This window comes from Trichechus manatus, unplaced genomic scaffold (genome assembly GCF_000243295.1).
Source record: "Trichechus manatus latirostris isolate Lorelei unplaced genomic scaffold, TriManLat1.0 scaffold00015, whole genome shotgun sequence".
NCBI lineage: Eukaryota > Metazoa > Chordata > Mammalia > Sirenia > Trichechidae > Trichechus > Trichechus manatus.
Window position 1 is genome coordinate 26,919,544 of NW_004443951.1, and position 142,598 is coordinate 27,062,141.

The 142,598-nt window shown below is 49.5% G+C and overlaps 2 protein-coding genes across 3 annotated transcripts; both read left to right on the top strand.

Annotated features, from left to right (window-relative positions):
* Nucleotides 1-47,883: 47,883 nt before the first annotated feature.
* On the top strand, nt 47,884-76,156 carry LAPTM5 (lysosomal protein transmembrane 5). Of its 2 annotated transcripts, none has more exons than XM_004372031.2 (8): nt 47,884-48,037; nt 66,111-66,204; nt 66,914-66,990; nt 68,639-68,767; nt 70,097-70,219; nt 71,448-71,543; nt 74,066-74,158; nt 75,425-76,156. In XM_004372031.2, the coding sequence occupies exons 1-8, from the start codon at nt 47,951-47,953 to the stop codon at nt 75,512-75,514; spliced, it is 789 nt and encodes a 262-aa protein (XP_004372088.1). In that variant the 5' UTR covers nt 47,884-47,950; the 3' UTR covers nt 75,515-76,156. The 2 variants fall into 2 exon arrangements, with proteins under 2 accessions (XP_004372088.1, XP_023583073.1); XM_023727305.1 differs by lacking the exon at nt 75,425-76,156 and adding an exon at nt 74,899-74,919.
* Nucleotides 76,157-93,913: 17,757 nt separating this feature from the next.
* Nucleotides 93,914-105,738, top strand: MATN1 (matrilin 1). The gene is made up of 8 exons (XM_004372032.1): nt 93,914-94,043; nt 96,076-96,422; nt 100,120-100,342; nt 101,377-101,502; nt 102,981-103,397; nt 103,991-104,143; nt 104,967-105,047; nt 105,689-105,738. Exons 1-8 carry the CDS (start codon nt 93,950-93,952, stop codon nt 105,736-105,738), a joined length of 1,491 nt encoding a protein of 496 aa, XP_004372089.1. The 5' UTR covers nt 93,914-93,949.
* Nucleotides 105,739-142,598: the final 36,860 nt, after the last annotated feature.

Sequence of the window (142,598 nt, forward strand, 5' to 3'; positions counted from 1 at the left end):
CTCCTGTGGGCAGCCTTCCCTGATTTCCCCAGGCAGGGATAGTTGCTTCCTCCCCCAGTTCCCCGATTACTTTTTTCAGCCTTGGTATTAGCAGTAATCCCACTGTATGACAATTATTTGATTAGCTGTCCCTTTCCGCCATCAGACTTGGAAAACTCCTCAATAATATCCAAACAGCTACCATCACTGAGCTACCATCACCCAGCTAGGTACTGTGCTAAGATTTCAACTTACAGTTCTTACAATTGTGGAGGCAGGTGTCACGTTTATCCCCATTTTACAGATGATAAATGGAAGCACAGACAGGTGTAGTGACTTGTACAAGGTCACACAGCACGTAAGTGGCACAGTTGGGTCTCTGCAGGATTAGCCTCATAATCATCCCTCTCTGCTGTTTCCTTCTTCCCCAGCACAGGGCACAGCATGGAGCAGCCGTGCCCAAAGGTTTGGTGAATGAATGAATGAATGAAGAAATGGGAGATATCCCATGGCTGGGTCTCTAGATCAGCCTTGGGAAGTTCAAGGGAAGGAACCAACACTGAGTGAGCCACTGAATGTGCCAGGAGTTTTACATTCAGTCTGGGACCCTCATGCTATTATTTCATGTTACAGATGAGGAAACTGAAGCGTAGAGCTATTGGAGGACTCTCTCAAACCCAGAGAGAGCCAATGGCAGAGTGAGGATCTGTGTGGTTCAGATCCCAGGTTAAGGCAAGGCTTTGGGGGCCCCTATGTTCACTAATACTCTCCCTTCTTAGATGGGAATCACAGCAGATCAAAACTGAAGCCAGGGCTTGGGGCAGTGGCCTTGACTCTGACTGTCCAGCGCCTGAGCAGGAGCGTGGTCATCACATTTTCAGGATGAGAGTCCAGCTGAGGCTTGGCCGGGAGAAGCAATTTGGAGCATCTGCTGGAGAATGGGTGAAAGTGAGTTTAAATCATGGTTAAGAGCTTGGGCTTTGGAAATAGACAGCCCTGAGTTTGCATCCTGCCTCTGCTACCTATTAGCTGTGTGATCTTGGGCAACTGTTTAACCTCTCAGAATTGCACTCTCCTCATCTGTAAAATGGGGATAATATGCCTCACATAGGAAACCCTGGTGGCATAGTGGTTAAGAGCTATGACTGCTAACCAAAAGGTCGGCAGTTCAAATCTTCCAGGTGCTCCTTGGAAACCCTATGGGGTAGTTCTTCTCTGTCCTACAGGGTCACTATGAGTCGGAATCTACTCAATGGCAGTGGGTTACGTTTTTGGTTTGGTTGCTGCCTCGTGTAGGGGTTTGGTGAGTATAACAGATGTTGCATCCAAAGCACTTGGCACATAGTAAGCACTTTGTAAACGTTAGCTTTTAATACCAGGGTCAGAATTAGGCTCTGGGCTAGAAATTGGGTTAGGATAGAATTAGTGAAAAACTAGGACCAGGGCTGCCAATTTGCTCGGGGTCTTTCTGTATTCATCTGCTTCTTGGGCTCACCCAGAGGACCCTTCTGGGGGAGAATAGGGGATGAGCAGGAAGTTGAGGTTCAGGTAATAACAGGATGAAGAGTGAAACAGACTTGAGTTCCAGTCCTGCCTCTTCCACTTATTTCCTGGGTGACCCTGGGTAAGTTACTTGCCCTTTTTAAGTCTCAGTTTCCTCTTCTGTAAAATAGGGTGATAGTACCTACCCCAAAGGAGTTTGGTGAGGATTAAATAATATCAAAGGATCCCTGGTGGCACAGTGGTTAAAGCACTCGGATGCTAATCAAAAGGTCAGTGTTTCAAATCCATCAGCCGCTCCACGGGAGAAAGATGTGGCAGTCTGCTCCTGTAAAGATTTACAGCCTTGGAAACCCTATGGGGCAGTTCTCCTCTGTCCTATAGGGTTGCTATGAGTTGGAATTGACTCGACAGCAGTGGGTTAAATATCACGGTGCCTGGTGCAAAGTGTCCACCCACATCAGTCCCTTAGACCTCAATAAGTGTTTTACTTTCAAAAATTATTTTCCTCCCCAAGGTGTTTTTCACTTCAAATTATTTGTTTTTAGAGAACGTGGTGGGTTACTTGTAACTGGTTTTCTTCCGTCTGTCCCACCCATCCCTCCATCCCCCAATGCACTGGTCCGTGCGCAGGTTCAGACCAGCAGTGCGTGCTGAGGATCCAGATAAAGCTGCTCTGCTCTGAAGGAGGTGGCTGCCCAGAGGGGCCCGGAAAGGCTTCTCCAGGTGATGAGATGCCTCACTCAGTTTTGTAGGGTCATTTGTAAACTAGCTAGGCAAGGGGGTCAGGACGGGCCGGCAGGGGGACTGCATGTGCAGAGAATTAGAGGCCTGATCGTGGAACCATGTGGAGCTCTACATCTAGGATGGGCAGGGAGATGCCAAGTCAGGACTTGGTCCTTCTAAAGCCCATCTCATCTATCTCCGGGAAGCCGCCGTCCGTAAACGACGTGTGCGCGCCCCCTGCTGGCCTTCCTGCTCACTGCGCCTTTTGAATACTCCCAACTACCGGGTATTTTGGACCCAAAATGTCCGTAAAACGCGGAATACCTAAAACCAGAGGACGCTCAGAGATCACCCACCCCTGACTTACAGATGGAGACATGACACCCTTTGTAGGCCAGAGAGTTTGCCCCGCGCAGGAACTAAGAGCCCTGAATCCAAAGCTGAGCTCCGTCAGTGCCTGGGATGGGGAGGTGAGCTCCTCCCCGGGGAGGGTCCTTGCAGCTGAGCTCCACTTTGCGGGGGTGGGGTGGGGGGTGGGGATGGTGGCAGAGAGAAGAGGGGGTTTCATATTCTTGGCCGCTCACACCCATCTGGCTGGCTCAGTCGGGGGATTTCCTGTTTTGTCTTGGAGCAGCGCCAAAGCAACCTGATAGCCATGAAATGGGAGCTCGAGGGGTGTGTGTGTGTGTGTGTGTGTGTGTGTGTGTGTGTGTGTGTGTGTGTGTGTGTGAATATGTGTGTGTTGGTTTGGGTGTGTGTGCGCTCACGCTCAAGGGTGATGTCGGCATCAGTCAGCAGGTGTCCTGTGCCTGTGAAATCACTTCACTAATGCTCTGGCCTTCTTTAAACCTATTTTCCTCAGATTCCATGAGCTCCCACCCTTCGTTCTCCAGCACATGGTGGTGGTGGTAGGGCAGGGACATGAAAGCAGGAAAGAGCCTTATTTTCGATGCCTGGGCCAAAGAGGTACATGGGTGTGGAAGCCAGGTGGGCTCTGAATGGACAGGCTTGGGAGCAGATCTGAAGTGGGGAGCATGGGAGAGATGTGAGCTCAGATGCTGCCCAGGCTTCCGGCCTGGGTGGTGAGTTGCACCCTTCAGTGAGATGACTGGCTGGGTTTTGGGGCGGTGGGGACTGTCCACAGCCATCTGGTGCCTGGGCGCTCGCTTCATATGGCGGAGCCTCTTCTCGGGAGATAGGGTTTTTCCTCCCCTTGTGACCAGTCTCTCGCCCTGCCCCTTCCCCAGCCCTTCTTCCTGGCTAGGCTGCTGTGTATGAGAGTGTGTGCATGTGCACGTGTGTGTGTGTGTGTCCGTGCCCATGACGGGGTCTGTAAGAGCCTTGTTGCCCCACAAAAAGGCCTGGTGAGGCCAGGGAATGAGCCTTTGGTCCCTGTTCTGATCACACTGAGTCCAGTGGGTCTGCAGTCTGTCCCCAGGCAGATGGTGTGGGAGAGAGCCTGGCCTAGACTGGTTTAGAACTGAGACGTGAGGTCCAGGCCTGCGCTCACCTCCTCCAGCAAAGGTGGCCTCGAGAGTCCCTTCCTGTCTGTGAGCTGCAGTGTGCTCACCTGACAAACGGGGAGAATGAGATGTGGCTCACAGATGACTGGGGATGATGAAATGAGATACTCCATGCAGAGTGCCCAGCACAGTGCCTAGCACCCAGGATACCCTGGATGAAGAGGGAACTATTATTTTTAAGCTGGGTGCTCTGTTACTCAGTAATCTGGCCCCAGCCTACCTCTCTAACTGCATCTCCTACACCTTCCTCCTCATTCTGCTCCAGCCATACTGGCCTTCTTTCTGTGCTGGAAAACACCAGCTTGTTTCACTTGGGAGCCCTTGTAATCAATGCCCTGTTTAGTGGTTGCATGGCTGGTTCTTTTTCAGCCTTCACGTCCTTGTTTAATGTCACCTCCTCAGGGCAGCCCTCCCTGACTTCTCTAGCTAAGGCTCCTATCGCGCCTGCCTCCAGTGACTCTCACACCCTGTCCTATTTTTCTCCCTAGCACCAACGACTGCCAGAACCAGAGTGATTTGTTTGTTATCTATCACCCCACCCTACCCCCCAGAATGCCAGCTCTTTTAGACCGAGGACCTTGTCTGTCGTGTTCCCTGCCATATCCCTGCAATGGAGCCTGGGACAGCGTACCAAAAAAAAAAGTTGCCACTGAATCAGTTCCGACTCATGGTGACCCCATATATGTCAGAATAGAACTGTGCTCCGATGTTTTCAATGGCTGATTTTTTGGTAGTAGATTGCCAGGCCTTTCTTCTGAGGCATCCCTGGGCAGACTTGAATGGCCAACCTTTCAGTCAGCAGCCGAGCGCGTTAACCTTTTGCACCACCCAGGGGCTCCGGCATGTCGTAGGCCGTCTGTAATTACATGTGGACTGTGCAGATGCCTCTGGTGCATGGGGAGAGCTCGTGTTTGGGAGCCAAACAGCCCTGGCTTGATGCTGCGTTTGAATCTCAAATCCTGGCTCCATTATTCACTGGCCATGTGAGTTTCACTTCTCTCCTCTGGGCCTCAGTTTCCTCATCGGTCAGATGAGGCAAAGTAGAGTGATTCTACTTAGTGACGTTGTGAAAAATCAATGTGATCATGAACATGCATGATGCATGCTGGGAGCTGCTGACAATGTAACCACGGCTGATATTTACCAAGCATTTACTGCTGCCGGGCACCACTCTGAGAGCCCTGCATCTATTAACTCATTTTGTCCTCGCAACCACCCTGTGAGGGAGGGACTAGTATTCCCATTTTATAGATGGAGAAACTGAGGCCCGGAGAAGGAAATCACATGCCCAGTGATGACCTCATATCCCCATAAGGGCTATAGATGCAGGAGTTTTGGGGCACAGACCAGTTTCTGTCCTTGACATCTCATTGGCACTCAGGAAGGACTGGGAATCTGGTGACCTGAGCCCTAGTCCCAGCTCTGCTGCTGACTTGCTGTGTGGCTCTGGGTGGATCTCTGTCCCCTTTAGAGGCCCATTTCCCTGTATGCACCGTGAAGGCGCAGGACCAGGTCAGGGGATGGGGTGGTGGTGGTGGTGGTGGGGGATGGTGGTGCAAACTCCAGTGCCCTCAGGGGCTGGGCAGGGACTGAGGGGGAGACAGTTGGATCTGGGAGGGCTGGCGTGAGCTGGGCAGCGGCTGCTCAGCTCTGGCTGGTGGTTACCAGGCAGAATGTAGGCCTAGTTTCACCAAATCTTTGAACTTTTCAAGAGAAGCATAAAATTTGGGTTTTTATGCAAAATCTGATTTTTAAATGTTGGCAACAATTAAGAAAGAAAGAAAGACACTGTGTGAGCCAAACAAGGCCCATTTGTGGCTGCATTTGGGCTCATGGCCTGTCACTTTGCAAACCACGGGATACCCAGTATCTAGAGGCTACTTCTTGTCTGGGGCCCTTGACAAAAATGACTCACACTGTCAAGTACTTACTATGTCCAGGGGTATGTATGATGCCATTTACCCTAGTCCCTCTCAAGTATTCCCATTGTTGTTGTTGGTTGCCATCAAGCCGATTCCCACTCATGGTGACCCCATGTGTATAGAGTAGAACAGCTCCATAGGGTTTTCAAGTACGCGACCTTCTGGAAGCAGATCTCTAGGTCTTGTTCCCAAGGTGCCTCTAGGGGGGTTCGAACTGTCAACCTTTTTGCTGGTGGTCGAGCAGTTAACCATTTGCTCTACCCAGGGACACCCGAGGATTCCTACCATATAGGTAATATTATCATCTCCATTTGATAGGTGAACAGATTGAAGCCAGAGAGATTAAGTAACTTGTCCAGTGTCACACAGCAGAGCTGGGGGTCACAGCAGGGCTTTCCTGCTCCAAAGTTCACTTGTGTAACCACCATACCATCCTGCCACGATAACCCCAGTGCTCTCTGTCCAGCCTCCTGCCCACCGGGTCTCCACTGTCACAAGCTCGCTGGCTGGTCTGGCACAATCTGACCTGGAAGGAGGGTGCGCCAGGCAGGAGGCCTCCTTCTTCTCCTGGGACCTTGGGTTCTCCCCTCCCCCCCTCTCCTGGGGCAGGAGGCTGTGCTGGAAATCTGCTGGCTTGATGAGAAACCTGCTGGACCAGCACCAAGGCATTTTGGCAAGTTCCCAGGAAGTTATACATAAGAACTACCTGGAGATGGTGTTAAAATATAGATTCAGATTCAGTATAGCTGGGGTGGAAATGCAAATTCTCAGCAGGGAACGCGTTAGAAATGCAAATCCTCAGCAGGGGTTTGAACTGGAACAAACTGGTTCGAAGTCCTTCTTTAGATAAATGATTTTATGTAAGTGCTATTGAACACTATAAAGTTGATGTGATTGCCCTCATTTTGTGGATGAGGAAACTGCGGCTCAGAGACAGGAGATGAGTTGCCCACGTTCTTGCAGCTAGTGAGTAGCAGAGCAGGATTTGAATCCAGGTCGGCTGTCTGCAAAGCCATTATTCTTTTCCTCCTGGGCTGGCTATTGGGATCAGTAGTGCCCCCCCCTCCCTGGGGCCAGGACCTTAATCTGGTGGGCTGTCCTTGGGACACTTCTTCTGTACCCTCAAAGGTCTCATTCCACCTAGGCGTCACCTGCATCCCAGGCATTTCCAGCACCTTGGAAACTAAGATGGTATGAGCCGGACAGGCCCAATCCCCTTAACTTATGAGTGAGTGTGGGGGACCTCAATGGTTGGGGGCCTGGCCTGGGTCACACTGAGCTACCCTGTCACAGTTACGAGTGCAGACACTGATGACTTTGGTGGTTGAACACTGCTGGACAGAGCAGGCCTGGTCACTCCCGGGGTTGTGTTGGGGTGGGGGGTCCACCCTTCCTCACGGTCTCTGTTCTCTGTGCTATCCTGGTTTTCAAAGTGGCAGAGCCCAGGGCCCAGAGAGGAAACTCCTGATCTGCCTTGCCCGTACCAGCCTGGCCAGGTTGTGTCTTCCTTCAACTCTAACTAACCAGCCAGCTTTGTGGGACTTTTTTCATGTCCTCCCATTTTAGAATCCCTGTACACCTGCCACCGTCCAAGCAAGAGGCAGTGTGGTGCCATAGTGTGAGAGTTAGCTTTGGAGCCATAGAGGACACTTGAGTTCAAATTCTGGCTCTGCCACTGATTTGCTGTGTGATCTTGGGCAAATCACCTTGCCTCTCTGAGCCTCAGTCTCTTTTTCTGTAAAATAGGGACAATAAGGGAACCTACCTTAAAGGAACATTGTGAGGATCAATAATAATAATGGTACTAATAATAGTTGCCAGACTTTATTGAGTGTTTGCTATGTGCCAGATTCTGTGTTGAGCCCTTTCTCATGTTATCCCATTCAACCTTCCCAGCAACACTATGAGAATGTTCCTGTTATTATCCCCATTTTACAGAGGAGGAAACTAAGGCTCAGAGGGGTTAAATGTTTTGCTCAAGGTCTCCCACTGTGGTAGTGCCTGGATTCCAGCCCTGGTCTGTCTGAGTCCAAAGCCGAGAATGCTTAACCCAGGAGGAATAATCAAGGCATTTAACAACTGGCCTGGCATGGGCCCTGAGCCATCAGAATAGACGCCTGCCATAAATAAACAAGCTGTGTGTTCTCCCAGCTCCATCTTATCCATTACACACTCAACTGTGTTAAATGCGATTAATCCAGGAAATGAGATTACGGATGTCAAGCGGCTTGGAGAACCATTTCTATTTCTTCTTACCCTGTGCGGAAGGAGAACTGGCCTGTGAATCAGGAGACCTGGGCTCGAGTCCTGGCCTGCTGTGAACTTGCTGGATGACCTTTGGAAAGTGTTGGAAGAAAGTTTCCAGAGCCATAAATTAACAAGATCAAAACCCACTTAGGAGATGGGGCTCAGATAACATCATTCAGGCCCTTCCATGTGCTAATTACAGAGTTCATCAAAGCAGACCCAGGAGGCCTTCAGCTTAGCTACAGTTTGTTAGTCATTCAATTAAGGGATTGCATGTAGTTTTTAAATAAGTATATTGTACATATTTGAAGTGTACAATCTGATCGTATTTAAAGTGTACAGTTTGGTGAGTTTTGACAGATGCACTAACTTGGTGTTGCCATGAGTCAGAATTGATTTGATAGCAACTGGTTACTGGTTATATGCCTGTGAAAGCACCACCACAATCAAGATACCTGACATTTCCATCACCTACAAAAGTCTTCTCATTCCCCTTAGCAATCCATCCCTTGCTCCATTCCCATCCTCAGGCAAACAATGACTTGTTTGGTTGATGTAAGTCAGTTTGCCTTCTCTAGAGCTTATACAGATGACGTCATACAGTATGTAGACTTTGGTGTCTAGCTTCTTTCATTCAACATAATCTTGTTGAGATTCATCCCTATTATTGGGTGTTCCTTTTTATTGCTGAGTATACCACAGTTTATGTTTCCATTCACCTTTTGATGGACATTTGGGCTGTTTCTGGTTTTTGAATATTATAAACAAAGCTTCTAGGAACATTCATGCACAAGTCTTTGTGGGGACATATATTGTCATTTCTCATGGTAGGTGTGTGTATAACTCTTTAAGAAGCCATCAAACTGTTTTCCAAAGTGGTTCTATCATTTTACATTCCCACCAGCAATTATGAGAGTTTGGTTGCTCCACATCTTCGTCAACACTTGGTACCGTTGGTATTTTTAATTTTAGTCATCTAATGGGTGTGCAGTGGTATTTGGTGTGGCTCATGCTGCTGTTTTGAAGAATACATGGTTTCTGCTGTCTACAATGTGCTGGTAAGAGCTGATCTGTACAGTGAAGAAGGTAACCAGAGAGAGTGGGTGCTGATGTGTCTTATGAGGCACCAAAGGGCAGAACCAGGGCCAGTCGGGGCGACTCAGCAGGAGACAGATTTTGGCTAAACTTTCAGAAAGAGCTAACTTTTTCTCTGCAGAGATGTTCAATTATGGGGTGAATTTCCCTGTGGAGTAGTGTGCTCCTGGTCGCTGGGAGCCGTCAAGCCTGTGAGTACCTGGTTGAGACATGGATCAGGGATTCCAGCATCAGGTGGGGTTTGGACTAGATGATGAATGAGGTGCTTCCCAGCCCTGACTTTTTTGGAGTCTGTGGTTCTAAGAATCATAACGTGATGAAATTCTCAGTAGTAGCATTTGTGTTAATATCCAAATCTTGTTGACTCTAAGTCCCCACCTTCTTCTGCAGGAATTCCAGGCCCTGGATGAGTTCTGCTCCCCTCTCAAAGGTGTGGGCGAGTCCTTTGTGCTCATGAACTGGACAGGCAGCCACCTGCTATCATCCTCTGTCCCTATCAAGCACCCACTGCTACTGCTGACTTCAACTTGTCCGTAAGGACCCCACCCCAGCCAGGTTCTGCCTCACCCTGGCCTCCAAGCTCTCAGTCCTCGTGTCACTTCAGGAGTCCAGCATTTGCTGGTAAACGAGGAGCAGAGTGCTTCTCGAGGGCAGGGTCCCACGGCAGGGCTGCTTGTGTCCCCAGGTGGAGCCATTTTGTAAGGCCACTCTCTGCTCACACTCAGCTTTCCATTGAGCGGGCCTGCCTTAGTTTGCGTAGTCCTCTCCTCGGTTGGACATTTCGGTTATTTTCAATTTCGCAGTATGATAAATAATTCTGCGATGAACATCTTCAGCACTCAAAGCTTTTTTCACATCTCCATTTATATCTTTAAAAGATCTTCTCAGAAGTGAGGTGACTTGGCCAAAGGGTACAAGTCTCTTTAAAGCTATTACAATATCCTGCTAAGTGACTTTCCGGAGAAATGGTGCTGACAGTCCCACCAGCAGTAGATGAAATCGCTCATCTTGCCTACCGTCACCAGCATGAGGCATCTCTGACTTCGGTTTGCATTCTCCTGCCGTTTGGCAGGCTGCGGTGGGCCTGCTCTGTGCAACACGCTGGGGGACATGCCCAGCCGTCACCTTGCTTGGGGAGCAGCCATGTCATGCCTGCACCTCCAGGATCTAAACAAGTCAGGAAAGATCGTTTTCTTTTATTTAAAATGAAGTGGATTCTAAACACCACTTAAAAATACATTAATAATGGTGTTGGTGTATTATTCATCCCCAAGTAGTGACAGATGTTTCCCTCAGCAGAATGTCGAAGTGGGGAAGTGAGTTAGGGAGTTGGGAGATTGATTAGTTTCTGTCAAGGGGCTCATTACCTCTTGCTTAGACAACCTCCTTGCTGGCTCCCTGCCTTCAGCTCCCGCACCCCCCACCCTGGCCCAATCAGTCCTCTACACTAATGTCTAGTTGATCTTCCTGAATCAGTCTGGGGATGCACAATGGGTGCCGGGCTCGGAGTCAGGTGGCCCAGGTTCTGCTCTTGGTTCTATCACTGAGTTTCTAGGTGCAGTGGCATCTTCGTCTGTTTCCCCTTTATTCTGGTATCAACACTCTGATTTTTCTTTGGGGTCCCACCCTACCCGTTTTTCACCCCTGGGGTGTCATGTGGGGCTGACACTCCCCACACCTCACCCCAACCCCAGGAGCAGGCTTGGCCAATGAAGGTCCTACAGACCTCTGGCCAAGTGATTAATTCAAGGGGTAGTATGTGTCTCAAGTTGAGCTGGTCATTGTTTGAGGCTGGGATCCAACTGTACCTGAAATTGGTCCTTAAACATCCCGGTTATGTGAGTGAAAACTCCCTTCCTTTTTTTATTTAAGTCAGTCTGAATTGGGTGCCGTTGCTTGTAAACATAAGAGTTCGTATTAACACACGGTGGGACCTTGAATAAGCCCTTTCTCTCTCATGGACCTCAGTGGTCCCATCTGGAAAATGAGACAGTTGGATTCTCTGAGGTCCTTCCAGCTTGGGAGGGTCATATCCGCCATCTGGGCTGTGAGGTGTCACACACTGGGTGGGTCACAGGTGGGCAGGCTGGAGCGTGTGGAGATGCAGTTGCCATGCAGCGTGGCTAGGAGAAACCTCAGTGGTCGTGCTCTGTCCAGGACCTGTGCAGGGCTGCCCTGGAGAGAAGGCAGCAGCACAGCAGGTACCCTGTGGGGAGACACGGGCGTACTGGGAGTCCATAATGCACAGCACTGTGACCAGCAATGCAATGAGCTGCCTCTGCTCTGTGTCTCTCAGTGGCTCCCAAGTACCTTCAGGATTAAATGCCATTCCCTTAGAGGGGCAGGAGGCCTGGCTCCTCGTTGTTGTTGTTAGCTGCTCTGAGTCAGCTCTGACTCATGGCAACCCCATGTACAACAAAACAAAATGTTGCCCAGTCCTGCGCCATCTTTATGACCATTGGTATATTTGAGTCCATTGTTGCAACCACTGTGTATTTTGAGTGACTTCCAACCTAGGAGGCTCATCTTCCAGCACTGTATCAGACAATATTCTGTTGTGATCCATAGAGTTTTCACTGGCTAATTTTTGGAAGTATATTGCCAGGCCTTTCTTCCTAGTCTGTCTTAGTCTGGAAGCTCTGCTGAAACCTGTCCACCATGGGTGACCCTGCTAGGATTTGAAATACTGGTGGCATGACTTCCAGCATGACAGCAACACGCAAGCCATCACAGTATGACAAACTGACAGATAGGCTCCTCTAAAAACCAAACCCATTGCTGTTGAGTTGATTCTGACTCATAGCAACCCCATAGGACAAGGTGGTGGAACTACCCCTAGGGTTTCTAAGGAGCGGCTGGTGGATTTGAACTGCTGACCTTTTAGTTAGCAGCCAAGCTCTTAACCACTGAGCCACCAGGGCTCCTGGGCTCCTCATAGGGCTTAATAAGTATTGAATGGCTGAGTGAACAAATGCTTTACTTGACCAGGTTCCTTGCCTAGCTCTCCAGCCCCGGACTCTCACCCTCCCTCTTCTCTGTGTATCCCTCTCTCCTGCACTGCCTCCTAGAACACACCCATGCTGTTTTATGCCTCAGCCTTGTACATGCTGTTCCTTCTCCCAGGAAGGTCTCTTCCCACCACCTCCTGGCAAACTCATCCTCATCCTTCATCACTCAGCTCATGATTGTTCCAGTCATTCACTCAGCAAATATTTCTGGAACCTCTGCTCTGTGCCAGGGACTCTGCCAGGTGCTGGTGTTGAACAAAGGAGGAGACCCTGTCTTCATGAAACTTCATCCTTGTAGGGGAGGCAGCAGAGAGAGGGTGTCAGCTGGTGATAAGTGCTGTGGGGAAAAAACTCAACAAGGAAGGGAAGACAGGGGCACAGTTTTTTTAATAGTAGATGGTCAGGGCAGGGTTCTTGGATCCAGTTACATTGAAGCCAGAGGAGGCGAGGGAGGGAGCTGTGCAGATCTGCAAGGTGTGTGTTCCAGGCAGAGGGAACAGCAAATGCAAAGACCCTGAGTGGGGAGATGTTCTGGGCACGTTCAGGGAACAACAAGGAGACTGTGTGGCTGAGCAGAAGGGCGAGAGGGCAAGGGCAGGGGATGAGGTCAGAGGGTCCCAGTGGAGGCGAGGGGGGACAGACTGTGGCGGCTACCATACTGGGTTGAAGAGTGTCCCCCCAAAGTCATGTCCACCTGGAATCTCAGATTGTGACTTTATTTGGAAACAAGGTCTTTGCAGTTGTAATTAGTTAAGATGAAGTTATATTGGAGTAGGTGGGCCCTATATCCAACATAATTGGTGTCCTTATAAGAAGAGGAGATAATGACAAAGAGGGGTCAGGGTCAGGGGTTAGAGTCAGAGGTCGGGGGTCAAGAAATGTGTCTGTGAGGCAAGCCTGAGTGAAACGAGGGGGCCAGCGAAGCAGACTCTTGGAGGAAAGTTCTACAGACAAAGTGGCCAAAGGAGGAAAGGGGTGGGAGTGTTTGAAGAACAGGGAGAAGGCAGAGCTGGGTGGAGGGAGGAGGTGAAGTAGGAGAGTGGGCAGGGCCGGATCACACACGGCTTCCTGGGTCTGAGGAGGAGGTTCGGGTTTAGTCTGAGGGTGATGGGAAGCTACTAGAGGACTCTGAGTGATTTTTTTTTAATGCCTTCTGGCTCCCGAGTGGGGGACTTTAGGAGTCTCTGATTCTGAGCACCCCTGCTGAGTTCCTTCCTGCTGCCCCCTTATCAAGGGCCCCACAGCCCCTTGGCCGCCCCCCCAGTAGGTCATGGCCTCTGTCCCCTGCTGCCTCTGATCTTGGCCAGGCGTGGGCCCCACTTGGCCACCCAGGCCGCAGAAGGTGGGGGACAGCAGCCACGTCCTGGGCGGAGCCAGGGCCTGTCGACCCATGTGAGGACCCTTTGTCTCAGGGCAGCACTGCAGTTTGATCAGGCCCTAGTGGGGCTGGAACTGGCCTCTGCCACAGACAGACAAAGGGCCTCTTTGAGCACCCAGGAAGTGATGAGCTGGGATTTATCTGCCCAGGAAGTCGGAGGACCGTGGGAGAGCCAAAGGGCGCGGAGCCCTGGGTCCCGCAGACCGTCATTACTGTTACGGTTGTCGGTGTTGTTGTTATTGGTAGGAAAATGCATCCCTCCTCCACCTTGTTGCTCAGCTCTCCCTCTGAGCCACCCCCAGCCCCACTTCCTGCCTTGCCCTGTCGGAGGGACCTATCTTGGGTTGCACCACCTCAGAGAAGGACTGAGTCCTGAGTCATGACAGTGCCAGCACTCACTGTGTGCCAGGCAGTCAGAGTGCTGCCTCTGTACTGACTCAGGAAATCCCCAGAACAGCCCTAGGAAGATGAGACTATTGTTCTCCCCATTTTACAGATAAGCAAATGAAAGCACAGCAATATAAAGTAACTGGCCAACATTCACACTGTGTATAAGGGTTGGGGCTGGGATTTGGCCCCAGGCAGTCTGCTTCAGAGTCTACTCTATTATACTCCCTACTGTGTGTCCAACTTCCTGACTTGGGGGGGAGGGGTCATGCAAGGTTATATCTTTTAACCCCCATATTTTACAGAAGTCCCTGAGAGGGGGAAGGTAGTTGCCATTACATAGTAATGAAGCCCAGGGCTGTTCATGGAGTAGAGAGGCCTGGGTTCGAATCCCAGCTCCCTGATTGATGTTCCTTGTTGCCTAACCTTGGGCAGGTCCCTTACCTCTTCGGATGCTTGTTTGCCTCATCCTGGAGCCAGTATTCTCCCTTCATAGGATCTCTGTGTTGACCAATGAGGTGAGGGAGATGTGTGCTCAACATAGCCTGGCTCAGGCATGTCCTTAAGGTGTGGGTCCTCTCTCCTCCCCTCACCTGCTCCCAGGCACCAGAGCTGACCACGGCTTAAGGAGTGACACGTTCCAAGATGCTTGCACATCAGTAGTAACCTCTGGAGCATACCCAAAGCCATGGCTTTTCATCAAGTTACTGGCCAATCACCTGGGGAGCTGTCTGAACACCCAGGAGATTCTGAATTAAGCTCCTTCAAGGCTTCCAGATCCAAAGGAGAGAATCCCTAATAGTGGAATGCTGGCCCTATGATGGGCGGTGGGGGAGAGATTTGGAAGGCTGGAGCGTGTATGTGGGTCCTGCCCACATCCCTAGTGTGTTTGCCAGCCCTGCCTGAGAAGCAGTCTCCCCTCCCCATCAGGTGGGCCAGCTCATCAAGTCTGCCCAGCTTTGCACTTAATTAAAGGGAAGGGGAGTCCAAGGTCTGGGGGCTTGGGGAGGTGCTGATGTGTGAAGAGTCACTATTCAATTTTCCCCCATCCAACCTCATTTCCGAATGTCCTTTCCTGCGGGGAAAGGTCTCGGGCGGGGTCTCTCTGGTTCCTCTCCTGCTCCCTCTTCTCCTTTCCTGATAACAGCTGGCCTTTATGTGTGTGTGCTCTGTTCTGGGCTCGGTGTCCTGTTTAACCTTCCCGATAATCCTATGCAGTAGGGACACTTATTATGCCCATTTTACAGATGAGACAATGAAGGCCCTAAAAATCCAAAGCTACTTGTTCAAGGTCACATAGCTACTACTCAGTAGGATAAGATTTTAACTAGAAGACTGTACTCTTAACCCCTACTCTATGCTGCTTCTGTGTCCGATAGGAATGAGAACGCAGGTAGGCTGTGATAAATAACAGGAAACTTGGTTAACATTGGTTGAAAGAACTAAGGGGTTTATCATTCTCACATAATGAGAAGTCCAGGGCAGGGGCAGCAATTTGGCAACATTGTCAGAGACGAGGCTCCCTCTGCTCCACTGTCCCTAATGTGTGGTTCTTGTCTTCATAGTTCCAAAGTGACTGCTGCAGCTCCATTGCTCACACTTGCATTCCAGGCAGAAAGGCAGTGGGAAGGTCAAGGGTCCCCTCCTTGGGAAGCTTTGTCTTTTTATTTGAGAAGTGAAGCCTTTCCTAGCAGACTCCCACTCTTGGCCAGAATGCAGCCCTGGCTACCCCTGATTGACAGGTGGTTAGGAAAGTGAGACCTTAGCTTTCCAATCTCTGGAGTCAAGGGAGGAAATGGAGGGGTGGCTGGGAAAGGTGTTGAGGGGCCAACCCAGGTTCCTGCCTGGCCTTCTGCTGTGGCCCCTCAGTGTGAGTCTCTTCTCCCACTCAATGCCCCCACCTGCACCCCCTGCAGAGGCTTCGCTCCAGCTGGAGGTGTAGTTCCTGCCTTCACGATCTGTGCTGTGAGCAGTGACGGGAAGCTCAGAAAGCTTGAACATCAGGACATTCTGCTGTCTGGGCCTCATTCTCCTCATCTGTAAAATGGAGTCTTAAACCTGGCAGGGTGGTCAGGAGGACTGCATGAGACTGCACATAGTGCCTGGGCTGTAGTGGCTGAGTCGTGGGAAGGTGGCATATGGCATTCTCCTTGGAGTTCTACTACCGAGCAGCTCACAGCCAGGCCTCTGCTTCCCCAGCTGTAAAGTGGAAATGAACTAATCGTATCTATGTTGCAGGGTTGTTCTGAGAATTAAATGGGATTATGCACCAAAGAGCTTCAATGACATCTCTACCAGTTTCAGATGATTATTCCTACAGATTTCTTGGCCTTGCACTCTTCTTGTTGCTTGACTTCCAGTTCTTGGGATGTAAGTCTGCAGAAGCCTCTAGCCTGCCACCTGACCTGCAGATTTTGGATTCTACAACTCCTGCAATCCCTTGAGCCAGCAGAGGCCTCCAGCCTGCTGCCTGACCTGCGGATTTTGGGTTTGTTAGCTCTTGCAACCATGTGAGCCAGCAGAGGTCTTCACACTGTTGCCTGACCCACGGATTTGGGACTTGCCAGCCCCCACAATTATGTGAGCCATTTCCTTGAAGTAAATTTCTCTCTCTGTGTATTTATATACGCTTCACTGGTTTTGCTCCTCTAGAGAACCCGGGCTAAGACGTTTTGGATTTCCTGGAAACAGATTCCTAGGAGGAGGGGGAGGAGGCCCTTTTGAAGTTTGTTCTACAGGGAGGAGGTGCTGTTTTCAGCAGTGACTTCAGGAGGGAGGTGGAGGCAGGAGCTGGGAGAGGAGGGAGACCCTGCAGAGACCTTTGGAGCCCTTGGACACCTCCTGCCCAGGTCCCAGGTGCCTGATGTCTCAGAGAAGGCCCCAGGGACCAATCAGATGGTCTGCTCCCCAAGGGCATGATAGGCTGACCCCAGCACCCTCCCTACCACAGTCCCCGATCAATGGCTCCCTGCTCTGCTTAGAGCCAGTGATCACAGCAGCCATTGTCTTCAAACATGCCTCCGGGAGGAGCAGGGGGCGCTCACTGAGCCCTGAGTTGCTTAGAATCAATCTCTGCCTCTTCCTTTCTGTGCCTCAGTTTCCCTGTGACTCAGCCTCCTGGGAGAACATCCTGCTCATGAAGGGGATGGTGAGAATGCTGTGGCCCCCTCCCCATACTTCCGTTTGGCTTTGGCCCCTGGCCTCTGTGTGGGCCAATCTTTCCAAGAGCTTGGACAGAAGGAGAAGGTGTAGGTGTACTGGGGATGTGGATCACCTGATTTTCAGTCCCTGCTCTGCCCTGACCTGCCCTGTAACCGTGGGCCAGTGCCTTCTCCTGTCTAGGCCTCACCTCTGTAACAAGGCAGAGGTGTGTGTGGGGGAGGCAGAGAGGGGTACTTGCGCCTGGGGTACACGTCCAAGGAGGTGCCAGACGAGATGTGGAATGACATTCCGACGTGCCTCAAATGTGAAAGGTGCCTGACTGAGGCAGCCGGATAAGGCGGGGCGGGAAGGCGTTCCTGCTGAAGTGTCTGCCCCTATCAGTATCTACTGGGGCGCGCGCAGCTTAGAGATTCCCCCTGGCACTCGTTACCGTCGCTACACCCCTGTTAAATAAGGTCCCTATTTTAAGTCTCTTCCAACTCAGTTATCTCTGCGGCTGTGATTCTCAGAGTGTTCCCCAGCTGGGGTGCAGCTTTCAACACGACCTTAAACCTCTTGCCCAGGAAGATGCCCCAGGACAGCCTCGCTCCCTCGGTCTAGAGGCAGACACGCTGGGTTCTTTGGTGCAGCGCGCCCCCTGGTGGCCACTTGGGAACACTGCTCTGTCCAGACGCTAGCAGCCAAGTTCTTTCTGCTGGGCTGGGGGCTGGCTGGGGCCTTCCTGCAGGGGAAGCAGCTTTCTTTCTTTTCTGGGGCTTGAGTGGAAGTGGGGTTGCTATAGTCCCTAGGAAGATTTTTGGCCCAAAAAGGTAGACCTGCCACCAACATCCCTATCCCAGAGAAACTGAGGCCTTGGCTGGGATTTATTCTTTTGATTCTCCTGTCTGAGAAGTTGGTGTAATTTGTCCCTGTGAGGTGAGTGGCATCATCCCCATTTTGTGGATGAGGAGACTGAGTCTCAGGGGGGTCTCAATGATCAGGTCGCTGCTGACCTCTCAGGCCTCAGCCCCTGCCCTTTCTCGGGACACCACTGGGACTCTGCCCTCCCTGCTGGGCTTACACACTGTTCCCTGGGCTCAGAGATACCCTTCCCCTTCTTTGAAGGAATGCCCCTCCTGCAAGTCTAGTCCAAGGGCTCTTTTAGTTTTTAAACTAACATTTATTGAACAATTTCTAAGTTCTAGGCCAGTGGTCCTCAAAATGTGGTCCCTGGACCGGAAGCATCAGCATCTAACAGCATTGTTAGAAATGCAAATTCTCAGTCCCTACACAGGACCTTCTGGATCAGAAACTCAGGGCTGTGGCCTAGCCATCTGGGTTTTCACAAATCCTCCAGGTGATTCCGGTGCACAATCAAGTTTGAGAACCACTCGTTAGGCATGGTAACAGGCACGTTGCAGTATTATTTTCTTTATTACATTAATTATGCAAGATAGGAACTGTTTTTATCCCCGTTTGGCAGGTGAGGAAACCAAGGCTCAGAGAGATGGAGTCACTCGCCAAAAGTCACAAAATCTGAACTCCAAGCACCTAACCTCCTCTGAGGTGCCTTCCCTGGGGTTTAACCAAGTGCCTCGGATGGGATTCCATGAGTGGCCAGCAGGGGCGCTATTGATCCATAACCCAGTGTCTAGGCTGAAGTTGGAGGGTGTGGAGAGGGCAGAGCTGGGGAGCCCCTGGAAGTTCGTCAAGACTGTCAGGGCTTACTGCCTGCTGTGGACTTCCTCCACCAGTGCCATGCCACCTACCCTACCCTTACCTCCCCCACCTGGGCTCCCAGTCTCTGACTGCAAGGAACCCTGGGCAGAGATCAGGGACAACTTGGTAGAAGTTTGAAAGATCCTGTTAACAAGCTCTGTGACTTCAGGCATGTTGCCAGACCACTTTGAGACTCAGTTCTTTCCATCTGTAAAATCGTGGTTACCATCCCTACCTTGATGATTCACTAAGAGCATGCTCTAGAAGGGCCTTCAAAGTCTGAGTCATTTTGACTTCCTCAAAGGTTGAATGATGCTCTATTTTAGGAAATGAGAAAGTGAACATTTACTGGGTTCTAAATATGTGCTGTAGTCCTTGGGTGATGCAAATGGTTAACATGCTCGGCTGTCAACTGAAAGGTTGGCGGTTTGAGTCTACCCACAGGGGCCTCGCAAGAAAGGCCTGGTGATCTACTTCTGAAAAATCAGCCATTGAAAACCCTATGGAGCACAGTTCTACTTTGACACACTTGGGTTCACCATGAGTCACAGTTGACTTGACAGCAATTAGAAAAAAAAATGTGTTGGGTGCTTTCAACATGAAATTTTTATTTTATGCCCACATAGAGAAGTTAAGAATATTACTCCCATTTTACGGATGATGAAACTGGGCTCAGAGAAGAAAAGTGAGCTGCTCGAGCTCATGCAGCCATAAAATGGCAGAGCTGGGCTTCTAACCTAGGTTCTCTCTCTTCTGCTAGGCAGCCATCCAAATAAAAGGCTGGTGTGCAGGCTAAGGAGGGACTGGGGGACGTGGAAGCAGAGTTGCCTGCCCTTCCTCTCTCCCTCCCTCCTTGACTCCAGGGCCAGACTGCCTGCTTTGGATCCTGGCTCCACCACTTACTACCTCTGCCACCCAGCATAGCTTCCTAAGCTTTTCAAAAACAAGACCTTGGGCAGGTCACTCCACCTCTCTGAGCCTCAGTTTTCTCATTCATACAACAGAGACAGTAAACCTTCATTTATTCAGGATTTTCTTAGAAGAAATATAACCAGAATGCTCCTTAGAAGTAAGGATGGTTGGACTAATGGCCCACAACTACCACAGCCTACACCAGACTGAGTCCAGCACAACTAGATGGTGCCCGGCTACCACCACCGACTGCTCTGACAGGGATCACAATAGAGGGTCCTGGACAGAGCTGAAGATAAATGTAGAACAAACTTCTAACTCACAAAAAAGGCCAGACTTATTAGTCTGACAGAGAGACTGGAGAAACCCAAAGAGTATGGCCCCTGGACACCATTTTAACTCAGCACTGGAGACACTCCTGAGGTTCACCCTTCAGCCAAAGATTAGACAGGCCCATAAAACAAAAGTAGACTAAATGGGCACACCAGCCTAGGAGCGAGGATAAGAAGGCAGGAGGGGACAGGAAAGCTGGTAATGGGGAACCCAAGGTCGAGAAGAAGAGAGTGTTGACACATCATGGGGTTGGCAACCAATGTCACTCAACAATATGTGTGTTAACTCTACAATGAGAAACTAATTTGTTCTGTAAACTTTCATCTAAAGCACAATAAAAAAATAAATAAAAGAAGTGAGATGGCGAGACATTTTTCTTGCTTACTTTGGACATCTCTCAGGAAAGACCAATCACTAGAGAAAGACGTCATGTTTGGTAAAGTAGAGGGTCAACGAAAACAAGGGAAACTCTCAATGAGGTGAATTGGCACAGCAGCCTCAACGATGGGCTCAAAGTATCAAAGATTGTGGAGACGGCGCAGGACCAGGCAATCCTTCTTCCTGTCATCGTGAGCTGGAGCTGACTCAATGGCAACTAACAACAGCATTTAGGATTTTAGCAATGAAACAGAATGTCCTGGCTCACAGTATGAGAAGCCTGGGGATACAGCTGGTCTTGGGGTGGGAATGATGGGGGTAGCCCTCTCTGTCAATCAGTCACTCTGTCAGTCTCTGTATTTCTCTTGGTTTTCAATCTGCTTTCCATCTCTCTTGGCCCTTCTTGTCTCTTGGTGGTGGCCACACTTTCTCCTGTTATAGAGAGGCTTCCTTGATGTGGCAGATGGGGACAGGAGCCATAGGGCACACTGAGCATACATTTTTCCAGTTTAGCCACTCCTGGGAAAGAAAGAGTGTCTCTACCAACATCCCAATATATAATCTCAGAGAAAGAGTCTGATTGGCTAGGCTTGTCTATTCCTGGGCCAATCATTGTGGCCAAAAAGATGAGACACTCTAATTGGCCAAGTTTAGGTCACATGTCCACCCTTGGGGGTGGGGAGTGGGGTCCTGTGATTAGCAGCCTCACCAGAACCACTTGGAGTGGGGTCAAGGCAATCAGTAATAGCTAAAGCATCACACTGACCATGTACCAGCACTGTCATGAGACCTTAAATGTACTAACTCATTTAATTCTCACAATAAGCCTATGAGGAAAGTCCCATTATGATCCCATTTTATAGGTGAGGGGAATGAGGCAGACAGGCACACAGCTGGTGAGTGGTGAGACTGGGATTTGAACCCAGGCAGTTTGGTTTAGAGCTCATGCTCTCACTGTGTCTAAAGGAAGGCTGTAGAGTTATCAGAAGCAGCAGAGAAATGCTGGTGGGCAGACAAAAGCAGTCCAGGTTCCTTCTACCACTCCTGGGTTTCTTTGAAGATGCAGTGAGAGCACACAGAAGGCACCCAGTCCCGGATGCAGCACACAGTAGGTCTCCTGGAATGGAAGTTCCTCTCCTCTTTCCTTGGAAAATCAGGGTAGACCAGCTGTACCCCCAAGGAGCCAGGTTGGTGTTGCTTAGCTGAAAGATTTCTGCGGATGTAGCCCCGCCCAGGAAGCTCTGGAAGACTGGAAGAGGCTAGTCCATCTGTCCCCCTGCATCCCCACCATCCCAGACAAAGGTTGCTCTCAGTGCTGAGGGATCCCAGGTGAGGAATACGGGGTGGGAGGAGGGTCGGGCGTCCAAGGGTGTCAGTCTCCTCTGGGTCTTGCCCCCCCGTCCTGTGCTCTGTCCCTGTGTTATCTTTGGAGCCGGGGTTGGGGGCCTGTGGGTCATGGGCTCACCCGGGGCTGGGGTGGACCTCTGCTGGGTACACAAACACCAGTCCTGCCGTGCAGTGGCATGTGAACAAGGCGAGCCCTCAGCAGAGCTTAATCCAGTTTCCAAAAAAAACAAAACGAGCCCTCAGAATGCTGCATTCCTCCCTCCTGCTGGCCGCTACTAATTTATGCTAATCAGATGCATGGAAACCCCAAGTCCCCAGTGGGTCCTGGGAGACAGGGAGGATCCAGCTGGCTGAGCAGCAGGATGAAGCGGACATGTGTTCCCGTGCTGTCTGGTCCCTGCCCTTAGCTGGGCCCCTGGAGTGGCCCCAGTTCTCCAGATCCCCTATGCTGCTCGGCCAGAGCAGCCTGGGGCCTTGTCCTTGGTGCCGGGGACCCAGGGGAAGGTTAAAGAGGTGGGGGCATAGGGGCCAGTCTGCTGCCAGCTGGGAAAGGGCAAGGCACCTACAATTGTGCCACGCATTGGGCAGAGTTGACGGGCATTATTTCACTGATTGCTCTCCTAACCCACAAGGCAGGAGTCACTGTGACCCTGAAGGAACTGAGGCTTGAAGTGGTTCAAGGACATATTCGGCATCACCTGGAAATGAAAGCATTTGGTGATGACTGTGGTGTCAGGCAGCCTGGGGCCGGGCTCCTAGCTTGGCCACATAATAGCTGTGTGACGTTGCTCAGGTTACTTAACCTCTGCGTCTCAGTCCCCTCATCTGTAAAATAGGGATAGCACTTGTACTTCCTTCAGCGGGCAGCTGGAGGATGAGCAGAGACGATGGAAAGCCCAAGCACAGGGCCTGCACATGGCTGCCAAGGGCCCAGCGAAGTTGGCCAGGATAGTTAGCAAACAGGAGCTGGGTGTCTGGCTCCATCTGTCGGAGTCTGAAGACTAAGTTCTTCCAAAGGCTCCAGGCTCTCTTTTCCCTGAGGAGTTTGGAGGACAAGAAAATTCCCCAGGCTCAGACCCTTCCCCCCGAGTCCCCATGGGCAGAAAGAGGAAGGGTGAGTGGGAGTCCCTGGGGCCTGTTCCTGGCTCCTCAAGGCCTTCTTAGTGGGCAGTCTCAGGTCATGGCAGGGGCACAGGATTCAGGATCAGGAGGTGGGTTCAAGCCCTGGCTCTGGCTTTCTCCCACTGTGTGATCTGAGGGTGGTCCTTTTGTTGTGAAATGAGATGCGTATGTTGAGCACGCTTTGGTCCACAAGGCAGGTGTCTTAGTCATCTGGTGCTGCCCTAACAGAAACACCATAAGTGGATGGCTCCAACAAAGAGAAGTTTATTCTCCCACAGTCCAGTAAGCCACAAGTCCAAACCCAGGGCGTCAGCTCCAAGGGAAGGCCTTCTCTGTCGGCTCTGGAGGAAGGTCTGTGTCATCAACGTTTCCTTGGTCTGGGAGCTTCTTTGCACAGGAACCTCAGGTCCAGAGGACACGCTCTGCTCCCAGCACTGCTTTCTTGGCAGTATGAGGTTCCCATGTGTCTCTGCTCGCTTCTCTCTTTTTTATCTCAAAAAAGGTTGGCTTAAGACACTATCTAATCTCGTAGACCCCATCAGTATAACTGCTGCTAATCCATCTTATTACATCATAGTGATAGAGTTTACAACACATAAGGAAATCACATCGGATTACAAAATGGTACACAACTATAAAGTACTGGGAATCATGACCCAGCCAAGTTGACTGATATTTTTGGGGGACACAATTCAATCCACGACGGCAGGGTATGAGGCACTCCCTTTCCCCGGGGCCCTCTTTGCCTTTGCCCGTGCTGTTTCCTCCACCAGAAGTGCCTCCTCACCTTCTCTTCTTTCCTCATCTCAACCTGCCTCTGCCAGCCGTGCTCCAGGCCCACCTTCTTTGCAAAGAGCCTCCCCTCGCTGCTCCCACCCAAACTGAGGTTTCATTTTCACTTTTTAACTTCCTGATGCTGCCCTCATTGCATGCACCCGCTCACTTATCCCTTCCTTCTTTCATTCATTCATTCACTCACTCCCACATAACCTCACTCACTCATTCATGCACACACTCACCTACCTACCCTCTTTAGCACTCATTCATTGACTCTGCTGGTTATCAGTCTGCAGTCTCACCTAGCTCTTCCTCATGCAGTCATTCGTTACTCAGGCAGTTGCTCAGGTGGTGGGATAGCCTGGTGGTTAGGCACACAGGCTGCACCTGTTTGCGTCCTAGCACACGGAGGTGACTATGGACCTCAGCTGCCTCAGGTGCACCATGGGGACAATGACAATAATAGTCCAGCCTCATAAAAGAGCTATTAGAGGAATTAAGTACTTAGTACAGTGCCCGACTCCTACAAGGACTGGGTATGCCTTAGCTCTGCTCCTACGGTTTTGGTTTTCCCTTCTCTGGCCCCAGTCTCCCCATCTCTACATGGCTGGAAAGGGTGGGCCCTTCTGGCATCGGCAGCCTGAGGATCTTAGGGGTTGGTGGCTGGATTATCCTTCTCTGGGCATATAGTGACCTTTGGCCATGTGAGGCAGCTAGGAGGCAGGGGATGGCTTCCTTGAGCTTCTGGAACTTCTTGCCTATCAGAGTCACAGAGGGATCTGCTCCTAGCCTCGGCCACATAAGTTATTTCAGGACATCCCGGCCAGTGCTCTCTGCTCTTGTCCAAATAAACTGGCGGGACAGGTAGGCCTGAAAATCCTCCACCCACCCTGGTTTATGGCCCTGCTGGGCTTGTGGCTGGTCAGTAGCCAGAGTCAGGTGCATGTCCTGGACTCCCTAACCTCTGGGCTGGGTGGAGTCGATGCAGGATCGTAAATGTCCTGACCTACTCATGGTGATGTGGTCTCTGGGCTTGGCAAGGGCGTCATGAGCCAAATAAAAATAAAAATAAAATAAAATAAACACTGTCCGTGAGGCCCTGCAGTGTGTGATGGGGCACGTGATACAGCCAGAGACCAGGAGGAAACCACTGTCCTGACAGCTGATCGTAAGCACACACGAAGCCCTTGAGATGGGGAAAGCAGCTCCAAGTTTTCCACTGAGAAGCACTCCAGCCTGCACAAAGTTGGCTCTGCTGAGGGTCAGGTGTCTATAGTCCCTCTCCCTTGTTCCCATGGCTTTGTACCCCCAACCAGGGGCCCATCCCCTGTTGCCAGCTCCCTGTGAGTTCCTGCCTCAGAGAGTGGTGTTCCTGGCTCACCTGCGTCGGGGAGGGGGGGCAGAGAAGTTCCTGTGTCCACCTAGGCAAGTCTCAGTGTTTCCAGATCTTCAAGTGAAACATCCTCAAGACAAGGTCTTCTTGGGCCATGCAGGGTCCTCAAATAGGACAGGTTTGATGAGTTGTGGGGCTCAAGATGCCCCCACCCCAGCAATGGGAAGAGGAAGGAACAAGGCCCTATCCCTCTACTACGGCAACAGCAGCCGCCACCGCCATTTATTGAGCATCTACTATGTGCCAGGCACAGTGCCAAGCCCTCTACACAATTTTGTTTAATGCCTGTGATACCCTAGGGGGTAGGTGCTATTCAGTGGTGTTCTGGTAAACATGTTCTCTGGACACAAAACGAAAACAAAAACCCAACAACTATGGTTTGTAAGTATTTGCCAATTTCCATGGTGTAAATACTTCCCCCATGGCCCATGAGGTCACTACACACAGAGTTAGGAAGACATGTGCAGAAGTGGCTCTCAGAAGTCAGCAGGAGCCAGCTCCAGCACCCGCTGATTCCATTCTTATTACCGTTTAATACACAGCAGGTAGCAATCTCACTTTGCAAACTCAGGTGTCCGAGGAAAGCAGCTTTCCTTCTATTTCCTGAACTGACCTTCATTCTATTCTATGCCTTTATCCCATTAGTGATGGAAACATCACCTCACCCCATTCCTGGTCCGTCTAGCCTCTGCCCCAGGGTGTGTCTAAAGTCTGAGGGTTCAGGTTGCTCTGAGGTGCTGGTGGGAGGGGCACCTTAGACCCTCAGTGTTGTCGTCTCTCATGCCAGCCTCCCCTGGGTTGTCCCCGTTCTTGTCTGGACCTCGTAGGGCATGGCTGAGTCATTTCTCCTTCCTGATCACAATGTCTCTTCAGAGCCACTGGCTCCCAGGGCCTTGTAGGTGCTATACTGTGCCACTGTGAGTGCAGAGGGCACATTTGATGGCATCTGCCCCTCTGAAGGGGACAGCTCTCTGGCTTCCTCTTGGGCACCCAGTCACCAGGCAGCTCCTGCATTCTAACATGGGGTCAGCCATGTCCCTGGCTCCTGTGTAGGTGAGAGCTCTCCTCTCACCCGATCCCAGTCACTGCCCGGGGAGGGGGGCACAGGTCTCCTCTGTCTGGGGTCTTCAGAGCCATCTGTGGAACCATCACCTCCAGGTGAGACTCAGGGACCCGCAGCCTCCCAGATCTCTCCTGTGCCCTTGGATCCCTCCTCCCACACCCCCAGAATCCATCTGTCTCACGGGTGGGGGAGATTTTCCTTTTCATCAGGCAGCATCTGAGTTTTCTCTGCCATGGCAGAGTCTGGACTTGGGAATTTACAGCCAACAAGTGTGACTCTTCCTACGGCAGCAGCACGTCTAGCTTCCCAGATGTGGGCGCTGGGGCAGGAAGAGCCTGGGGGGCCAGGCAGGGGAAGCAGGAATTCTGGGGAAAGAAGCATTGGTGAATATTTCACGATATTATCCTTCCACGTGCTGATAAAGACAGCCAATGCAGAGAAGTTCAGCGACCTGCCCAGGTCATCCAGCGGGTCAGAGGCAGAACCGACCTAATCCAAGTCACCTGACCCCCAGCTCAATGGAAAGCAACTAGTGAGAGAGAGACTGGGTTTAGAGGACCAGAGAGGGAAAGAAACTTACCTAAGTAGGCACAGCATGCCAGGGCAGAGGGATGACTAGAACCCAGGGCTCCCTCCTCTGCCCAGTGCTGGTCCATGGGACCAGCTGCTGCCAGAATCGACAACAGGCCTCAGAAAGCCTGGCAGAGGTGGAGGGAAGCTGGAAAGGAAGCAGGATCTTAGTGGCTGACCCTCCACTCCCTGTGTGCCTTGAAGGGCCTTGTCCTCTCTGCGTCCCCATTTCTCACCTCATTGCAAAAGGGACAGGGAGCACCAGGTGGGAGGCGCCCGCTCACTGCAAGGCAGCCTCTTTCTCCTCCTCGTCTCCTGTCTGAGCACCTTGGCTCTGGCCTTAGAGTCGTAAAGCCCGCCTACTCTCATTATTATTATTTTTTAATTTTATTGTGGTAGAATATATATAACAGAACACTTGTCATCTTAACTATTTTTAAGTGTGCAACTCAGCGACTTTAATTACATTCACCCTGGTGTGCAACCCTCCCCACTGTCCCATTTCCACATGTTTCTCATTGCCCTAGACAGAAACTCAGTGTCTCTTAAGCAATAATCCCCATTCTTCTCTTCCCCCAGGCCATGGTAACCACTAATGAACTTTTGCCTCTATGCAATTGTGTATTCTAGATATTCCGTGTAAGTGGGATCATATATTTGTCCTTTTGTGTCTGACTTATTTCAGTCAGCATATTGTTTCCAAGGTTCATCCATGTTGCAGTGTGTATCACAACATTTCCCTTTATGGTTGAATACTCTTCCATTGTATGTCTATACCACATGTTGTTTATCAGTTCATCTGTTGATGAACACTTGGGTTGTTTCCACCTTTGGGCTGTCTTCTCTTATTTTTTTGAATCATCTCAAACATATAGGAAAGTTGCAAGTATAGTACCAGAAAACCAATTTTTTTCTCTGAACTTTTGGAGAGTGAGTTGCTGACATGGTGCACCATTGCTCCTGAATACTTCAGTCTCTATTTCCTACAAGCAGGGACATTCTCCTGCACAAACAGTGCAACCATGGAAAGCAGGACATTGGCAACACCACATCACTACTCAATTCTCAAACTCCAGTAATGTCCTTCATAGCAAAGGCTCTTGGTCACATTGAGCTGTCAGGCCTCTTTTCTCTCCTTCAGTCTGGAGCAGTTCCTTGTCTCTTCTTGACTTTCATGACCTTGACCCTGCTGTAGATTACAGGCCAGTGTTCTTGTAGGCTGTTCCTTGTTTTGGGTTTGTTTCCTCTTGATTAGGTTCAGGTTTTACATTGTTGGCAGAACGATCACAGATGTTTTATTACACAGTCTTAGAAGAAATACAACCTTAGAAGCAAGGATGGTCAGGCTTCGGCTCGCTTACTTTGGACACATCACTGGGAAAGACCAATCACTAGAAAAGAACATCCTGTTTAGTGGAGGGTCAGCAAAAATAAGTAAAAACCCCAGTGACATGAATTGATGCAATAGCTGCAACAATGTACTCCAACATACCTGCATCATGAATATGGCACAGGACTGGGCAATGTTTTGTTCTATTATATATAAGGTTGCCATGAGTCCGAGCTGACTAGATGGCAGTTAAAAAGAACAACATCACAGAAGTAAGTGATGCTACGTTCTTCTCAAGACAGCCTATCAGGTGGCCTTCAGTTTTAGTTTGTCCCGTTACTGAAGAAGCTCACTTTGATCACTTGATGAGGGTCAGGCTTATAGCTGTGCCATTGTAAAGTTACTCTTTCCCCCTTCATAATTAAAAACTTTTTTGTAGGAGGCACTTTAAGACTGTGTAAATAGCCTCTTCCTCATTAAACTTTCAGTTCATTGGTTCGATTATTTATGTCAGTGTGGATTGATGGTTTCGTGTTTTATTTGATAGGTTATAATCTGGTACTATCGTTATTTATTTCGTTGCTCAAAAGCGGCTGGAGGGACCCCCTTTATGCTGACTCCTATGTCCTTTTGACACATCCTCATCATTCTTTGGACACTTCCTTACTTTTTGGCAAAAAAAAAAAAAAAAAAAAAGATATTCCAGGCTTATCTTGTTCATTCCTGGACCCAACCCTAGAATCAGCTGTTTTTCCAAGGAAGGGCCTAATTTTAAGCTTTTACTGTGACTCCTAAATGAGGCTGAATATACAGTTATTGTAAGCTATATATGGTGTGCTCTTGGGGATAGGCTAAAAGAGTCCATTTATGAAATGTAAAAGTTAAAAAAGGCCAGAAGTTTTATAACTGTGTTTGGGCAGTTCTTATTTTTTAACAAATAAACTGGAAACTTTAAAAGCAGGATGTGCGGGTGTCGTGAAATCCTGCCCTGGACCTCTTGTGGTTTCTGGGAGGCCAGAACTGTCTTGCCCCTCAGCCTATGAGGTGCACGCCCCTACCTGGCCTCTCCCACGTGAAGCCCAGAGGGATGCAGAAGAGGCTGGGGTCCCGCCAGAACAAACACAGACCCTGAGCACTGCCAAAGAAAACAGCCCTGGGTCAATATTAGCTCGTGCAGAACAAGCCTGAGGAACGTGTGGTTTGTCCCTGTGGCTCCTGGGAGGGAGAGGGAGAGGTGGATTAAGGAGCTCACAGGAGAACTCAGTGTCCTGGTCAAGCCTCCTTCTGAGTGGATGGACTCACCTTGGGTCACAGAGTGAGCAGTGGGGCCGGTCATCAGAAAAACATGCTTTTGTGTTCTCCATACTTCTCCTTCAAGTGTGTCTGTTCTTCCCCCCATAGATTATGGGACACAGCATAAGGCAGGTCAGGGAGCACTGGACTGGGAGTTGAGAGTCCTGGGTTCAAGTCCTGGTTCTGCCCAGTTCCACTGTGGGAACGTAGGGATGTGACTCCCTCACTCCGGGCCTCGTTTGCTTTATACCAAAGATCCTCCCTCCCTGCAAAGTACCAACTCTGACCTTTTGTGGATCTGCCCCACTAATTCAAGTCCTCCAACTGATAAGTCTTTAGGTATCAGGTAGAGAAGGTAACTGCATGATGTGAGCAGGGTGAGCCATAGGGAGTGGTGGAGATTGTGGAGAGTCGACAAGTGTGTGCCCTACGTGATGGCATGCAAGGTAAAACAACCACAGGAAGATCAAAATGCTGTGCTGGCCACAGGAAGCATTGGTAGTTTGCAGGCCTTGCTGGTTTTTTTCATGCATAGTTGGCGTGAGGCACAAAGACAGACCACTTGCTCTCTCTCCTTGTCATGTTCTCTCCCACACCTAACCTTGATAGAGAAGGAGGCCTGGCTAGGGGAAAATCTATGTGGTTGGTGGAAGGCTCAGCTGTGAGATGTGGCCCTGCGGAGAAGGGAGAGGGCTCAGCTGGGCCTGGGGGGATGTGCTCCTCATTCAAGCCTTCTTGCTGGGCTGGCCGAGATTTCATCTGGGTTTTACCCAACTGCCGGTATGCGCACACCCTGTCCTGCCCACCTCCTACCTTATCTGTGGGCCCATTTGCTTTGGCCTCTTATCTCCCAACTCCGGCTGCTTCCTCTACCCCTTCCTTCTACCATGAGGGTGTCACTGACTGCTGAACGCTGTCCACATCCTGACAGTCCTCTTCAGCTCTCAAAGGAGCTGAGAAATGGCTTCTGCTTATCCCAGCCCTGAGTTTTGAGTCTCAGCTCAGCCACTTACTGGTTGCAGGACCCTAGGCAAATTACTTGACCACTCAAAGCCTTGGTTTTCTCATCTGTAAAATGGGAGGAGTGAAGTAATGCAGTCTTGCTCGATCACTGGGTGGTTGTGAAGATTGAACCAGGTAAGGTAAGAGAGCATGGTACTGAACAGCTGCTTGATACACATACTTCCTTCCTTTCATCCATGGCTTCCAGGCTGGATCAGAGAGACTCAGGTCTCAGCACATCAGGGCCTGGCTGGAGGCCTACCTTCTCCTAGAAGCCTTCTCTGATTGTCATAGCCCTATCTGATCTCTGACTTCCAGATTCAAAAAATAAATAGCTCAGTAGGGGAACAGAGATGGAGGAATAGGAAGGGGCCTTAGCAAGTATCCAGTACAACCTTCTCATTCTGAAGCTTAGGAAGGGGAAGGGACTTGGCAAAGATCACACAGTGACAGAGGAACAGAGCTGGACGTAGAACTCCCAACCATTCCTCCTTCTGCAATCTCCCTGTTCTCCCCATTTAACATTCTCCCAAGTGATACAATCACAGAATATCTATGAGTGAAGGCTCTCTTATTTTACCAAGGGGTAAACTGAGGCACAGAGAGAGTAAGTTTGGACACAAAGCAAGTAAAAGCAGAACTGACTTCCGTACAGTGCTCTTCCCAGAACAACATCTGGCCTCCTGTGATGGGCCCCCCTTCCCTTCCAGTAACCCAGGGTGGCCTGTGTCATTTCAGTAGAGAAACATTTATGGACACCCATTCTGTGCTCAGCCTTGCACCTGACTGCTAGAGCCTGCACTCCAGACTAACACATAAACAGGATGAAGAGGCAGCATAACTGGAGCCTGAAAAATGGCACAAACCGGGACACACAAGTAACACAGAAGAGGGAACGATACAAAAACAACAGCATAAAAGCACTAGACAAAAAAATGGAGGAATGTTTTTATAATCAGGTACCATAACTGAAAATATCAATAAATCCAAGTACACTTAAAAAATGATAAAAAACTCATAAGTGAATCAAAAGATAAACTGGGTAAAAATACTTGCAACTTGTATTACAGACAAAAGGTTAACTTCCTTAATGTATAAACAGTGTCTTCAAATCGATCAGAAATAGACCAAGAACCAACAGAAAAAATGGGCAAAGGATCTGGACAGATTCTAGAAAAGAAATACAAATGGCACTTAAACATATGAAGCTTCTTAACCTTACTCATAAAGAGAATTAAACTGTAATGCAAAAGAATTTTTATCCATCATTGTTAAAGATAAAAAATTTTGGTAACTCACTGTTGGCAAGGATGTGGGAAACAGGCTTTTTTACATTGCTGGTGGAAATATAAATTGGTACATCTTCTATGAAGAGCAATTTGTTAATATTGATCAAAATCGGAGTGCTTGTATACTTTAACCCATCTGGTGATTGAACTTTTAGGAATTTATCTTACTAAACGAGTAATTTCTCTTATAAGGATCAGCACAAAGCTATTTCCTATGAGGTGAAGGTTAAAGATGTTCCAAATGTCTAACTTTTCCAAGCTGCTGTACCACTCCATCATCTCTAACATCAACTACTCCCTCTTGCCTCAGTAGTCTCACTCCTGTCTTTGGGTTCCCTAATTCCCTGCAATGTCTCACAGAACTCACTGACCATATAAAGGAGATGGATCATGAGATTTTGGAGGCTGGCAAGTCCCAAATTCATAGGTCAGGCCTAGACTTCTCCCTGGCCCTCAGTCTCTGCCCAAAGGCACTCAGCTTTCTCACTCCGTGGGCCAGGAAGCCCACTGCATTGTCTCCTGTGGGTCTCTGCTGGGGGTTTCTCCTTCTTTGGTGGTGGTGGGCTCTCCTCTTTGCTCTGGAATTGTCTCTCTTTCAAGGTAAAACTGACCAATTCCCTTGGTAGGCCACAATTACCCTATCACGCAATCACCTGGGTGGGAGTTATAAGACCATGGCTAGAAAGGCCACACACAAAAGTAATTAATCTACCACACTTACATATGTACTCAAACATGTGAAAATGATGCATATACAGTGATATTATTGGAATAATAATAATATTCATTGGTTAAAATTTATTTAATTGTAAGACAGCCCCTCAAAGGAACACTATGCAGCTGTAATAAAGAATGGGAATGTTTTTTATGTACTTACATGGAACAATCTCCAAAACACATTGTCAAGTGAAGAACATATGGTACAGAACATGTATAAGGTATGCTACCACTTTTAATAAAGAGGAAAGAACACACACACACACACACACACACACACATAAATGTGCTTGTATATGCATAGAATTTCTGAAACGAAACATCAGATATCAGATAGTAGTGTTTGCCTCAGGGATGGGTAACAGGGTAGTTATTGGACAAGGGAAGGATGAATACTTACTTTTCATAGTATATAATTCCTGTACAATTTGTATATTTGAAATTGTATACCATATGCAGTTGTTATCTGTTAAAAAAATAATTTCTGATTAATTAATGGCAAGGTTTTTTGGAAGATAGTGGAGTGAACAGTTTCACACTCCCATCTTACCACATGATCACCAAGGAAAACAAACAGAAACCAGTAGATTCAACTCTGCAAGAACTCTGAAAATCAACTGGAGGATTGCAGCAACTAAGTAAATGCTGAATCAAGAAAAAAGCAACTTTTAAATGGTAGGAAAACTTTCAATTTTTACTGAAAGTTCTCAGATCAATAACTTAACTTTACAACTGAGGAACTAGAAAAAAAGACGAGCAAATTAAGCCCAAAGCTACCAGAAAGAAGGAAATAACAAAAATCAGAGTGGAGATAAATGAATAGAAAATAGAAAAGCAATAGAGAGAAGTTGGTTGGTTCTTTGAAAACATGAATAAAATAGACAAACCTTTAGCTAGACTGACAAAGAAGAAAAAGAGAGAAGATGCAGGCAACTGAAATTAGAAGTGGAGAAATTACTACTGACTCTACAGAAATTTAAAAAAAAGGATTGTAAGAGAATACAATGAACAATGGTACACCAACAATTTAGATAACCTAGATGAAACGGAAAAATTCGTAGAAACACACAAACTACCTAAATTGACTCAAGAAGAAATAGCAAATCTCAACAGACCTATAGCAAGTGAGGAGATTGAATCAATAATCAAAAACCTCCCAACAAAGGAAAGTCCTAGACCAGAAGGCTTCACTGGGGAATTCTATGAAACATTTAAAGAAGAATTGATACCAATCTTTCTTGAACTTATCCAAAAAATAGAAGAGGAAGAAACACTTTCTAATGTATTCTATAATGCCAGCACTACCCTGATACCAAAGCCAGACAAAATCACCACAAGAAAACAAAACTATAGACTAGTATTCCTTATGAGGATAGATGCAAAAAAATATTTAACAAAATACTAGCAAATTTAATCCAACAGGATATTAAAAGGATTATATACTATGACCAAGTGGGATTTATCCCAGGAATGCAAGGGTAGTTCAACATAAGAAGAGCAATCAGTGTAATACACCACATTAATAAAATGAAGGACAAGAACCACATGATCATCTCCATTGACGCAGAAAAAGATTTGACAAATTTAGCAACCTTTCATGATAAAAACACTCAACAAACTAGGAATAGAAGGCAAGTTCCTCAATATGATAAGGGTAGTTTATAAAAAAACCCCACAGCTAATGTCATACTCAATAGAGAAAGACTGAAAGCTTCCCTCCCTAAGATCAGGAACAAGACAAGGATGCCTGCTTTTGCTACTGTTATTCAGTATGGTACTGGAAGTTATAGCCAGAGCAATTGGGCAAGAAAAAGAAATAAAGTGTATCCAAATCAGGAATGAAGAAGTAAAACTGTCTCTATTCACAGACAACATGATCCTACATATAGAAAATTCTAAAGAATCCACAAGAAAGCTACTAGAGCCAATAAACAAATTCAGCAAAGTTGCAGGGTATAAGATCAACACTCAAAAATCAGTTGTGTTTCTATACATTAGAAATATACAATCTGAAAAGGAAACTAAGAAAAAAATTGCATTTACAATAGCATCTAAAAGAATAAAATACCTAGGAATAAATTTAACCAAGGAAGTGAAAGACTTGTACACTGAAAACTATCAAACATAGCTGAAAGAAATTAAAGAAGACCTAAATAAATAGAACGGCATCCCACATCATGGATGTTAAGATGTCAGTACTACCCAAAGCAATCTATAGATTCAACACAATCCCTATAAAAATTTCAACAGCTTTTTTGCAGAAATGGAAAAGCCGGTCCTTAAATTCATATGGAATTGCAAGGGGCCCTGAATAGCCAAAGCAATCCTGAAAAAGGAAAACAAAGTAGGAGGACTCACACTTCTCAGTTTCAAAATATACTAGAAAGCTACAATAACCAAAACAGTCTGGTACTGATACAAGGATAGACATATAGAACAATGGAATAGAATTGCAAGTCCAGAAATAAACCCGTATATCTAAGGTCAACTCATTTTTGACAAAGTGCCAAATCCATTCAGTGGGGGAAAGAATAGTGTCTTTGATAAATGGTGCTGGGGCAACTTGATATCCACACACAAAAGAATGAGATTGGACCCATACCTCACATCATATATGAAAATTGACTCAAAATAGATCAAAGACCTAAATGTAAGAACTAAAATCATAAAACTCTTAGAAGAAAACTTAGGGGTAAAGCTTTGGAGCCTAATTTTTTTATAATGGATTATTAGACATGACACCAGAAGTATGAGCAACAAAAGAAAAAATAGGTAATTTGGACTTCGTCAAAATTAAAAACTTTTGTTCTCCAAAGAACTTTATCAGGATGGGAGAAAATATTTGGTAACCAAGTATCTGGTTTCATATTCAGAATATAAAGAAGCTCCTACAACTGGACCAACAAGCAACATCATGAGAAACGGAGAAAAGAGTGAAGTTGTCAACGATTTCATTTTACTTGGATCAACAATCAATACCCATGGAAGCAGCAGCCAAGAAATTAAAAGATGCTTTGCATCGGGCAAATCTGCTGAGAAAGACCTCTTTAAAGTGTTGAAAAGCAAAGACGTCACGTTGAAGACTAAGGTGCGCCTGACCCAAGCCATGGTGTTTTCAATCACCTCATATGAATGCGAAAGCTGGACAATGAATAAGGAAGACCAAAGAAGAGTTGACACCTTTGAATTGTGGTATTGGGGAAGAATATTGAATATACCATGGACTGCCAAAAGAATGAACAAACCTGTCTTGGAAGAAGTACAACCAGCATGCTCCTTAGAAGCAAGGATGGTGAGACTACGTCTCACATACTTTGGACACGTTATCAGGAGGAATCAGTCCCGGGAGAAGAACATCAAGCTTGGTAAAGTAGAGGGTCAGCGAAAAAGAGGAAGACCCTCAACGAGATAGATTAACACGGTGGCTGAAACAACGGGCTCAAGAATAGGAACAATTGTGAGGACGGCACAGGATAGGGAGGTGTTGTACATAGGGTTGCTATGAGTTGGAACCAACTCAGTGGCACCTAACAACAACAACCTACAGCTCAACAACAAAAAGGCAAACAACCCAATTAAAAAATGGACAATGGACATGAATAGACATTTCTCCAGAAAAGGTATACAAATGGCCAATAAGCACATGTGACGTTCAGTGTCATTAGTCATCAGGGAAATGCAAATCAAAACCACAATGAGATACCACTTCACACCCATTAGGATGGCTACTATCAGAAAAGCAGAAGATATTAAGTGTTGACAGGGATGTGGAGAAGTAGGACTTTCATCCATTGCTGGTGGGAATCTAAATTGTGCAGCCACTGTGGAAGACAATTTGGTGGTTCCTCAAAAAGAGAAACATAGAACTGTCCTATGACTCAGAAATACCACTCGTAGATATATACCCCAAAGAAGAGAAAACAAATGTTCAAACAAAAACTTGTACACAAATGTTCATAACATCCAAAAGATGAAAATAACCCAAGTGTCCATCAACAGATGAATGGATAAATGAAATATGGTCTATTTATACAATGGCATATTATTCAGCCATAAAAAGAAATGAAGTTTTGGTACATGGTACAATATGGATGAACCTTGAAAACGTTATTCTAAATCAGACAGAAAAAGGGAAATGTTATATGATCCTACTTACATAAAATATCTAGTATAGGCCAATGCTTATGTCATGGATTAAATTGTGTCCTCCCAAAATATCTGTCAACTTGGCTAGGTCAGTATCGTATGATTGTCTACCATTTTGTCATCTGATGGGATTTCCCTATGTGTTGTAAATTCTATCACTATGACATAATAATATGGATTAGTGGCAGTTAAACTGATGAGGTATACAGGATTAGATAGTGTCTTAAGCCAATCTCTTCTGTGATATAAAAGAGAGAAGAGAGTAGAGACACATGGGGACCTCAAACCACCAAGAAAGCAGTACCGGGAGCAGAGCTGACAGAGAAAGCCTTCCCCTGGAGCTGACGCCCTGAATTTGGACTTAGAGCCTACTAGACTGTAGGAGAATAAATTTCTCTTTGTTATAAACCATCCACTTGTGGTATTTCTGTTATAGCAGCACTAGATGACTAAGACAGCATAGAAACAAAAGTTTATTAAAGGTTACTAGGGGATGAGGGAGAGGGAAATGGGAAGTTATTGCTTAGGGCTACTGAGTTCCTCTTATGCGTGATGAAAACCAACATGTGGAAGTGGATAGTGGTGATGGTCGCACAACGTGATGAAGGTAATTGCTGTCACTGACTTGTACGTGTAAAAACGGTCAAAATTGCAAATATTTTGCTATATATATTTTACCACAATAAAATTAAAAAACAAAAAGATAACGGGGAAAAAAAATAAATGGCAAGGATATTACTTTCCCTATAGGGAGAAGGGCTAATGGGGCATCATGAGAGGCAGAGAAGGTTTTCTCCCAGTACATATCTCAAAATTCCTTTTCAGTCCTGAGCAGCGTCAGGAGATCATGAGGTGTGGTGGAAAGTACACAGGATTTCAAGCCTAAAACCCAATTCTAAAGTACCCCCAGCAAACGATTTACCTCTGTAGCCCTCGGTTTCTTTGTCCATTAAGTGGAGATAAGAAGAGCACCTCCCTTTTTCACAGGGTTAAAATGCGACAATGCCTGTGAAAAGCCAGCCCCCAGTAGGTGCTCCGAAACACTGCCCCTTCCATTTGCCATCGTCACCACCCTCTGTCATCCTAGGGAGCCCTTCTGGGACAGAGCCCAGCTTCCCTCCACCCCCCCTTACCCCAGGCGCATGGCCATGTTGCTTAGCAAAGCAGCTGAGGGTGGAGTGGAAAATGGCAACATCAGACAGCCCCAATGGGAAACAGTGTGCTCCTCTGACCAAAAACGCCAACACGTTTCCCGCTCAGGGTAAGGGGGTCTGGGGGAATGGGGCGGAGCTGAGGCTGGTGATGCCAGTGATGTCTTCAGGTCTTCTACCCTAAGCCTGTTTGACCAAGAAATCGTTAGGGAGGGCAGGGAGTGAAGAGTGTACACTGCAGAGGGTACACGCACGGCCACCCTGCTCTGTAGGACCTAGAAGAGGTACTGGGTCTGGGCTGTGTCTCAGAGGTGGTCTTGGATTCACTGGGAAGCTGCAGACAGTGGCAGCTCCTGACTTGCAGAAATATTTTCAGGACTCAAAGAATGGACCCTTCAGGCCATAGGGAGCTACTGAAAGTTCTTGAGCCAGGCAGAGCTTGTTCAAAATCAGCCTTTAGGAAGTATACTTGACAGAGGGGATGGTAATGGTTTAGGGGGAAGAATAGGGGTCTCAGAGGTCACCTGTCCAGTGCAACTTCATCATCATTATCTTAGTAATTCTGCAAGAATTCTTCACAGTAATTCTGCAAGAAGGTCTGATCTATTGTTATCCCCACTTTAGAGATGAGAAAACTGGGGCTGCAAAGTGACAGTGAGCCTGGCCCGGGGTAGCACAGCTTGCCAGATGTGCCTCTCTCTAGGGCCTGCGGACTTCCCCTGCGCCCACTGCTTCTTGCTTAACGAGGGACCAGCTTTTTTTAGATTACTGTTGTCATCTTGAGTATGCCTTTTACTAAACAGTGGTATTGTTACTGTCCTGTGAATCTATTACTAACGTTGTGACTATTATTGGCCCCTGCCTCCCCCTGCTGAGTTTTGGCTGGAGTCATTGGGGTGCCATCTATGGCCCCAGCCTCACCCGTCTCTGAGCCAGCCCTGACTGGGCAGGAGCGTGGTTGGAGCCTCCTTGACTCCAACTTTTTTTTTTAAATAATATTTTACTGAGTTTTTGGTGAACGTTTGCACAGCAAGTTCTCACTTGACAGTTTCCACACAAATTGTTCAGTGACAGTTACATTTATCACAACGTGTCCACATTCTTTTTGTGTTCTGTTCGTTCATTTTCAATACTCTAGATTCCCTGCCCCCTTATCTTCTCATCTTTGCTTTTGAGTAATTGTTATCGCTCGGTCTCATAGTTTTTAAGCAGAGCACCAATCTTATGGGTAATATCCTTTATTTTGTGTGCCACTCTGCTATTTTACTAAAAGGTGATCTCAGGGGATAGGCTCGGTTCTAGATTTAAAGAGTGTCTCATGGTGATAGTCTCAGGGAGTCCTCTGTTCTCTGCTGTTCCAGTTTGTCTGTTCTTGTTTTTCTTTTATTTAAAAATTTGAGTTCTGCTCCACAATTTTCTCCCTTTCTATCGAGGACCATCTATTGTGACCCCAGTCAGAATGGTCACTGGTGGTAGCTGGGCACCATCTAGTTCTCCTGGTCTCAGGGTAATGAGGTCGTGGCTCATAAGGACTTGTTTCTTCTCTGAGCTTTTGGTTATCTTCTTACTCTTTTGCTCCTGGTAAGTAGAGACCAGTAGTTGTATCTTAGATAGCTACTTGCAAGGTTTTAAGACCCCAGACAATATTCACTTCACTAGGAGGCAGAACATGATTTTTGTGAACCATGTTATGCCAATTGACTGAGTTGTCCCATGTGACTATGATCCTAAGCTTTTAAACCGAGAAAACCAGCCTTGGAAACTGTTTGATTATGTCTGAGGAGTATCTTTATTCGCGTCTTCAGTGAAGCTATGTGCCCACACCTGCATGTTTGTATTTACAAGTACCTGTAGGTATTTCTGGAAACCCTAGTTGTGTAGTGGTTAAGTGCTACAGCTGCTAACCAAAAGGTCAGCAGTTCGAATCCACCAGGCTCTCCTTGGAAACTCTATCGGGCAGTTCTACTCTGTCCTACAGGGTTGCTATGAGTCAGAATCGACTCAACGGCAACAGGTTTGGGTTTTTTTTTGTTTTTTATAGATACTTCTATCTGTTCTTACGTATGTTTACACCTGTATCTACTCATATAACCGAATGCCTATACCCATCCATATGTGCTCAAACACTCATTTTTACTTTGGGTGTGCTGTGCTCACTACATCCACATTCAGTGCCACTTTTCTCATCACCAAAAATAACAAGTCTCTATGATCTAAAGTGTACTTTCCCCTCCTTCCTCCTCTCCCTGGCAACCGTCAATGAACATTGGTCTCTCTATATCTATTCTTGTCTTCTTATAAAAGACAGACCATACAGTATTTGTCCTTATATACTTGACTTATTTCACTTAGCATTATGCCCTCCAGGTCCATCCATGTTATAACATGTCTTGTGGACTTATCATCGTTCTTCATGGTTGCGTACTATTCCATTGTACGTATGTACTGCAAATTGCTTTTCTGTTCATCCGTTGATATGCGCTTTGGTTGTTCGCATTTATTTGCTATTGTGGATAAAGCAGCAATGAACACCGACACTGGCTTTTATGAGTAGGGGCTTGCATCTAGTGGGCACTCAGTTTAAATGCAGCCCTTTGCAGACTGGGCCTTTGTCTTGTCCACTGCTCTGTACCCAGGGCCTAGCACAGTGCCTGGCACACTCAATAAATTTTTGGTGAATGAATAAGTGAATGACGCATTTGCCTGCCAGATTGGGGCGTCCGCACTGCCCCCTGGAGGAGGAGAGTGGAACAGAAGGGGTTAGTTTGAGAAATACAGGGTGGATGAAGGTGTGTGTGTGTGTTCGTGCCATGTGGGGGGCTGAGACTCAGTGGCTGATTTGGGCAGGAGGCTAGCAGCAGCTGGGGCACCCAGATAGGGACAGTGGGCCCAGGACAGCAGAAAGGGTATCTGCAGAGTACTGCCTGGCCCCCTCTTGGCCTAGCCTCCTGATTTGCTCAGAGGCCATGTCCAGTGCTGGCAGGGAGAGGCCTTGGTCACAGTCAAGCTCTTCAGCCCGCAGCTGGCTGGAGACAGATCTTTTAACAGCTGCTTGAGATTTATCGGTGGCCCTGAAAGGGTTGCAGTCAGGAGCCTGAGCTGGCGGACCGGGGCCTCCCAACTGTTTACCCAGCACAGAGGAATTTGAGGGCAGCAACAGCCTGGCCAGCCTGGAGGAGGCCCAGGCGCTGGGTGTAGCTGCCCGCAGGAACCTGCCTGGCCTTGGGGCCTGGCCGAGGGGGATGGGCCTCAGAGAGCATTGATTAGGACCCCTCCTGATGTTACAGATAGGGAGGCAGAGGCTAGAGTGGGGAAGTGACCATCCTGAAGTCCCACAGCAAATCTGTGCTCCAGTTAAGACCAGAAGCCAGGGCAGACCTCAGAGCAAGGTGACTGGGAATTATCACTCCCTCAAATGATCTTGTTTATGTGTTTCTTGTTTACTGTCTCCCCCACTAGAATGTTTGTACCATGAGAGCAGTGACCTTGTCTGTCTGGTTCACTGCTGTATACCCAACCCCTAAGACAAGCCTCATGTTGCAGGGATGACGGAAATAAGAAGATCTGGGTAGGGTTTCTTTTACTCGTATTACAAGATATCCAGAGGGAGGCAGCCGAGGGCTGGTGCAGAAGCTTCATGATACCACCAGGGACACGGGCTCTTTCTGTCTTTCTCCTCCAGTATCCTTAGGATGGAACTTTTGTCCTCATGCTCCCAAGATGGCTGCCACTCCTCCAGGCATTGCATCTGCATTCCTGGCAGGAAGAAGGGGGTTAGGGCAAAGGGCATAAAGCATGTGCTTATGGAGTCAGTCCCTTTTTAACCAGGATACTAGTAGTTTTCCTGGAAGTTCCTTAATAATGCATTGGCCAGAATAGACAGAACAATAAATGGTAGTTCTTGGTCTTTTTATTTATTTATTTATCTTCTCCCTGGTCCTGGCCTCAGACTTGGCTCTTAGCAGGTAATATCATTTTTGTTGTTTGGTTGTTGTTTGTGTTTTTGAATTTGATTGAATCAAAGTCTTCTGTCTACGGGAAATGCCCTAATGACGTAATCCTCTCTGCGGTGTTAATGGCGGGTGTGTTACTTTAGCCACCAACTCTCAGGGGGCAGGTACTCTGAGGTTCTTTCTGAGGGTGGGGTTAATAGCTTGGAGGAGGAGAGGGCTGTCAGAGGTGGACACTAAACAGGGATTGCTCTCTCGATCTCATGGCAACCCTGGACACATCATGGCGATTCACACTCTGCAGCCTCGGAGAGAGGCGGTGGCTGGATGGAGACTGGAGCTGGATGTCCTAGCTCTGAGTGCTCAGCTCCCCACAGGCAACATTGGCAGCATCCATGGGCCAAAATGCTGGCCCCTGGGGAGTGCCCAGAGCTGATATGCAGCCAGAGGGCACTGGCACTGCCATTCATGCTCTTTCTGGCCAGCACTCCTTTCAACAGTCTGTCCATCACCCCTGGAGCCTCCTGCCTGATCCCTTTCCCTGTAGAGGCCCGGGCAGCCCCCACAGACCAGTATATGGTGGGATTTCACACCTGGTGCAGCTGCTGACTGCTGATGGGCAGCCTCCTTGATGAACTGTGCTTGAAGATAGCCTCAGGGGCCCCTGCCTGCCCGGGGACTGGAGTGCTGGCTTTGCCTGGAGCATCAGGCCCCAGGCCTGTGGGCCACCTTTGTCAGGCTGACCATTTGAGGTCCAGGCCCAGCTCCCTTTCACAAGCTGAAGTCTCCACCACTGGCCCAGGACAGGGGAGTGGGTGAGGGGCCCCAGAGCGCTGGGCCCAGCCTCTGCAGCTGTGGTCACATTTGCAGGCCCCAGAACCTGGCGAGCGTGCCCGGTGGGGAGCAGGTGAAGGGGGAGGAAGTGCCATCTGGTTTCTCATATTTTCTAGGCCGCTGCCCTCAGCCATGCAGGTCCCTGTCCCAAAGGCAGGGTGAGGGCGGCCAGGCGGTAATTACTGACCAGTGGTCTGGCAGGAAGCTGACCTTCAGCTGGGGGAGGGGGGAAGCTGGAGAGGGTGTCCAGGAGCCCCCGGGGGAAGAGAGCCGCCCTCAGCTGCCAAGCAGCCTCCCAAGCAGCCATCTGTGGCAGGGCCTGCGTCTGGGTCTGCTGTTGACCAGCTGTGTGACCTGTGGCAGTCTTCTGCCCTCTCTGGCCTACCAGGTACACATCCATACCTCTCTGTTGCTGTCCTCATGGGTTGGGGCTGGGAGTAGCCCAGCTGAGATACCAGCTGGAAAAGAGCCCAACGGCAGAAATAATAATAGCAATACTCATGATTAAAATAGCTCCTATTGTTGAGTTCTTACTAAGAGCCAGGCCTTCCTACATACTTTACCTGTGTTTATTGAAATGACACAGACTTTCAAACTCCTCGTTTAAATAGGAAACCTGGCAGAGTCAAAGATTTTATTTTTACCTCCAGGCATGTGGGTGAAGAGGGAAGTTCCGAAACTTAACAAAGAAAACTCGCAAGTCGTTCTGCCTTTGAGGAACCAGACATGTCCGTTTAAATATTAATACACCACGGTGGCCAATTAGTAAGCAAGACAACCAACTAGAATTATAGACTTTTTCAGGATGAAAGATGACTTTCCAGGCTATAGGAATCAACCCTGAAGTCAAGGAGTCTTATAAGACTCCTCCGTCAGAAATAATATTTACCAGCACAGTTTTAGAAGCTGATCTGCATCCGCCCTGCTGTGGCGGTGGGAGGAGGGAAAGCGCTTCCTCTCCTTTATCTTGATGAGTTCAGAGGGTCTGGCATTTTCAAGGGTTTCACCAGTTAACAAAGAGTATAAAAGATTGTCTGGAGAGGCTCAGAATTTATCATATGTAATGGAAAAGGGCAGACTAGAAGTAGGGATCGTGTAGGGTTGCTACCTGTACGAGTTTTCTTATTTAATCCTCACCAACAATGAGATAAAGAACAACAAAAAAAAACCTGTCACAGTCGAGTCGATTCCAACTCATAGTGACCCTGTAGGACAGAGTAGAACTGCCCTCATAGGGTTTCCAAGGAGCACCTGATGAATTTGAACTGCCGACCTTTTGGTTAGCAGCCGTAGCTCTTAACCACTGCTCCACAGTGAGCTAGGTACCATCATTATCTTCACTTTGCTATTGTCATGTGCTGTTGAGTCCATTTCGACACACAGCGACCCTATAGGACAGAGTAGGACTGTCACGTAGAGTTTCCTAGGCTGTAATCTTTATGAGAGCAGATCACCAGGTCTTTTCTCCCGTGGAGCCAGTGGGTTTAAATCGTCAACTTTTCAGTCAGCAGCCAAATGCTTAACAATTGTGCCACCAGGTCTCCTATCCCCGCTCACTTCATGCAGGAGGAAGCAGAAGCTCAGAGAAGTTCGCGACTAGCCTAAAGTCACAGAGCGAAGAAGTCAAGGGCTACATTTTCTGGGTGGGGGTGGGACTGTGGTCTCCTGGTGTGGTGGGGAGGCTAAGGGTTTGGGCTCCAGCGTCAGAGGGACTTGGGCTCCCCTGTGGACTCCTCGGAGTGGGTGTGTTAGTTTCCTGTGGCTACGGTCACAGATTACCAGGAACTTAGTAGCTTGTTGTTGTTAGGTGCCATCAGGTTGGTTCCAACCCACAGCAACCCTTTGTTCAATAGAATGAAACACTGCCCGGTCCTGCGCCATCCTCACAATCATCGTTATGCTGGAGCCCATTGTTGCAGCCACTGTGTCAATCCATCTCGTGGAGGGTCTTCCTCTTCTTTGTTGACCCTCTGTTTTACCAAGGATGATGTTGCTTAGAACAACACAAATTTACAAAGATCTTACAGTTCTGGAGGTCAGACGTGCAAAATGAATGTCATTGGGCTAAAATCAAGGTGCTGGCAGGACTGCGTTCCTTCTGGAGGCTCTGGAGGAGAATTTGTTTCCATGCCCTTTCCAGCTGCTAGAAGCTACCTGTATTCCTTGGCTTGTAGCTTCTTCCTCCATCTTCAAGCCAGCATCTTCCAATCTCTCTCTGACTCTGTCCTCCTGCCAACCTCTTCCACTTATAACGTCTCTTGTGATTACATTGGACCCACCCAGATAATCCAGGGTAATCTCTCCATTTCAACATTCTTCACTTAATCACATCTACAAAGTCCCTTTTGCCATTCACAGGTTCTGGGGACATGTTTTATTCTGCCCACTGTAGCGGCCTTGGCCAAGGGACCCGACCTTTGATAATAGCATCCAGATCCTTCTCAGGAAGTTTGGTGGGGATTAAAATAAAGATGGTCAGGCTTCCATTCCAATAGGCTGAGACCAGGGCCCCTGCCAGGGGATCAGCATTGTGCTTGGGCCTGAGATCCAGAGGGGAATGAATGTTCCGTCAGAACTCCTGTGCCTCTGGTGGGGGAGACGGTGCCTAGGAGAAGCCACTTACCCACAGGGGCTGTCTCTGGCATCTCCTGGGGGCGTAGCCTAGTTCTCAGTTCATGGGACAGATCCAAGTTCAAATCCCAGCCCTGCCTCCTCCCAGCATTGTGAGTGTGGTGGAGCAGTAACTGAATTGTGCCCCCCAAAATATGTGTTGGACTCCTAACCCCTATACTTTTGGATGTAATCCCATTCGGGACTAGGGTTTTCTTTGTTATGTTAATAAGGCCATATCAGTGTACAGTGTGTTTTAAGCCAATCATTTTTGAGACATAAAAGGAGCAGATTAGGCACAGAAGCAAGGAAGCACAGATGGGGTAAGACAGACGCCACACCACGTGAAGATCGCCAAGGAGCTGAGCAGCAGAAGCTGAAGAGACAAGGACCTTCCCCCAGAGCTGACGGAGAGAAAGCCTTCCCTTCCAAAAAGTTAGTACCCTGAATTCAGACTTCTAGCCTCCTAAATTGTGAGAAAATACATTTCTGTTTGTTAAAGCCACCCACTTGTGGTATTTCTGTCATAGCAACACCAGATAACTCAGACAAGCAGGGAAGGGAGGAAGCAAATAGTGCGTCGCCTGTGACCTCATTGCATCCTCACAGCAGCCCGACTGGCAGAAAGTCTGCTCTTCTGGGTGTGTAAACAGCAGCTCAGAGACAGCAAGTGCCTTGTCCAAGATCACACAGCTACTAAGCGGGCAGTGACGTCCACGGTACCTCTGAGGTATTTGCCATATCGACACACCTTCTCAGCCATGGCTTTCTGGAATATTTTTCTTCCAATCGCCTTACTGCTTTCTTATTTAAGTGCATCTGCTTTAAAAATGAGACTTTATATTACTCCCATAAATGGAAAATTACAGAATTCGTGGGCTTGTTATGCATATTTTTATAATGCACATTAAAATATATTTATCACTATAAAAATGAAAAATGTTCATCCATATATACCATGTAAAATGAGCTCACACAACATCACTGGGGTGCTTCCCTCTCCAGACCTGTTCTAGTTTTGCCAAATAATAATGTTATTAATGGCTACCATTTATTGCAGCATTGCATTTTTCAATGGCTTTCCAGCAAGATCCTAATCAAACCCAGATGCCCCAGCCTGGCCTCAGGACCCTCTGGGCACCTGCTTTGCTCATGTCCAGCCAGTCTGGCCTTGCTGCTGCTGAAGGGTGCCAAGCTCACTCCCTCCTCAGGGCCTTTGCCCTTGCTGGTCCACCTGCCACCAGATAGTCCCACTTCTGGGCAGGTTGAGCGGGATGTTCATTTAGGTCTCTGTACAAATGTCGCCACTTCTGACCATCTAAAATGTCTACTTCATTTTCAAGCCTTGTTCATCTTTCTTCATAGGCCTTGCTACTATCTGATGTCACAGAAAGAGGGTGCAGTGCAGTGGTTATGAGTGTGGGTTCCACAGCCATAGGGCCTAAGTCCAACTTCTGGCATCTTTCAGCTCCTAGCCCAGGAGGCCCAAGCTTACGGGACCCCCTTGCTCTCAATGGCAAATAAAAAAGGGTTTGACTAACTTTGTCAGTCAAGTTTTGTGGGTCCAGTAGAACAACTCCTGCCAAGGAGGAGGAGGTTGAAGACCTTTTCTAACCTCTCCTGGGGCAGAAATGATGGGCTGCGGTAGTGTCCAATCCTAACTCCAGCATCTCATACAAGGGCGGGGCTGCATTGCAGTCCCTGCTTTGTTCTCACTAGAAGCTTTACATTGCAAGTGAGCTCAGTTTCCGGACAAAGCAGGACTTCTTACAGGAAGCTTGCAAGTGCTTCATGTTCCCTTCCTTTATTACAAAATGGATAATTTATCATCTGAAAAGGGAATACAGAGCCCAGTGTAACTCACTTAATAAAAAAACCAGTTGCTGTTGAGTCAGCTCTGACTCATGGAGACCCATGTGTGTCAGAGTAGAACTGTGCTCCATGGGGTTTTCAGTGGCTGATTCTTCAAAAGTAGATCTCCAGGCCTTTCTTCTGAGACAGTTCTGAGGGGACTCGAGCCTCCAACCTTTCAGTTAGCAGACAAGTGCATTAATTGTTTGTACCACCCAGGGACTCCTAGCTTGCTTAATATTCATGGTTTATTAATTCCAACTTTCCCCCAGCGTGAAGGGGAAAATCTTTGATTGCATGTAAATGTCAGGGTGTCTTGAGGTCCACAAAGGGGGATATAACTGAGGGTCTCCCAGATTGCTGTGAGGATTTAATGACTCAGTCAGGGGAAGGGCCTAGCCCTGGGGCTGGTGCATGGTTGATGCACAGTAAAGCACTTACAGGAGAAATGTTCTTCTGTTCTGGTTTGGAGCCCTCCACACCTCTTCAGAGCTCAGGGAGAACATGCTTTTCTCTGAGGCTGGGCGTTACAGCAGGAAGACCACCATGCCAAGGGGGTGAGCTCTGGAACCAGTCAGTCTGGGTTCAATTCCCCATTGCTCCACAGATGTGTATATGATCTTGGACAAGTCATTTCCTCTTTCTGTGCCTCAATTTCTTCATCTGTAAAATGGGGATAAGAAGAGTATCTCCCTCAAAAAGTTGTGGTGAGGACCAAAGGAGTTAATCCATGAGTGTGCTTAGAACGATTCTTGATGTGGGAAATACTTACTGGACAATCGCTATTTTTGTAGCCAGCCAGATCTGGGTTTGAATCCCGCTACCAGCACCCATGGCTGTATGATTCTGGGTGAGTGCCTTGTCTTCTCTGGACCTGTTTCTTCATCTGGAAACGGGTTTGGCCATAGTCCCTACTTCCAAGGTTGGTGGTGAATATTCAGTGAGCAGGGCACATGAAGGTGCTAGACCCCAGGCCTGGTGCATAGCAGGCACCTGTGGTATAAGGTAAGGCTCTGCCCTCCCTTGGAAGCCCCTTTGGGATGGTGGAGGCCCACGCAGTGGCTCTGGATGGCAGGCTGTGGCCCTTCCCCCACCCGTCCTTCCAGCTGCCCCGCCCCAGTTGTGACGACCTTGCCCCAGTCTGTCTAAGGGACAGGAAGGAAGTGAAGAGGGCAGCTGGCAGCTTCCCCTTTTCTGTCCTGCTCCCGGCACTGGGCTCCTTTCCCTCAGTGCCTCAGAGGAGGGGACAGTGGAGCCATGGCCCTCCGCACAGCTGCCATCCGCCAGACCTGCTGTTGCTTCAATGTCCGCATGGCCACCACCGCCCTGGCCATTTACCATGTGGTGAGTGTCCGACAGGCCCAGGGAGGGAGGCGTGTATGTGAGTGTATCTATGTGTGAGTGAGCCTGACTGTCTGTGTGAGTGTGTGTTTGACTGTGTGTGGTGGGGGGAAGGGTGGCATAGCCTCTGACCTGCTGAGCCCCCTTAAATGTGAGGACCACTGTTCATCATCTTTCTGTGGGACCCTGGACAAACCCCTTCCCTGCTCTGGGCCTCAGTTTCCTCTCTGTCACATGGGGGAAGGGGACTCTGCAGCTGTCCCTGGGGCAGAGCAGTGGTGGGAGTAAGAACCTTCATTCTGAGCCTTCAATACACCATTCACTCTGGAGCTCAGTTCCTGTCTCTGTAAAATGGGGCAAAAGTATAGTCACAAGGTTATCTGGGAGCAAACGAAATAGCAGATGTGAAAGTGCTTTGGGAAGCCAGTAATCTGGAAGAAATATGGGGCTGGGGTTATGCCAGGATGTGGGGTCAGGTCACCAGTACAGTCCCTATTCTTCCCGTGGGGCCTGGATGGGGCCCGAGCTGCTGTAGCTCCCCTTTGTGCTTCCAGCGGGGAAAGGGGGCCGAGGCCTCTTAGCTTACAGCTGGGTGCACCCACAGTCTTCTCCCCACCAAAGAAAAATGGAGGCCTTGTGATCCTAAGTAGGGCAACCTGCCTGGCCCTAGCTGCTGTGGGGCAAGACCAAGGACATAACGACCCAGCAGTTCCTCTTTGGAGCTGGTGGTGTGAAGTGAAGGCTTTGTTTCCTGCTGGCCCACCATGGAGCTCCCCTCTGCAGGGCTGCAGGCTCCCCTCTTTTTGGGTAGATAGAGGTTGAGGTCTTGGTTCTGTCTCATCCAGACCATCCTCCCACTTTACCCCCCAACTCTCAGCTACACCGAGCTCCCCGAGACCCAGGCACAATCCTCCTCGGGAGACTCAGGTCTGTGGTTAACAGTTCTCTCACTAGCCTGGAAAGGCTTCCTCAAAACTAGCCTAAATCTGGCATGCTGCAGTCAGCTGCTGTCAGCTGCTTAGTCCTGGCTGCATCTGCTTCCTGTCGCAGGCAGGGAGAGCAGGGCTGGGGCGAGAGCCCAGCCTTCCCAGGGGCAATGATGCTCAGCGGTTAAGTGCACAGCCTCTGGCTCCAGACTCCTGTATGCAAATACTGGCCTCACCCCTCACCGTTTCCTAGCTGTGTGGCCTTGAGCAAGTTACTTAACCTCTCTGAGCCTCGATTTCCTCCTTTATAAAGTGGGGTTGTTAATAATAATAATACCTACCTCATAGGGTTGTTGTGAGGATCAAGGGAGTTCATATCAGGAACAGTGCCTGACACCTAGTAAGTGCTTTATTGTTATTACTAGCTGGAGCCAGACAGGCCTGGGTTTGACTCTGGGCTCTCCCACCATTAGCTGTGTGAGCCTGGGTGGTCACGCCCCCTCTCTGCAGCTCAGCATCCTGTGGCCTGGGGATCGTGATCACTGCTTCTGAGCGTTTAAGAAGTTAGGTGTGCAGTTCTTGGCACGTAGTCAGTGCTTAGCCCGGGCTATAAAACTTCCCTTCCCTTTTGGGAGCTCACAGTGCCAGCACATAGTAGGGCCTCTGTATTTGTTGACTGAGGACTGATTCAGGTGCTTTGCTGCTTGGGGTTCCCGATGCTGTGACTCAAGTTGGTGTTGGGGGGACTGGGGGTGGAGGAACACTAGAATTTTGGGGAGAGGAGACTGTAGGGTTCACTAGAGACTGGGAAGCCATTGTCAGCAATGACTCTGTGGGCACCCACAGTGAGCCTGGCTGTACCCTGGCTGGCATGTGAGGCCCTGCAGGTTGCTTTCCCTTTGCGGATGTTGAAATAGAGGGGGTTGAGGACGGACCAGCCCCCAGGGCCTTATTGCTATGATGTCTGAGTTTCCCCTCCCTCTGTTCTTAGTGACTGTCTTAGTCATCTAGTACTGCTCTAACAGAAATACCACAAATGGATGACTTTAACAAAGAGAAATTTATTTTCTCACAGTCTAGTAGGCTAGAAGTCCAAATTCAGGGCGTCAGCTCCAGGGGAAGGCTTTCTCTCTCTGTCGGCTCTGGAGGAAGGTCCTTGTCATCAGTCTTCCCTTAGTCTGGGAACATCTTAGCTCAGGAACCTCAGGTCCAAAAGACGCGCTCTGCTCCCAGCACGGCTTTCTTGGTGGTATGAGGTCCCCAACTCTCTGCTTGCTTCCCTTTCCTTTTATCTCTTGTAAGATAAAGGTCGTGCAGGCTTCACTCCAGGGAAACTCCCTTTACATTGGATCAGGGATGTGACCTTAGTAAGGGTGTTACAGTCCCACCCTAATCCTCTTTAACATAAAATTATAGTCACAGAATGGAGGGCAACCACACAATATCGGGAATCATGGCCTAACCAAGTTGACACATATTTTTGGGGGACATAATTCAAACCCTGATGGTGACCCTGTCTGTGGCCACCTCACGGCCTTAAGACCACAGGGATAGGAGGAGCCAGGAGAGAGAAGAGCCTGGTTGGTTCCTGCCTCAAGGAACTGCACAAGGTGTGTGTAGACACATGTGCCAGGCATGTGTGATGTGTGCATGCATGAGATGCATGTGTGTTGTGTGTGATGTGTGTCATGTGATGTATGTATGCGGGGTGTACATAAGGTGTGCACACGTGTGATATGTGTATGATGTGCAGTGTGTGGTGTGTGTCATATGTGTGGTATGTGTGTGTTGTGCGTATGTGTGTATCACATGTGGGTATGTGGGTATCGTGTGATTGTGTGTGGTGTGTGTCATGTATGATGTGACATATGTGTGTGGTGTGTGTGGAGTGTGTGTGTGTGTGTGTGTGTATGTGTGTACAGCATATGATAAAAGGGGGCAGGGACAGAAACCCCCACTTAGTGCCATCCCTTTCATTAGTTGCCACCACAATGCCTGTCACATGAGTATGGTCAGGGGCTCAGAGAGGTGCAGGGAGGCTTGCGGCTGCACAGCCTGTCTGAATCCTTGCTGTGTCTCCTCTGGAGCACAGGGCAGCCCCCACTCTGTGTACCTCGCTGTGGGCCCAGTGTGTGTCAGACATGGTGCCACTGCCCTCACGCGTGGAGTCCAGCCGGTGGATCCTAGAATGCTGGTTTCTGAAGGAGCTCCAAGGTTGCTCTGCCCTGCTCTACAGGCTTTTCACTCAAAGTCCTCACCTCTAAGGCAAGAGTGACCCTGAGGGGTGTGAAGGACACTGGGGCCGTCCCGCACCATGTCTTCGGGGCCTCTTCGAATTCTGAAATGGTGCAGTATCCCCGGAGGGACAGTGTGGTGTGCAAAGTGCCCCCGTGGGAAGCAGGACCTGGGTCCTTCCCAGCTCCACCGCTAACATGGGCAAGCCCCTCTCTGGGCTTCAATCTCCACTTACAAAATGGGGGGTGAGGGAGTGTGGACTGTCTCAAACTCAAGTGCCTCCAGGTCCAGGTCATGTAACTGAGTGCAGAGGGTCAGATGACTGGGGGTCTGTGCTCCCTTGGCCCTGGCGGATGCTGTCCTTTCCACCGATTGTCACCATGAGGGACTGTGGGCCCTGGGGGCTGCTCTCCTTTCCACCGATCGTCACCATGAGGGATTGTGGGCCCTGGTGGCTGCTCTCTTGACTCATAGAGAAGCAGGAAGCGCAGACTTTTATGTGACATCTTCTGATGTTGGTGATAGATTGCACACAAGCCGAATCCATGTGCAGGCTGCCTGGGCCCAGCTGCCCTGCCCACCCTGCACTGAGAGACTCTAGAGGCTTCTTCTGCATCACACAGTCTGAGGTCTCTGCCAGCAGAGCTGGAGAATGTGTTGGCCTGAATGATCAGGGAAGGCTTCTTGGAGGTGGTGCCACTGGCAGGAGGAGTTAGGTTGTGGGGAGCATGGATGGGGAAGGATACATTGGTGGAGGAGTCGTGTGCACAGAGGTGTGGAGGCTTGTGCAGGGGGCACTACTGAGAACCTGGAGGCTTCAGGTTGGGGAGGAGGACTGAGTGAAAAGCCTGAGTTTGGACTACCTGTGGTACACTATTTATTGACATTTGGGGCACTTGGCTGCTAACTGAAGCTTGCTAGTTCAAACTCACCCAGGGGCTCTGCAAGAGAAAGACCTGGCGATCTGTTCCTGTAAAGATGACAGCCTAGAAAACCTTATGGGGCAGTTCTACTCTGTCACATGGGTTGCTATGAGTTAAAAATTGACTCGACAGTGCCTAATAAAAACTATTTTTTATAGGGGGCTGTCCTGGGCCTTGTAGGATGGTTAGTAGCATCCACTAGATGCCAGTGGCACTCCCATCCTTGAGTTGTGATAACTGAAAATGCCTCCAGGAGTCCCTGGGTGGCATAAACAGTTAGTGTGCTCAGCTGGTCACTAAAAGGCTAGAGGTTCAAGTCTACCCAGAGGCACCTTGAAAGAAAGGCCTGGTGATCTACTTCCAAAAAATCAACCATTGAAAACCCGAAGGAACACAGTTCTGCTTTGACACATGTGGGATTTCCATGAGTCAGAATCCCGGAGACAGCAACTGGTTGTTATGCAGTAACAATGTCTCCAGCTGTTGCCAAGTGTCCCCTGGGGAGGGAGTGAATTGCTTCTAATTGACGTGAGGTGTGGTTCCTATAATGCATCTATAATGTGAGCCATGGGGAGCCATGGAATGTTCTAGAACAGGAGAAGACATGAAAACAGGAGAGAAGCCTGGAAGCTGTACCACTGGCCCAGGCAGTCATCTCTGGGCTGGGATCCTCCACTGATCCCAGTAGGGGATCCTCTTCTTGTCCCTTTCGTGAGAGGCCTCTGCTCTTTCCCAGAAAGGGCCGGGGTTTCTTGGGGTGCAGCCATCAGTGGCAGGGACTCAAACATCTGGGTGGAAAAAATAGAAGCCGACATACAGATGTGTCGATTACCTGGGGTGGTGCGTCATCTGGAGCCAGCCATGGGCGACGACACTGCACGCTGTGAGCTATTCATGGACGTGGCCCCTCTGGGGAGGGCTAAATTGGGCTCCTTGGCGTCCTGAGACAGCGCCATGCTCTATGAATCTTTGGGGTGTCGTCGCGGGAGGACTCTTGTGTGTGCAGTGGGGAAACTGTGGGCCTCTCGCATGTCCAATGGGAATGGGGAAGCTGGGGGCCTCAGCTTCTGTCTGGAAGGCCATTCTCAGAATTCCGGTGGGTTTCTGTAGAGGAGTCTCTGCGTCAAGTAGAGGAGTCAGAAAACCTTCTTAAATTGGCTTCTTTGGTCCTGGTTTATCTGTCAACCCAAAACAAGTCCTAAGCCTATAGCAGGAGGTGGAGACCACCAGAAGGCCTTTTTGCCCCCAAATACCTCCTTCCCTCACCTCTCCTCCCTGAGGTTCCTGGAATTCCATCACTAGAAATTCACTGTCCAGATTAAAAACTTAGACCTGCTATGATTCAACAATGTAGAAAGAGGATATGTCAAAACAAGACAGGGAGGAAACGTGGCAGAGGCTAACTGTGGTTGTCTCTGGGTTATAGGACCGTGAAAGCTCTCATTTTTTTCTGCTTTTCTGCATTTTTCAAATTTGGTACAATAAGCATGTGCTACTTCTTCTAAGGAAACTTTTAATTTTAGAACAGCTTTGGATGTACAGAAAAATTGTGAACATAGTACGGAGAGTTCCTATATAGCCCACACCCTATTTCCCTATTATTAACATCTTAACATTTGTCACAATTAATGAACCAATACTGGTACTTGGTTATTAGCTAAAGTCCATACTTTATTCATATCATATTTGCTTTTTGTTAGCTGCCATCGTGTTGGCTCCAAATCATGGCGACACCATGCACAATGGAATGAAACACTACCCGGTCATGTGTCATTCCCATGATCGGTTGTGGATTGGAACACTGTGATCCATAGGGTTTTCACTGGCTGATTTTTTTTGGAAGTAGATTGCCAGGCCTTTCTTCCAAACCAATTGCTGTGGGGTTGATTCTGACTCATGGAGGCTCGTGTGTGTCAGAGTAGAACTGTGCTCCACAAGGTTTTCAGTGGCTGATTTTTCAGAAGTAGACCACCAGGCCTTTCTTCCAAGGTGCCTCTGGGTGGGCTCGAACCTCCAACCTTTCAGTTAGCAGCTGAACGTGTTAACTGTTTACACCATCCTTCCTTAGCTTTTCCCTAATGTACTTTTTCTGTTCCAGGATCCCATCCAGGATCCCACATTGTATTTAGTTGTCATGTCTCTGTAGACTCCTCTTAGCTGTGACTGTTTCTCAGACTTCCTTTGTTTTTGTTGGCTTTAGCTAGTACTGAGGAGTACCAGCTAGGCATTTTGTAAAATGTCCCTCAGTTGCGATTTTTCTGATGTTCTTGTTGTGATTAGACTGGGGTTATGGGCTTTGGGGAGGAAGACCGCAGAGGTAAATTGCCATTCTCATCACATCATGTCAAGGATATATACCATCAACATGACTTATCACTGTTGATGTTGACCTTGATCACTTGGCTGAGGTTGCATTTGCCAGATTTCACACTGTAACATTATTCTTTTTTAACTTTCCCTTTCCATACTGTACTTTTTGGAAGAAAGTCACTACACATAGTCCACACTTAGGGAGTGGGGAGTTATGTTCCACCTCCTTGAGGGGGGCAGATCTACATAAATTATTTGGAATTCTTCTGCATGGAAGATTTGCTACTTCTTCCCCGTTTATTTATTTATCCAATCAGCATGGACTCATGGCTATTTGTTTTCTACTTTGGGTTATAATCCAATACTACTTTATTCTGTTGCTCTTGTGTACAATTTTTTAAATTGGGCAACCAATGTAAAGCAACCTTTATTATTTAAAGGAGTCTCTATTGCCCTAGGTTGAATGCATCTAAGTTCTCAGGCATGTTTTTCTGTGCCCAGCACTGGGCTAGGACACAGACCGGACCCATTCATGCCTCTGCCCTCGAGGGGTTTCAGTCTGCCAAGGAAAAGCTGTGTTAATGGAATTTGATAGATGACAGTGCTGGCTGTTAGGGGGCACAGATGAGGGGCCTTAGAGCAGCCTAGGTGGAGAAGATCCAGGAAAGGCTTTTTGGAAAACACTGAGTCCTCGAGATGAGTAGGACTTCACTTGGCTAAGCTGGGGACAAAAGGCATGCCAGGCAGAGGGAACAGCATGAGTAGTGGCTTGGAGGTGGAAAAGACCACATGAGCCTAGCTGGGGCTTAGGGAGGGCTGGGCGAGGGGTAAGGAGTTTTTGGGGTGCAGTGGTTAAGCACTCGACTGTTAACCAAAAGGTTAAACCAAAGGCTTGAACCCATCATCCGCTCCGTGGAAGAAAGCTGTAGCAGTCTGTTTCTGTAAAAGATTACAGCTTTGAAACCTTATGGGACATTTCTACTCTATGGTCCCTACAAGTTGGAATCCACTACACAACAATGGGTTTGGATTTTTTTTTTTTTTTTTTTTGGGTGAGACGTGTGGTAGGGGAGGAGGTTGGAAAGAGAGATCATCAGAGGCGAGATTGGATCCAGGCCCTCAGTTCTTTTAGGCTACTTAACTAAAAAGATGTCAGAGGACCTCTGCCTGGCCCAATCTTCATTCATTTTACAGATGAGAAAACAGAGGCCCCGGGAGGACTTTTGATTGCTCCAGGTCACATAGAGAGGTGAGACGGGGGCTTGCTCCAGGTTGTCTCTGCCCACAGCACGCAAGTATGTGGAATGAGCCAGTGAGTGAACAAATGAATTCCTTACCTGGTCCACAAGGAACTTCCCCACAGAATTCTCAGAATTCCCAGGGCCCCTGTCTTTGCTCTGCTGTGGTGGCTGTGAGTTATGACTGAAAAGATCACAGACTGGTCTCCGTCACTTACTCTCGTTGTGACCTTGTGCAAACACCTTTGCTCTCTGGGCCTCAGTTTTCTCATCTGTTAAGTGGAGTCAGTGGTTGCTGCCTTAAGGGTGACTGTTCTGAGTTAATGAGTCTATGTGGCCTGGTGGAATGGGGGGCTGCAGCCAGTGCCACCCAGGAGGCCACATCTTTTGAAAGCTTATCTGTTAGGAACATAAAAATAGGACTCAACTGCTGAGTCGGGAAAGCCCCCTGGGTGTGAGTCTGCTAGAACCTGCCACCTTCACGCCCAATGCCCCGTTTAAGACGAAGACACCTTATTCTCTGCCACTGCTGGTCTGTGCCCCTCCTGGTGGGGAGGGGAGGCTGGTGGAAGTAGGGCAGGAGTTGGGGCCCCTCCCTGGCACTGTGACTGAGGGACCCTGGTCAGAACTGAGTTGCATTTCTCATCTTTGGGGTGTGCACCCCACCCTCCAGCTTGTAAAGCGTTGGAGACCCACTCAGCCCCTTGAGGTGGCATCTGGCCCTACTGCACGGATGAGGGGCTGGGGGGAGGTGGCATGCAGGGTCTTCTGGGGACAAAACTTGACTCTTCTGCTGCACCAGAGCTGGGGCTGAGTGGTGGTGGCCAGTTACCTGTGTGGGGTGGCCCAGGACAGGCAAGACCCCAGGTTGGCCTCGTTGCCTCCCTACTGCAGCCCCAATATCAGAAGAAAGGGGCTTCTGGGGATGGGAGGTGGGTGGCAGTCTTTGTTGTCAGGAGTCACCGTGGTTGGCGTGTCCCACCGAGTCAGGGGCAGCCTATGTCTCAAAGGGGCATAGCTCAGGAGGTGCCATCTTGGGATGGAGTGCGGGTCTTTGTGGGTGGAGGACAGAGCCTGGCCTGGCTGAGGCTCTCATTTTCCTTGCTGGCCCAGAGCTGCCTAGGAAGTGAGGCTTGGAGCCCTGGGCAGCATCCCGGAGCCAAGGGTTTGTTCTGAGCTCACTGTGAGGCTGATGTTGATTTCCCAGGGGACCTCACCCCACTGGGGGCAGAGGGGTGGTAGTGGTGGTGGTGGTGAGAAGAACCACAACGGAGGCAGGAAGTGGAGCAGGAGCTGTGCAGGGTGAGGGCTCCTTGCCCTTTCAGTCTTCAGCCCTGCTGCAGGCCTGGTGCCCAAGGTCAAAGCACTCTTCCTCCAGCCTCAGTTTCCTCCTCTGTCAAATGGGGATCAATAACCCTGACCCCCTGACCTGCAGGGTCATTAAATAAAACTCACTCTGTTCTGTGGGTGGGAGACATACCTGGCACATAGTGAGCACCCATGAACAGCAGCTGCCACTGGAACCTCCATTTTGCAGAAGAGGAAACTGAGGTTCAGAGAGACCAAGCAACTTTGCAGACTGAGGTAGATGAACAAGAGCCCAGAAGTCTTGCTCCCAGGCCAGGCTCTTCCTGTCTTCCTTGCAGAGATGGGTGGGAGTTGCCTGTAAAAGAGGGGAGCCTTGTTCTTAGAAACCCAGAGCCTGCATGTGGATCCTGTGTAAAGGCTCAGTCTCAATTTCTTCATCTGCAAAATGGGGCAACAATAATAAAAGCTACCTCACAAAGCTGGGAGCCCTGGTGGCGCAGTGATTAAGAGCTTGGCTACAAACCAAAAGGTTGGCAGTTCAAATCCACCAGCCGCTCCTCGGAAATCCTATGGGACAGTTCTACTCTGTCCTATAGGGTCGCTATGAGTCAGAAGCGACTTCATGGCAACAGGTTTTCACAACGCTGAGGCTAGGGATGGAATGAGATGGTGTATGTAAGTGTTCAGAGGAAGACCTGGCATATAATGAATGCTCAGTGAGAGTAATAATAATAATTATGATCATTATTGTGGGTCTTTGCTCTGAGGATAAATAGGGAAGTGATGGTCAATGGCAACAGTTTAGAGGGTGAAGGGGGCTTCCCCAGGGAGTCAGGAGCTGGAGGGTGATGAGGGCTGGGACCAAGGAGACCAACTCAGAGCCCCCAAATGGCTGCACATAAAGGGAAATTTGGTGAACTGTTATCCCCTGCAGATATACCCCCACCACTGGGAGTCACTAGGCCAGGAGTTCCACCCGCAGAGCCCCGGTGCTTCTGTGAAGGCTTGCCTCCTTGTCTTCTTTCATGGGGGCAGGTCAGTGGGGCAGGAAGGCTTCTCTGGACTGCCACACATGAGGATGAAGAGCTGGCTTCCCAGATCCCAGGGTCAGAGTCAGGGGCTCCCTGTGAGGTACTCCCTCTGCACTGCATGGTGATAAACAGGGGAGACCACTATCTGAACCCTGTTCTCTGTGATCTCTGGCATTGGTATGAACTGTCCCTTCTGCCTGGAGTGCTTTTTTTCCCTTCTCTGCCAGTCCAAATGCCAACTCTTTTTTGATACCCAGTTCAAAGGTCACCAGCCCTGTAAAACCAATGTATCTGTGTGTTCCCCAGGTCTCATAGACCCCGCCTCCGAGACCACCGCAGCCACACAACAGTTGACATTTTCTGAGGGCTTACTACGTGCCAGGCACATAAAATCAATTGCCATCGAGTTGATTTTGACGCATGGCAACCCCATCTATGTCAGAGTAGAACTATGCTGCATAGGGTTTGCAATGGCTGTGACTTTTCAGGAGTAAATTGCCAGGCTTTTCTTTTGAGGTACCTTGGGGGGGACTTGAACTGCCAACTTTTCAATTAGTGGCTTAGTGCTTAACTGTTTGTGCCACCCAGGGACTCCGGATGGCCCCAAATCACAGTTCACTAAGAGAAACTGCTTGCAGTTGCCTGAATGTGTCTCACCCACTCTTGCCTTTGCTCATGCTGTTCCCTCTGCCTGGAACACCTTTCCACTCATCTTTGGGACAAATCTTTTAAGACTCAACTCCCCTAAGAGGCTTTCTTTGAGCCCCCACTCGGGGTTCCATCATAGGATGGCTCCGGACACTGAACTGGTGGGCCCCTGTGTGTCCTGTCCTCTGGTCTGGAGGCTCGTCCAGGGCTTGGCACATAGTAGGTGCCAGCCAATATTTATTTGGTTTTACTTTGGTAAACCTTTGATTGATATATAGTTTAGGTATAGAAACGTGTACATATATAGAGCACATCTTGATGAAGTTTTACAAAGTGAACACACCCATGTCACTTCCACTCAGATCAAGACATAGAGCAGGACCAGCAGCCAGAGGCCCCGGGGTGCCCCTCCCCTTCCCTGTCACTACTTCGCCTCCAACTGACGGCTATCAACGTACACGAACTTTGCCTGTTCTAGAACTTCATAGCAATGAGGTTATACAGCGCTTGCTTTTTTGTGCCTGGCTCCTTTCTCCCACCATATGTTTGTGAGCTTCTTCTGTGCTGTTGAGTGTGGCAGCAATTCATTCTTTTTTGTTGCTGTGTAGATTTCATTGTATGAATATACCACGATGCATTTGTCCATTCTACAGCTGAGGGACATTTGGGTTGTTTCTAGTTGGGGGCAATTATGAATAGAGCAGCCACGGCCATGGTGTTTTGATGCCACACACAAGCACTTTTGCTGGCCAGTCCGTCTTTCTGAACCACCGTCTTCAGTACTGACATATGTCATCTCATTTATTCCTCACAACCATCTACGAGGTGGGTGGATTATTATCTCTTTTCTACAGATGAGGAAACTGAGGCACAGAGAAGTAAAGTGACCCGCCCAGGATCACATAGGGGATAAGTGGCTGCATGGATTCTTCCTGAGGTCTGTGAGCCCAGTGGCGCGAGCAGGAGACCGTGCTCGTACACTGCAGGAGGGTGGGGGCTGTGGGGAGTCGGGCAGGGGCGAGGAGGACGGGAAGGGCAGGAGCCTCAAGAGAGTAGCCCACGCCATGGGAGGAGGCGGTGCAGGCAGCTGGGCTGGGGCTGCAGCCGAGCGAGCATGTGGCCCCTGAGATGGGGGCATTGCGATGGTATCAGGGCTGGCTGGTGTTGAAGACTATAAGACTTTGACAATTAAAGAGACCAACTAGTTATTAAGAGTGAGAGACAAAGAGAGAGACGTTTGCAAATGGGCAGTCCGTTCTAGAGAAACTGCTGTGAATATTGCAAAGTGGTTTTTTGCTTGTGTGCCATTTACAATCTCGTAATGAAGAAAGAATGTACTGCTGGTTCTTTGAAGGTTATACAGCAGTGCAGAAGAACAAGTCACATGGAATACACAAAATCCTAGAGATACAGCTCTTGGGAAAAAGAAACTTTTAGGCTAAACATCTACCATCTGTTACTTCAAAGTGAGCAAGATCCCTGGGAAAACAAGAAGGGGCATTTTTGGGAGTGAATGAGATTGGTTTGTAGAGGTATATTTAATGATAAGATATTCAGAAGTCTTGGAGTGTTGTCCAGGCTTCTGGGGAGTTGTTTAATTTCAACACTGGGGTGGTGGCTGGGGAGATAGCACTCTCGGGGGGAACAGACTCCGCCCGGCTGCCCATGATAAGCTGTGACAGGAAGTAAGGGGGTGTTAAGGGGGGCTTCCTCATGATGCTGACACATCTGGTTCTCCTCTCCCATCCTCCCCCTAGAAAGCCCCAGGGGTGCCTGGAGAAAGCAGGGTGGGCAGGTGAGGTCTGGGGGACTGAGCTTGGGGGAGGGGGTGATAATAACAAAAATGGCCTAAGTGTGGGAGAGCCCTTGAGTCCCTAGGCTACCCGAGGGGGAGGAGGCAGGGTCAGTGTGGAGCTGCTCTGAAAGGGGAAAGGGAAGAGCCGGTGGCAGGAAGACTGTGGCACTTGTCACACACTTTGCAAACTGTATTATCTCGTGGGGAAGAGTTGGGGACAAGTCCGTGCCCGACTCCTTGTGCAACCTCTACTAAGTCACATAGAAATACTCATACGCAAAGTGGAGGATGACCCTGACCTCGCAGATTTGCCATGAGAGCTCCATGAAGTTCATGGAACAGAAAGTGCCAAGGCACCAGCTGGCACACAGCAGGAGCTCCCCGAGGCTAGTGTTCTTCCTCTGTAAAATATATTCCCTGAAAACCTCAGAGGGTCTGCTTCTGAGAGGTGGGTCCTGAGCCCCGAGGAGGGCCGAGAGAGTGGGCCCACCTTCCTGGAGAGGCAACTGGCCTTGGAACCCCAGAGCTGAGATATGTGGTATCACCACCCCATTGCTATGATCTTCGTCATCATTATCACGTTACCACTCTCATCACCCCATCAACGTTATCAACATCATCACCATCATCTTCACCATATGATCATTGTTCTCACTGCCAACAGTTATCACCTCCCAGCATTTCTACGGCTGCTACAACCGCCGTCACCACCACCCCTGCCACATCCAGTGTGTCATCGATTTTCACAACCCCCTCCCCCCAGCACACACTCTTCACCGTCACCACCACTGTCAACACCAGCAACATCATGACAGCCAATCTCCACCTGCCAGCATAGGCGCCCTTGTCATCCCCACCTCACCAGCATCTCCTCCACTGCACTCAGCCTCACCAGCGGTGCCATGATTGCCACGGCCATGTTCAGTAGTGCCCCTTCCTCCTACAACTCCCCACTGTCTCCCTTTCAGCTTGAGCTGTTAGTTGCGCCTCACTGCCACCAGGAAAAGAAGTGGCAATTCTCCTTCCCTCATAGCCACTTCTCTTACCACTTAGGGAAGTTGTGTTTGTTATTAAAAAGAAGGGATGGGAATGAGAACTGAAACCAGGGAGAAGCAGAAGGAAGGGATGAAAAAGGAGAACAGAGAATTTGGGGGGCAATGGGATGAGCTGAGTGGGCCCAGGATGGAGGTGGTACTGCAGTCTGAGCCCTGGCTCTGCATCAGTCTTGTGGTGTGACCTCAGGCTGGTCACCATCTCTCTCTGGGCCTTACTTCCCCATTGGCGATACGGGCATAATGTTCTCCTGTCTCAATTTATAGCTCTGAGTTTCCCTGGAGGGATCCAAATATATCTTGCACTGCCAGGCCTCTGGCCTTTGCACATGATGTTTCCTCTTCCTGGAATGTTTTTCTCTCTTCTTGTTATGGATTGAATTGTGTCCTCCAAAAGTGTGTGTCAGCTTGGCTAAGCCATGATTCCCGGCATTGTGTGGTGTCCACCATTTTGGGATCAGATGTGATTTTCCTATGTGTAGTAAATCCTAACCTCTATGATGTTATTGAGGCAGGATTAGAGGCAGTTATGTTAATGAGGCAGGACTCAATCTACAGGATTAGGTTGTATCTTGAGTCAATTACTTTTGAGATATAAAAAAGAGAATTGAGCAGAGAGGAGAAAGACTTCATTACCATCAAGAAAGGAGGGCCAGGAGCAGAGCAGGTCCTTTGGACCTGGGGTCCCTGTGCTGAGAAGCTCCTAGACTAGGGCAAGATTGATGACAAAGACCTTTCCCCAGAGCCAACAGAGAGAGAAAGATTTCCCCCGGAGCTGGTGTGCTGAATTCGGATTTCTAGTCTCCTAGACTGTGAGAGAATAAATTTCTGTTTGTTAAAGCCACCCGCTTGTGGTATTTCTGTTACAGTAGCATTAGATATCTAAGACAACTCTCCATTGGAAAACTAATTATCCTTCAAGGTCATGCTCAAGGTTTGCCTGTTTGTGAAACTTCTTGGCAGCAGTGATCATTCCCTCATCTGGGACCCCAAGCCGTCTGTTTCATCTTCTCAACAATCCTGCGTTTGGTACTGGGTAGGAAAGGATTCTGTTTCCACTTGCCAAATGAGAACCCTGAGGCTCAGAGAGGGCAGGAACCTGCACAAGAACACAGAGTGAGGCAACCTCAGAGCCTGACTCACACCCTCTGCCCGGTCTCTAACCTGTGGCACCAGAGGTTAGCAGACCCCAAAGGTTAGAAGTCCCAAGAGAAAGGAAGGAGACTCAGCTCCCTGTGCCCAAGCAGCTCCCTAGGACATGGGAATAACTGTTGACCCACTGGGCTGCCTTGGAGACTGTAGAGCCTACAGGCCAGGGCCAGTGGCTTATCTTGACAGGGCCTGGAGGTGATAGGTGCTCAAAAAATGTTTAAGGATGAATAAACAAGGGAGTGAGTGAATACTCACACAGATAAATGAACACTGTCCCTTTGTTGTGTGCCTGATCTGTGCACAGCATGTTGTTTGATCTGCATGGCAACCCCATGAGGCAGGTCTGGCTATTATCTTCATTTCTCAGATGAGGAGCCTAAGGCCCAGAGTGGTTAGTGGTTGGGAATGAGGGAGGGTGAGGGCCCGAGGCCTGGGACATCTAGACTCTTGGGGTTTTCGGACAAGTTGCAGCCCGTGCTTCTGGTAAGCCAGGTACTTTCCGGTAACTACAGACGGCCCTTGGTCGGGGCCATGATAGAGCAGCGAGGAACTTCTAGTGAGCAGGGCACAGGCCCCAGGTGGGCAGGAGGGCAGAAGACTGGGCAGCCTGGGTGTGACGCACTGCGGTTTGCAGAAGTTCTGCTCACTGATCTCCTTAATCCTCTGTGGTTGATTCTCCCAACGGCCCTGAGTGCAGATAGGGGTGACTCTCCTCATTGACTGGAGGGGAGACCGAGGTCAGGGAGGAGCCAGAGCCGGCCAGGGTCACATACCAGGGAGGCAGTGGAGGAGACTGCCCATGCCCTGGCTGCTGCCTCTGAGTGCTGAGTGACCATGGCTGGGCTTGGCTGTCAGGGTAGGGTGGACAGCTGGTTGGTGAGATCAGGAGCTGGTCCCAGAGCAACCTGCCCAGGCTGGGTGTAGTCCTGAACCCTGGAGCAGAGGCAACAGAGTTCAAATCCCAGCTGGGCCACTTACTGACGGTGTGGCACAGGGCACGTGAGTTCTTTCTGAGCCTTGATTTCCTCGTCTGTAAAATTGGGTAATATTCCTTCTCTTTAGGGTCTTGGGGGATTGCAGTGCAAGCCTGTGTGTACAGGAATGAGCAGACAATATGTGCTCAAGGCATGTCAGTCCCTCTCCATCTTTTAGGGAGCTGCTTGGGCCTTGGGAGCTGAGCCTCCTTCCTTTTTCCTGGGACTGGTGTCTCCAACCAGAAGTTGGGAGTTAGGCAGAGGGTGTGAGTCAGGCCCTGAGGTTACCTTGCTCTGTGTCCTTGGGCAGGTCCCTGCCCTCTCTGAGCTCCAGCATTCTCATCTGGCAAATGGAGGCAGAATCACTCCCGACCCTGCACCCTTGACAGGGTTGTTGAGAAGATGAAATAGGTGAAGGCTGAGTGTGGTTTCTAAACGTGGGTGGTTTTTACAAAAGTAGAAGTAGCTTCTGGTGCCTGCTGCAGCTTCTTGCACATGCTTAGGTTTTGCTGTGGGGAAGGGAACTGCGGAGGTGATAGGAGAAGGGTGCCCCTTCCTGATTCAAAGAATCACTGACATGGGAGTGGGGATGGGAGGAGGCTGGGAGACGCTGGGCAGGCTGTGGAGGGGTGAGGAGAATGGGATCTGGACCCGTTGGCCTGGGTTTGAATCCTGGCTCTACCAGTTGGGAGGCCTTGAACAAGCTTCTCTAGTTCTCTGAACCTTGCTTTCCTCATCTGTGAAATGGGGTGAGGTATTAAGAAGAGTCCCCTCATTGGGTGGTGGGAGGATCACCAAGATGGTGTGGATAATGCACTGGGCATAGAGGCAGGCTATACAAATGTCGAATCCTTTCTCTTCTGGGTGCCATCCACCATTTGGAAGGGGGGTTGGAGAGGGGATTCTAGTGATGGGGGATTGTACGCAGCGTGGCAGACCTGTGGGAGATGTTCAGGCCAGGACTGAGGGGTTGGGGGTTTGGTGGGTTAGCAATGGTCTCCTAAGCGGGATGATGTCCAAAGTGATGACTGGGGCTGCAGGAAGACAATATTGTTGTTGTTGTCATGTGCCGATGAGTGGATTCTGACTCATAGTGATCTTATAGGACCGAGTAGAACTTCCCCATAGGGTTTCCTAGGCTGTAATCTTTACTGGAGCAGATTGCCAGGTCTTTTCTCCCGAGGAGTGGCTGGTGGTTTCGAACTGCCAACCTTTCAGTTAGCAGCCGAGCGCTTTAACCATTGCATTGCCAGGGCTCCTTAAGACAACTATAGAATTTCTAAAAATCACATTCTTTATTAATTTCTGGATTTTTTTCCATGTATATTCTATGATGTTCATGATAAACCAAGACAACAAAACAGGCATATAATTTAGAAATAAAAATATATCGAGGGGTGTGTTCAAAAGGTTTTACTGACATAGGTGCATGATCAAAATATGTGAACCCTCTGGGGTTGGGACTAGCAGGAGCTCTGAGGTGTTTTGGGGATAACGGGAGTGGGAAAGAAGCAGGATAGCCCTGGGAGACCTAGACTGTAGTCTCTACTCTCTACTCGACATGTGTCCTCAGGAAAGCCACCTAACCTCTCTGAGCTTATAAAACCAGCACATGGAATGGAGTTTACGATTGTTTGATTTTGAGCTTCAGTCCAGATCTCATGGGGGATGGGGTTGACAGGCACCCTGGTGGGGCTCAGGGGTCAGATGCACTCCAGAACCCTCCCAAGTCTGTGTCCTAGAAGCTGGGATTTTAGTCCCATAATTGATGATTTCAAGAACTTGAATCTCTTATGATGCTTGGATGCTATGACCTAAGATCCCACTATATCCAGAGTCTGTTGTTATAAAAGGAGGTGCAGAGGAGGGTCTTAGTCACCAGCAAGAGCCCTCAACCTCTCCCCTCTCCCACTACCTCCCCAAGCTTGACCTTCAATAGTAACAGTTACTGCTTATGAGAACCCAGAAGTTCAAAGTGCTGTCCTGGATGTTCTCATTTAGTCCTCGGAAAAACCTTCTAAGGTAGTTACTAGTATTATTATAGATGGGGAAGAGGAGTCCTGGTGGTGCAGTGGTTAAGCATTCAGTTACTTACCAAAAAGGTAGGAGGTTCAAACTCACCAACCACTCCGAGGGAGAAAGGTATGGCAATCTGCTTTCATAAAGATTAGAGCTTTGGAAACCCTATGGGGTAGTTCTACTCTGTCCTACAGGGTCTCCGTGAGTTCAAATTGACTTGACAGCAACAGATTTTATACAGGGGAAACTATGACACAGAGAGGTCAAGTAACTTGCCCAAAGTCACATAGCCTGGGAGAGGAAGAACCAGGATTGGAGCTGCCATCTGTAAGGGCCACACCGACCTGGCATTCTATCACCCCAGGTCCCCTCCCCACAGGCCCCTGACAGCATATGATCAGGGTGGGAGGCGTAGTGGCGGAGCTGCACAGTCCCTGGCTAACCAATGCTCTCTTCTGTCCCCAGATCATGAGCATCTTGTTGTTCATTGAGCACTCGGTGGAGGTGGCTCACGGCAAGGCCTCCTGCAAGTTCTCGAAGACACGCTACCTCAGGATCGGTAAGTCCAGGGGAGGCCAGTGGAGGTGTGTGGGGGAAGAAGGTGGGGAGGAAGAGGCGGGCGGCGGGGAGAGGCCTGACCTGGGGCAAACAGGCTGCAGTTTGAGGCTTTGCCACTTCTTGGTTGGATGACCCCAGGCAAGTCCTTTCTCCTCTTTGAACCTCAGGTTTTCCATCTGCAAAATGAGGATAGTCCACCTGTCCCCACCCAAGTCTCAAGGTCATGAAAGCAGATGGGATGACACTTTGAAATCCCAACTAACTATTAAGGGTGACAGCAGGACTCCCCTGCTTAAACCCATCAATTGCTGCCCATCACACTAGAATAAAGTCAGAACTCCTCACAGAAACATCTCCGTACACACTCCCTCCCTCACTGTGCTCCAGCCACACTGACCACACCAAGCTCATCCCTGTCTTGGGGCCCCTTCCCTCACACTTCATGGACTACTCCTTGTCACTCAGCTCACAGGCCACCTCCTCAAGAGAAGCCTCCTTGGCTCCCTCTGCCCTCCCACCCCAGCACCCTGAAACATTCTTTTTATTGTCTTTGTATTCCCTGAAGACTGAGAACTCCCTGAGGGCAGAACCTGGGCTCTTATTCACTACTGTACCTCTACATCAGTGGTTCTCAAAATGCGGTCCTTGGAGCCCTGTAGGGGTGCCCAGGGGCACCTCTGGGTCCCTCACTGCTCTATCTTGTCTTTCAGCTGACCTGCTGTCCAGCTTCCTGCTCATCACCATGCTCTTTGTCATCAGCCTGAGCCTGCTGATCGGTGTGGTTAAGGTGAGGGCCGGGGTAGGGGGAAAAGGAGTGGAGCCAGGAGCTGGTGGGGTGGCAGAGCCCCAGCTGCCTTCCTGCTGTCCCTTTCTGTTAACACCCACTGAGTGGGCAGCACTGGCTGTTGGGAGGGTGGGAGGTGGGCCTTTTGGGAAGCCCACCTGCACACCGAGACCCTTGCACTTACCTTGAAGAGAACCGTTTCCACATGGGCAATGACTCATTGGGCTGGGGCCTTTGCTCTCGGCTAAAGTACAGGACTCTGTGGAGGGCCCTGCACAGTGGCTGCTGCCAGTCATTGACACTTTGGCAAGAACTAGTTGGTGACCCACATCGTCTGAAACTGCAACGGCAGCACGGAATTTTGATAGAGCAAAAAGGAGGGGTCTTTTTAAGGCATGGGGAGAGGGCAGAAAGCATTGGAATTTGTAATGAGTGAGAGGATGCTGAAGCAGTGCCCAGTGTAGACACGTCTGGTTCAATTCCTTCCAGCGAGTGTGTGCTGTGCCTATGAGACCCATACTCTGGAAAGTTCTTGGGGAGCTCATGTCCGGACCGGGGCAGACAGACCCTCAGAGAGGCAGGGACTGCCCAGTGCTCCTTGGCCCAAGGGGAAGTTGGGGAGAGAGTTGAGACAGGCTGTGGCTCAACATCCTGCAAAAGAGGAACCGCCTGCCCCTTGGCCCCCAGAGAGGCAGGAAGCCACGGGAGCAGGACCCAGAAAGAGGATCCTTCCTGTGCAGACAGGGGGCCTGGTTCTGGCAGGGCTTGCAGAGTGGGGCGCTGAAACCTCACTATTCACCCGCCAGCTCACACCCACTCTCTCTTGAAACTCGAGGATTTCACATTGTGCAGGACGCCTCCCGGGTGCTTGTGCAATAACACAAATAAATGGTCCAGATAGAAAAATGGATCGGGTCATGCTGATCAGGACCCCGAGGGCCCGAGCTTCAATCTGGGCTGTTTCGGCTGCCTCCTGAGTGGTTTGGACAAGCCACATGAGGCACCAGGAAACCACCCTTTCTGTGATTTTGTCCTCAATGATGGCATTCATACTGAGTCATGGTAGGCATTTGCTTTAGTTGAAGGAGAGGGACTTCAGCCTCGGCCGCCAGGGCCTCTTACCACGCTCAACATCGTAGGGAGCAGCCAGCGCCGAAGAAGGTCCAGTCACCTACACAGCGAGGCTGTCTTCCCCTCTGGGCTTTTGTGGCCCCTTTTCCCTCCTGCTTGCTCCTACTCACCTTTCCAGATCATGGCCTGGTGTCTCCAACTCCAGGAAGCCCTCTCCGGCCCCTTCCCATCTGTGAAATGGACATAAAGCCCTTCCTTATTAGATTCTTGTGAGCAAATTGTATCAGGACTTGCTCCTTGAACCCCTGAAGCATGTATCCCTGTAGACGGGCCCGGTTCCCTTACACATCCGCCTCCTGCAACACCAGGACTCAAGGCCTGGGTCTTGGCTTCTCGCTGCCCCTAGAGTGCCACTGTGGACCCATATGGGGTGACCTGAACTAAGCCGGGCTGGGGGGGATGATTTGGGAGAGGGCCACTTTATCTGGGGGAGGGCAGAGAGCTGCAGGTGAGGGGACATGTTGGGGGTCCTCTGGCAGTGTGCAAGGGACACCCCAACAATGCTGGACCTGCCTTTCAGAACCGGCAGAAGTACCTCCTGCCCTTCCTGTCCCTGCAAGTCATGGACTTCTTCCTGTGCCTGCTCACTCTGCTGGGCTCCTACATCGAGCTGCCTGCCTACTTCAAGTTCGCCTCTCGGAGCCGAGCCGTGAGTACCCAGCCCTCTCCCGGCCAGCAGAGCCCAGTTCCAGTCTGGGGAGGCGGGAGGGGGCCAGATCACTGGGGTTAGGAGCTCTCTTGACCCCTTCCTAGTTGGTGACCTTGAGCAAGTCCCTGAGCCTCTCCCAACCACCCCAAGTTTCTTCACCTGTAAAATGTATCTGTATTTGCATCTCCTCAATGTGTCCTTGTGAAGATTAAACGAGTAAAATATATAGTGAGGGCTTACTTAGCACACGGTAAAACCCATTGCTGTCAAGTAGGTTCTGACTCATAGCAACCCTATAGGACAGAGTAGAACTGCCCCATAGTGTTTCCAAGGCTGTGAATCTTTACAGAAGCAGATTGCCACATCTTTTCTCCCACAGAGCGGCTGATGGGTTCAAATAGTTGATTAGCAGCCCAGCACTGAACCACTGCACCACGAGGGTGGTGGTGCAATGGTTAAGCGCTGGGCTGCTAACCCAAAGGTCGGTGGTTTGAACCCACCCATTGGCTCCATGGGAGAAAGACCTGGTGATCTGCTCCCATAAAGATTAACCGCCCCCCCGCAAAAAAACCCTATTGCCATTGAGTTGATTCCGACTCAGAGCGATGCTATAGGACAGAGTAGAACTGCCCCATAGGGTTTCCAAGGGGCGGCTGGTGGATTCGAATTGCCAACCTTTTGGTTAGCAGCCAAGCTCTTAACCACTGCGACATCAGGGCTCCCCTATAAAGATTACAGCCTAGAAAACCCTATGGGGCAGTTCTACTCTCTCACTTAGGCTTGCTATGAGTTGAAATTGACTTGCTGGTACCCAACAACAATAACAGCAACAACAGGACATGGTAAACACTCAGTAAATGCCCACTGCATGTGAATTGATACCACAGGAGAGGGCAAGTTCCCCTTTCACGCCCAGCCCCTGTCTCGTTCCTCCTTTGTAACCAAGTTACAAAGGAAGGAGGTAAAGATGATTAAAGGCAAAGATGAACGTCCACAGTGGGAATGCCCGTGAAGGCTGCACCAACCCATGGCTCAGTTACCTAACATTGCTTTGAACTCTTCCCCGACTACTGTCCTCGTGGAGACTGAGGGGCCATATCGGGGAAGGACTGTGGGCCGGGAGTCAGGAGACCCTGTTTCTAGTCCCAGATTTGCCACCAGCATCTGTTTTTCTCTGCACAATGGAGGGCTGAACTGGAGAATGGATGATGCGCCCTCTAGCTGAGAGTCTCAAGCTGAGGACCCACTATGTGCACTGCAGTAACTGGGCTCTCCGGTGGGGTCTAATTGCTGGTCTTTCTTCTTCCTCCTCATCCTTGTCCTTCCAAGGGCCCCTCCAAGGTCCCACTGATGACCCTGAAGCTGCTGGACTTCTGCCTGAGCATCATGACCCTCTGCAGCTCCTACATGGAAGTGCCCACCTTTCTCAACTTCAAGTCCATGAACCACATGGTGAGTCTGGGCAGAGCTCTGCCCCCACTCACTGCTATGTGGCCTTGAACAAGTTACTTCACCTCTCTGTGCCTCAGTGTTTTAAGTCAGGTTCCCTAGAAGCAAAGCCTGGAAGGAGGATTCTTGTTTGAGTGATTTATTGAGGCAGAACTTTCAGGAAGATACCTGTAAGGGGATGAGGGGAGCAAGTTAGAGAAAGGGGGGAAGCTAGGCACAGATGTAGCTTCAGCAGCAGTCCTGCCTGATCCTAGAGGGAGCCCTGGAGGGTGAATTGCACCACAGAAATAATATTAGTTTTTTTAGTGCTGTGTCACAAATCACCCCAAAACTTAGTGGTTTAAAACAACTAACATTTTTCACTTCATATAGTTTCTGAGGATCAGGAATTTGGGATCACCTTAGCTGGGTTGTTCTGGCTCAGGGTTTCTCAGGAGACTGCACTCAAGTTGTCATCGGGGCTGCAGACATCTGAAGGCTTGAGTAGGTAAAGGATCAGCTCCCAAGGTTGTTGGCCCTTTGCCTCAGTTCCTCACCATGTGCCATGTTAAGAGGGCTGCTTGAGTGCCCTCACAACATGGTGGCTTGTTTCCCCCGAGTGGGTGATCTGAGGGAGAGGGGCAGCAAAGAGGAAACCACAATGTCTTTTATGGCCTAATCTCAGAAGTTGCACACTTACTTCTGCCCCTTCTAATCATTAGAAGTGAATCACTGAGTCCAACCCACACTCAAGGGAAAGGGAAGTAACCTCCACATTTTGAGGGGAGGAGTGTCAAAGAATGTGTGGACACATTTTAAAACAACTACAGAGGTTGTCCCAGCCAGAGCAAGTGGGCTGGGTAATATATCTTCCATCAGTCTGTCACTGCCTATGAGCTGTCCCGGGGCAGGGGAGGGGGGCCTGCTGTCTTAGGATTGGGTGGCTCCCATCAACCAAGGCAATCCCCTACAGAAGGGCACAGGCATGGTCCACTAGCAGCTGATACCCACCAGCTTGGTCAAGGGCACCCGGATGGGGAACCAATGCATCCCCTGCACTTGGTTTCCTTGCCTGTCAAATGGGGCTAATGCTAGTAACCTGCTTCCAAAGGCTGTTGTGGCTATTGATCAAGGTAGTAAATGTGTCACACTGTGCCCTTGAGGGTATTGAGCAGGGGCTCATCATTCCTGGAGGTGTGGGTGCTGTTCCTTGTGACTGGAGGCACTGACATGGCCCCTAAATCTGCTGCAGAATTATCTCCCCAGCCAGGAGGGCATGACTCATAACCAGTTCGTCAAGATGATGATCATATTCTCCATCGCCTTCATCACTGTCCTCATTCTAAAGGTGAGTGGCCAAGCACGCTAGACTGTTAGAGGGCAGGGAGGTGTGTCCGCTGCTGCTCCCTGACTGCTTTTAACTCCTTCCTCCAGCCCTCCCCCCTCCAGCTCCTTGGACCCCTGCCTGGGATCCTCTGGGACACCCCATCTAGAGAAAGGGGATCTGCAAAGGCTGCCCATGCTCAGGTGTCAGGGACTTCATGCATAACCCAGAGAGGCCCTGACCGAGGGACGGAAAAATCTGCTCAGTCTGGAATTAGAATCAGATAGATGTGGGTTTGAATCCCAGCTCAGCCCTCACTAGCTGTGCTGTTGGTTTTCAATGTGTCACTTCTCCTCTCTAGGCCTCATGTTTCATCTGTAAAATGGGCATAATAAATCTTGCTTTGCCCATGTCGTAGTTTAATGTGATTCAGGCACCAAAATGTAGATGGGACCTGAGGTCATATTAACAGATGAGAAGGAGGGAGGGGAATGGTCTCATTTTTCTCTGGGTGGTCAGGCCCAGAGGTTGGAGCTCAGTTTCAGGTCAGTTTTTAGAAAGGTGGTGGCAGGCTGGAATGTGCTTATAGCAGCACAGCCTGGAGGGTGAAGAGGCACGAAACACTGCTGCCTGAGGGAGTCAAGGAAACTAGGGCTATTGAGCTTGGAAAAGAGATGGCTCAAGGGGGTGTGATCGTTGTCTCTAAATACCCAAAGGACTCTCATAGGGAAGAGGATTTAGGGGAGTTCTGTGGGATTCCAGAGGCCAGACCAGGGCTTGTGGCCTAAAAACCTAGGGAGGCCGAACTCAACTCAACAGAAGGAAGAGCTTTAAAAAGTGTTCCTTTCTGGTTTTGAAAGCAACATGTGATCACTGTAGAAATGTATTTAGAAAACATAGATGAGCAGCAAGGAGACAGTAGGCCACCATTCACATCCACTTGGGGACGGTCACAGCTGATGTTTGGGGGTACTTCTTTCCAGTCTTGCTTCTATGCTGGTGGCCCTGAGCCGGCTTCGCTTGCACCCAATGCCAACCTAGAAACACAGCTTCGCTCCTTTTTGTTATTGCTGTTAGGTGCCGTAAAGTCAATTTTGACTCATAGCAACCCCATGTGACAGAGTAGAACTGCCCCATAGGGTTTTCTAGGCTGTAATCTTTCGGGAGCTGATCGCCAGGGTCTGTTTCGCACTGGGTGGGTTTGAACCACCAACCTTTTTGTTAGCAGTTAAGTGCTTAACTGTTATGCCACCAGGGCTCCTTTGCTCCTTTTAAACCCTCCTCAAAGAACTAACCTAGCACAAGTGCATTAATGAGTGTGCAATAAGAACTTTCTTGAAGGCTTCATGAGGGAGATCAATGTGTGGTTTACATGTCACATTCTACTGGGGAATAACGCCCCAAGCCCCACCACACAACTCCATCTCCCCACCCCTCTTCTATTTTGTCATCCTCCTTGGGAGGGAATGTTCTCTCTGCCCCTTCACTCTGTCCCACTGGTCTCCTCCCTTCTACTCAGTTTTCCCTAGACCTTCATGCCTATTCCTTTATTGTTCATTTTCTCTGCATATGTATGTCTGCCCCATCTTACATAACTAAGCCCCCATTGTGGGATGCTGTAAAACACGGGGCCTTCCAGATGACAGGACATGCTCTCCTTATTCAGGAGGCAGTCTGGGGGCTGTCTCTTGTTCCTTGAGCATGCTCCTTGGGACTCCACGCCCCACCCTGGAAATCTTATCACTGTGTTTGTTCCAGACAAGCAGGGTTCTCTCCCCAATTCTTACACCAACTTCTAAGAGAAAAGGAAAAATGAATCTCATCTTGACAGATACATACATCTGTATATCCAATTTTTCTTCATTTATAAACATGAGCTAATGTTGGAGCCATTATTTTATAATCTGTTTTAAGAAAACAACAGACCATCAGCAATTTTGAAGAAAACCTTTCCCACCATCAGATCTATCTCAAGATGGGAGGGGCCATCTCAGGAGGTAGTGAGCTCCCAGTCACTGAGGTAACAAACAATGCCTGCAGGACTATTGCCAGAGATGCTGGGTGGGGTGAGAACCCTGAAAAGCACCCCCTGTCCTGAGAGCAGGTCCCTGGGTGGCACAAATGGTTTGTGTTCAGCTACTAACTGAAAGGTTGGCCACTCAAATCCACCCAGCTGTGCCCCACGGAAAAAAGCCCTGGTGATATACTTCCATAACATCACAGCCATTGAAAACCCTATGAAGCACAGTTCTACTCTGACACACGTGGGGTCTCTATGAGTTGGAATTGACTCAATGGGCAACAGACTTGGTTTTGATTTTGCACTGAGAGTCTGTAGACAGTGAAAAGGGAGGCTCTGTAATGCCTGCGACTGGCAGGGGAGCCTCCTCCCCCAAACACAATAGGGGATCTGAACAGTAGCAACTGGACGCTGCCTTCTAGGGTGAGCGGTGCCCCTCAGGAAGTGCCTGGTGTCTGCCCCAGGCCTGCTTGTGTGGTGGGAAGGAGGGTCAGCAAAGCACAACCTGACCTGGGTCTTGTTCTAGGTCTACATGTTCAAGTGTGTGTGGAAGTGCTACAGATTCATTAAGTACACGAACTCAGCTGAGGAGAGGAACAGCTCCAAGATGCCCCAGAAGGTGAGCCTGGTCAAGTCCCAGCTCTGCCACTCACTCGCTGTGTGATCTGGGGCAGGTTCCTTCCCCCTGTGGGCCTCATTTTCTCCACTTGTAAGATGACTGTAGGTCCAGAAGAAATGTGGAGTTCTCTTTTAGCTCTGAGAGTTTAGGATGTTATTCATTCATTCAACGTTTACTGCCCCTGATTCTTTGTCAGCCTTATATCGAGGCCTGAGGGTGGACAGAAAACTAAGATGCCACCCCATCCTAGAGGAGTGTACAGGCCAGAGTGAAGCCAGACACAGAGACCCAGTTACAACTTGCTGTGAAGCACAGGGGCTATGGGAGCAGAGAGGAGCCACCTAGCCTCATCTGGGGTGTCAGAAAGGCTTCCTGGTGGAGGCAACACTTGACCATGTTTTAGATGGTCAGTCAGTACAAGTTAGCTGGGAAAAGGGAGGGGAGGCCTTCCTGGCACAGAGGATGAGGTTTACTTAGAAGACTGGAGAAGTGGTGGGAAAAAGTGTAGTTGGTTTAAATAACAGGTGGCTTAATTTCCTTATTTGTAAAATGGGGACTGTATTAGTCAAGACTTATGGTTGCAAGTGGCAGAAACACACTCAATCTGACTTAGGCAAAACTGAGAATTTATTAGCTCATGGAGCTTATAAGTCGAACGTAGGTCTGACTTTAGGCCTGGCCAAGTTCTGACACCAGAACATGATCTAATTGTCTCCATCTTTTGACTTCACTTTCTTCAGTGTTAGCTCCATTTTCAAGCAGCCCTTCCCTCATGGTTGCAAAATAACTGCCAAAACCACTAGACTGACATCCAACTCTCTCAGCAAGCCCAGCAGAAAAATAAAGTTCCAGGAATAGTATGGCTGGACCAACTTGCATCACATGCTCTTCCTCAGACCTATGACTATAGCCACAAGGATGAAATTCTACTTTGAGTGGCCATGCCCAGGTCACATATCTGCCTCCTGGATCTGAGGGATGGGATCAGTTCTTCTGAAACCGTATGCTTTCCCAAGGAAAATAAAGCTTTATCAGAATAAGGAGAACTTGAGGCTGAATAGGCAAAAGCAAGCATGTCCACTACAAGGACAAGAACTGCACTTTATCTCATGCGTGTGATGCCTGGCACGTGATAAGTACGTGATACATGTTAGACGTCATCGACTCCTTCATTTTACCAGAGGTGGAGGATGGGTCCCCTCACCCCAGACTGAGATGTGGGTATTTCTTGCCAATTCTCAGCCCTTGTCACTCTGTCTTTTCTAGGTGGTCCTGCCATCCTACGAGGAAGCCTTGTCTCTGCCATCCAAGACTCCAGAGGGGGGCCTAGCACCACCCCCCTATTCGGAGGTGTGACCCTCGCCAGGCCCCAGCCCTGGTGCTGGGAGAGGCAGAGCTGCCTCATAATCTGCTTCTTTGCTTTGGTGGCCCCTGTGGCCTGGGTGGACCACCCAGCCGACTTCAGGACAATCTGCTTGTGTCCCCCTCGCTGGCCTGCTTCTCTGTGGGGCCTGTGAGATGCTCACAATTGGGTCAAACTTTTTGACTGAATGACTCCTCGGGTCTTTCCAAAATTCAGTCCAACAACTCTGGGCTTATTCTGACCAGCTACAACACTTGTTTAATCAATGGGTCATTCTAAATTTGGTAAGCCTGGTTAAACAATTGTCAACGTGACCAAATTAGCCAAACAATTGACAAATCCAAACCACACTTGTCAATTTATTAAAATAATTTGGTCAAACAGCCATTGCATTGCTTTGTGAATAGTTTACACAGAGCAATTAAGTTGAGTAATTGTAACCTGTTCCCCATTATATATATTACCTGTATAGTACATATCTGTGTATGTATATTTATCTATACATACACATACATAGTCAATTTCTTCAAATAGCTTGTTTAGACAATGATCAATTCAGCCAACCATCACTTTATTTATAATAGTGATAAAATTCTGCAAAAAAAAAAAAAAAAATCAAATTAACCCCAAAACCATTCAATCTAGTCCAACAACTAGTAGCCCATTCTACTTAATTCAGTATCTCTGAGTCACTGAATAATTGTCAATTCAAATGAAAATTTGATCAAACAGTTTCCAGTCCATCATACAACAGCTAGTTCCAGGAAATAACAGTTGTTTCAATCATAAAACAGTCACCTCAGACACCAACTGGTTTGCCAAAGAGTTGTCACCATTAACAACCAAACGATCGCATATTCAGTCATCCCGTGGTCTGTGCAGTCAAATATCAGTGGGTTCAGTGAAAGGACGTCAGCTCAATCACAAACAAATCCACCGGCCAGATCATCGATTGCCACCGATCAGTTGTAGGTGTGTCTGTTCTGTCCAATAAACTGTGGTCAAGCAGAAATTGAGCCCGGAAATCAGACAAATCTGTTTGTTGGACTAAATCCACAGGTTAGTTTAGTCAAAACAGGCAAACCCTTTGTGGCTGCAGACCCTGCCATGGGGGCTTGTGTTTGGTCGTGGGATTAGGACAGCGTGGGCCCCAGTATCCCCCCTTCTTGCCTGCTTCCTGATGGGCCAGGGTCCCTGAGGAAGCTGATCCACGGAGGCAGGCTCTCTGGGGTCTTTGAGGGGGTGCAGAGGGAGAAGGCTGTGCAAGGGGCTCCCTGCCAACACCCCCTTGTGTAATCGCTTTGTATGGGACGGGGAAGAAATTTCAATAAAGCAGCAACAAGCTTCTCTCTGGCTGGTGTGGTTTGTGAAATATGGTGTAGGCAGGGCTGGGGAGCTGCCTTCTACCTGCATTACCCCAACACACACACATACACACACACGCACACACACGCACACACACGCCATGCCCAGACAGTGAGTATCAAGACCTGACGCTGTTTCTGATCACCAATCAGGTACCACGCATTCACCTCGATGTTTCCTGAATCAGGTGTGGGCTCCTGTCACCGGAAGAGTACCTACCTGGAGCCAGGCCCTGCACTGGGCACTGGGGATGACCGTGATGGGTCAGACCTACCTCTGGTTACCCAGGTCTGGGGTGGGGGAGATGGGCCCATAAACAGGTGTAATAGCCCATGGCCAACTCCACAATATGGAATGTCTGGGGGCTGCGGGGGCACAGAGAACGGAGGGGCCAGCGAAGTCTTCCTGAAAGGAGGTTTCATCAAGTTGAGTCTGAAGTAGGCACCAGAAAGCAAAGTGGGGAAGGATGCTCTAGGCCAAAGGAGCAGGCTGTGTAAGGCCTTCATGGAGGTGGGAGGGAACCTGGGTGGGCAGCTCAGTGTGGCTGCAAGTGGGGTGGGGTGAGAGAGAAGGCTGGCGAGCCTCTGGGGCTGGGTCATGAAGGGCCTTTGCATACTCTGGGGATTTTTGGCTGCAACTCTCCTGGCTAACTCCAGCCAAGAAGGGTGTTTTTAGGAAGGGGATGGGTGCAAGAAAGAGAAACCTTGGAGAATCAAGTTTATGAGTGGGGGAGGTGGTGATGATGTTTTTTGGCTCACATAAATGAAAAGTCCAGGGATTCTGGCTCCGGGCATGGTTGGACCCAGGGCTCAAATACCGTCAATAATCTCTCTCTCTACTTCTCATCTTCTTCTCCCGGGGTTGCCAAGCTGTTGAGGGTTTAGCACTAAGCTGTACTCTGCTTGATAGTGCAGTCAGCAAAGAACCAAGGGCAGTGCGAGTTGAGCTCTGTCACCAGCACCAAAAAGGATGTAGCAGAGCCTTGAATGCCACGCCAAGGATCATGGAGGCTATCCTGGGGCAGGGAGAGCCTTTGAAGGGTTTTGGAGGGGGGAATGATGGCACCAGGTTTGTGTTTTAGGAAGCAAGAGACCAGAGGCAGGGACGCATAAAAAGGCTGGTGCAGTCATCCTGTGGGGAAGGAGAGAAGGTGATGGATTCGAGAAATGTTGTCAACCTTCTGGTGTTATCACCTTTTTTTGGGGATGGCAGGTTCTTCACAGATTTTATTTGCTCTTTATTGAATCCCCAGGCAATTGATTAAACCTGAATCTAACAGAGATGGAGAGAGATCTCCCACCCCCTCCATTCACAAATGAGGGAATCGAGGCCCAGAGACATCAAGTGACTTTCTTGAGGTCACACAGAGATTCAACCAAGCACCTTTTTGTCCACTCCAAGTGGAGACTGTTGAGAGGGGATGGGTCCCCAGGCTGTGAAGACCCATATGTGGAGGCCCCCCACTGCACTGAGAGGGCCCGCACCAAGTGAGGATTAGGAGCAGAGTTCATGGGAGGAGGGGGATCATCTCGTCCTCACCAAGGGGGACCAAGGAGACCCTGAACACTCTGATGTGACTCCCCATCCTTCTCCTCTCCCGCACCCTTGGCCAGAAGTCGAGGAACAGGCTGAGATGTATAGGGGGATTGTGCCCTGTGGCCAGGCGGGCTGGGAGGGGTAGCCGAGGAGCAGGAAATAGTTGGGTTTGGGGAAGTCCTGGCGGCCCGGCCAAGCTAAGCCACTGCAATTGGCTGGGCAGCCTCGTTAAGGCCCTATCAATGGCCCGTTTGAGGCTCTGACAGGGGTCCTTTGACAGGGGCTGGGCTGTTTGGGCCCGCTGAGGGGGCCTGTCTGAGCTGGGTGCTGGAAAGGAGCTGGCCCCAGGAAAAATGGGGCTGCGCAGGGCCGGACAGAGGTGGGAGGGGTGGGGTGAGGGGTGGCGGGTGAGGGGCTGTGCTGGACAGGCTGTCTCTGAGAGGGAAGGGAGTTGGCAAAATCAGACCTGGGGTCGCCGAGCCGCAGAATGTGATGCTTCTTGGGGTCTGTGATGGTACTAAGAACAGCCCTGTAAATGAACAGAGACTGGAGCAAGTCATCTGTGGGAGCCCTCTTGAAGGCCCCATGCAGCAGGGGTTGTGCGTGGTTATTCCTGAGTTCAGGAAGAGGAAGGGACTTGCCCGAGTCACCCATTGATCGAGTGGCAGAACTGGGGTTTCTTTCCGATAGGTCTGACTGGAGCCGCAGCCCGTCCTTCTGTACTTTCTGGCCAACCTCACCCTTGCTCTCAGGATCCTCCGCCTCACAAAGCCCTCATTTCACTTCCGTTCCCAGCTTGGGGTTGGCGTATCGGGGGAGGTTTTGGGGACAGCAGGGAGATTTTAGATGTTACAGTTCCCTGGAGTTGGTCACAGAGCAGTAGGACCTTGGACCAGACGGGATCTTGGAGGCTGCTGGTTCCAACCCTTCCGGGTGTGACCTCCGGATGTAGGCCGTCTCATCTTGGCTTGCACGCCCCCACTGATGGGGGACTCCTCCCTTTCAAGACTATCCCTTGCATCCTATTATACCTCTGATGGTCAGAAAGTACTTCTCCCTACTACTGACCTGAGGTCTTTTTTTTTTTTTTTTTAATGGATTTTTAAAAAATGGGTTTTAATCGCTGGCTTTGAGGGCTCCACATCTACTCTCTGTGCCCCACGGTAGCCTCTTGAAGAGGTGAAACTAGCCGTCCCAAGCCCAGGCCTGCTCTTACACGGAACACCCTCTCTGTTGTATGTCCCCCCTCCCCGACCACACACACATACACACACACACACACACACGCAGAAGTTCTTCAGCTTTTAGTTATGTGACATGAATTTTGGACCTCTAACTGGATCCTCATTCAATCATATGTTCATTCATTTATTCCAGAGTATCTCCAGAGGCCTACTCTGCCAGGCCCTGGGTCTGTGCTGCTGGGAGCACGGAGATGAACAGGCTTTGCCTGTCCCTGTCCTCATGTGGCTCCTCATGTGGCTCCTAGTCTCGCAAGAAAAATAGGAGCAATTGGAACATGGTGTGATCAGTGTTAAGATGGGGAACCCAGGGGAGGATTGCTGCCCCTGGGCTGCGGGATCAGGGCAGACTTCCCAGAGGAGGTGATTCCTGAGCTGAAGTGGGAGTTAGCCAGGTGAAGGAGGTGAAGGCATGCCAGGTGGAAGGACCTGCCTCAGCAGAGGAATGGAGGTTTGAAAGAGCTTGGAGAGGAATACAATGGGGCAGTGTGGCTTATAGCGTGAACTCTGGAGCTGGACTGCCTGGGTTTGAATCCCAGCTCCACCAGTTACAGTCCTTGTAATCTTGGAGAGTGGCTTCACTTCTGAACCTCAGTTTCCTCATTGGTAAAATGGGCTGATAATAATGTCTACTTCGTAGGATTGCCGAGAAGCAAAAGAGTTAAGTAGGTTAATTGCTAAGAACAATGTATCAGCCAGGAATGAGTTTGGCTGTAAGATAGAAAAAACCCAACTTCAGTGGCTTAGACAATTGGGGCATTTTTTTCAATAACTGCTGTTACTTCAGCAGTTTAAGAGAATTAGGACTGATGTCTCTTAATCTCTCTTTATCTTTGCCTCATGCTCATAAAAGGGCTGCTGCAACTCCCACAACGGTCTTCAAGGCAGGAAGACAAAAGCCTTCCCAGAAATAGCACCCTTTCCCTCCACAGGCATTCACTCACATCTCTTTGGTTGGAATTGGTCACATGACTGCCTCCAACTTCAGGGGAGTCTGGGAAAGTGAGTATTTTGTTTTTCCAGCCTGGAAGAGAGCAAGGGAATTAGGACCAAGCCACCCAGCAGTGCCTTCCACCTTGACCAGCGATTGGTAAATGCTCAGGAAAAGGAAGCTGGTGTTATTAGGCCTACGAGGCTGGAGCTGAGAATGCATTAAAGATTCCAGAGCCAAACCAAACCCATTGCCATGCAGTCGATTCTGACTCATAGCGATCCTACAGAACATAGCAGAACTGCTTCATAGGGTTTCCAAGCCTGTAATCTTTATGGCCACATTCATCTGTCAGTTGGTTGGATTGTGGTGGCTTGTGCATTGCTGTGATGCTGAAAGGTATGCCACTAGTATTTCAAATACCATCAGGATCACCTATGCTGGACAGATTATAGAAGAATTGATGCCTTTGAATTAGGGTGTTGATGAAGAATATTGAATACACCATGGACTGCCAGAAGAACGAACAAATCTGTCTCAGAAGAAGTACAACCAGAATGCTCCTTAGAAGCGAGGAGGGTGAGACTTTGTCTCACGTGATTTGGACATGTTATCAGGAGGGACCATTCCCTGGAGAAGGACATCATGCTTGGTAAAGTAAAGGCTCAATGAAAAAGAGGAAGACCCTCAATGAGATGGATTAACGCAGTGGCTGCAACGATGGCCTCAAACATAGCCAACGATTGTGAGGATGGTGCGGGACTGGGCAGTGTTTCATTCTATTGTACATAGGGTCACTGTGAGTTGGAACTGACTCGATGGCACCTAACAACCAGAATCTTTTTTTATTTTATTTTTATTGTTGTGCTTTAAGTGAAAGGTTACAATTCAAGTTAGTCTCTCATACAAAAATTTATACATACATAGTTTTGTGACCCTACTTGCTCTCCCTATACTGTGACAGCACACTCTTCCTTTTCACCTCGGATTTCCCATGTCTCTTCAACCAGCTCCTGACCCTCTCTGCCTTCTCATCTCGCCTCCGGAAGACAGCTGCTCATTTAATCTCATGTATCTACCTGAGCTAAGAAGCACACTCTTCAAGAGTATCATTTTATGCCCCATAGTCCAATCTAATCTTTGTCTGACGAGTTGGCTTCGGGAATGGTTTTAGTTTTGGGCTCACAGAGAGCCTGGGGGCCACGTCTTCCAGGGTCCCTGCAGTTTCAATCAAACCATTAAGTCTGGTCTTCTTACTAGAATTTGAATTCTGCACCCTAGTTTTCTCCTGCTCCTTCAGGGACTCTCTGTTGTGTTCCCTGTCAGGGCGGTCATTGGTGGTAGCCAGGCACCATCTAGTTCTTCTGGTCTCACACTGATGAAGTCTCTGGTTTATGTGACCCTTTCAGTCCCTTGGGCTAATACTTTCCTTGTGTCCATGGTGTTCTTCATTCTCCTTTACTCCAGGTGGGTTGGGACCAACAACAACAATCTTTATGGAAGCAGACTGCCACACCTTTCTCCCGTGGAGTGGCTGGTGGGTTCAAATCACCGATCGTTTGGTTAGCAGCCAAGAGCTTAACCACTGCGCAACCAGGGCTCCTTCTGTAAAAATTCCAAAAAAACCAAAAACCAAACTCATTGCTGTCGAGTCGATTCTGACTCATAATGATCCTATAGATTACAGCCTTGGAAATCCTGTGGAGCAGTTCTACTCTGTTCTATAAGGCCGCTATAAGGTAGCTATGAATAGGAATCAACTGGATGGCAACGGGCTATACCCCTGGAGGTAATTCCATTTAGGAATAGGGTTTTCTTTGTTATGTTGAAGAGGCCATATCAGGGTAGGGTGTGTCTTAAACCTAATGACTTTTGAGATATAAAAAGAGCAGATCAGGCACACAGAAGAGAAACCCTGGTGGCACAACAGTTAAGAATTTAGCTGCTAACTGAAAAGGTTGGTTATTTGAACCCATCAGCGGCTCCAAGGGGAAGAAGACCGAGCGATCTGCCCTCCTAAAGATTACAGCCTAGAAAACCCTATGAGGCAGCTGTACCCTGTCACATAGAGTTGGTATATGAGTTGGAATCGACTTGACAGCACCCAACAACAATAATAGGCACAGAGAAGAGCAAGCACAATGGGGGAAAGACAGACGCCAAGAACAAGGAATGCTAGAGTTAGAGAAGCTGAGACAAGGATTTTCCCCCAGAGTGGACAAAGAGAGATCCCCAGAGCGGGCGCCCTGAATTCGGACTTCTAGCCTCCTAAACCGTGAGAAAATAAATTTCTGTTTGTTAAAGCTTCCACTTGTGGTATTTCTGTTACAGCAGCACTAGGTAACTAAAGCACAGGGCATGCCCTCAGATGAAAACACATGCCTCCTTGCCCTATCCCAGCCTCTGGCTTCCAGCCTGTCTGATCCCTCTGAGGGCCTGGGACCAAGACACCAAGCGATGATGAACCACATGGGACACCTCCTAACACAGAGGCCTGAATGCCACATGGGTAGGATGAGCAGCCCAGCGACTCTTCCCACCGGCCTGAAGCTTCAGGGATGAGCACACCAGCATTGCAGGTGAGCAAACCTTGCCCTGTGACCGCGAGCATATTGCTCTTCTTTGCTGGGTCTCAGTGTCTGACTTTCAGGGAGACCAAAAATTCCTGTCCAATCAGGCACTCTGGGAAGGCCTCCAGTTTGCAATGAAATATTTCGAAGTATTAATAAAAGCAGTTCCCAGGGTAAAGGAAGTCATGGGAGGACCAACCAATGGGCCCAGCTTGGGTCTCTGAGTGGTGTCACACCTTCTGTGGTGGTGTAAGAAGCAGCTCCTGTGTGTCTCTGCCACCACAGCTCCTGCCGCTGCCCACCAGATGGGCTCTCCAGGAGCCAGCACTCACATTCCAGCCTCTCCTGAGAGTTCAGGGGGAAGCCTCCCTAATTAGCCACCAAGAGTGTTCCCATGGGCAGCGGACTCACAAGAAGCCACAGCTGGGCCCCACTCCTGTCTAAATAAACAGAGTCCATCTGGGGGCAGTTTTGTTGCTGCCCCAGTGACCCAGATGGTCAGATAGGACCCTTGTCTTGCAGCTTCCTCTGCTCCATGTGTGAAGGAAGACATTCGAGGCTGGAGGACATGCAAGACAGAGAAACAGCCTAGGCAAAGGCTGGAGACATGTCCACATGTTGAGGGTGACTGCAGATTAGGGGCGTCCTCTATCCCACCTCTAAGAACTCACAATTCACAACACAGACATGATCAGCCTTGACCTTGACAGGGCCATGTTGCTAAGTTTTATACATCAGTGGAGCTACATTCCTACCAGAGGGCTTTGGGAAAGTGGAGGTTTTCTAAAGCACCTCAGGTGGGACAAGGGAAGAGCAAGGACAGTGGCAGGACAGTTACTGTGCAACTTCTCAGCTCCTCTACCTGGGGGAGACTACATCGGGAATCTCATAGAGAATGGGGAGAGGACAGGGTCACACTTGCCTGGGGATGGACATCCTGATGAAGACGGTCTTGACACTGGAATGTTCCTCAGGTGCCCACGGTCACTCAGTGAGTTGGAGCAGGGCCAGGCCTTGTTCCCAGCTGGCCGAACTCCACATGGGGGTTCTTCCCCACGACCTTGTATCACCAAAGGCACCACAGAGGGAAGGGCCTAGAAGGTGTGCTTTTCCAAATGCCATGGGACATACACTACCAGGGCAACCACCCTGGCTGTATTGTATTTTAGTTAGCACCTAGTTCTTCTCACACTGACCCTGAAGCAACTTTCCCCAAACTGAAAGGTGCTGTATTTCCTTGTCCATCCCTCACCTTTTCCTACCCCTCTCCCTCACTGTAGACCTAGATGTGGGAGGCAGAATTGTAAGATAACTCCCAATGACTTAGGATGGCCCCTGTGTAATTCTCTCCCCTTGTGGGTGAATGGAGAGTCCCTGGGTGGCACAACCATTAATGTGCTTGGCTGCTAATTAAAAGATTGAAGATTTGAGTCTATTCAGACGCCCCTTGTAAGAAAGACCTGGTGATCCACTTCCAAAAAATCAGCCATTGAAAACTCTGTGGAGCACAGTTCTACTCTGACACACATGGGGTTGCCACGAGTCGGAAATGAATCAACAGCAACTGGTGGTGGTGGCGTGTGGTTGGAATTTGTGAATCTGACAGAATAGTTACTCCTGTGATTAGGTTATGTTTTATGGCACAGTTGATTTTAAGATTGGGGGATTATCTTGAGTGAGTCTGACCTAATTAAGTGAACCCTTAAAATGGACTGGACTCTTTCTGAAGAGGGAGGATTTAGAACACGAGAGATTTGAGGCATAAGAGGGTTTATGGAGGGGGCCACATGGCAAGGAACTGTGGTCAGCTTCTATGAGCTGGGAGCAGCCCCTGGCTGATAGCCAGGAAGAGAATGGGGGCCTTATTCCTAGAGCCATAAGGCACTGAATTCTGCCAACCAGTATGTGAGCTTGAAAGAGGACCTTAAGCTTCAGAAAGGAAGGCAGCCCAGATGACACCTTGATTTCAGCCTTGTGAGACCATGATCAGAGAACCCAGCTTGGTTATGTCCAGACCTCTGACCCTCAGAAATGGTGAGTTAATAAATTTTTGCTATTTTAAGTGGCTAAGTTTGTGTTAATTTGTTACACAGCAATAGAAAACTAATACACTTCCCAATTTGGAGGAAGTTCTATTTTTCCCTCCTTAAACTTCTAACTGGCAGCAACAACATCCTGAGTGCTTCAACTCTTGGTCAGAGTAGATCAAGAGATTTGAAATTAAAGGATGAAATGGTGAGCTAACCACTGTTTGCACATCTTCACGTGCTCTTCTTGTGTCTCCAGAGGTTCTGTTTTGAGGTTGAAGGGGAAATAGCAGAGATTTCAGGAAGCACGAATAAAGGTTAGTGATTCAGTGGTAGAATCCTCACCTTTCATGGGGGAGGCCGGGTTAGATTCCTGGTCAGTGCACCTCACGTGAAGCTACCACCCATCTGTCAGTGGAGGCTTGCATGTTGCTGCGATGCTGAACAGGTTACAGTAGAACTTTCAGACTAAGACAGACTAGGAGGAAAGGCCTGGTGATCTACTTCTGAAAATCAGTCAATGATCACAATGGTCCAACCCACAACTGATCACGGGGATGGCACAGGACTGGGCAACATTTTGTTGTAATGCGTATTGGGTCACTATGAGTCAGGGTCTAATTTGATGGCAACTAACAACAATAGTCTTGGAAGAAATAAGGAGGAAATAGAATCTGTTCTGCTGCCTAGAAGATTATATTCAGAGTTCAAACCTTTAAGAGAGAAAGAGACAAATGGAAATGCCTTTGGGAGCAGGCACCAGGATGATAAGGGGCTGAAATCCAGGTGTTATAAGGGATGGTTGTAGGAAATGAGGATGTTCTCATTAGGGAAGAGTAGACTCAGTGGGGCCATGACATGATGTTCAGCTCACTGAACATGGTACACCAGGGAACTTGCTCACTTTCAGAGCTGGATAAAGAGGAGATGCAATAATTTGAGGGGTAGCGAGCTCCCAGTTTGTGAAGTGTTCCACCATCGGCTGGACAACAGCTTTTTGAAGACAGAGAGAGACTTTATGCTTCATGTGGGAGGTTGCATGAGATCTGGTTTTGCTACATCAGAACCATCTGGAGAGCTTAGAAATATAAATACTCCTGGTCTGGAATGGAGCTTGACAGTCTGTATTTTTCTTTTGAAAAGCCTTGTTGTCATTGTTGTTAGCTGCCGTTAAGTCAGTCCTGACTCTTAGTGACCCTATGTACTACAGAATGAAACACTGCCTGGTCTGCGCCATCCTCACAATCTTTGTTATGCTTGAGTCCATTCTTGCAGCCACTGTGTAAATCCATCTTGTTGAGGGTCTTCCTCTTTTTCACTGACCCTCTACTTTACCAAGCATGAGTCCTTCTCCAGGGACTGGTCCCTCCTGATAACATGTCCAAAGTATGTGAGATGTAGTCTCACCATCCTTCCTTCTAAGGAGTATTCTGGCTGTACTTCTTCCAAGACTGATTTCTTTGTTCTTTCGGCAGTCCATGGTATATTCAATATTCTTTTCCAACACCATAATTCAAAGGTGTCAATTCTTCTTCGATCTTTTTTATTCATTGTCCAGCTTTCACATGCATATGAGGTTATTGAAAACACCATGGCTTAGGTCAGGCGCACCTTAGTCTTCAAGGTGACATCTTTGTTTTTTAAAACTTTAAAGAGGTGTTTGAAAAGCCTTAAGAAAACTTTATCAACAGGTTGAGGATGATACAAGGAAATATAAAACAGAGAATAACTTGCAAATGGATCTAGATGAACATACTTCTTGGAGTCCCCCTGGCTCCAGCTGGCCCCAGGTTCCTGTACAAGTACCGGCCTTCTTAGCTTTCAGCCTGTCCCACCTGTCAGTGGCCAGCTCTCCTTCCCCCACCCTCAGCAGGGCCCTAAACATGCCCTTGCTTTAGATCCCCCACTAGGAGTTGAGAAAGCTTTGTCTTAGTTTAAGTTCCCCTCAGAGGAGGTCCTGAGACAAGACCTTGCGTGTAGGTAATTTATTTGGGAGGTGATCCCACGAAACACAAGTGAGATGGGCAGTGAGACAGGGAAGGGAGAACAGCCAATACAAAGTGCATAAATGAGCAGGTCACCACTGCTCTGGGCAACTGGGGTCATTCCTGTTGGGGACCCTCTGAGGAACCATGAGGATCACATCTCAGAATTGTCCAGTGGGAGATGGAGAAACTGGGATATTATCCACATCTCCCACTGCTCATTGACTGGGGGTTGCCCCTGGGCTATCAAATTTCCAGGCTGCCTTGCTCATTGTCAGTGTGTGTGGGAACCACACACTGCAGCTGTAGGCGAACCCAAAGGGCCATGGAACAGGCCATCAGCAGGATCTGCTATAGTTCCCAGGGCTAAACCTATGCCCTCTCCCTCAAACGCTCATTTTCTGTTCCGGAGTGACTGATAGTAGTAGCCATCCCCCATGGAAAGCTCCAACACCTGCCGCTAGGGGTGTGGGCTGACCCTGTGGCCCTGAGAAGGCATCAACAAGGGTGGTATCTGTATTTTTAATAATATCTCCGGGTGAATATCATGATGTCCAGGCTTGAATACATTGGTTTAGATGACCTTTGAGTTTCCTTCAGAGCCTGAGTTGCAAAGTTTTATATTTCCTCAAAATAAAACGGAAAAAAAAAAAACCCTCCAAAAAACCCAAACCCATTGCCACTGAGTTGATTCTGACCCATAGTGACCCTATAGGACAGAGTAGAACTGCGTTATAGGGTTTCCAAGCAGTGGCTGGTGGATTTGAACTGCCGACCTTTTGGTTAGCAGCCAAGCTCTTAACCACTGTGCCACCAGGGCTCCAAAAATAAAACGGGTAGCCATTTACTGAACACTAACTCTAATGACAATGTTTTATGGTAAAATGTATAGATAACAACGGAACATTGTCTTTGGAGTTAGTGTTCAATAAATGGTGATTCATTTTAGCAACAAGAAAGCAGCAGTCAAGAAATCAAACAACGTGTTGCATAGGGCAAATATGCTGCAAAAGACATCTTTAAGTATCTAAAAGCAAAGGTGTCACTTTGATAACTGAGGTGCACTTAACCCAAACTATAGTCTTTTCAATTGCCTCATACGCATGTGACAGTTAAATGATAAAAGAAGATAGAAGAATTGATGCACTTGAACTGTGATGTTGGTGAAAAATATTGAATACACTGCGGACGAACAAATCAGTCGTAGGAGAAATACAACCAGAATACTCCTTAGAAGCAAGGATGGTGAGACTTCGACTCACTTCCTTTGGACACGTCATCAGGAAAGACCAATCACTGAAAAAAGACATCATGTTTGGTAAAGCAGAGGGTTAGCGAAAATGAAGGAAACCTTCAATGTGATGGATCGACACAATAGCCACCACAATGGGCTCAAACATATCAATGATCATGAAGATGGCACAGGGCCAGGCAACATTTTGTTCTGTTATATGTAACATTGCCATTAGTTGGAGCTGACTCAGTGACAACAACCTCAACTCTGATAATGTGCTAGTGCAAAGGGTAGCCAGAGTCTCTGCCTTCAAAGCCCTCATTGTCTCGTGGGGCGAGAGTCAGTGAAATCAACAAGTAAAAGCCAACATGGAATCTGCTTCAGTTAAGGAAAGAAAATGTGCTATGAGAAGACTGAAGAGGAGGTGACCCATTCTGTAATGGAGGAGGATGGCTTCTGAGTTGGTTCTCCTTTCTTCTACATTCTTTTGTTGTTGTTGTTTACATTCTTTTTTAATTGTTGTAAAAAGATATATAACACATTTGCCAATTCACCCTTTTTCAGGTACACGACTCCGTGATATCAGTTACATTAATCATGTGTGCAACCATCAGTTACATTAATCATGTGTGCAACCATCACCTATAATCATTGCCGAATTTCCCATCACCATAAACAGAAACTTACTGCTTCCCAAACAATGGGTCCCCCTCTCCTCCCTGCCTCCCAGCCCTGGTAACCACTCTGAATTGGCTCTTAAAGAATGAGCAGGGGTCTGGTTGTAGATAAGGGGGGGGGGCATCCAGGAAGTGGGAACAGCATATGCAAAGCTCAGAGGTGAGAAGTTTGATATGACTAAGTGTGTGCGTGTGTGTGCGCATGCGTGTGTGTGCGCATGCGTGTGTTTGTGTGTGTGTGTGTGAGAGAGAGAGACTGGCAATGGGTTGGAAAAGGTGATAGAAAATAGATAGTGAAGAGCCTTGAATGACCAGCTAAGTTTGTATTTTGATCTAGAGTTGGTATAGGGTCAAGGGAAGCTCTTTTCACTTGGGAAGGTGATGGAGACTCACTGCTCCCTAAATACCCTTGTGCACTCCCCTGGGCATTTGGGTAGAGTTGCATGATATGTACTCCTTATCTGAGGCTGTTAACAGTGGGTGCGACTTCCCCACACTTAGTCTCTCTGTCTTGTCCCTCTGGCTGGAAACAAAGGAACTGGAGATAGTAAGATCGCAAGATGGAGGTAGCTTTGGGGAGGGACTGTGTGCAGGAGATAGAAATAAACCCTTGTGTTCAGCCATTGTGATTTGGAAGCTTATTTGTTACTGCAACTTTGCCTGTCCCATCCTGACTAATATAAGAAGGCATTGTGAAAACCGTCATTGTGGATGTAGCATGCCTACTCTGCGCAGGTGTTTTACATTCATCACATTTCATTCTCAAAACCATCCTGTGACATTGGCATTAGGATCCCAGCTTTATAGAAGTGAAACAGAAGAGCAGAGAGTGAAGGGATTTACCTGAAACCACCACAGCCACTTGGTGACAGAACAGGGAATCAAACCCAGCTCTGTCTGATTCCAAAGTCTCTCACTTTGCAGGATTCCTCGGAGTCTGGCATGCATGCCACTGGCCGAACACGAGATACATTTTGGTGATATGTGGATGGAAAATTTTAATTTAATTAGTTTTGAATTTATTTAAATGTATACCGGAAAAAATACATAAACCGTACATCAAACCAGTGATTTTATGTCTATTATTTCTTAGGAGGAGGAGAAGTTAAAAAAAAAAAAGTGATGTACAACAGTGTTCACAGCAGCACTATTCACAATAGCCAAAAGGCAGAGACAACTCATGCGTCCATCAACAGATGAATGAATAAATAAAACACGGTATATCCATACAATGAAATATATTCAGTCATAAAGAGACAGGAAGTTAAATGAATAAGATTAGTCAATGAAATCCTTATGGATCACAACAGAACACTGTCCAACTTGCTTGCTTTGGACATGTCAATCATGGGGGTTCAGTCACTGGAGAAGCACATTATGTTTGGTGAAGCAGGGGGCCAGTGAGGGCAAGGGAGACCCTCGGTGAGATGGATTGGCACATTAGCTGCAACAGTGAACTCAAATATGCTGGGGATCCTGAGAATGACGCAGGATTAGGCAAGGTTTCGTTCTGTTGTACATAAGGTCACCAAGATTTGGTGTCGATTCAACGGCAGCTAACGACATCTTATCACAATACAAAATTTTTAGAAGTGAGTTGGTTTAAAGTTAATGAAAAAGGAAGATTAAATAAATGACAGTAAAGGTGGATGTGAATATAGCAAAAACCATGATGATGGAGGTGAAGGATAAAGAAGGGGACACGCTGTCCTACACCATGTAAGCCTCTCGCTGGAGAGAGAGAGAACCAGGCGGACTCTTCAGGAAAAGACCATCGTGTTGGGAGCACCAGAGTGGGAGTCCTGTGCCCTTTCCACTGAGCCACCCTGTGCCCAGGGGCCTCTCCCGTTATCATAAACACCCTCTCTTGGATGTAACACTGAAGGCTTTAAGCTTCTGGAAACCCAAGGAGTGTGAAAACAGAGAGGGACCAGTCAGAGCCCCGTTTGACTTGTTAGCAACCCTGAAAAAGGCCCTTCCGCACATATTTCCCTCTGGCTAATAGCGGACACACTGTTCTTGATTTTGAATCCTGGAGCTAAATGTTTCACATTTTAAAAACACAAATATTTATTTTCTTTCCTTAATGTATATGCTGAACTTCCAGATCTCCTCCTTCCCAGCCCTTGCTCCTGCTATGGAATGTCAAAGCCCGTCTCTATTCCTGAAAACTTACCTGTAGCATATTTCTGTGGCTTTGCTAATGAGCAGAGGAGTGACACAGAGAAGGCGCCTGTGTTCTTCCGAGGAGGCCATAGAACTGCCATTCAGAGTCAGAGCTGAAAGAGCTGTTTCACGGGCCCAGCTGCAGCCTGGCCAAGAGAGTTTTGTGCGTGGAGCTCTGGACACAGCCCTGTCCGTCAGGGAAGGGGGAGTAGACTCCAGCTCACGTTCTCCTTGGCCACCTCTAGCAAGGCCATGGTCACTGTTGCTGACCCCAGTCTAACCCTTGTTGGTTTTACAAGGAAATGGAACCTGGGCCTTGCTAGTTCCTTCTTTTCATTCATTTCTTCATTTGCTCACCCGATACCCTGTGCCAAGCACCATGCTGGGTGCCAGGATTCAGTGGCGACAGAGACAGGCAAAACCCCTCTCTGAGGGGCTGGCATTCTGCTGGGGGAGACAGGATGCACACCTATAACACTATTTTGGGAAGTGACAAAGCCATGATCACTGTCCTTGCAGCATCTCTGGAGAAGAGAATTAAAAGGCGTAGAAACAAAAGGAATCAGCAGTCTCAACTGGGTTTTGGAATTGAGGAGGGGGATGAATTGTGAAGCAATGAAACTTAAGTGGGAAAAAATAGAAGGAAGTGATTTTACCTTGTTTGTCTTCCAAAAATGGTGCAGAGGGGGATGAGGCCTGATTTCCAGGCTTGGCTCTGCCCTTAAACTGGCTGGGTACTTTGGGTGAGTCAATGAACCCCTCTGGGCCTCAGTTTCCTTATCCAGCAAATGGGCTGATAGACTTGGATCTGCTGGTCTCACAGGTTTGTTGGGAGAACAAAGGAGATAGAGGGGCTGTGCTGTGTCAAGTGTGGAAGAGATTGTAATCACCACTATTGCTGGATGGTGGGAGTTGCTGGTTGGGTCTGCTATACCCACAATCACTTTAAAAAAAAAAAAAGTCTGTTCATTTCCTTTTATTGGAGTATAATTTACATAGAGTAAAATGTATAGATGTTAAGTGTTACTATTCTGTTCCCTGGAAAGATGATACCCCTTTGACCACATGTCCACTTCAGTCCTCTCATCGCCTCCTCGTATAGTCCCAGTGAGGCAGGCCAGCCACCACTGCATGATGAAAAGCTGAGGCTCAGAGAGGTTAAGTCACCAGCTCCAGGTCACACAGCTGTCAGTAGCAGAGGTAGATTTGAACCAGACTCTCTCAGGCAGTCAAGCCCATGCTCTTTCTGCTCCATCCCATCAACTACTGGACCTGGATGCAACGGTCCCTGCTGGCTATGTTACTTTATTTATAAGTTTCCTCCATGCAGATCCTGAGAAGAACTCAGGTTGCAGAGATGAATCAAAGACACTCACCAGCTCCTGGGTCAGGCAGACAATGGAGCGAAGCACAGAGGGAGCGCCCTAAGCCAGGTAGGGTTGGGAGAGAGGTGAGCCTGGAGAAGGCCCCTCCACCAAGCTACACCTGAGCAAGCAAGTGCCTGGAGACCTACCCTGGTGTACTTCTTAGCTGTGTGTCCTTAGACAAATTACTTGACCTCTCTGTTCTTCAGTTCCTTATCTGGAAAATGGGGTAATAGTAGTCCCTGCCTCACAGGGTTGTCATGGGGATTAAATGAGACAGTTCATGTAACTCACCTGCTCCTCATATCAACCTTACGAGGTAGGCAATGTTATCATCCTCCAGTTTCCAAATGAGGAATCCGAGGCACAGAGAGGTGAAGTAACTTGCCCATCGTCACGCAGGTATATATAGTAGAGCCAGGTTTCAAACCCAGGTAATATGGCTCACTAATCTGTGCTTGTAACTGCCTTCTCTACTGCTTGCAGATACCAAGAGCTGACATACATGGTAGCTCCAATTACTATCTTGAAAGAGTCTGCTAGGCAGAGAGTTAGCGGGAGAAAAGGGCATCCTAGGCAGCTGGCCTCCATATGCAAAGGCCTGGGGCCCTTTGAGGAAGAACTCCTAGAATCCAAGTGCAGCTGGAGAGCAGGGCGTATGTGGAGAGAAAATGGGCAGCCAGGTGGGAGAGTGGAAGTGTGTTTAATGTGAAAACCTGGGTTGGAATTGTGGGTGGGGGAAGAGTTTGGGTGTTGGATGAGGGTGCAGGGCAGAGGTGGGGTGGGAGGTCATTGGACCAGGTATTCTGGGGCGTGAGTCCCTGGGTGGTGCAAATGGTTAACGTGCTTGGCTGCTAGCTGAAGGGTTGGAGGTTCAAGTCCACTTGCAATCTACTTCCAAAACATCATCCATTGAAAACTCTGTGGAGCATAGTTCTACTCTGATACACATAGGGTCTCCGTGAGTTGGAACGGAATTGGAATTGACTTGATGGCAACTGTTTGTTTTTTGGGAGTAGGCAGCTTTGAGCTACCCTGCATCCCACCTGAGATTTCCTGAATTCCAGCTGCAGCTCTGGTGCTTCTGCAGGCAATGGAGCCCTTGTGGTTGGAGGGGCCTCTGCAGCTCAGGCCAGGCGGCTTCCTCCCTCTCTAGGCACACACACCTCCATTCAGCCCTGGCCCCGCCCCTGGGGGTGGGGGCCAGGACCGGCTGCCCCACGTCAGCAGGGGGCCGCCTGGCTGGGAGGCTGGGCAGACAGCAAGGTTGATAAGCCCAGACCCCCACTGGCCCTCACCACTGTGCCCGCTGCTGCCTGAGCTACCAGAACCATGACGGTCATCTCTGGAGCTGGCCTTGTGCTCTGCAGCCTGCTGCTGCTGCTCCTGGCCCCAGGCACCCTTGGCCTGGCCCCCCAATCCAGAGGTGAGGGGGTTTGTGTGAGATGGGGGCCCCTGGGGAGTGGCCCCTGACCAACAGCCTGAGGGTCTAAATGGATTCCAGGATGGGGAGAGGGGCAGGGAGGCCAGCAGATTTGTATAGGAGCAGAGATGGTGACAGTGACAAGGGTCAGGGCGGGGTGACCCTCAGTCTGTCCTGTTGGGGAACATGGGTGGGTCTCTCTGGACCTCTCTCTGAAGCCCCTGAGCCTTCCCTGTGGTTTCTCAGCCCCCAAGGGACCACACATGTTGGGGGACTGTGGTCCCCTGGGTCACTGGGGGTAGAAGCTAGCCCAGAGCCTGCTGACTTCTGGAGCAGCTCCGAGCCCAGGGTAGAGCTCAGTGCAGACCTGGGGGATGAAGACCTAACTGCCCCGCCCCTTCCCCAGCCCTTCAGCATATCCTGGATTGGGGTCCCTGGAGACTGCACCACCCCTGGAGTTTCAGCCTCGGGCGCTGAATTCTAGACTGTCCAACGATTCATGCACAGATGGGGAAGCTGAGGCTGGCGGGGAGGACCATCTAAGATCTCACAGTGAGATGGCCCCAGAGCCTACTGCTCTACAGCATGGCCAATTCCTTCCCTCTCTCTGGGCCTCAGTTTACCCGTTTGGAGCCTCAGCTAGTGGGGACCAGGAACCCAGCTGTGAGGTGGTTTCTAAAGTTCTCTGAGGAACTCTGAGGGTCCCAATCCAGGGCATTGCAGCTTGGGGATTTGGGCCATCCCAGCACACCTTCTCTCTCCTGATTCTCCCTGCACCTCACCTGGGATCGGTTCTGCCCATTGCAGACTCAGTGTGGGACCTTTCGGGAAGGGCCTTTGTACTGAGCCCTGCCCAGCGCAGGCCCAGGCCAGTGAGAGCATCATGCAGTAAGCATTATTCTCCCACTGGACAGATTAGAAAACTGAGGCTCAGGAAGGTGTGATGACCCGCCCAGGGCCACAGAGTGGCTGAGCCAGGATTTGGACACAGGTCTGCCTCATTCCAGCCTCCTGCACTTCCCAGCACATGCTGCTGTCTCCTAGGGTGTCTGGGGAGACATCTTTCCCTGCGGGTGTATCTTGGGGTCCACCTGGTCAGGCTGCCAAAGTGGCCACCAGGAATTCCTGCTCCTTCTCCCTGCCAGAAACCAGCCATCAGGCTCTGCTGGGCTGAGGGACACTAGTTCCACTTTGGTGATTGCCTTTGATGCTCAGAGGAAAGAGGCCATGTTGGCAGGCACTGCTTTGCCCTCAAGGCTGTGCTCACCCCTGGAGGGCCCGCCCTCAGTGCCCTCCCGCCCAGCTAGGAGAAACAGCTGCCCCCTCTTTCATGGCAGCCTGGGTGGCACGAAGGGTTTGCGCTCATCTAAGCTAAAGTTGGCGTTTCAAACCCTCCCAGTGGTGCCATGGAAGAAAGGCCTGACAATCCGCTTCCGTAAAGATTACAGCCAAGAAAACCCCATGTGGCAGTTCTACTCTGTAACACATGGGGTCACCATGAGTTGGAATGGACTCTGTGGAAATGGGTTTGATTTTGGTTTGACATCTGTGGCGATAGGCAGCAACTCTGGGCTGAAGCCTGAAAAGTTGCTGGAAAGACCGTTGCCTCCTTTGCTGCTCCTTGAACACCTGCTGTGGGCCAGGTGCCATGTTGGCACCCTACGTGCATTTTCGCTCATTTTCTCGAGCATCCTATAAGAAAGGCACTATCCTTCTCATTGTACAGATGAGGAAACTGAGGCTCAGAGAGGTGAAGTGACGCCCAAGAACAGGGTGTGAGCCTTGGTCTTTTCCACTGGGCTAAGCTGTGTGTCCACCATGGAAAAGAGGACTCAGGCAGCCTGGCTGAAGCCCGCAGCCTGGCTGAAGCCCGCAGCCTACGCTCTCTGGGGCCCAGGTGTCCATCTAAGCGGCCCAGGTGTCCATCTAAGCAGCCCCGGTGCTCTCTGCTCTGCTGCCTCCGCCTGTTCAGCTCCACCTCGTGACCTTTGCCCATTGCTCTTTGCCTTTTCACCTCCCCCCCACCCCACCTCAGGGAACCTCTGCCGGACCCGGCCCACGGACCTGGTGTTTGTTGTCGATAGCTCGCGAAGCGTGCGGCCCGTGGAGTTTGAGAAGGTGAAGGTGTTCCTGTCCCAGGTCATTGAGTCTCTGGACGTGGGGCCCAATGCCACCCGGGTGGGCCTGGTCAACTACGCCAGCTCCGTGAAGCAGGAGTTCCCGCTGCGGGCCTACGACTCCAAGGCCGCGCTGGTGCAGGCTGTGCGCCGCATCCAGCCCCTGTCTACTGGCACCATGACGGGCCTGGCCATCCAGTTCGCCATCACCAAGGCCCTCAGCGATGCTGAGGGCGGCCGTGTCCGGTCCCCTGACATCAGCAAGGTATGTGCCCCCCGCCCTGGAGGGCTCCCACGGGCTGCAGGGCTCCCATTGGATACAGGGCTCCCGCTGGGTGCTAAGAGCTTTGCCTGCGTGTGCTTATTTCATTTTCCTGATACTCCTATGAGGTGGTTATTGTACAGCTGGGGAAACAAAAGTCAAAGTGGGGAAGTCATTTGGCGTTTGGCAGAGGTCACCAGTTTGTAAGTGGTAGAGCTGGGATTTGAACTCAGGTCTGTGGAGCCACCTTCACCCAGCCTCCTGCCCCCAGGAGCTCACTATCTGGTGAGCACTTGATGATTTCCCTGTAGTCGACCTTACTCCCCAGCCAGTCGGAGCTCCTTGAAGGCAGAAGGGAGACACGCCAGACACTCAGGTGTTGGTTAAGGGTGAGGCCCCTGCAGCAGCCTGTCTAGGTTCAAACCCCTGCTCCACCACGCTAGCTGTGCCGCCCTGGACAAATTACTTCAGCACACCATGCCTCAGTTTCTTCGTCTGTAAAATGGAAGTAATAAGAACACTTTCTCAAAGGGCAGTTGTGAGGACTAAATGAGTTAACGTGCTTGGAACTGTACCTGGTGCCTAACAAGCCCCGTGCAAGCATCAGTTACAGGAGCTCTGGTGGCACTGTGGTTAAGCGCTCAGCTGCTAACCCAAAGGCCAGTGGTTCGAACCCACCAGCCGCTCCTTGGGAGAAAGATGTGGCAGTCTGCTTCTGTAAAGATTCCAGCCTCGGAAACACTGTGGGGCAGTTCTGCTCCATCCTATAGGCTCGCGATGAGTTAGAATTGCCTCGACTGCGACACATTTTAAGCATTAGCTAGGAGTCCTGGGTGGTGCAAATGGTTAAGCAATTGGCTATTAACTGAAAGGTTGGCAGTTCAAATCCATTCAGAGGCACCTCGGAAGAAAGGCCTGGTGATCCACTTCAGAAAGACCACAACCATTGAAAACCCTATGGCGCACACTTCTACTCTGAAACACATGGGGTCACCGTGAGTTGGAGTTGACTTGATGGCAACTGGTTTTTTTTCAAGCATTAGTTGATTTTTTTATTTAGTAATCCTTTAGGGGCAGGGGCTCAGGAGGGCGAAGCAACTTTCCCCAAGTTGCATAGTCAACGAGGCCTCCAGGTGGAGTGCTGAGTGTTTTCACAGACCTGGTATCCACGTTTGAATTTTTAAGGACTCAGCCCCGGGCCCTGGGGTCATGTGCCTCCTCTCCCCCGTGGTCCTCTCACCGGCCCCTGCACTTGCCCATCACAGCCTTTGTCGGCCTGAGGAGTCACTTTTCACCTGTCCAGGGACTAGCCCAGGTGAAGTACTCTTCCTTATCACCCCCTGTTCCCCACTTTCTAGCACAGTGCTTGCCACACAACAGATGCCTGAAATATGAGATGAGTGCCAAACGAATACACTCCTGCTCAGAGGTGGTATCCCCATTTTGCAGATGAGGAAATTGAGGCAAGAGGGGCTTAAGCAACTTGCCCAGCTACTACATGGTTGAAGCTGTCACACAGACAATAGCATATAATACCAGCCATTACCACCCCTCAAAGAAATGACCTATCAGGCTGCCTATTGGTCTTATTTTGTGGCGGCCGCTTATAAGTTGCAAGGTGAGGTGCTGTAGATAAGGGTAATGGTTGTGCTGGCTGGGAGCATGTGGTAGCCTGGGGCGATCCTAATGGGGAGAGGTAGTGAAGGTGATGGCGGTGACACCTATAGCTGTCACATCTCCAGTTAACCAGCTTACTTCAGATCAGGCCAGTGCCCGGGGTGAGCAAGGAGGGGAAAGAGAGTCGCTGTAGCAGGTGAGGGAGCTGGTGCCAGTCATCAGCGGTTCAGCCTGGAATTCACCTGTGGGAGGAGCCACGAGACAGATGAAAATCTAAAAGCCGGGGTGGTGGTGAGGTGGGGCAGTGGGCACTCAGGGAGACAGGCGCCCTTGTGGCAGCATGTGGAGTGGAGAGGCACAGCCAGGTTTTCAGTGCCAGGAGCCCAGGCCTCTGGAAAGGAAGATATTGTGCAGAAACCCTCCCCAGGGGACCCAGGGTAATGATACTAAAAATAAAAGAGTTGCCTTACTGTGAATCATCCCACCCTGAACTTCACTATAACCCCTCTTTACATACGAGGAAACTGAGGCTCAGGAAGGTGATGGTAACTTGTGGAGCTGCGTTTCTAACCCAGGACTGTCTTAACCACTCCACTGCAGGTCCAGTAGGGGTCAGGTGCCTGCGCCAAGAGAGGGGACCCAGGAATCAGAGAAGACCCAGAAGTCAGAAGCAGAGAAGCAGCAAAGGGGGCTCGGTGCCAAATCCTAGACTGGGGCCAGAGTCGGGAGGACCCTGGATTCAGGGCCGGCTCAGGCAGGGGCTGCTGAGGGAGAGACACAGCACCCGGGTCTCCTTCTCCCTCCCTCTTCTCAGTACAGGCAGAGGAGCCTTGTGCGAGAGCAGACAGGTTCTCTTTTCCTCCATGGAAGGGGCAGGTATGACACTGGGGAGTGGAGGGAGAAAAAGGGGGCAGCTACTGTTCATTGGGCAGCTACGTGGGAGCAATGCTGTGTCACACTCTCTGAACCAAGAAACGGCTCCTTCCCAGGGCATGGAGACTGAGGGGTGGCCAGACTGGAGGCATCAGCCACCATTCCTGAGCCTTGGCCCCCCTCTGGTGGCCAAAAGGTAGAACTGCATGGCATTGGATGCACATGTTTGACTCAAATAGGGAGTAAACCAGCCTTGTAGCCTGGGCGAGTCTCCACCCACCACTGGGTAAGGGATCCACTCTGCCAGGCCAGGGCAGGGAGCTGTACTGAGCCCCACAAGAGGGCATGGTCTACGTTGCTTTCACTCAGGTATATCTCCCAGCAGCCCTGGGTCCTAAGCGATCCCCAATCTGAGGGAGGAGATATGTCTTTGTCCTCAGAGGTACCCAGTCTAAGGATGGAGACACATCTGCCCTCAGCTGCCCCAGTCTGAGAAGGGAGACACGGCCCTGCCCTCAGATGTACCTAGTCTGAGAGTGGAGACACATATATGTCCTTATAGGCTCCAGCCTGAGGGAGGAGACACGGCCCTGACCTCAGAGGTAGCTAGTCTGAGGGGAGAGCCATGGCCTTGACCTCAGGAGCCCCACTCTGAGGAAGGAGACATGGCTCTGACTTCAGAGGTACTCAGTCTGAGTGGGGGAGACATGGCTTTTTCCTCAGAGGTACCCAGTGTAAGGGTGGAGACACACATCCACCCTCAGAGGCCCCCAGTCTGAGAGAGGAGACACGACCCTATTCTCAGAGGCCCTTCCATTGTGAAAAGGGACACACAGATCTGCCCTCGGAGGTACCCAACCTGAGGGGACTGACATGACCCTGACCTTGGGCGATCACAGCTGCTCTCTGCAGCTGCCTGCCTAGGGAGAAGGCCTCCCTACTCCCAGAGGTCTCAGTCAGATACAGCAACACCTCTGCCATGTTTCCCAGTCAGAGGAAACGCATCTTTCCTCTTCGACTAGCCAAGTTCTCTTCCCTGGGGAATTCCCAGGGAATCAGATCTACCTGCAACGGACCAGCTGTGTGACACTGGGCAAGACACTCTGCCTCTCCAGGCCTCAGTTTCCTCGTTCTGTCAACAGTCCCGCAGGGCTTGCTGAAGGGCAAGGGAGGGAGGGCCTGGTCCTCACATGCGCCTCGCGTGTTGCAGGTGATCATCGTGGTGACGGATGGGAGGCCCCAGGACAGCGTGCGGGACGTGTCTGCGCGGGCGCAGGCCAGCGGCATCGAGCTATTTGCCATCGGCGTGGGCCGTGTGGACAAGGCCACGCTGCGGCAGATCGCCAGCGAGCCGCAGGATGAGCACGTCGACTACGTGGAGAGCTACAACGTCATCGAGAAGCTATCCAAAAAGTTTCAGGAGGCCTTCTGCGGTGCGGGGGGCAAGGGGGACCGGGAGGCGTCGGACAGGGCCGGGGCTGAGAGAGTCAACATCCCGGACTGAGTCAGGGTTGGGGCGGGGCCTGGACGGGGCAAGGCGGGGTTTGGACCTGGCTGGGACAGAGCTCGTCGGTATTGGGGGCGGAGTCAGGGCTGGGACTGGGAACAAGGCCGGGCTCAGACAGGGTCCGGACTGAGATAAACAGATAGGGGGCGTGGCCAGGGCTGAGCGAGGGACTGGGCGGGGTTTGGACCCAGCCAGTACTGTGTCAGCGGCTGGGGGCGGGGCCTGGGCGGGGCGATGGTCTGTACCGGGCGGGGACTTAAAGAGCTTCAGAGGCGGGGTCAGGCAGGGGTTAAGGGAGGTGGGGAGAGGTGATGCCAAGAGACCTTTTTTGTGGCAGGGTCCTGTCAGGGACCAAGGAGAGGCTGGAACTCAGTAAGAGGAACTTCTAAAAAAACTATGTGTGTTTGCATTTTGGGGGCTGGTAGTGGTGGGCGCTGGACAGGGGAAGGTTCTTTGTAGAAGGAAGGTGGGCTTGTGGAGAGGTCTTTGGGATATGACTGGTTAGAAGGGGTGGGGTGGGGCGGGACCTCGAGTAGGTCAGGGGCGGGGCCAGGGCAAGGGCTTTTTCCCATTTTTCAAACGGGTCTACGAAGAGCGTGTGCCTTATCAGGATTCAAGGGGATAATGCAGGATACAGCGCTCAACAGATGGTATCTAACGAATATTTACTGAGCATCTACTATGTGCTGTGTTCATTGCTGGGAGCACTGTAAGGCCTTGCCCCTGTGGTCTTTACCTTTTTTACCAGGAAGTTTTATTTTTATTATTAGCATTATCACCTTCTTCAAGGATGTTAGTATGTCCAGGCTCTGGGCTGAGAGACTAGGGCCTGGGCCCCACCCAGTTGGGGGCTTTAGTTTCCCTGAGTGTGCAAGAGGGCCTGGTCTCCATGGTCAGTGAGGGGTATCCTGGCTGGGATGTATGAGGCCTCATGATTCTGAGGTTCCCTTGTCCACACAGTGGTGTCAGACCTATGCGCCACGGGAGACCATGACTGTGAGCAGGTGTGCATCAGCTCCCCGGGCTCCTACACCTGTGCCTGCCGCGAGGGCTTCACCTTGAACAGTGATGGCAAGACCTGCAATGGTCAGCGGGCTGGGCACTGGGGAGGGTGAGGGATGGGGAAAGGGGATAGGGCCTTGACCACTCCCCAGGAGGCCCACTGAGCCTCCCTGCCCTTTGCATCTGACCAGTCTTCAAAAGCAATAGATGCCTTCTAGAGCTTGATGTCTGCAGAAAGTTCTCTTTGTATCCAAGTGGGTGGTGGGTTTAGTGTGGTCGGAGGAGTCACACAGTCTTGAGTTCAAATCTTGGCTCCACGACTTCTGAGGTGTGTGATTTAACAGCTTTCAGACCTTTAGTTTCCAATGCTGTAAAACGGAAACAGTAACCTTGGCTTTATAGAGTGTAAAATAGTGGGAGTAATAATAGCGTCAGAACCTGTCTAACTTCAGGGGGGATAATGACCAAGATCAGCCCAAAGCTGATTACTATGAGGTGGAGGTCAGACATACCTCCACCCTCCAACTTTTTTTTTTTTTAAACCAATTCTGACACCAGCCTTCCCTCCCGTGGCACTCTCTACTTCTCTTCTGGGTTCAGTAATTCATTGCAAAGGCCACACAGAACTCACAGAACATACTTACAGTTAAGTGGTTTATTAAGGAACTGACAAGGTACACTTGGGAATCAGGATCAGGAAGCATGTAGGCAAAGTCTCCCTTGTTCAGTGCAGGACAGCTATCTCAGCTCCTCTTGACCGTGCAGTCCTCCTCTTGGCCCCCTGAGGACCGGCTCCTCTCGTCCCCCTCAGGGCAGTCTCTTTTTAGCCATGCTGTCTGTCTCTGCCCACTCTGCTGCTGGGCCCCTTCTGGGAGTGTTGCCATCTTCAGCGTTATAGTCCTTGACCCATGCTACAGATCTTTTAGGAGGTTCCTTGCCTCCTCTCTCTCTGATTCTCTCTTCTTTCTTCCTTCTGCCTCTTCCTGCTGCTTCTCTTCCTGTTTCTTCCTGTCTCCAGGAAACCTCTGTGGGGTTGGCTGCTTATATACACAACTCCTTGTCAATTTCAAGGCATGAGCCCTGCCAGCTGGGGCCACAAACTGACTAATCCCCTCTCAGTGGTAGGCCTCAGATACTTCATTTGCATAGTAGACTACAACTTACCTCATTTGCATAGTCTATTGACCAACCCCTGCAAGGTGTATACCAATCACAGGGCAGATGGCAGCCCAGGACCAGACAAAAAGTATCAAACCAAGTTGTTTATAGTTTACCCAGGAAATGTAACAAACCCTCTGGGGTAAAAAACTAGGGCAAAGGTAACTCCTCAGGATTTAGGGAGAAAAATCTCTCAAGCTGTTTTTTCCAAAGAACCAAGGCAAAGGCCACATAAAGGGACTCACTTCACACACAGAGGGAGTTTTGAGGACAAAATGGGATGATCCTTGTGATTCACCCAGCACAGAGCCTGGGGGTGGGGGTGGGTGGTAGTGCCCAGTAAGTGGTCTGGATGGATGACCATGCCCTTAAGTTTTATCCCCTTGTCTTCCTGCCCTCCCCAGTCTGTAGTGGTGGTGGTGGCAGCTCAGCCATTGACCTGGTCTTCCTCATCGATGGATCCAAGAGTGTGAGACCAGAGAACTTTGAGTTGGTGAAGAAGTTCATCAACCAGATCGTGGACACACTAGACGTGTCAGACAAGTTGGCCCAGGTGGGGCTGGTGCAGTACTCAAGCTCTGTGCGCCAGGAGTTCCCACTGGGCCGCTTCCACACCAAGAAGGACATCAAGGCAGCTGTACGGAATATGTCCTACATGGAGAAGGGCACCATGACCGGGGCTGCCCTCAAATACCTCATTGACAACTCCTTCACTGTGTCCAGTGGGGCTAGGCCCGGTGCCCAGAAAGTGGGCATTGTCTTCACTGATGGCCGGAGCCAGGACTACATTAATGATGCTGCCAAGAAGGCCAAGGACCTTGGTAGGTGCTGCCTGCCTGACCCTGGACTCCACTGATGGCCAGTGGCACACACTGCACAGCTACATTGCAGTTTATCTTGATTTTTGTTCTGATTAGTGCCTGAAACCCAGGTGAATTTGAATGGGAAGGGATTGGTTAGTCCAACTCTCTCTTATACTGATGACAAAACTGAGACCCCAGAAAAGTAGTTTGTTTTGCTGATTCTTTTGTAGGTGGGGCTTGGAACTTTTCTGATTGAATGTTTGTTCACAAGAACACACCAACTACTGGAAGGCAGTCCAACTTTGGGGCAAGCCTGAACTTCAGTTTTTTCACCTATTAAATGAGGATAATAAGAACCACTGAACAAGTAGTTATGGCGGTTAAGTGATATTACAAAGCTTCTAGTACAGGGTCTGACATATAGTAGAACCTCAATAAATGTCGATTTACTGAGTTTCTTTGTCCTAGGCACTGTGCCTGCAATTCCAGCAGCTGCCACCAGGAGGTGTCTGGTATTGGCTGTCTGGACTGACGGCTAGGCATTCCACAGGAGGCTCAGCCATAGCTGCCTGACTCCATGTCAGCCTTACTAATCTTTTTCCTCCTGGCAGGCTTTAAAATGTTTGCTGTGGGTGTGGGCAATGCAGTGGAGGACGAGTTGAGGGAAATCGCCTCAGAGCCTGTGGTGGAGCACTACTTCTACACAGCCGACTTCAAGACTATTAACCAGATTGGCAAGAAATTGCAGAAGAAAATCTGCATAGGTGAGTGAGGCCAGGGCTGGCATCAGTGGGAGGAGCAGGTGGGGCTCTTTGGGGGATGGGGTCTTCCTGAAACTGGGTGTGAGCAGGGAAAATCAGGGACTGGGGTGGCACAAAGAGTTGGCAGAACCAGGAGAGGGCATGGCCAGTACAACAGTTACTACCACCAGTACTACTCCAGTGCTGTCCAAATATTAAAGCGTTCTATCCTATTTGGTAGGAATTTCATTATCCCTATTTTATAGATGGGAAAACCGAGGCCAGGGGGTAGAGCAATTATTAATAACTGGGGGAGCTGGGATTCAAACCCTGCTGCCTCTTTTGATCCTCCCTGGTGACTAGCTGGTTCCTAATAGTAAAGAGCATGGGCTCCAGAGCCAGACACTCCTGGGTTCCCATCTTTGCTCTGACACTAACTAGTGTTGGCTGTTGGCCATGGGCAAGTTTCTTTATCTGTAAAATGGGGTTAATGCTTTTGAACCCAAAGGGGTTAATGATTTTGAATCCACAGAGTTCCCGTGGGGAGTCACTAAGATAACATAGAGGCCCCCAACAGTGTCTTGCACATAGTAGGTACTCAGTGCTTGGGTGCTATTTTTGGGTTTCATTATCAGGGCTTGGAGGAAACTGCGAAACACTTGGGATGTCTTCCCCCTCAGTCCTAGGAGCTCTGTCTCAAAGACTCTATGTCTCTGCCTCCTCAGCACTCCCAGCGCCCCCTTCCCCAGAACTCTCTAGTCCTGACCCTGGGCAGTGACCCCTTCCTTCCCCCAGGGCAACCACTGACCCTCTTCTTTTTCTTTCCCTGCTTCTCCTCCCACCCCAGAGGAGGACCCGTGTGCCTGTGAGTCCGTTATGAAATTCCATGCGGAAGTGGAGGGGCTGCTGCAGGCTCTGACCAGGAAGCATATCCTTTGCCGGAGGCCACTGTGGGGAAGGGGAGGAGCAGGAGGGGCAGGTGCTGTGGGGAGAGGAGGGGGCGGATGCCCCCTACGGTGGGGTTGACCGGGCTCCTCCTTGCCTGTCTTTTGCTGAAGAAGGTCGCATAGACTGGCACCACCTTTGGTACTGACCCTATCAAAAGCAGAGACTCCTGGAGTGTGAACAGAGAAACTGAGGCAGAAGGTAAGATCTAGGGCCTGGACACACATAGAGAGTCCTGGACACGTTCAAGAACACAGGGGTCCCTGTGGACTCACATTTCTCAGGCTCACGGTGACATGACTAGTGCAACCCCCACTCAGAGGTGAGGCTGAGGCCCCGAACAGCTCCCCTGGCCCAGTCAGAACTAGGCAGGGGACCCAGCAATTGTCAGGGCTGGGCATCAGGGCTCACAGTAACTGGCTGTTCCTTTGGGAAGCACCATTCTGGAGACAGTGGATCAATTAGTTCTGATAGCAGGGAGAACACAGGCTGTAGGGCAACCTGGGGGGTGGAAGAAAGTTCTGAAAGAGGGGCAATCTAGAGGATACAGGATGTGGAGGTCCCCCCACTCTCGTCACTGCCCTGCTCTGGCCAACCTGTTCCTCTCCTTGACTCGGGATCCACTGGAAGCGGTGAGCAAGCGGCTAGCCATCCTGGAGAACAGAATCGTCTAAGACCTCCTGCCCCCTGCCGTGGCCTTTCCATCTCCTTGACCCCAGTGCGGCTCAGAGAATCCTGCGTGTGTCCCCAATAGCCCCGACTTTAGTCTAGCTTTGCCATTTTAGTGTGGGGGGCTCCGGAGGAAGAAGGTCCCGGAACAGGCCTTCCCAGCCTCTGCCATCCTGCTAGCACCTAGGGACCCCTGGCGGGGAGGGGGAGAAGTGTGTGTGTGTGTGTGTGTGTGTGTGAGCGTGTGTGAGCACGTGTGTGTGCCTAGGGGTGGGCGTGTGTATGGGAGCAGAAATGCGTGTGCATGAGTGAGAATGCAGGGAAGAGTGCGAAAGGGTCTGTGTTTGCATTTTTTTTAATCAAAAGCTTAATATATTCCTATTTTTTTAGTTAATCCTTTCTTGATTCGGAGTGCTGTGAATCTCTTTTCTGATGTCTCTATTCCCCTTTGAAAAACAATTAAATGTGATTTAACTTAAGCACTGAATGGGGCTAGAGGCAGAGTGGTTATTTGGGGATGAAGAGAGAGGATTAATGAGGGTCGGGTGACGGAGGTAATGACAGTGATGGTGACAGCGATGACAGCAACGACATGAAGAGCAGCTTATGTTTGTTCTGCATTGTCAGTTACAGGTTCATTTATATGATCTCATTGCATCATCCCAGTAACCTTATGCAGAGCAGACTTGTATCATCCCCATTTTATAGATGGGAAAACTGAGCATGAGGGATGCTATGACTTGCTCAGCAGTGAGTCGGTTGGAGAGACAGGACTTGGACCAAGAACTGCAGGAAATTAAAAAAAAAAAAGTCATTAAGAAGGAGGGCAATGGCACCAGATAGGACTTGTTCATTCATTCATTCATTTGTTCATTCATTCAACAAGTACAGAGCATATACTCCATGCCGGGCATGGGGAGATGGTGGTGTATGAAACATAGTCCCTGCCCTTGAGGGACTTACTGTTGAGTAAGGCACCCATGTCATCCTCACCCCACCTAGAGAAGAAGAGTGGGCTCAGGTTTTGCCAGGGGTTTATACCTCCTTTTGGCCCCCCTGTTGGAGTCCTCTCTGTTGTTCCCTTGGGTGTCAGCAGCTTTCACCCCCTTCCCTGATGCAGCTACAGCCCCCACCTCAGGGACTGCACCAGGAAGAGACTCCTGACCCCATACTCCCCTCCTCCCAACCCTGCCTGGGGTCTGCCACCCAAACCCTGAGACTCCCCCACCCCGACCTCTCCCAGGCCCCTCTGGAGAGTGCCTCTCTGGCCTTTCAAGCCCTTGCCTCTCAGAGTGGGTGATTCCATGATTCTCTGAACCCATTCTTGTTTAATGGAGAAGCATTTTTAGTGTTACTACTGGATTCACGTTTGAGAACATGTAAAAGGCTTTTCCAAGAAGCTCAGGGCATCCCAAAAGACTTTGCTTAGATGCAGTTCAGGGAGGCAGAATAACAACACCAATAATAACCCAAGAATCACAGCAATACAACAGCACAACTGCACAAGAGAAACCTAACAATTACACAACCGCCCCTCTGCCCCCGTGACCCAACCACCACTATGTACACTTTCCACTGAGCTCTTTCTCTGGGCCAGGTCCTGCACTAAGGGCTTTTCTGCTGTCTGAGGTAGTTCTTTGTCACAGCCCGCTTGTGCAACTGCTCAGCCCATACTGACTTTGTCCTGAAATTATCCTCACTCTCCTCCCCTACTCACACATGGTGGCGGGGACAGGGGGGCAGTAGCCATGTTGGTGCAGTGTAACTCTGCCTCCTGGCTTTAGTTGATTGGTCCACAGTGGACACCTGACCCAGGTTGGGCCAATCAGCATCTCTCATCTGGGATTTTAGACTTGAGGGTCCTAGTTACCTGGCTGTGGTGCTAGAGCTGGGAGGTCTCCACCTTATTCCAGGCGTGCTAAAAGGCAGAGACTACAGGCCTCCATTCCCAGGAAAGAGCAAAACAGCGTTTACTTGGGTTGCTGGTGGCAGTCCAAGGGTGTTTCAGTTATTCAGTGCTGTGTAACAAACAGACCCAAAACAGTGGCTGAAAACAACAACCTATTATTGTCATGATTCTGTGGGCTGACTGGGCTCAGTTGGGTGGTTTTCTGCTCCATGCAGTGTTGACTGAGCTGCATATTGGGCCTTGACTCCAATATGGATCATTCACATGACTGGTACTTTGGTGGGGACAGCTGGAAGACTGGGTGCCTCTCTCTCTCCATGTCGTCTCAGGGCCCCACCCTCTCCACATGGGCTCTGGACTTCTTACATAGCAGCTCTGGGCTTCCACAAGCTTCTTAACGTTGAGGCCCAGAACTGGCCCAGTGTTACTCTCACTGCATCCTATCGTTCAAAGCAGTTATAGGCTGCCCAAATTCAAGGGTCAGAGAGGTAAACTCTGCTTCCTGATGAGGGGACAGTGACAAATAATTTGTGGCCATCTTTAATCTACCACATGGGGTCATTCCCTGGTCTCTCTCATTGGGCCTAGCTATACTCCCTGCCCTTGACATACATAAGACACCCGGGAGACCTCAGCAAAGTTAACCTGGGCTGAGGAAGTCTCTGTTTTATGCACTGTGAGCACCCAGGCTCAGCTGTCATCTCTGAGAAGTGGGGGCTTTGGGGGTGTGTAGCCAGTCCTGCAGGGGCCCCTGGAGGAGATGAGTAGGGGTGTGTGTGTGAGGAGTGTGAGGGCTGGAGGGTCGTCATGAGTTGGAATTGACTCGACAGCGACTAACATCAACAACAACAAATCTGTATGGAAGCAGATTGCCAGGCCTTTCTTCCTTGGTGCTACTGGGTGAGTTCGAACTGCCATCCTTTAGGTTAGTAGTCAAGCGCAAACCGTTTGTGCCATCTAGGGGCTTATGGGCTTTCCATCAGTTGGAATTGACTTGATGGCAGTGGGTTTGGTTTTTGGTTTTTAATCAAACAGTGGGGAAGTGGGAAGGTGGGAAGGCACCCTGGAAGAGGTGGATCTAAATGTGGGCTGTTTAGGGGCTAGGGAGGGGAAAGGGGTAAAGGGGAAGGGCATACCAAGTGGAAGGAACAGCGTGTGTGAGGGCCCTGAGGCAGGAAGGAGTGTGGACTTGGAGGGCCTGCACTGGGCTCCACGTGGCTGGAAAACATCAAGGGAGGAGGCCCAAGACCAAAATGAGATGCTGTGCTCATAATTTTAAGGGGTCTGGGATTGATCCAGAGAGTGGTGGGAAGCCATTGAAGGGTTTTAAACAGGATGTGATGTGATCATGTTCTCCTATTACTAATAGGACTCAATTCTTTAAGCTCCCACACTCAGATGGGATGTGAGGTGACCTTGGAAGAGGCTGTAGCTGGGTTGGGCAGGGACCAAGCTTCTGTGTCACTCATCCAAGAAGGTGCGGTGGCCTTGAGGCTGGCCCTGCTGAATCATGTGCAGTGCGGCTGACCCATCAGGTGGACTGGGTTTAAATCCTCACTTGCAGTGACAGATGAGAAACTGCTCATGATGGTGGCACTGAGGGCCCTGGGTAACCCTTCCAGTGACCCTGTGAGATAGCATTAGTGTCACTCATTTTACAGGTGATGGGACTTGTCCGAGTAAGTGGAGGAGCTGGGATTCCTGAGTTTCCCTAATGCCAAGAGCTGAATCAACAGTAACGAGTACTTGGCTTTGCTGCCAGTGATAATGAATGTGAAGCCCTGTGTACATAGTAGGTGTTCAGCAGATCCCAGGAACCTCTCTCTTCCCCCACTCCCCTTCCAGGCAGTCAGGACTGGCAGAGGCTGGACCTGGTCCTGGAGGAGCCTCTAGCTAGGAGCTGGACCCAGGCCTGTGCTTGAGAGCAAATGGAGCAGAGTTGGGCCCTAAAAGACAAGACTGGTGGGGGCCAGTCAGGAAGCGAGGGCTCTGCCAAGCAGGCTGGTGGTTGGAGAAGGGGCTGGGCAGGATAATCTGATCAGAGTCTAGTGCCAGGAAGGGACAAAGGTTGGGGGAGGCCACAACGCAGGGGTTAGAGCTGGTGGCCTGAGGCTGTGGTTGTGACTTCTGCCCCTGGTAAGGCCTGGCTCAGGCCCCAGTCTGGGCTGAGCTGAAGGGAGTTGGAATCTGGGGCCTCTGGGGTGGGGCCTCTGGGGTTGAGCCTCTGGATTTTTCGTGAAAGCAACAAATGGAGGGAGCTATAGGATAGCTATGAGTTGGAATCGACAGCAACAGTTTGAAACCCTGATGGTGCAGTGGTTGAGAGCTCAGCTGCTAACGCAAAGGGCGGCAATTCAAATCCACCAGCTGCTCCTTGGAAACCCTATGGGGCAGTACTATTGTGTCCTACAGGGTCGCTATGAGTTGGAATCTACTCGATGGCAGCGGGTTTGGTTTTTGTGCCCAGGACTCAGCTACGTTGCAGGGGGTGGCTTCCTGTTTCCAACATCACTGCCTGAGAAATCCATGGCATGAAAGAAAGCAAGATGCAGCTGGTGGAGAAGAAACTGGTCAAGAGCCCAGGAGACTGGACCACAGGCTCCATGGCTCAGAGTTGCGGTGGGTTAGGGCTCTTGCTGCAAGTGACAGAAACTCCACACCAACCAGCTTAAGCACCAGAAGGAAGCTGATGGGATCACGCAATTCAAAGTTCTGGGGAAGGTGCTGGGCTTGGCAGTGTTATCAGGCCTCCATCTCTCTCCATTCTTGGCTCTGGTCTTTGCCATGATGGCCCTATGCTCTGGCAGGCTCTCTCCTTGACCTGGCCCACAGCTCCATACTCACATGCTTCAAGCTCCAAGTCCACAAAATTCAGCCTCATTGGCTCTGATGGGGTCCTGTACCTGTCCCTGGGCCAGTCACTGTGGCCAGGAGGATGCAAGACTTAGACTGCTCATTCCAGGAGCCACAGGTGGAATCAGCTCCACAAGATGCCCAAGGACTGAGAAGGCTGAGAGTGGATCCTCAAGGAGAAGGAAGGGACTGAAACTAGATGCCCAGGGTCTGGGTGCTGGTGGGCAGAACCAACAGATGCTCCCAACAAATGGGGTTGGAGAGAGGTGGAAACTCTGTCTGGGAAGAGACCTGCCATCGTGTCTTTCCCTGGATCTCATTCTTCCCTGCATTGGGGGTGGGGGAGAGGGTTCTTAAAGGACCATGTCATCAGGCTCTGAGGAAGGCAGGGGCCAGCAACCTGGGGTCTTTCGAACCCAAACTGCTCCCCACGTCTGCTCCAGATCCTCATGAAATCCATCCTCTCCATGTAATTTCCACGTCTCTCTCGGATCTAGGTTTGGTTAACAGAAGATTATAAACAAGTCCTAGAAAGCAGGAAAACCAGCATCTCCCCAGGACAGCCACAGTCTATTGGCAGACAGCAAGTTACTTTGTAACCAGTACATACATACATACATACATATATATATATATATATATATATACACACACACTCATATATATAATTTGTGTATAGATAAACAGGACTAAACTAATTAGACTTTTTTTTTTCTTTCTTTCCTCAAGTCCAGGACTACAATGGGAACCTCTTGGCCCTACAGTGAATTGGTTACCAAGTTTCAGTAAGGGGTTTCTATTTGCAATTACAGTTCATTAATGGATTTACAAGTGAGGGGAAATGGGGCAGTCCCCGCTAAGGGGATTGTTTTGCATTTCTCCTCTTTTAATTATCCTTTTTTTCTCCTGGACCATTGCTCTGTGAAACTGTGCGTGTGGGAGGGGTGGGGGGTGGAGAGGGTGAAGTGAGGTGGGGATGGGGAGTCCTAACATCCCATCAGTTGTAGGTCTGAATGCAATTCATATGGGAGAAGATAGGAGCTGCTCAGAGACTTTCATAGTAATGGAGGTAACAGCACCGGGGTGTGTTGGCATGGGGAGGGGCTGCTTTGCTTACAGGGGCATGGAAACCTTTGAGTATTTGGAGGCAGAATTAGATTTAAGTTACCTATTGGGTGAGTGAACACCCACTATTCCTAAATGATTTACATGTATTTTCTTGTTTAATCTTTACAGTGATCCTTTCTACAGATCCATTTCACAGACAAGGAAACCAAGGCTGTTAGATGTGAAGTGACACAGCCAGTAAGTGGTAGGGCTGGGATTTGAGCCCTGGAATCTTTGGCTCCAAAGTCAGGGCTCTTTCCAGAATACGCCAACTTGAGGCTAGACTCACTATAATGAAAGGAGGTTCTATTCGTTTAACCATTAACTGGCCTCCCTGCCTTTGAGCTCTTGTTATTTAGCTCATTATTCACACTCATACTAGAGTGATGGTCTTACAGTGCACATCTGATCAGGTCATGCCCTTGCTCAAGAACCTCCTCTGGCTCCCTATTGTCTCCTGGATAAAATTCAGACTTAGCCTAACATAGTAGGTGCTGCATGGTCTGTCTGTTGCCAAGCTCTCCTCCTCCCTTCTCATCACTCCCTTATTGCACAGAGCACACTCCAGAGATGAAGAACCCCATGACATTGCCATCATTACCCCAGTGTAGGGATGGAGAGGCTGAGGCACGGAGAGCTGAATTCACTTGCATAAGGTTGCACTTGTGGGGAGAGTGGAGGCCAAAGATGTGACACTTACCAGGCTGTGAAAGAGGGTAGGGACCAGAGTGATGGGGTGCACAGATCTCTCAGCTTGGGTCTTGCTCTCCTTACCTCTCCAAAAGTCCCAGACATTGCTGGGGGAGTCAGGCAGCAAAACCTCAGCTCAGTCATTCATTCTCTAAACACTTTTTGAGAGCTTGCTGTGTGCAGGGCACAAGCTAGGTGCTATGGGGAGAAAATGATCAACAAGGTACTGTACCTGATCTCAAGAAGCTTCTAGCCTATTTAATACAACAGATGGAACAGGAACACATAAAGCAATATCAGTAATGCAAAGAGCAGCAACTGTTTACTGATGGCATACAATGTGCTAGAAGCCCGATGTATGTTAGCTCATTAAGTCCTTACACCAGCCTTTCAAAGGGGCTCTTGCTGTTTTTGTTCACTGAGGGGTAACTGAGGTTCAGAGACGTCAGGTAACCTGCCTGAAGCTGCACAGCAAGTAGCTACTCAAACATGATTTGAACCCAGATCTGTTGGGCTTTAGAGTCTGAGCTCTGTCCTCTGCAGTGGGCTCCTCCTGTTCTGTGATTATGATGGAGGGTGGGCTAGAGGAACAAGTGGGGGAATGTGCTGGAAAGAGATGCAAATGTCGAAGCCAAATGCAGCTACCAATAATAAGGGCCAGTGTTTACTGAGCACCTGCTATATGCCAGGCACTGTTCTGGGCACTTTGCATGGACTAGGCCATTTGATTTACTTCTCACCTCCATCCTATGAGTTGCTTACTCTTTATCATTCCACTTTATAGATGAGGAAACCAAGGCACAAAGAGGTTCAGTTACATACTTGGTGCTCTCAGCTAGTGAGTGACAGAGTTGAGACTTAACCCGTGATGTCTCTGACTCCTGAATCAGTGCTCTCAGCAACAGTGCTAACAGCTGATTTAATGAAGTCATGTGGTGGTGAACTGACAAGTGGATGCTGTGTTAAAAAGGCATAATGTACTAATCACAATGTCTTGATCAAGTCAGGCTCTTTGGGCATTGGTTGTGAGATGTGAGCTCAAAAGCTGCATTCATTCATTCACCCAACAGTGATGTTCTGAGCATCTGCTTTGTGCTGGGCACTGGCCCTGAGCCTGGGGACTTCACAACGACACAGTGGGGGGCATAACCCTCTCACGGGGAGCCTGACAGCAAAGGAGGGGTCAAACAAAGCACAGGGTCATTTCAACTAAAGTGCTCTGAAGAACATAAAACTAGAAGTGCGTGGGGGCAGGGAAGATGTTAGGGGACATTGGCCTTTGCCCTCAGGGGAGCCCAGTGTAAACATGGACCAGGTTTGTTACCTCAGACTGGATTCTGAGCTTGTGTGCCATGGCGGATGGGCCTGCGGTCAGACAGAAGCACTTTTCTATGTAGTAACAGTGAATTGACCTGAAGGCAATGATTAACGGGTTTTTACACTCTATATGTGACCTGGCAGTTTACAAGCATCGTAGCTCAGCACAGCTATCACTCCCATTTTACGGATAACAAACCGAGGCTCGGAAGTGTGAAGGAACTCACCTGTCATGTGTAGGGGCGCTGGGATTTGAAGGCAGGAATGTTGGACTCCAAAGCTGCTACTATTCCCACTCCCTCCTTTGCTGCTACTGAGTGGTCTTTTTTGTGCCTCAGTTTCCTCATCTGTAAAATGGACCTCATGACACTGGGCAAGATGGGCTTGAGGGTTGCCTAGTTTCTTGGAGCTGTGTGAACTTGGTGGGGCCAGAATCGCAGGCCTGGGGCTGCTATGGAGGAATCTGGCCACAGGATGGCACCACCGGCCTAGGAATGGGGTGGCTGGGCACAGCAGCTGGGGGTTGGGGCTCAGCCATGGTCACTGTGAGCTGGGCCAGTTCCTGTCACTTGTGGCACCTCAGCAGCATCCAGTCCAATCCCTTTCACCTCACTCCCTTCCTTCCTCCCTCCTCCCCTCTCTCCCTCCCACACAAAGGTAGCAACCTCTGTCTCAGGGCAGACCTTGGGTCTGTGGTCTCCTCAGAGAAGTCTATATCCTCCTCTCCCACTCCAGCCTGCCCTCCTCGTGTACCTCAAGCTGAGATGCCCTGTGAGGGCCTGGGTGCACACATCTCTGGTCTCTTGGGACCCAACCAGAGGCTTTTCTGGGCTGGGGGTGGCAGCTCAGACCTGACCATTGAGGGTCGGGTCGAGCTGAACAGGGGCATCTTGAGGAGGTGTCTTACCGTCCCTACCATTCCTTGTTCCTATGGGCAAATAGCCAAGGCTTTTGTCTCCAAATCAGGATATAAGTGTCTTTGAGCCAAACATAGCTGCAGCCTGGTGGGAAGAGAGGGTATTAGAAACACTGAAGTAGTGATGGCCTAGGGGCTCCAGATAGATCACCTAAGCACCGTGAAGAGAACAGGGACCCTGCAATCCAAAGACCTGGGTGTAAACCAGGCTTCGTCCCTGACGTGCTGCATGACTGAGGCATGTGTCTGCACCTCCCAGGTCTCAGTTTGCTCATCTAGGAAACGGGGAGAATGATTTCTTCTTCAGTGGGGTGTTGAGACATGAGATGATGTTTGTAAAGTGCAGAGCACAGGGCTTGGTGCCTATCAGTGCTCATTTTACTTGGATCCACAATCCATGCCCATGGAGGCAGCAGTCAAGACATCAAACCACCTATTGCATTGGGCAAATCTGCTGCAAAATGCCTCTTTAAAGTACTAAAAAGCGAAGACATCACTTTGAGGACTAAGGTGTGCCTGACCCAAGCCAGGGTATTTTCAATTGCCTCATATGCATGTGAAAGCTGGACAATGAATAAGGGAGATGGAAGAAGAATTGATGCCTTTGAATTATAGTGTTGGTGAAGAATACTGAATATACCATGGACTGCCAGAAGAATGAACAAATCTGTCTTGGAAGAAGAAAAGCCAGAGTGCTTAGCAGAAGTGAGGATGGCAAAATTTTGTCTTCTGTACTTCGGACATGTTAGCAGAAGGGACCAATTCCTGGAGAAAGACATCATGCTTGGTAAAGTAGATGGTCATCGAAAATGAGGAAGACCCTCAATGAGATGGATCCAAGCTGATGAAGATCAAAGACTACAGGCTTCACAGTGGATTGACACAGTGGCTGCCATGATGGGCTCAAACATAGCAACGATTGTGAGGATGGTGCAGGACCGGGCAGTGTTTCCTTCTGTTGTACGCAGGGTTGCTGAGTTGAAACCAACTCGACAGCACCTAACAACAACAACATGATCCAAGCATTGTCCTAATAGTGCTAACCTCGTTGATTCCTTACAACAACTTTGGGAGGTAGGACTATCCCCATTTTACAGGTGGGGCAAATTGAGGCTCAGAAAGCAGAAGGGACTTGTAGTGGAATTTCAGCCCAAGCCTGTCTGCCTCACACCAGGGGGAAGCACCTTTGTTGCTCTAGGTGATCTTAAGCAAAACCCAAAACCAAACCTCATAGTGACTCTATAGGACAGAGTAGAACTGCCCCATAGAGTTTCCAAGGGGAGCCTGGTGGATTCAAACTGCCAACCTTTTGGTTAGCAGCCGTAGCTCTTAACCACGCCACTAGGGTTTCCAGGTGATATTAAGGGTTCATAAACTGGGATTCAACCCTGCTGGCCCCAACTCTGGATTTCCTCCAGCTTGGCCCTGTTTCCTCTATGACGTGGGCTGGCTCTCATCTGGCCCCTGCAGAACTCCACTTCTGCCTGGAAGCTTCTCTGCCTGCTGCCTCCCTCCCCCATGTTGGCGAGGCTGCTTAGGCATGCGGCCACCACTTGGGCTGGATTTTTCCCTCTTCTTGGTATGAGATTTTCACTTGCAGTTTCCTGTCTTCATTCCCGGCAGGAGCCCTTGGCCCGTGGACAACAAATGCCTTCTAGCCTCTCTCCTGTGGGTGGTGCTGAGTTGGGGAGTTCTGTTCCTGGGGCCTGGGGCTTCTGGGAGAGCATGTGTGAGCACCCCCAGGTGCATTCTGTTGCCTGGGGCAACTGGGGCCGCTCCAGTCTTTTGACCCCTTCCCCCTGGGTCCTCCCTCAAGGGGCTTGTGGTCAGTCTGGCCTCTAGCTGCCCTGGCATTTCCTTTTCCCAGGCTCATCCTGGGAGCAACTGGAGGGTGAGGCCTCCCCAAGAGAAAGAGAAGCTGTTGCTGCCCCGGCCTGGGCTGGGCTGGGTTGGGAGAGCCAGGCCTTAGCCACCACGGAGATGCTACTTCCTCTCACCGCTCCTGGCCCTCTAATGGAGGATCCAGATCCCCCAGGGAGTAGGACGTGTTCCCTGGGGGATGATCAGTGACAACAGGTGGTGCGTGGATATGCATTTATATTTTATATTTCACCAGTCATACGTTTATTTTAATGGGTAGCAGAAAAAAAATGAAAAAACTCCACAAGCAATTAGCACATCAAACCTTTGATTTCACAGATATTATTGCTCAGGGTGAAGCAAATTGAAAAAAGGGAACCCATTTCAAGTCAATTTAAAGGGAGTGGTGGAGTCAACATTGCTCAGGTGGAGGGTGGCGATGGCAAAAACGGTGAAAGGGCCAGAGAAATGGCGGAACTTGGGAGACACTGAAGTGGCCTGTGAGCCCTGAAGTCAGATGCTGCGAGGTTCAGCACGGCTGGGCTTGTGGCTAAGGGAACTTGGGCAGGTCACATCACGTCGGTGAGCCTCAGTTTCCACATCTATAACATGGGAATGTGCTGTAGCAGCTCACAGGGCTGTGGTGACGGTTCAATGAGATGAGGAGGGTGGACTGCTGCCCCTCACTCGGCGCAAGGTCCACCAGCTGTGGCAACACTGCTGGTATTAAGGGACAGCAAGAGGGACAACACGGGAGGCTGAGGAGCGGCCAGAGGGCTCAGAGGAAAATGAGAAGGGCCGTGGAGGCCAAGAGAAACACCCCATGAAGAGTGTGTCCAGGAGAGAAGGGCACAGGCTGGGTGCTGCCCAGAGGCTAAGCCAGGGCCGAAGGGCGCTCACTGGCTGAACCAACATGGCGGTCAGCCTGGCCTTGATGAGGGCAGTGTTGGGGGACTGCTGCAGGGAGAGGAGTGGGTGGTGGCGGGGGAGACTACCAGCATGGATGAGACTGGTTTACGAAGTTTGGCTGTGAAGGGAAAGAGAGGGATGTCCAGTTCAGGTTTGTTTGCTGTAAGTTGGGAGAGACTGGAGTATGATTAAATGCTGAGGGGAAGGTGAGGAGATAGACATAAACAGAGATAGAAAGATATAGCTAGGTAGGTATATTGATACCAAGCATGATGTCCTTTTCCAGGGATTGGTCCCTCCTGATGACTTGTCCAAAGTAAACGAGACCAAGTCTTGCCATCCTCACTTCTAAGGAGCATTTTGGCTGTACTTCCTCCAAGACAGATCTTCTGTTCGTTCTTCTGGCAGTCCATGGAATATTCAACATTCTTCGCCAACACCGCAATTCAAATGCGTCAATTCTTCTTCAGTCTTCCTTTTTCGTTGTCCAGCTTTCACATGCATATGAGGTGATTGAAAATACCCTGTCTTGGGTCAGGCACACCTTAGTCATCAAAGTGACTGTTATGAATTGAGTCGTGTCCCCAAAAAAATATGTGTTGTAAATCCTAACCTCTATGCCTGTGGTTATAATCCCATTTGGGAATGAGTTGTGTTTGTTATGTTAATGAGACAGGAGTAGTGTAAGGTGTGTCTTGAATCAATCTCTTTTGAGATATAAAAGAGATTAAACAAGCGAGCAAGAAGCAGAGGTGGGGGAAGAGAGAGGCCAAGCCACATGAATATCACTCAGCAGTTCAAAGAGACAAGGACTTTCCTCCAGAGCCGACAGAGAGAGAAAGCCTTCCCCTAGAGCTGGCATCCTGAATTCAGACTTCTAGCCTCCTAAACTGTGAGAAAATAAATTTCTGTTTGTTAAAGCCATCCCCTTGTGGTATTTCTGTTATAGCAGTACTAGATAACTAAGACAGTGACATCTTTGCTTTTTAGCACTTTAAAGAAGAAGATCCTTAACCAGATGAATTAACACAGTGACTGCAACAATGAGCTCAATTATACCTACTATTGTGAGATGGCACAGGACCGGCCAGCATTTCATTCTGTTATACATTGGGTCTCTATGTGTCAGAGCCTACTCGACAGCACCTAACACAACAACGGGTAGGTGACTAGATACACAGACAGAGAAAGAGATTAAACACTGTCCCCTTCCTGGACAGACAGAGGTCCCTGAGGAGGTGGGTGGGAGGGTCTGGTCAGTGCAGGTTTGGGTCTCAGTCAGTAGGAGGCCATAATCTCCATCTTCAGGAGGAGGGAGGGGAGGCCCCTGTGGATGCCAGGAGGTTTGGATTTTGGTGTCAGTAAATCTTGTTGTTGTTAGGTGCCATCGAGTCAGTTCCATTTCCTAGCGACCCTGTGTACAACAGAATGAAACCCTGCCCGGTCCTGCGCCATCCTCACAATCGTGGTTATATTTGAACCCATTGTTGCAGCCACGGTGTCAATCCATCTCATTGAGGGTCTTCCTCTCTTTCGCTGACCCTCTGCTTTACCAAGCGTGATGTCCTTCTCCAGGGATTGATCCTTCCTGATAACATGTCCAAAGTATGTGGAGACATAGTCTCTCCATCCTTGCTTCGACGGAGCATTCTGGCTGCATTTCTTCCAAGACAAATTTGTTCATTCTTTTGGCAGTCCATGGTATATTTAATATTCTTTGCCAATACCAATAAATCTAGAGAGTTCCTATTTCAAAGCTCAGATTTTCTCTGGGCAGGAGAAAGCCATGTCACCTGCTGAGATGGGCAGGGATGGGGAGGGGAACATTGAGTAGGGGGAGAGGGGCTTAAATAGTCCTGGTGGGGCCTGCAGGGCAGAAGCAGAGCTCGATGGCTGAGTGGTGGTAAGGACCTTTGAGTGTGGGTGGGGACCAGGGTGGGTGACTCTAGGAATCCCTTGGGCTGTTATGAGGGGGGCACATTTGTGTGTTGGGTCATAGGCTGGGCTCTGAGCTGGGCTAGACTGACCCTTGGCCATTGCCCAGCTGAGTCCTCACCTGTGTTGGTTTGTGCCAGGAAACACACAATGAGATGAGGGCCCAGGAAGCACTGGGCCAGGAGATGCACGGGCCTCCCAGCTGGTTCCCTCACTCCTGTCTCCCCTCAACTCTTTCCCTCACCACTGCCAGAGGGTGTTTTCTAATATGAGAGTTTTATCCTGTTACACTCCTGCTGAAGAACGTTCAGTGGCTCCTAACTACCAGTAGGGTCAAATTGACCTCCTTAGCCTGGAATTCAAGGCTCACAGTCTGGTCCTTCTGTGTCTCCTCCCTGCTCCCTCTCCGCCGGCTCCCCAGACACACCCACCTGTGTGCTGCGTCCAGCCATGCTGAACTATCTGCTGCTCCTCCAACAAGCCAGGCTCTTCTGCGCCTCATTCTTTCGCATGTGTTGTGCCTCCTGCTTGGGATGGCCTTCCCCCTCTGTTGAGGCTGGTGATCACTTTAGCCACTCGCTCCCTGCAGTCCTGCCTGGCTCCCCAGAGGAGTTGGCTCCCTCCCAGATGCTCTCTCACAACTGCGTTCTGGCCCTGGCCACCAGACATCCCTCTGCCTGTGGCTGGAAGGGCCTTTGGATGGTAAGGACGGTGTCTTGTTCCTCACAGTGTCTCCTCCAGTGCTAGGCACAGAGCAGATGTAGGTTCACACTGAATAAACCAGCAAGTAACTGGGTAGATGGATGGATGGCCAGATGGATGGATGGATGGATGGAATAAGTGCAAGGTGGCCAGGAGTCAGGAACCAGGAGATCCCCAAGAAAGGAAGGAGCCAAAAGCAGAGAGCCAGAGCCAGCCCTTCCTCTGGTCCTGCCTCAGCTCACTTTCATCAATGGCCTGCTGTGTGCCAGGCACATGGGGCTCATTTTAACCCTCAAATGGGATCATCAGCCCCATTTTACAGATGAGGGGTGATGCGACAGACCCAAGGTCACACATCTAGGAAGTGGGCGCCAGGATTGAGCCTCAGTTTCCCACTGTCAGTCCAGGTCCTTCCTTTATATTAGGCCCCACGGGCTTGAGCTCTGTGCTCCGTGCCTGATGGAATGCTTAGAACTGTTGGTTATTTCATGTCTGTGTTGATTGAGGCATAAGAAAAATCATGTGCTTTGGAGCAGACAGACCTGGATGGGAATGGCCTTGCCACTGATAAGCTGGTGACTCAGGCACGTCACTCTTAGACACTCAGTTTTCTCATCTGAACAATGGGCACGTTAGCAGAGCTTCCCAGGCCTGCTGTGAGAATTACATAAGGCAGAGTGTGAGAAATGCCCATCACAGGGCCTGGGACGCTGCTGGGGCTCAAGACACACTCCTTTCTTCTCGCCCCTCCCTCCCTTCCCAGCCCGGACACCCTCTCACTCCCAGGTCCTGTGGCCCCAGCCTCTCTCCCTGAGTATTCCCTGATAGTGTCCAGGGAGCTGCCTCTGTGTCTGTGCGGTTACTATAGAAGCCACCTTAGCTCAGGGGTGGGAAGTGGAAAACAGGACAGATAGGTAACAAGCCTGCAAAGTTTTGATCTGTCTGATGATGGCTCTGGCTTCGGAAGTCATCTTCCCCCATTGGAGGCATCAGTCATGGTCTGGGGCCTTGTGTCAAGACCTGCCTTAGCAGGGTGGCTGAGGGACACACTTCTGCTCATGTTCTGCCAGAGGAGGCCAGGCAGTGGAGGGGAAGGATATTATAGCTGGGCCTGAGGGCCACAGAAGGCCAACTGGTGGGCGCTCTTAGCCAGCCAGGCCCCAGGGTTCTGCCTCTCCTCTCTCATCACGCCTCTGCCCCTCTGGCTGCGGCTGCAGAGTATTTAACCTGCCAGTTACAACCATGTTTCTCCCTCGGGCTAGAGATGGGAATCCTGGCCTTGTGCCTCACTCCACAGGTAGGGCGGATGTGTGGGTGGTGAGTGCATGGCAGCTGGGAGTAGGGCTTCTAGAATGTTCAACCCAGAGGACCCTGGGTCCTTGAAAGAAGAGACTAGGATGAACCAGGTGAGGATAGGAGAGAGGAGAGAATGGAATCAGGTATTCCCAGGGCCTCCAGCTTTTAATACTAAGAGGTCCCTGGAGATAAACAGCTGAATAACCCCTTTCTAAGTCACCGAAGGATGGAATACACAGGAATACACGTGGAATAAGGATAGAATACACAGGAATCAAATCGACTACATCTGTGGGAAGAGATGATGGAAAAGCTCAATATTGTCAGTCAGAACAAGGCCAGGGCCGACTGTGGAACAGACCGTCAACTACTCATATGCAAGTTCAAGTTGAAGTTGAAGAAAATTAGAACAAGTCCATGAGAGGCAAAGTATGACCTTGAGTATATCTCACTTGAATTTAGAGACCATCTCAAGAATAGATTTTACACATTGAACTGAAGACCAGGTGAGTTACGGAATGACATCAAGGACATCATACATGAAGAAAGCTCATTAAAAAACAGGAAAGAAAGAAAAGACCAAAATGGATGTCAGAAGAGACTCTGAAACTTGCTCTTGAATGTAGAGTGGCTAAAGCGAAAGGAAGAAATGATGAAGTAAAAGAGCCGAACAGAAGGTTTCAAAGGGCAGCTTGAGAAGACAAAGTCAAGTCTTATAATGACATGTGCAAAGACCTGGAGATAGAAAACCTAAAGGAAAGAACATGCTGGGCATTTCTCAAGTTGAAAGAACTGAAGAAAAAATTCAAGCCTCGAGTTGCAATACTGAAGGATTCTATGGGGAAAATTGTAGTGGTTAAGAGCTCGGCTGCTAACCAAAAGGTCAGTGGTTCAAATCCACCAGCCAGTCCTTGGAAACCCTATGGGGCAGTTCTACTTTGTCCTATAGGGTTGAATGAGTTGAAAGCGACTCTATGGCACCTAACAACAATAACAATGTGGAAGATAATAAACGATGCAGGAAACATCAAAAGGAGATGGAAGGGATACACAGAGTCGCTGTACCAAAAAGAATTGGTTGACGTTCAACCATTTCAGGCGGTAGCATATGATCAAGAACTGATGATATTGAAGGAAGAGGTCCAAGCTGCACTGAAAGCATCGGCAGAAAACAAGGCTCCAGGAATTGATGGAATACCAACTGAGATGATTCAACAAACGGATGCAGCACAGGAAGTGCTCACTCGTCTATGCCAAGAAATTTGGAAGACAGCTACCTGGCCAACCGACTGGAAGAGATCCATATTTGCACCCATTCCAAAGAAAAGTGACCCAATAGAGTGTGGAAATTATCAAACAATATCATTAATATCACACACAAGTAAAATTTTGCTGAAGATCATTCAAAAGCAGCTGCAGCAGTACATTGGCAGGGAGCTGCCAGAAATTCAAGCCAGATTCAGAAGAGGATGTGAACGAGCGATATCATTGCTGATGTCAGATGGATCTTGGCTGAAAGCAGAGAATACCAGAAAGATATTTACCTGTTTTATTGACTATGCAAAGGCATTCCACTCTGTTGATCATAACAAATTATGGATAACTGTGAAGAATGGGAATTCCAGAACACTTAATTGTGCTCATGAGGAATCTGTACTTAAACCAAGAGACAGTCGTTTGAACAGAACAAGGGGATACTGTGTGGTTTTAAGTCAAGAAAGGTGTGCGTCAAGGTTGTATTCCTTCATTGTACTTATTCCATCTGTATGTTGAGCAAATAATCTGAGAAGCTGGACTATATGAAGAAGGATGCGGCAACAGGATTGGAGGAAGACTCATTAATAACCTGAGACTGGCAGATGATGAAACCTTGCTTGCTGAAAGTGACGAGGACTTGAAGCACTCAGTGACGAAGATCAAATACCACAGCCTTCAGTACGGATTACACCTCAACATAAAGAAAACAAAATCCTCACAACTGGATCAATAAGCAACATCATGATAAAGGAGAAAAGACTATAAGTTGTCAAGGATTTCATTTTTCTTGGATCCACAATCAACGCCCACAGAAGCAGCAGTCAAGAAATCAAAGGACACATTGCACTGGACAAATCTGCTGCAAAAGATCTCTTTAAAGTGTTAAAAAGCAAAGATGTCACTTTAAGGGCTAAGGTGCACCTGATCCAAGCCATGGTGTTTTCAATCAACTCATATGCATATGAATGCTGGACAATGAATAAGGAAGACTGAAGAAGAATTGATGCCTTTGAATTACGGTGTTGGTGAAGAATACTGAAAATACCGTGGACTGTCAAAAGAACGAACAAATCTGTCTTGGAAGAAGTACAGCCAGAATGCTCATCAGAAGTGAGGATGGCGAGACTTCGTCTCATATACTTTGGACATGTTATCAGGAGGGACCAGTCCCTGGAGAAGGACATCATACTTGGTAAAGTAGAAGGTCAGCGAAAAAGAGGAAGATCCTCAATGAGATAGACTGACACAGTGGCTGTAAGAATGGGCTCAAGCATAACAACGACGGTGAGGATGGTGCAGGACCGGGCAGTGTTTCATTCTGTTGTAAGTAGGGTCTTTATGAGTTGGAACCGACTCGACAACACCTGAGAACAACAATAACAAGACAGTGTAAAGTAAAGAAGCTCAGGGTCCTCCATCCTTCACTTCCCTCATACAGTTGGAGGGTTTTCAAATCTCTCAGACCCACTCATGGCATCTGAGATGCACAGAGTCTTGGAAGGAGAGTGTCTTTCATAGACTCAAGGATGCTTTCACAGAATGTTTGATTTGCAGGATCTGAGCATCTTGTCTTCTCTCAGGATCACAGATGCATTCAAGGACTCACAGGCTCGAAGAATCTCAGAATTTAGGAATCTTTCTGTAGAAGAGTTGGAACAATATAGAATCATTCAGAGAAACTTAGAGTTGAAAGAGAAATCTCAGAATCAGGTTACTAGTCTAGAAAATGCCCTTAGTCCAACTCCCCCCTGTAATGCAGGAAGCCCTCTCTTTACTGTCCTGGACTAATTTGAACACTTTTAGGGATGGGGAGGCCACTATCTGACAGGGCAACTTATTTCACTATTGGGCAAATGTGGCTGCTGATGCTGAGCCTAAATCTATTCCCACGTGAACTACTCACCCCTGTGTCCCTGGCCCCAGTCCCTGTCTTCCTCCCCCCACCTTTAAGGATTGAGTGTGCAAAACAAGTGAAGTAAATACCAAGACAGAGATTAAACTCTCTCCTGGCCCAAACAGTAATTTTTGAGGGCTATGAGGGCGACGGAGGTGTAGGCGATGACATTTCCTGGAAACAACGCTCCTCGCACTCCTTGGGTGCCCATCTGCAGCCTGCCCAGCCCCCATGGTACCTCTCCAGCCCTGCAGAGGCTGGAAGTTGAGAAAGCAAAATATCACTGGAAATAATCATCAGGAAAGGCAAGATCTGCTCCCAGCCAAACTCCAGCCAACAGTAAGATGGGAGGAATTGATGGTGAAACCGAGCACCATTCTGACTGTAGGAGCTGGATTTCATTAGGTTTGTCTTGAATGCCAGCTGGGGGTGGGTGGGAGCCTGGAGGGAAGGCAATATCTTTGGATGAGCCTCAGCAGCCACGGCATCAGCCCAGGGCAGAGCTGGAAAAGCAGCCAGCAGCTGGTTGTGGAACATGGGGGGACAAAAGTCTGGGCCCTGCAACCAGACTCCCTGTCTGGAGCCCCAGCTCTGCCTCACACTAGCTGTGTGACCTTGAGTGAGTTCCTAACCTCTCTGTGCCCCAGTTTTCTCCCCTATAAGCCAAAATCAAACAAACGAAAAACAAAACCTGTTGCTATTAAGCTGATCCCAACTCATGGTGATGTCATGTGTTACAGAGCAGGACTGCTCCATAGGGTTTTCTAGTCTGTAACTTTTATGGAAGCAGATCACTAGGCTGTTCTTTTGTGGTGCCACTGGGTGGGTTCAAACCCCCAACCTTTAGGTTAGTAGTCAAGTACAAGCCGTTTGTGGCACCCAGAAAATTTTCCTCTCCTATAAGGCCAGGGTGATGGTAATACGTCGGATATGATCTCTGGCCTGGTTTGCTCTGGCAAGCCTGCTTCCTTCCATCCAATAATTCACACTGTCATTCATTCATTCTTGCTCTCCCTCATTCTTTCTATCCTTTCATTCAAGCTCAGTCCACGTGTTCCTCCGTTCCTCAGTATGTTCATTCATTCCTGCATCCTGGGTGGCTCCACCCAACTGTCCAGCCTCTCTCCAGCTGGTAGGCTGATAGTCCTGGCTCCAGGCGTGCCTCTGGCTTTGGCTGGTAGAAAACACGTGATCACTCCCATACCACTTAAGGTGCTGGGAATTATAAGGAAAAAGGACGTGACTTCATTTGGGTAACACTGCCATGAAGTTGATTCTAACCCTATAGGACAGGGTAGAATTTCCCTACAGGGTTTCCAAGGTTGTAATCTTTATTTTGCATGCGAAAGCTGGACAATGAATAAAGAAGACTGAAGAAGAATTGATGCCTTTGAATTATGGTGTTGGTGAAGAATACAGAATATACCATGGACTTCCAGAAGAACAAACAGATCTGTCTTGGAAGAAGTACAACCAGAATGCTCCTTAGAAGCAAGGACGGCAAGACATGGTCTCACCTACTTTGGACATGTTATCAGGAGGGACCAGTCCCCGGAGAAGGACATCACGCTTGGTAAAGTGGAGGGTCAGTGACAAAGAGGAAGACCTTCAACAAAATTGATTGACACAGTGGCTGCAACAGTTGGCTCAAGCATAACAACGATTGTGAGGATGGTGCAGGACCTGGCAGTGTTTCATTCTGTTGTACATAGGGTCGCTAGGCGTTGGAACCAAATCGATGGCACCTAACAACAACAATCTTTGCAGAAGCAGACTGCCACATCTTTCTGCCGTGGAGCAGCTGGAGTGTTCTAACACTAGGTAAGTGAGACATAGGCTGTCTCATTTACCTAGTACTGCGCTAACAGAAATACCACAAGTAAGTGCTTTAAAGAACAGAAATCTATTTTCTCACACTTTAGGAAGCTAGAAGTCCGAATTCAGGGTGCTGGTTCTAGGGGGAGGCCCTTTCTTGTCGGTAATCTCGGGAGTTCCTGGGAGTTCCTTGCAGTTCCTTGGCATTTCTTGGTGTTCCTTGATGTCTGTTTACCCCATGTGCATGTCTCTGTGTCTATGCTGGTTGTTTTTATAACTCAGAAATAATTAGGTTTAGGATCCATCCTACAGTGGTATGACCTCATTATCACAACAAAAGTAAGATCTTATTTCCAAACAGGATCACATCCACAGGTACAAACCCCCGCCCCCCCAAAAAAACAACAACAAAAAAAAGAAAAACCAAACCTGTTGCTGTTGAGCTGATTCGTACTCATAGGCACCCTATAGGACAGAGTAGAGCTGCCCTATAGGGTTTCCAAGGAGCAGCTGGTGGATTAGAACTGCCAATCTTTCGGTTGGCAGCTGAGCTGTTAACAACTGATCCACCAGAGCTCCATCCACAGGTTCAAGGGCCAGGAATTCAACACACATTTTTAGGAGACATAATTCAATCTGTAACATAGCCCCAGGACCCCTGCCTCCAGCTACTCCACTCTGGTTACTTAGGGACTTGTTGTTAGGTGCCATAGAGTGGCTTTTGACTCATAGCGACAGTACGTACAACAGAACGAAACACTGCCATTCCTGCAGTTAGTTAAAGGGTGGACCTGGGAGGGTGGGTCTGAGAAGCCCATCATGGGGGATACCCGCTGCCTCTCTGTGGTCCTGTGTGACCTCGGCCAGACCACCTGCCCTCACTCTGCCCTGGCAGCCCTTTCATCTCTGAGGAGGGTGGTCTGAGCTCCCAGGAGGCTCTGGGCTGGGGGAAGGGTCTACCTCTGGGGCAGTGCAGAGAGCAGAGGCCCAGTGTCCACCCTGTGCCTCACAGCCCTTGTTTTATTGAAGTGTATTATGATGTAAGAAGACAAAATAGCAAAGCTCTTTATTCCAGAAAGTTAAGGCATCCTGTTTCCTTGAGCATCTCACTTCTGACCAGGAGGGACTGACTCATGTCACGGCTGGCTCTGCTGACCAGGAAGGCAGTGAGGTGGACCACGTCCAAAATCCATCCTGTCTGTTACAGAGCTCTGAGGGCAACCTGCAGCTAAGTGCCTACTGGTTGGCTGCACTAATTAATGGGCTTTATTGCTTATACTTGAGGCCTCGGCATGCAAACATATGCAAATGACCAGAGGATTGGGTTGAACCCAAAGCCCAGTGCGGTCTGCCTGAATTGGGCTGATTTCTCTGTTCACTTCGGGGAGGGTAGGGAGAAGTGAGCAGGGCCTTGGAGGCACCCAGACCTGGGTTTGAATTGCAGCCCCACCTCTTGCTGCTGCGTGTGATCTTGGGCGAGTCCCTTCACCTTTAGGGCCTGCATGTCCCCATCTGTGCAGCAGGGACAGTGACACTTTAGACTGCACAGGGTGTGGGGGGGGGGGCAGTCCAAGGAAGCAGGCGCTCCATCAACAGAATATACATCATTCTGCTGTAAGAACTATCCCTCTGGGAGTTCCTAAATCACCCATTTCAGAGGCAGTGGGGAGCAGAGTGCCATCGAGAGTGCATCCTAATTGATAGGGGACGCTGTGATCTCACCTCATGAATGGCACTGCTTGCTAGCTGAGCTGTCACCTCTTTTTCCTGTCTATGCAGGATGTTTTACGTGTGACCTTTGCTGAAACACAACCATTTCTCTTTGGGTGTGTGGGGAATTAAAAAAAGATTGGAATTTAAACATCCTGGGAGATGTAGTGTGTGTAATGGCTGCAAAAAAACCCACAGAAACCTGACAAATTATGTTTGGAGAAGTAGGGCTGGGGCTGGGGCCACAGTGGGTGGGATGGGGGGTGGGAGTGGGGAAGGGTCCGAGGCTGCTTGAATAAAGGATTCATTCACGAGCTTCTTTGAATTGTTAGCTCTGACTTGGGAGCAGTTTACAGTTTGTCCACATCTGAGGGCGGGGGCGGGAATGGGCTGACGCTCACTGCTCACCTGTGTGCCTGGCCTGGTGCGTGCTCCACCCCATCAGTCCTGGCACCATCCCCTGGTGGGCACTGCTACTCCCACTTGTCTGGAGGGGACCTCAGCCTCAGCAAGATGAACTGACTTGTCCCAGGTCACTCAGCACTATAGGTGGCAGGAGGGGATTTGAGACCCCCATCTGGGTAACCCCAGAGCCCCCGTTCTTTCCCTAGCCCCTGCAGAGGAGCATGGGGGGGGTTGTAAATTAGGGGGAGCTGGGATTACAGACATCAGTGGTGGGATTTGCCATTGACCCAAACTGGGGCTGAATTAGAGGGTCAAGTTCAATCCTGCTGAGCTCAAGCATTTTCTTGTCAAGCACAGGGACGGGCACTTGGGGGGACCAAGTGAGGCAGGCCTTGTCCCTGGAATATGCACCTCACTGGGGGGCAAAACTCCAAGTAGGCAGGTGGGGAAGGGGCAAAAAGATATTCTGGGAAAGCCTAGGGTGTTCCTGAAGAGGCAGGCTGTGAAGATGAGAGAACTGGACTCAACAGAAAGGACTGGGAAGGGCGCCGGGCAGGGAGGTGGGAAACCCCTTACTGATGCATCCGTTGAACAAAACTTCCCTGACTCCGCTAGGTCCTGGGGATGCAGAGAAGACTCAAGACTGATTCCTGCTGTATTTGCTTATGATCTAGTTGGGGGGACAACTTGGGAAACAGATAATTACAAAGATTACAGAGGTTGGTGCCTCATTTACTTCTTGGCTGTGTGGTTTCAGGCAGGTTACACCGCCTCTCTGAGCCTCAGTTTCCTCATCTGTGGAGCAGAGGTAACATGATCTCTACCCCACAGGGGGTGGAGAGGATTAGTGACATGATGCAGGGAGTGGGCTGAGGACAGCACCTGGCCTGGGTCATATGCTCAGAACATGCTCTTTACCAGCTACTCTGGGGGGAGAATTGAGGGAGAGAGCAGTCTGCATAGAAGAGGCTTCAGTACAGAGATGAAACCTGGGCTTTGAAGGATGTATAGGAGTTTGTCAGGAGGAGAAAGAAGGAGAGCGGGAAAGGATACAGCAGGAGCAAAGCTCTGGCAGGGTGAGGATGAGTACAGGTGTAGAAGCACAGTGCCGACCTGCTTTGCCTGGGGTTTCCTGTGGGGAAGGGATGGACGTGGAGGTGGGTGGTAAAGCTGACATGTAGGGAGGCATGATGGCTCCAGGCAGCAGACGGTGGGAGCCATAGCAGGTCCTTGAGCAGTGATGCATGTAGTGGGGTGGATGGCCGTTCTGCCCGGTGACCCCTGATGTCACACAGGGGAAAGGGAGGAGCAGAAGGAGGAGCAAGGCCTGCTCTGGGACCTGAGAGGCCTTTGCCTTGGGGAGGGTCAGGAGGGAGGCAGAAGACTAGGCAGTCAGGAGTGGGGGGCATGGATCTAGGGCCCTTTGGGGGTCTGGGTCAATGTGACAAATGAGTTTAAGGTACTTCTTCCCCAGAGAGGGAAATAATTAAAGATTGTTTAGTGGAGATTCGCAAGTAAATTCTCTCCATACTGTTACCTGCAGACAAGTAGGAGTGAGAAGGGATGGGGAGGGGGTGAGTCACCCTCTGCCAGCCCAGGCTGTTGTCTCTGGAGAAATCTTGGGGAGCTGCTGTCTGCTCACCTCACAGTGATCCAGCACTGGACAGAACGTCCAGGTGGTGTGCAAGGCAGGTAATAAGGGCTCAAGCTCAGACCGCCCTGCTATGCTCCTGGCACTGTCCTCAGCCAGGGCTTCAAATCCATTTGTTCTGGTTTGAACCCCTGCTGAGAATTTGCATTGCCACTCCAGATATGCTGAATCAGAATCTACATTTTTACACGATCCCCAGGTGTTTCTTACCTATAACAAATTTTGAGAACCACTGCTCTACTAGTGGAGCCCTGGTGACACAGTGGTTAAGAGCTCGGCCGCTAACAGAAAGGTTGGCAGTTCGAATCTACTGCTGCTCCTTGGAAATCCCATGGGGGCAGCTTTACTCTGTCCTATAGGGTCATTATGAGTTGGAATCACCTTAACAGGTTTGGTTTTTGGTTTGGGCCAGTGGTTCTCAGAATTGATTCCTGGGAACTTGTTAGAAATGCAAATTCTCAGCAGGGGTTCCAACCTGAAGGAACCTGTTTAAAGCCCTGACCTCAGTTTCTTTAATCCTCAGAACCACTCTAGGAGGGAGGGGGCTATTACTGCCATCCCCAGTGTTATGGATTGAATTGTATCTCCCAAAATATGCGTTGTAAATCCTAACCCAGGTATCTGTGGTTATAATCCCATTTGAGAATGAGTTTTCTTTGTTACGTTGATAGGCAGCATTAGTGTACGGTGTGCCTTAAATCAATCTCTTTTGAGATATAAAAGAGCAGATTAAGCAAGCAAGCAGGCACAAACGGAGGGGAAGATACAAGCCACATAATCGCCAAGGAGCCTAGGGATACAACCTGAAAAGAGACAAAGATCTTCCTCAGAGCCAACAGAGAGAGCCTTCCCCTAGAGCCGGCGTCCTGAATTTGGACTTCTAGCCTCCTAAACTATGAGAAAGTACATTTCTGTTTATTAAAGCCATCCACTTGTGATATTTCTGTTACTGCAGCACTAGATAACTAAGACATCCATTTAATGATAGTGAAACCGAGCCCAGAGAGGACCAAGGACTTGCCCAGGGTCTCCCAGATGCTGAGTGTCAGAGCTGGGGTTTGGCCCCAGAATCCCTGCTCCTGACCCCTAGATGTGTTCACTTCCCTGAAGGCCACAGCCTCCTACCCTGCCCTCACCCCCCCCCAACCCCCGCCTCTGTCATTCTCCTCCAGATGGAGCAGCCTGGCCCGAAGTTTCCTGCACAAGCTTTACCCCTCTTGCCCCTGGGCCTTTGCACTAGCTGCACAACTCTTTCTCCCCCTCGTTTTTTTCCTCCTCTTCCTCTGGGTGGGATTAATCCCTGCTCAGCCTCGGGCCCCAATGCAGGCAGTATCTCCTCAGGGACCTCCCTGACACCCCAGGCTGGGTTAGGGTGCCCTCTGTCTCCCACATCCACCTGTGCTTCTCCCATCAGATCCCACAACCATCATCATCTGCCCCCACACTGGACTAGGGGCCTGCACAGGGCGAGCCCCCATCAGTGCTCATGCAGAAAACGGCTCTGGCCCTGTTTCACTCACCATTCTGAGCCTCAGACTTCTCATCTATAAAAGGGGATGATAATCTCCTTCTCCCAAGATTGCTGTGGGTATGAAACGAGACGTGTGTGGGAACACCTGGCTCAGGGACGGTGCATAAAATAATGTGTGCTCTCAGACACCAGCCCCACTCCCCGCCTCACTCTCCCTCATTCTCACCTCCACCTCTGGGGCCTAGCACCTCCTGCGTGGGCCACCCCCACCTGCTTTCCTGCAGGGCCCCCCAACACCCACCTTCTCCCTACCTTCAGATGAATATTAATTAAAAACTTCCTCCGGGACTCACATTTCCTGAAGTTTAATTAGCAGGGCCTGTTAGCCGAGGAGTTATGAATGCAGCCTCTTCAGCCCTGGCTAAGTGTGATGCACTGTGGCACCTGGCTTCTTCCTGACAGTGTTTCTTTCTATTTCTGCCCTCCAGGCTTTTTATCTCCCTGGATTCGAGTTTGTTTTACATTTGGAATCCAGGGAGCGAATGGCTGTGTGCTGTACAGAGTCACAGACAGGGAATCAGGTGAGAGAGGGCAGGTCCCAGTGGAAGGTCGCACAGCTGATAAAAGTCAGAGCCGGACGTCAAGCCCAGTCATTAACTCATTCATTCATGTGACAAACATTTATCAAAGCCCCATTATGTACTACAACTTAAAAATCCTCAAATTTAGTAGAATCCAGCCTTACCCATCGTTATCTGCATTTTACTGTGGAAGATACTGAAGCTCTGAGAGGTGTGGTAATTTGAAGGCAACCAGCTAGGAAGGAAGGAGCCCTGGGGGTGCAGTGGTTAAGGGCTCAGCTGCTAACTGAACAGTTGGTGGTTCGAGCCCACCAGCTGCTCTGTGGGAGAAAGATGTGGCAGGCTGCAGTTCTGCTCTTGTCCTGGAGGGTCGCTCTATGGCAGTGGGTTTTTTTTTTAGGGGGCTGTTAACGAGGAAGGGACTGAGGTTCAGCCTGGGCCACTGGATTCCAAGTCCAGTGCTCCTTCCAAGAGGCCGGAGTTGGGGTCAGCTGTTAGGAATGGGATGACTCATACAACACGGAGGAGGGTGTCTTTGGGTAAGAAGGTGCTAGGACTGGGACTTACAGGTGGAGAAGGGTAGGGACGTCTTCTCTCTTCCTCCCCCCTTAACCCACTCATGTCTAGACAGCCATTGGCTCTGCCTCGGGAACATCCCTTGACCATTCTGGTGTTGAACATGGGCCTTGCTGCTTAGTAGGGGTAACTTTGGCCACATCCTCAGCCCCACAAAGCCTCAGATTCCTCACTGGAGATGCCCAAAATGATCACCCACAGGGGCTGGGAAGCTCCTTTGAGGAGCAGGTGCTCAGTGATTGCTAATTAATGAGTCAATTCTCTCCTTCCTGTCCTCATGCCAAGTCACCAAGCCCCATCCATGCCACCTCCTGCCTCCTTCTCTCCAGCCCTGATGCCAACTAGGTCCAGGCCAGATGTGACAGCTTCTCATCTGGTCCCCATGCCTCCTCTCTCCTGACAATCCATGCCTACTGAGTGATTGCCCTAAAGGCAAACCCAGTCATGACCTCTGCTGTAAGGATCCCAACACAACACAATGAACATGCAGACAAAAGCCTGTTAAACCCTCCATGGCTCCCAACTGCCTTCAGGATCACACCCAGCTCTTAGACATGGCTTTCAATGCTGTCTTAGTCGTCTAGTGCTGCTATAACAGAAATACTGTAAGTGGGTAGCTTCAACAAAGAGAAATTTATTCTCTCACAGTCTAGTAGGCTACAAGTCCAAATTCACGGCGTCAGCTCCAGGGGAAGGTTTTCTCTGTCAGCTCCGGAGGAAGGTCCTTGTCATCACTCTTCCCCTGGACTATGAGCTTCTCTGAGCAGGAACCCCAGGTCCAAAGGATGTGCTCTTCTTCCGGCACTGCTTTCTTGGTGGTATGATGTCCCCACTCTCTTCTCGCTCCCCTTTCCTTTATCTCTTAAAAGATAAACGGTGGTATAGGCCACATCCCAGGGAAACTCCCTTTACATTGGATCAGGATGTGACCTTCGTAAGGGTGTTACAATACCACCTAACTCCTTTTTAACATAAAAATACAATCACAAAATGGAGGACGACCACACAATACTGGGAATCATGGCCTAACCAAGCTGATACATATTTTTGGGGGACAGAATTCAATCCATGAATGATGCCCTCCTGAGTTAACCTCAGCTACTCCTCCAGCCTCATTTCCTGCTGCTCCCCCAAAAGTATCCTCCATTCTGGTCACACAGGAATCTTCATCACCATCTGGGTTGGGCAGGACCATCTTAACTGAGGCATGGCTGGGAGCGGTCAGAAAATCAAGTGAGTTGGGAAACACTTAGGAAGGACCTCTCCTGCCTCCTTCCTTCCGAGGCTCAGAGCATTCTGTCATCCTGGTAAAGGGGGGCCAGGCTGGCTCTAGATTCTGTCATGGGGTCACCCCAAATCCTGCCTCAAGGCTCAAGCTCTTGTTCTCAGCTTGGCCCCTCTTTTCCTGGAAACTATTGCTTTGCCGGGTGAGGTATCTGCTAATCCCTGGACTGGCCTCCCAGCATCTCCTGTGCTAAATCTCCTTAAAAAGAAATCCACACCCTGGAACAATTCCTGTTTCCTGAGAGCAGGAAGATGTTAACTGTGGCCAGCGCCTTTCTTGTCCCCTTAGGAAGCCCCCATCTCTGAGCTCTGAGATAAAGGAATTAAGTCCCGATTAAAGGAAGACAGCACCATTGTGAGATCATGTTTCCCTGTTCTCAGAGATGACAGGCAGCAAGGGAGGACAAGGGGAAAAAGCGAGATAGCAGGAGAGAGGAAAAGGGGAAACATAAAAGAAGAAAGAGAAAACCGCCGTTCAGTGTTTGTGCAGGGAATTGAAGCACAGGGCTTGGAGAACACACGGCCAGCCGTGGGTGACCTCTGGGAGGGGGACAGCGGGTAGCCATGAGCGAAACCAATATGATCCACAGAATTGGAGGTTAGTTTTTATACTTCTACACCTGGACACATTATTCTTTCCATGCTGCTCTGCTATTGTACAAACATACTGATCTGTTATAAGAAAAAGATTAAACGTGCTGCTGAGCTCTCCATGGCCTGAGTACAGATGTTGGTTCAGCAGACTGCAGCGGTGTTCCTGGGTGAACGGCCCCCAGACCCAGCTGCTGTGTGCAGGCCCTCATAGCTCTGGGGCTGTGGATGTGAGTGTGGCCCCTAGGGCAGAGGAGTTGGGGTATTACAGTAAAAAAGGGCCAGTTTTTCTCCCTCACTGTGGGTGCTGACTCCAGGCTGCAGGGGCTGGTACAAGGGGCGTTTAGGGCAATGGGAACACAGACTGGGAGCTGCTGTAGCGGATGACCTCTGTGTCTCACCGGCCTGTGGATGGAAACGCTGGCATGTAACAGGAAAAGATAGATCTGGGCAGCTCAAAGTCCCTTCTGCTCCTGAGGGAACTTTTGTCCCTTGTAATTTCCTTTTCTACCCTCCCAATCGGCAAATTCCTTGGGTAGGTCAATGTGGGCTCAAAAACCAACCCATCAGCTACAACTACGGATGGAGGCTGCTCTGTTCTTCCTCCCACTGTCACTGATCTCTGCTCAGGAAGCCTCTACAGGACCCTTGAGGTGCCCCTGTTGGTTGCACCCCCAGTGGGGACGCCAGTGCTACTGCCACAGGGCCCTGGTCCTCACACTCCCAGAGCTGCCTGTATGCTGACAGGGAGGCTCAGAGACAAATAAGACCTGGTTTTAGTCCCTGCCTCTATTGGGGCACAGGCCTCAAGTCAGGGAGTGGTGAGGGTCCCGTGCTGGGCTGATCCCCAGTCCCCCAAATTTCCAGGGACACAAAGCACTGTGTCCCAGTGTGTTCTAATGGTTCAAGCCCTGGAAGGTACATGCCAGCCTCCTGCCAGTGTTTATGTCCTGCTGTTCTGCAGGTGAGGGAGATGCATAAATCAATCAATCAATCACAATGTAGTTGAAAAGAGCCCGTGTAGAGGAAGCTTCAGAAGCAGAGGAGAGGAAAAGAGGAAGGCTTTCCAGGGGAGGAGGCCTCTAATCTGGGTATTGCTGGATCAATAGGAGATTGCCAAATGGATAAGGCAGAGAAAAGCATCTTGAGATGAACAGAATTCACAGTGGATGCAGGAAACAGGAATCATGAATAGTTCAGGGTAGCAGGCCAGCCAGGGGTAAGGCAGGCCAGATCAACAAAGGCCTTGACTGCTGGGCTAAGGGGTCTCTGATTCCTCCCCGTTGCTTGGGCCTGTTTTTGCCCTACCTGGCTGTTGCAGATTGATGCCAGGGATGGGTGGTCTTCCTGGCTAGATCCAGCCCCATCACCTTGGACACTCTTTTCAAGATCTGCCTGGCCGTAGGCTCAGTTGCCTGCAGGTCAGTCCTGCTCCGCCCCTACCAGTCTAGGCTTCCAGCCCCGGGGGGGCCGAGGTAGAGCAGGTTGTGCTAAACACCTGGACTTTGGAGTCACACAGACCTGGGTTCGAGTCCCAGTTCCATCCCTGACTCCCTTCTCTGAGCCTCCCCTGTGACTTGGGGATAATAAGACTGGCCCTGGATGGATCCTGACTTCACTGTTAACAGGATAAGAAGATTACAATAGATACCTTTTACTAAGCACTTATTATGTACCAGCCAAAAGCAAACCCATTGCTGTTGAGTCGATTCTGACTCAGTGACCCCATGGGGCAGAGTAGAATTGCCCCTTAGGGTTTCCAAGGCTGTAATCCTTATGGTAGCAGACTGCCACATCTTTGTCCTGCTGAGCGGGTAGTGGGTTCAAACCACCAACGTTTTGGTTAGCAGCCGGGCACTCAACCAGTGCACCACCAGGCCTCCTTGTGTACCAACAGCCCTCTACAAATGTTACACAATTAACTCATTTAATTCGCATCATGCCCCATTGAGCTATGTTTAGCCCCACCTCTCTCCTTTCCCGAAGAGGGTTTTTTCCTTCATACCACAAGGACCAAGGAGGATAAAGGAGGTGCGTTTTCTAAACCGTGAAGGGTCGGCTAAGGTGGAGCTGTGTGCAGACCTGGGGATGGCGAGGGGGATCCTGCCTCCCACTTTCCCCTGCTCTCCCTGCTCCCCCAGCCCAGCTGAGCACACACCTGACCTAGCACTGCTCCACAAACGTCTACGGGATTGAAGTCGCGGCTGAATTGCGCTACGGGAGGGTGAACTTTAAGTGTTGGGTTTAGAGGAGGAAGAGGATTCTATGTGTGTGTTTACCTGCTGCGGGATTGCAAGGAAAATGTGTTCCGCCTCCGCATTTTCTCCTGATCTAGCTGGATCTCTGCCAATCCCGAGAATGGAAAGCTGAATAAATTCAGAGGAGAAGGGAGGGCGATAGGCTTCTTTGTGGCCTGAAAAGGGGTCACTGCCTGGAGAGGTTTGTCACTCAGGATAAGGGCCAAATTAGGGGCTGAGGGCAGATGGATGCTTCTTAAACCATTCACACTGCCCTCCCCCTCACAACTTCTGTGGCTCTGGGATGAGTTAACATGGGGGAGGGCAGTCCAAAAAGGGACTGATGGTCAAAGGACCTGGGGCTCACCTCGTTGTTAGCTGCAATCAAGTCGTCCCTACTCAGGTGACTCTGTGTACAACAGAATGAAACGCTGTATGGTCCTGCCCCATCTCCGTGGTCAGTTGTGGATTGGACCGTTGTGATCCGAAAGGTTTTCACTGGCTGATTTTCAGAAGTAGATTGCCAGGTCTTTTTTCCTAGTCTTACAACATACAAGCCTCCACTGACTGACAGGTGGTGGCTGTGCATGAGGTGCATTGGCCAGGAATCAAACCTGGGTCTCCTGCATGGAAGGTGCGAATTCTCACACTGAACCACCAATGTCCCCAAGGGACCCACCTTAGACCCACTGAATCAGAACCTTGGGGCCTGGACTGGCAATCCAAATGTTTAAAAAGTTCCCTGGCTTGCTCTGATGCTCACCCTTGGTTTGGGAGCCTTGGCCTACAGCAGTGGTTCCCACACTTTTGCATGCCACAGAATCCCCTGGAAGGCTTGTTAAAAAGCAGACTGCTGGACCCTACCCCAGAGTTTCTGATCTAGTAAGTCTGGGGTCTGGTCAAAAATGCGCATTTATTTCTAATGAGTCCCTGAGCGTTGCTCAGGCTGCTGATCCAGGCACTGCACTTTGGCACCTTGAGAATCACTGGTCTCCAGAATGAAGATGGGGCTGGGGAGAGGAGTTACATTTGACATGCTCTCCCCATCTGAACAGCCAGGTGCTTCCCACATGCATCTCACTTAGTTCTTAAAACAACCATACTAGGGATTTTCCCTCTGTCCCGCTCAGTTTCCATTTCTGTAAAATGGGTGTGTTTGTGAGGATTCAAAGTTAGTAATGTAACATGTAAGAGCTTAGTACAGAGCCTGGCATAAGTATCATTATGGAGTCTCTGGGTGGTGTAGTTAACACGCTCAGCTGCTAACCGAAAGGTTGGAGGTTCCAGTTCACCCAGAGGCACCTTGGAAGAAAGACTTGACTAGTTCTGAAAATCAGCCATCGAAAACCCTGTGGAGCACAGTTCTACTCTGCTACACATGAGGTTGCCATGAGTTGCAGTTGACTAGACAGCAACTGGTTCTGAAGTATCATTAGTTATTGGTGTCACCATATCGGGTGAGTACAAACAAGAGACAGTTTTATTTTTCTTCTGTCATTGCCTTCGACTGTTCTCCGCTGACTCTCTGCTTCCTGACTCTTACCCACATCCTGGGCAGATCTCACAGCTTCCTAGACACCTTCAAAGATAAACAGGCCCAGTTTCAACCTTTTTTTAATCTGATATCTACCATCCTTGACTCATTGCCTCTCCTCCCCACAGAGAGAGCTGAGGGAATTGGGGGGAGGGGTGTGGTCTGCTCCAGGCACTTCCTTGCCCTGTCTTTCTTCCTCCTCAGGTGCAGTGGGGTCAGGTGGTGGGCAGGAGACCTGGAAAGGGGCAAGTGTTGCTTATCTGTCTGGGGGTTGCTGTGGTCCTCTCTGGGCTTACATTGGGGTGGGTGGAATGGGGTGGGGTGGTTGAGGCCCTCGAAAAGCAGGTGTCCAGGGGTGGCTCTCTTGTGGGGCACCTGAGTGAGCTCCTTGGGGTACCCTCTAGAGGCCTTTCTATTGCATTTTTAAAAATTAAACTTTTGTAGTGAGTTGAATAGTGTCCCCCAAATTCATGTCTACCCAGAACCTCAGAATGTGACCTTATTTGGAAATAGGGTTTTTGCAGATGTAATTGAGGTTAGGATTGAGATGAGATCATACTGCATTACCTGTTGATGTCGAGTCAGATAGGACCCATGGCAACCACATGTCTTACAGAGTAGAACTGCCACATAGTGTTTTCTTGGCTGTAATCTTTACTGAAGCAGATCACCAGGACTTTCTTGTGCAGCACTACTAGGTGGGTTCAAACCACCAGCCTTTACGTCAATTGTTATTGTTGCTGTTAGGTACTGTTGAGTCAGTTTTAACTGATAGTGACCTCCTGTGACAGGGAAGAACTGCCTCATAGAGTTTTCTAGGCTGTAATCTTTATGTGAGCAGATCACTGGGCCTTTCTCTCACAGAGTCACTTGGTGGGTTTGAATCACCAATCTTTTGGTTAGCCAAACTGTAAAACCAAACACATTCCCGTGGAGTCGATTCCAACTCATAGCGACCCTATAGGACAGAGTAGAACTGCCCCATAGCGTTTCCAAAGCTGTAATCTTTATGGAAGTCACAGCTTTTTCCCATGGAGCAGCTAGTGGGTTCGAACCGTTGACCGTTCAGTTAGCAGCCGACCGCTTAACAGCTGCGTTAATAGTCGAGAGCAGACTGTTTGCACCACCCAGGAACCTATTTATATTGCATTAAAACCCTAAATCGACTTGACAACAACAACAGACCCAATGAGTGTACCCTTTTAAGAGGCAGAGAAGGACACACACATACACAGAGAAGGTGATGGAGGCAGGGATCCCACTGATGTGTATACAAGCTAAGGAACACCAAGGATTGATGGCAACCCCCAGAGGCATGAAAGGGTTTTTTCCTCAGAGCCTCCAAAAGGAAACCTGCTTTCAGACTTCTGGCCCCTGGACTGTGAGAGAATAAATTTGTTTTAAGCCACCAAACCCAATAAAAAACCAAATCCACTGCCGCTGAGTTGATTCCAACTCATAGTGACCCTATAGGATAGAGTAGAACTGCCCCATAGGATTTCCAAGGAACAGATAGTGGATTTGAACTGCCAGCCTTCTGGTTAGCAGCCAAACTCTTAACCACTACACCACCAGGGTTCCTTCATTACAGCAGCCCTAGGAAATGAATACAACTTTAAATTCTGAAACAATTTTCAACTGACAGACAAGCTGTAAAGATGCTAGAGAGAGTTGCCATACGCCTATCACTCAGTTTCCTCTAATGCTAGCATCCTGCATCACCATGGTGCATTTGTCAAAATTAAGAAACAAACATTGGTACGTTACTAGTAACTAAACTCCAGACTTGATTCAAATTTCACTAGTTTTTCCACTAATGTCCTTTTTCTGTTCTGGGATCCAGTCCAGGATACCACCTTGCATTTAGTTTATTCTGACACATGTAGGAACCATTTGTTGTCCTTCTGGCCTCCTGACTTCCATCCTCCACACACGTCAGTCCATGATATCTAGATGGGGTATCATTTCCGGCTGTTGGGGTGAATCACGTGACCTGGGCCTAATCCAATCAGAGCATCCGATTTATCATACATTGGTTTTGGGGGCGTGACCCAGATTTTTTCTAATTAGCGACTCCCTGGACTTGTGCTAGGAGTTCCTGGGTGACACAAGTGGTTAAGAGCACAGCTACTAACCAAAAGGTTGGTGGTTCAAATCCATCCAGAGGTGCCTCAGAAGAAAGGCCTGGTGATCTGCTTCTGAAAGGTCACAGCACAGTTCTACTCTAACAGACATGGGGTCTCCATGAGTTGGAATTGACTCAATGGCAACTGATTCGATTTTTGGCTTGGACTTGTGCTGAGCCGCCTAGGGAGACTCCTTGACCCTGGAAGCTGGTGCATTGCTGCTGCTGCCACCATCTTGTCTCCTTTATTCTCCATTAGTCAGAGGATGCAACTGGACCAGAGAGGTCGGAAGTGAGAGATGGAGGTGAGAGACAGGTCCTGATGTTATCATGCGGACCCACTGGATCAAGCCAAGTCCGAAGCTGGAACTCCTTATGTTTCAGTTACCACAGCCAATTCGCTACCTTTTTGTTTAAGACAGCTCAAACTGTGTTTTTCTATCATTTGCAGCCAAAATCTTCTAAACTATCGTCCACGTTGCTCTGTCTTTGCAGGGAAGAGCCGTAGGCTCTTTTTTTCCTCTCACAGAACCCCTAACCCCCACAACCTTTAGAAGTTATTATCCCCATTTTACAGATGAGAACGCTGAGGCCCATGGAGATGAAGTGACTGTCCCAAGGCCACAAACTGGGAAGTGGTCAAGCCACTCTTCTGCACCCAGTACTCTTTTCTCCCAGCTCAGGGCTCCATCGCTTGGGCGTCAGAGGACAAAGCCCAGGGGAACCCCTGTGCCCACCTCCTAGATCTGTCTATGGACCTGCCCAGAGAGAGATTCGATTGGAAGTGAGGGGCAGGGAAAGGAACACCATGTAGGGGATGAAGCCTGAACACTGACAAAGGCCAGATTTAGAAACATATGATTAAAAAAATTAATAGTTAAAAACCCTCCTATCCGGTTGATGAGCTGTTAGAAATCTTTTTAAAAAATGAAATTAAAGGGTTGTGTTCTCTCTCTGCATCTAGAAGACACCATCCCCTCTCTTCTCCCTGTTCTCTGCTCCTTCCCTTCAAGGGAAGTTCTGCCTCCTCCCTCCTGTTACTCTTCTTTCTCTCTCAGTCCCCTAGAGCTGTAACCCTTGAGGTTCTGGGCCACAGAGAGCTTCCTGCAAAGCCCTGCTCAGTCCAGCTTGCCCGGTGCTGGGCCCCTCCTCCTAGGCCTCACTTTCCCTACCTGGCGCAGTAGCCAGATGAACTGAGCTGAGCAGCCAGGGCGCCAGCTGGACAGATGCAGACACATCTCCTCCTTCTCTGCCTCCTATCAGTAGGGGAGGCCCGGGCCCCAGGGACTCCATACTTTGTCTTCCGCTGCCTACTGGAAGAATGAAACTACCATCAAGTTTATTCTGACTCATGGCTGCCCCATGTGTGTCAGACTAGAACTGTGCTCCACAGGGTTTTTTTGTTGTTGTTGTTGTTGAGGATTTTATTTTATTTTTAAATTTTTTGTATAATTTTATTTATTTCATTGTTGTTGAGAATCTACACAGCAAAACGTACATCAATTCAACAGTTTCTACGTGTACCATTTAGTGACATTGATTATATTTTTCAAGTTGTATAACCGTTCTTACCCTCCTTTTCTGAGTTGTTCCTCTCCATCAACATAAATTCACTGCCCCCTAAGGTTCCTATCTAATCTTTTGAGTTGCTGTTGCCAGTTGGATCCCATATAGATAGTTCTTAAAAGAGCATAATGCTTAAAGCAGACATTTTTTACCAGTTAAGCTAAACTATTGTTTGTCTTTCAGAAGACCTCAGGAGATATTTTTGGTTTAAGGTTTAAAGATTATCTCTGGGCAATAGTTTCAGGAGTTCATCCAGCCTTCACGGCTCCAAAAAATCTACAGTCCATGAGAACTTGCAATTCTGTTCTACATTTCCCCCTTTTTGATCAGGATTCTTCTATGGACTCTTTGACCAAAGCGTTCAGTAATGGTAGCTGGGCACCATCTGGTTCTTCTGGTCTGGAGAAAAACTGGCAAAGGAGGGTTGTTCAGGGAGGCAATTAGCCACACATTCCATATCCTCCTCCTATTCCTGACTCTCCTTCCTCTGTTGCTCTAGGTGAATAGAGACCAATTATGCCTTGGATGTCCACTTGCAAGCTTTTAAGATATCAGGCACTATACATAAAGCTAGGAGGTAGAACAGAGGCACTAAACATGTTATTAGGCTGATTAACTGGAATGTCCCATGAAATCATGACCATAAACCCCCAAACCAAATCCCATGAGGCTTT

Coding starts and splice junctions, on each gene's coding strand:
- LAPTM5 (XM_004372031.2), top strand. CDS start 47,951: ATGGCCCTCCGCACAGCTGCCATCCGCCAGACCTGCTGTTGCTTCAAT. Junction 71,544..74,065: donor TCACTGTCCTCATTCTAAAG/GTGAGTGGCCAA, acceptor GTCTTGTTCTAG/GTCTACATGTTCAAGTGTGT. Junction 74,159..75,424: donor GCTCCAAGATGCCCCAGAAG/GTGAGCCTGGTC, acceptor TGTCTTTTCTAG/GTGGTCCTGCCATCCTACGA.
- MATN1 (XM_004372032.1), top strand. CDS start 93,950: ATGACGGTCATCTCTGGAGCTGGCCTTGTGCTCTGCAGCCTGCTGCTG. Junction 96,423..100,119: donor GGTCCCCTGACATCAGCAAG/GTATGTGCCCCC, acceptor CGCGTGTTGCAG/GTGATCATCGTGGTGACGGA. Junction 100,343..101,376: donor GTTTCAGGAGGCCTTCTGCG/GTGCGGGGGGCA, acceptor TTGTCCACACAG/TGGTGTCAGACCTATGCGCC.